General features: G+C 49.6%; 2 protein-coding genes across 4 annotated transcripts in view; both read right to left on the minus strand.

The window, feature by feature from the left end:
* The window catches only part of PRPS1 (phosphoribosyl pyrophosphate synthetase 1), a 23,559-nt gene extending 19,261 nt beyond the window's left edge, over positions 1-4,298 (minus strand). For all 3 annotated transcript variants that reach the window (XM_065410292.1, XM_065410294.1, XM_065410293.1), the window contains exon 1: positions 4,177-4,298. In XM_065410292.1, coding sequence (XP_065266364.1) covers positions 4,177-4,298 — 122 coding nt within the window. The remainder of the gene's footprint in view (positions 1-4,176) is intronic.
* Positions 4,299-16,648: 12,350 nt separating this feature from the next.
* On the minus strand, positions 16,649-113,357 carry FRMPD3 (FERM and PDZ domain containing 3). Its single transcript, XM_065411031.1, has 17 exons — positions 113,348-113,357; positions 104,495-104,562; positions 93,014-93,105; positions 65,234-65,388; positions 63,782-63,884; positions 62,238-62,283; positions 57,215-57,319; positions 54,728-54,835; positions 53,649-53,780; positions 51,850-51,969; positions 50,972-51,108; positions 48,845-48,971; positions 47,905-47,994; positions 45,674-45,853; positions 26,286-26,430; positions 21,611-22,432; positions 16,649-19,497 (listed from the first exon to the last, which is right to left on the minus strand). Exons 1-17 carry the CDS (start codon positions 113,355-113,357, stop codon positions 16,649-16,651), a joined length of 5,289 nt encoding a protein of 1,762 aa, XP_065267103.1.
* Positions 113,358-144,179: the final 30,822 nt, after the last annotated feature.

Below are 144,179 nucleotides of genomic sequence, written 5' to 3' on the forward strand. Positions count from 1 at the left end.
CATACGGCCTCTATTTTAGATCTCGATGTAATGTACTCACACCCTCTGAAGAGGGCTTAAGTTCCTCCAAGTCACACAGGGGAACCATTGAACACAATTTCACTCATACAAAGCTTCTTTTAAAAAAGGAAAAAGTAATGGCACATCAGCAAAGCAAGCCCTGAGCCAGATTTTTAGAAGAGCCCACTGGACAGGAAAACAACATTATAAGTCTAACATTAAAGAGTGATTTACTGACATGAACAGAGAACCCTTCAACATCCTGTTCTGAGAAAGTATTCAGGGTTAATTTCTTCATGGATATAATTCACGGTAATCCCTGGTGAAGGGATTCTGAATATACGCCAGAAGTCCTGGTGCCAGCAGCAAATGGCCAGACAGCTTTAGAAACATGTACAGAGAGGCCTACCCCTGGAGCAGGGGGGGGGAGATGAGGCAGTGGCTTCTATATCAAACCTGAAGTCTGAGGAAGTGCTGTGTAAGGCCTTATGTAGCAACAGATTGCTCCAAAATGTTTCAATTGAGAAGACAAGCCAGCAACACTGGAAATAGCTAGAAAGCCCAGAATCCATGGAGGAAGAAATGGGGCAACTTTTCCCTCATCTGTACTACATTCTGGAGGCAGCTTCACTTTGGACTACAGCCAGAGACATTGGTTATTACTAATGGGCAAGTCGCTGCAAGAGATTATGTGACTCAAGCTGAGGTTAGTTTAATTTTACATGCAGTCTTCTTGTATACCCAGATTTTCATAAAAGGAATTAACCTGCCCATTCTTTTCCCTCACACATTTCCCAACTTCTTGTCTCCTCTTATATTTGTTGCTGTGGGCTATAAAATCAGGATCAGCTGCTCTTTTGTTAAAGCCCAAGCAGCACTGATTAGGCAGCCAATGTCATCTCTCCAGGTAAACACCCTAGTGACTGATGGGGAGGAAACAGCATCTGTGCTATTCTTGTGCAGTCAGCATTATTTGCTAATATTAAGAACTTGACCAGTCAGCTGGAAGGATAAGAGTGTTTGATACATGGTTGTGAAGTCGGTGTAATGATACAAGCTGTAGTTCAGTAAACAAACCCCCTCCTTTGCCAAGTTTTATCTAAGTCTCCTACCTGTTGGGTTCTCACTTACAGCCCGTATTCATGCAATGAAAACATATGTACTGTTTTTCCTGATGTGTGCGCGCTCCATTCTCATATACAGCCTGGAAAACATTTACAAGACTCCTACTTCTGAAGCCCTTACAACAGGATCCTTGCAGGTAACCCTTTACTCCGGTTCGAGTATGTAGTAGGTGAGCACATACAGTAATTTTGTGTTCTGTGAATACACATGATCCATGTTCTGTGAAGACATGCCCATTTTATACTGTTCAGAAGTAATACACTTTTATAACTGCATGTTAGATCCATGGCTCCCTGAACTTACATTTGCTGTTTTCGAAAAAGATTAAGAATGATAAAAAAAATACAGCATGAAGAATAGTAGAAGATTGTAGAGATTTGGAAAAAGTTAGATTCATAGCGCTTGGGAATTCCCAGAATATTTTAGTTATCTACATAGACACTAAACTCAAAAGTTACCTACAGAGACAAGGTGGGTGTCGCAATATCTTATCGTACCAACTTCTTTTGGTGAAAGACAAGCGTTTGAGCTTACAGTGACCTGAAGAAGAGCTCTGTGTAAGCTTGACAGCTTGTCTCTTTCACCAACAGAAGTTGGTCCAAAAACAACTTATTACCTCACCCTCCTTGTCTTTCTAATATCCTGGAACAACAACACAGCAATCAAAAGTTCACTATCTTGTCTGCAATCAGGGAAAGCAGTTCACAGTTTGCTTCCTGAACTCTCAGTCTGCAGAGGGACTAAAAGCTATAGCACAAGAGAGATGAAAGCCTCAAGTTGCCTTCATGGGCTGCTCAAAGTGATCATAATAAAGCTTTAAATATCAACATTGACCCTTTCAGTGGTAATTGTATCAAGCTTTCAGAAAATGCTCTGCAGTGTGATTAGATGTATCAGCCACACCCTAATTGTCCTTTCATTTGGAAAATCATTCTCTAGCCTAAGTTTCAAGTTTTGAATGTCAATAGTCTAGTCTTTGATAACAAGGATCTTTACTGTACTTAGAAGTAAAAGCAATATTTATTTAATGCTACTTAGCTAGTGTCTTGGGGCTCCTACAGTGCTGCTTACAGTTTTTCTAGAAGCTTGGCAGAGCAATAGTTATGAGGCAGGACACCATTAAAAAATAAAAACTACTGAACAAATACCTAGTATTCAGATTAGTGCATGGCAAAACAACCCCCAGATAGAGTATCAAGATGCCCTATGGGAGAGAGAAGGTGAGTGAGGTAATATCTTTTACTGAACCAACTTCTGCTGGTAAGTGTGACCAGCTTTCAAGCTACACAGAGCTCTTCCACAGTTTAGCCATGCCAAGCGGGTACCAGGTTTCAGGTGGGTTTGTACATGGCACAGCTAAGACAAACCACTGCTGCCACGACCCATGCTCCCACAACTACACACACTGCTATTCATAGTCACATAAGCTCAAGTACATGTACACAAGCAGGGGAATCACATAAGAATGGCCATACAGGGTCAGACCAAAGGTCCATCAAGGCCAGTATCCTATCTTCCGACATTGGCCAATGCCAGGTGCTCCAGAGGGAATGAACAGAACAGGTAATCATCAAGTGATCCATCCCGTCACTTGTACCCAGCTTCTGGCAAACAGAGGCTAGGAATACCATCCCTGCCAATCCTGGCTAATAGCCATTGATGGACCTATCCTCCATGAACTTCTCGAGTTCTTTTTTGAACCTTGTTATAGTCTTGGCCGTCACATCTTGTGGCAAGGAGTTCCACAGGTTGACTGTGTGTTGTGTGAAAAAATACTTCCTTTTGTTTTAAACCTGCTGCCTATTACTTTCATTTGGTGACCCCTAGTTCTTGTGTTATGAGAAGGAGTAAATAACACTTCCTTATTTACTTTCTCCACATAGTCATGATTTTATAGAGCTCTATCATATCTCTCCTTAGTCGTCTCTTTTCCAAGCTGAAAAGTCCCAGTCTTATTAATCTCTCCTCATACCTTAATCACCATTATTTACCTCTCTCCAGTCTGAAAACTGACCATTTATTGTTACCTTTTGTTCCTATCTTTTAATCAGTTACCAATCCATGAAAGGACCTTCCCTCTTATCCTATGACAGATTACTTTGCTTAAGAGCCTTTGGTGAGGGACCTTGTCAAAGGCTTTCTGAAAATCTAAGTATACTCTCTCTATTTCTAACACACCCCTCTCGCTTTAAAGGTAAATGTAAGTGTATGTAGTCTATGATAAAATATGCTCCTATAGTACAATATGGCATCAGCCACTCTGGTTTTTCAGTGGAAGCCACAGGAGGGGCAAGAACAGCAGTGAATAGTGCGGGTCCATTGTTTAACACCTGCACCTCCACCCAAGAGCTCTCCAATTACACAAGATGCTCCACAATTGTCAAACTTCCACAAATTAAGCCTATTCTTCTGTGGCTTCCTTAGTTAAGGCTCAAGAGCGTCCACACACCAAAGTCCTTCAAAAGAGCAACTTGTCAGCGTTTCCACTCTGTCTGTGTTCACTTCCCCCTGGGAACTGCTTAGTGCTCAGGGCTTTCCCAAGCAACAGAATGTTGACCTGAGCCTTGGCCCGCACCAGCCAAGGTACTGGAGCACTGTATGCAGACTCAGGCAGAGTGAGCTACAACACTCACACTCCGGGAACCGAAGCCCGAAGAAGGCCAGACACGTTGTTTTGAAGCAGACCATGCAGCCGGCCACGGCGGAGCCTCTTGCTCTCAGCCAGCAGAGCAAACGTCCCAAGGCTACAGACTCCCCACGTTACCAGGGCATCTTCACCTCCCACAAGGCACTGGGACTCCCACCCCAGCAGCCCAGAAACTTGCAAATAGGGCTGGGCCCTCGCCCAGCCCCCTATCCCCAGCAGTAGGAGAGGGACTGAGGAATGGAGCACCCCTCCCTCGCGGCAGGCCAGACTCCATTTGCCGAGACCGGGAGTCCCCGCAACGCAATACAATTCCCAGCAGACCCCGCGCAGCGACCTCGCAGCCCTCAGAAGCGGTGTGCGGCGTGGCATGCCGGGAGTTGTAGTCTTCCCCAGCCCCCTCTCACCATGTCTCCTGGTTACTGAACTTCTTGGTCACCACCTTGCCGAGCTCCAGGCCCAGGCGGTCGGCGATTTTCTGGGACAGGTCTTGGTGCGAGCTCCCGCTGAAGATCTTGATATTGGGCATCGCGGCGGCCTCACCCTCCTCCTCCCTCCGCCTCACAGCGGGGCCGGGTTGGGATCCGGGCTCCAGTCGCCGCTCCCCACGGGGGTGCTGACGGGACAGCACACGAGAGCAACGCGTGTCTACTCCGCCATCTTCCTCTTCCCGCCAGCCGCTCCTCCCTTTATAACTTCCCCGGCGACCACCAGCCCCCACCCCTACCCGGCTCTTATTGGTCGGCTGGCGCGAAGAGGCGTAGTTAAAACGACCTTCCAGCGGGCAAATTGGCCAAAGGTAAAAGTGGGTGGGGCTAGAGCACGCGCCGGGATCTGGCGGGTGCTACTCTGCGCGCGGCCTCCCACCCCCTACCTTTCTCGCGCTAAACAACAGCAGAGGCGACACTGCTGGTTGCTAATGGAGTGGCTGCAGGGCGGGGGCGCGTGGCAGCTGAAGGGGCGGGGTTAGAGGCAAGTCAGCGCCGCCGCCGGCTGCGTAGCGTTGCGGTTTGAGGCGAGTCGGCTCCCTGCGGGGTGGGGTGGGGGCGTGGATGGGGATTGGTTGAGGGTAGAGCTTGCCTCGCCTGCTATTGGGCAGTGAGGTGGCGGTGGGAGGAGTTTCTCCCCATAGTCCTAAACGGCCGGGATACGCGCTGGCTAGGCAGTGCCCCTATGTGACGGGGGCGGCCGGCCGGCCGCTAGGTCACCCCGCCCTCGTGGGGCAGTTCAGGGCGTGTGGTGCCCTGCTCGCATCGACCCGCATTCGGGGGCTGGGGAAGGACTAGAGGCCTGCGTGATAGAGGGCGAGAGGCTGATAAATGCAAAGTAATACACGTTGGAGCGCCTAACCTTGGCTGCACAGACACTGGTGGGGTCTGGGTTAGCTGTAGCCTGTCACCACTCAAGAAAGGGATCTTGGGGCCATCATTGCTAGGTCTCTGAAAACAGCGTCTCAATGTGCAACGCCAGTCAAAAAAGGTAACAGCGCGTTAGGAACCATTAGGAAAGGGATAGATAATAAGACAGAAAATATCATAATGCCACTGTATAAATCGATGATGGTACACCCACACTTTTAACACTGCCTGCAGAGCTGGTCACCCTGTCTCAAAAAAGATATATTAGAATTGAAAAAAGCCCAAAGACAGGACACAAAAATGGTTAGGGGTATGGAATAGCTGCCGTATGAGGAGAGGTTAAAGAGACTGGGACTGTTCAGCTTGGAAAAGAGACAGTTAAGGGGGCATATGAGAGAGGTGTATAAAATCATGACTGGTGCGGCGAACAAGGAAGTGGTTATTTACCCCTTCATGTAACACATGAATCTGGGTCACCTAATAAAATTAACAGGCAGTAGGTTTAAACCAAACATAAGAAAGTATTTCTTCACCCAATGTACAGTCAACCTGTGGCACTCGTTGCCAGAGGATGCTGTGAAAGCCAAAAGCATAATTGGGTTAAAAAATGAATTAGATAAATCCATGGAGGATAGGTCCATCAATGGCTATTAGCCAAGATGGTCAGGGACACAACCCCATGCTCTGGGTGTCCCTAGGCCTCTGACTGCCAGAAGCTGCAACTGGATGAAAGTGGATGGATCATTTGATAATTGCCCTGTTCTGTTTATTCCCTCTGGGGCACCTGGCATTGGCCACTGTCAGAAGACAGGATACTACATTAGATGGACCATTGGTCTGACTCAGTATGGCCATCCTTATATTCTTATGGGATGATGAGCCAGTGGGAGGGCAGTAGGGGTAGGAGGCCCAGGCAACAGAGGGCGAAAGGCCTGGGACACTAGTCATGGCAGGCAGGAGGGCAGTGGGGTAGGAGGCGTGGATGATAGAGGGTGAGAGGACTGGGATGATGGGCCATGGCCGGCGGGAGGGAGGAGGCCTGGGTGATGGTGACTGAGAGGGCAAGAGCTCTATGTAGTGATAGAGGTGGGCCCTCCAGCAGTCTCTCCATCAAGAGGTGGTTCATACTGTGAGAACGTTTGATATAACAGGGCATTAGTTTCTGGCTTGGCTGGTTCACGAGATGATCAGGCTTTACAGCAGTTGCTCTGACCACTTTTTGACACAGCACAGCCCTCAAACCGTATCTGGAAGCACATAGTGTCATTCCCATTAGTGCAGGGTGAAGCCCCCTGCCATCACCCAAGCTAGGCTCCAGGCCAGAAATCAGGTAGGCTGGGGTTAGTGAAAGCTTTACCACAACTGGCTGATAGGACTTATCTAGGGCATGATGTTTCAGGAAAATTACATCTCCCTACCTTATCACCATGGTGGAATTTGTCAGGGACTGTGATTCAATGCCAGGCCCAGTGGAAGGTAGCAGATCCCACAAATTTAGGGTTTCTTGGTGATTTGTTGTGCTTTCCACAGCAACTCGGTTTTTATTAAAAAAAAAAAAAAGTTGCTAGCCTTTGTAATGCAAATGCATGCCTGGCAATGGCTACAGCAATGGCTGTCGGAAAGATGGGAGCTCTACTGTCTTGTCACTCTTTCTCAGTATTGATGTATTATTGTCAATATTTGAGACCAACTACCCAGTCCCACGTGCACTTCAATGTGTTAACTTGAAAGGTTCATTGGGACTAAATGCTGGACAATTTTTGCAACATTCTTAAGGCTATAAGAAAGTTGTGATTTTTTTTTTGGTTCAACAGTTGCAGCCACAGTTTGTTGAAGTTGCAGTTTTGGTGTGGTCAGTTCTAGTACCATAAAAAAATAAACACACACACAAAAATAATAGAAACAGGTGTCAGACATCATGGCATTAGGCAGACACGCTTCTGGGGGGGGGGGGGGGGGGAGGGGGAGGTTCTTGTCTCAGGCTTCCTCCAACCTTTTTCCCAAAGAACGAGGAGCTTCTTTGGGTACCCCCACAAAGGGCACCAGCCTTGAGTGCACACCCACACATAAGTGCCAGCACTTTCTTCTAAGCCATGCAGGCTACCTGCTAAAGCAGGGCAGCAGCACGGAAGAGATGGTGCGTCCTCTCACAAAGGCAAACATGATGGAGGGGCAGCTGGGCCAAATTTGAATGAGTGGTGTTGCAACCTGGTGCATGGGATCGCAGTGTAACCCATGTGCCTAATAGGGAGATATCTCTTTAAGAGACCCATTGCGGGGAGGTAAGAGAGAGTTGTGTCTGGGTCATTGTTGCTAGGCAGATTAAGCACTCCACATCCAGAAGCTTCTGGAATTGGGTGTGGGTAGTTTTGAGTAAGCTCCAATAGGTTCCCTGTTGCTGGGGTCAGACTCCATGAGGGCAAGCAGTCAGGGCAGTTGTTTTGCAGCGGCCATGTGCCCTGTGTGAGTTGGGAGAAGCTGAGCCCAGGAGCAGAAAGCAGGCTGTTGTTCCTAACTCTGAAGCGTTTTGCTGCAGGGTTTTATTTAAATCTATACACTTAACTGAATGTTTGGTTAATGAGTTAGCTGACTGGCTAGCAGTGATTTCAGAAGAGGAAGAGTCTGCATGGATTCCAACTGAAGATTCCTACAAGCAAGTGGAGGAAAGATGTTGTTTAAGGCCTGGTCTACACTGGGGGTGGGGGGGGGGAATCGATCTAAGTTACACAGCTTCAGCTACGTGAATAACGTAGCTGAAGTCGACGTACTTAGATCTACTTACTGTGGTGTCTTCACTGTGGTAAGGTGACAGCTGACGCTCTCCCATCAACTCCGCCTGCGCCTCTCGCCCTGGTGGAGTACTGGAGTCGACGGGAGAGCGCTTGGCGGTCGACTTATCGCATCTCGACTAGACGCGATAAATCAACCCCTGTTGGATCGATTGCTGCTCGTTGATCCAGCAGGTAATGTAGACAAGCCCTTAGACTCAGCAGACTGTATAGATTTGGTGATCGAAGACTCTGAGACTTAGGTGAACAAAACCTAAGCTTTGGGGAATTTTCAGTTTCTTCTCGTATTTCTGTGGGGACTGAACTGTTCAGATTTTAATTTGTTTTCTTTATTTATGTTTATGTATAACTGTTGTGGAAATGTGAAGGTAATGTCTGTGGATTATAAAATAGCCATGTCATGCTGTAAAAATTAGATTATAAAATCTTATGATAAATAATAGTTATTTAATTAAATTCATTTCTTTAGTTCCTTTTGGGACTTGAATGTGGGGAGGCTGACCCTGTGAAATCCTTGCTGAAAATCCTTAGAGACTGAATTCTGGGTCTCCAGATACTTTCTATGGGAGTTGGGTTTTTTTTTAAGGTACTGGAGACAGGAAATGACGTGAACTCAAGCCCACCCAAAGGTTACAGCAGCACCACTCAGGTTTCCGGCAATTATAAAAAGTTGCTGTGTGTTGTTAAAAGTTGCAGTTTCACGACAAAATCCCGGCCTGCAATTTTCCCCCCCAGCCTTAACCATTATTCTGTTCACATGTTTCACTGCAGGAAATGCCCTTTGCTCTCTGTTCTTCCACATCTTTCCTGCCTAGGTTGTTAGTGCTTGGATGTCTTTGCCCTTTATTCCATGATGTTTTCTGTTGTTTCTCTCAGGATTAGTCAGGTCTGGTCTACACTACAAAGTTACGTGGACAAGTCAACTTGGTTTTGCATGCATTCCCCCCGCAGTGTAGCTGCAACTAGAGTGATTCCGTCAGCACAGCTGATGTCCTTTGTGGAGGTGTAGCTATGCCGGCAGAAAATCCTTCTGATTGCTTATGCTCTGTCTACATTAGAGGGCTCTGCTGCCGTAGCTATACTGGCGAAGTATGAATAGTGCAGACAAGTCCTTAGTCTTTTCTTTGTATGAATCATAAATCTGTCAACTTTTGAAAAGAATAGAAGCATTCACAGAATTCCAAGGCATAGTCAATGTGATGGACCCTAACATGTATATTATGTAGTTAAGAAAAATTATCCCCATAAATGGAATTCCTTCCACTTTTCCTGAAAATTTCATTAACACTTTTGGCTATTTATTTTCCAGTAGGTTGCCCTTGGCCGTATCCTGAGACTTATTTTAAAAAAATCAGATTTGTTGCTGGTCTCCCCTCCAAACCTGCGGTATTGTCTCCAACTTCTTGATCCATGTTAAAACCCATGTGGGTCTAATGCTAACAGGCTGTTTAATTTGATTTCTGTTTTTGTTATTTGGGTAATCATTTTTCTTCCTACATATTAGCATAATTAATTTCTTGTGAGTTTTTCAATCGCTGTGTTATTAAACCATGCAGATTAAGGTAGGTTTGTGGTAAAAGTATCACCAAGTATTTAACAGTATATATACATACAAGAAATAAAGACCAATCCAAAGGGAACCATTTTCAAACTGTGGGCCCAATCCTGTAATCCTTACTCATGCAAGTTATCTATTTGTAAATAACAAAGTGCTGCAATTAACTAAGGGTTGATTATGCTTTTCTCTGGAGGTTGAGAATTTAGCTAGAAAAATTCCCTGTATTTCTTTATAGGTCAGCCACATTCCTTCCAACTATTCTGGCCAAATGTCTATTGCTGTCCCATTAGGAACGCAGTGTTGCCAGCTCTCATGATTTTGTTATGGGTCATTGTTTTCCTTAAAGCCACAGCTCCTGGAGTCAAGTGGATATGTGATGATTTCAGCCTTCGTTCTTACAGAAAAAGTGGAATGTCTAGCTCTCGTGGCGCTGGAGAAAGCTTCAAAATGTGACCCCAGTGCACTCTAAAGGCTCAAAAAGAAGACGACAAAGAAAAAGAACACCAAATCTATTATGTTTACATAATCTCATGATTTTAAAGCCAGTCTCATGATTTTTGAACATTCAGGATTGGCAATATTGGGAACAGGAAATCCCCTTTTGTGAAGGCCTCTAGCTCTGTTTCATTAAACCTATGTTCCAGCTAGGATCAAAAAGATATTAATTCCCACACTTCCAGGATAGGCTGGAAATGAAAAATGGGGCATCATACTGATCATGATTTCTAGTACTCAGATGTTACAGCAGCAATTTACAGCATGCCTATGATATACACAAAAGCGAGGGGATTAGATGGATCAGGGAGTTGGTAAAGAGGAATAAAGCTCTTTAGTTTACTTGTTCTAGTTTTGCCCAGGTTAGTAATAAAGAAAAGTCATGACCATGGCTGTTTGGTGGCCCAAGTGAAATGAGTTGGGGTCTTCCAACTCTCTGGCAGACTTGTGTCCACGTCACAAAAAACACCACAATAATTGTCTTGAATTGGTCTCCTTGTTGGTCTCAGCAGAGAGGGAAAGTTTGAATGGGTCATTGAGTCTCTGAACTCCTCTTACTCCCATAAAGATAACCCGTCCAGATCAGCGTTGAGGCACATTGGTAATACACTGCAGGGAAGCTTACACTACTGACCTCAATACTCTACTTGCTCTGTGGACAAACAGGACTCCAATAGCCAGAGCTGTTAATCTTGCAACTTTCAGAAGTGCTAACTCCACCTAGAAAGATGTATCTGACATTGCTAAACCAGTTACGTTATTGCCTTTTCTGTCAGCCTTTGTTAGAAAGATATTTAAAAAAAAACAACCTCTCTGCTCTCAGTCTTCTGATTTGGGCCTTTTACAGAGTATTGTACAGTTTTTAAACTGCCAGTTTGATTGTAATAGTTGGAAGCTTAGGTTTGTTTCTATCTCTGAACCATTTTCTTTAGCTGTGGGTTAAATTCTAGCTGTTATCTCTCCTCCTGCATGCAGAAGCAGCATTCTTTTATGTCTGTACTGTGGCCTGCAGCCAGCCCCTTACCAGTTACTCCCACCACATACACTAGTAATCTGAAGAAGAAGGGTACATCAGGTATACACTAGAGCAGGCAGACCATGACTCTGATTTATAGACCCCACCTTAGAATTCCCCTTACACAGAGTTTGTGGCATATCATTTCCATTAGTTTCCCTTTTGGATGGATCTGCATCTGAAGAAGTGGGTTTTTTACCCACAAAAGCTTATGCCCAAATAAATCTGTTAGTCTTTAAGGTGTCACTGGACTCCTTGTTGTCCTTTTGGATGGGATTTTCAGTAGTATGCATAGCCCAAAGATAGAAGCTGACCCATAATTCTTTAGGTCCATCTACACTAGCCTTTAGGGGGAAATCGCCCACCATTTCACCGGCATGGTGAAGCTCCATCAGCAATAGTAAGTGTGCGAGTGCTAGCTAGAAAAGGCTCCATCACCCACGAGTGTCTTAACTGTCATGATGCCTAGAACTGTGCTGAACTGGCTGAGATAAATTGGTTGAGATGCTAGTAGCCAGTCTACCCCGTGCTTTAACTATTGCTACCACTGGTGGAGCTCTATAGGATAACAATGGAGTGAATTTTAAGGAGAAAAAGCCTAGACACTCCCCTCAATATGTGTCAGGCTGCAACAAAATCTCAGTTACTTCCGAAGTAGTTGCTCATGAGCTTCCCCTCAGGTAGCCTGTGCATTGGCAACATGGGCAGGAGCAGGAGCCTAGATTCAGAGGAGTGAGATCCATCTGAAGCTTACATGGTTTTAAGGCAGAGACAGGCCCAGACCCTAAATACTGCTGAGGACTTGGGCCACAGTGCCTTTGAAACCCACTGGGCTACTTATTCAGTTGTGTTTGGTACCCGAAAGAGAGAAATAGTGCCTGGATTAGGCTGTGGTTATTAACCTTTGGAGGTTAAGGATTAAATTACTGCCAACCCATGGATGATCTGAAAATACATTTATTGTAAACCTCCTAGTTTATTAAACCTGATAACATGGAGGTCCACATAATCTGAAATGTCTCTGTCTCTTGGCCTGAAATTGAATTATTTAGGGAAGCCGTAGGTAGCACCATTAGTGTTATCACTCACCTAGTGATGTCAAGCAAGACACTTAGCCCTTTGCTCTCATGGCACATGCCTATATTGATGGAAGGGGGTTGCCTGTCAATGTAGTTAATCCATCTCTCCGAGAGGTGATAGGTGGATAGATGGAAGAATTCTTCCATCGATCTAGCAGCATCTACACTAGGGGTGAGGTCAATCTAACTATGTTGCTCAGGGTGCAAAGTTTTTCACAGCCCTGAGCAATGTAGCTATGTGAAACTAATTTTTAAGTGTAAGTCAGCCCTCAGTTACCACCAGTCACCTAATCAAGGATGTATTTTCATGCCGAATGTGTGTTGCTGAATGCTGTTTTTTCTGTCATCTCTGTGAGCAGGTGCAATAGCCTGTAATAGACCATCTCTTATTGTAACTGAATTGCACTCAATATTAACAACTCAATTATATGTATTTTAAATACATGAATTCATGCTGCTGACTGTTGACTACGTGGCCTATTGCCCATTTCCATAATGTTGTGAACTTCTGATTTTTAACTAGGTTTCCAGTACCCTGTGAGACTTTCCTAAAACTGGGTTTCTACAGGGTAGCCAGTTTTGGGAGTGAGCTGCCCATAAGTTTTAAAGAGAATTTTAGTGGCATGCCCAGTCGTTCTCTCCCAGCATTCTTGACTCAGACTTATTCATAGGGATTTTTTTTAGGGTAGCTCCTCTCTCCCCCACTATCACAGCCACTAGGGTTAAGTCAGAAGTTTCATGCTTTCAGCCCTGTGCTGAGTGCATTCAACTACACTGCCCCTTCCTTTGTAAAGAAAACCGGTGAGTCAAATCTAGCCTGATCACCTTTGACCCACATTCTGCTCGCAGTTACAGCGGTGTAAATCTGAACTCCATGAAGTTATGCTGGATTTGCACTGGTGTATGTTAGAATATAGATATTCAGGCCTGCCTGTAAAGGCCTATACTTTAAGAACTTAGATGTATTTTTTATCACTTAGCTAGTTACAGAGGTATAAAAACAAAGAATCAAAATTACAGTACGCCTGTGTATGGGCCTTTTTTTTACTAGGATAGTCTGAGGCCTTGTTCTTAGGCTAAGGCCTTTGGCTAAGCAGCAGGGGCAGCCATAAGCTGAGAAGCGTATGGTCACATCCTTACATTTCAAACCAGTTATATTCAAATAAGGTGCTATTGGGCTATTAGGAAGACTATCCTGTCCCGATAGTGCCCATCAACACCAGATAAAGAAACAGTTCTTAAGATGGTTAAAGAAAACTTAGTTTGATAGCAACCTGTCTGGCAAGAAATCATTTATCAATGGTTGTGGTATTGTTTCTGTATGGTTTTATTTTTATGGCCCCCACTTTTTTATTGTTAATTTGTCTGATTCTTTAATTGTTTCTGTCTGCTGTATAATTAATTTTGCTAGGTGTAAGTTAATTAGGGTAGTGGGATATAATTGGTTAAAAAATATTACAATATGTTAGGATTGGTTAGTTACATTTTAGTAAAATGATTGGTTAAGGTACAGCTGAGAGTATTACTATATAAACTGGGGTCAAACAGGAAGTGGGAGGAAGGGAAATTGGAATCATGGTTGCTAAGGTGGGGAAACGGGAACAAGAATGGGGAACAGGGACACAGGCAAGGCTCTGTGGCATCAGAGCTGGGAAGGGGGACACAGGGTAAATGCTCTGCGGCATCAGAGATGGAAATGGAACACTGGGGACCTATCGGCATATAGAGATAAGACTGACTGGTGTGAAGGGCTTTGAAATATGCTTGCTTGGAAACTAACCCCAATAAACATCGCATTGTCTGCACTTCGGACTTCTGAGTTTATCCACTGTTAGTCACGGAAAAGGCTTACTAGTGGGAAATAAATGGTATTTTCAAGCTTCCATTAAAAACCAACAATTAAAAAGTGCTTTGAGGAAGCACTTGATGGAGTCCCTTTGAATGTGTCCCTAATTATGTTTTCTAGTATAACTGTTATGCTTAGCTACAATTAAAAAAAAAAAAAAAAAACAGCTGGAGAAGAACTGACCTTTCTATGCAGTGGTCACTTATCTGCTGCAGTTAGCACTAATGTCTTTTCCAATAGTCTGTTAAAACGATCCAATAGAGGGTGCTCTTCCCTCGGAATCAGAACTGATGCAGTGACCTATCAGAGTATTAGAGGGACCTGTGTTGTTGGACAGGTGGCGTCTTTCAGATGAGACATAAAACCAAGGACCTGACCATCGGTGGCTATTAAAGAGCCCTTTCATACCTTTCATAACGGTGTTAATTCCAGTGTCCTGATTAAATTCCAATTTGGGTATGTCATTACTATCACCCTCCCCTTTCACTTGCTTGGTTTCCTTCATTTCCTGACCCTAAAACCAGTGTGTAGTGTGGTGCTCTGTGTTGTAAATGGCTACTGCTTTCCCTCCAGAGGTGACTGCCTTTTGGTGGTGGGGATGTAGGCTTCGATGTTTGCAAACAGCACTGTGTGTAAATAATAATAATACATATTCACAGTCCTAAAAACAGACACAAAGTGCGAGTTTGGATATTAAGATTAATATATTTAATCTTTCTTGTTTGTAAAACAAGACATAAATTTGTATATATATAATTTTTTTAATATATATATATATATATATATATATATTTATTTATTTATATATACTATATACAGACAATAAAAAAGTCTCCTCTCTATTAGGCTGAGAGATTTATGGAGGAATGATATAGGCATGATGGGGAGCTCAAGGAAACTCTCCGTTTCTTAGTAGATAATGGATGGGGACAGCTCCCTGTTGGCCTTCAGGACTGTAATAGGCATCGCCTGCCATGGACTGAACTCTGGCTATTCCACTGTATATTTTGCTACATGGTTCTTGAAAGCCGGAGGCAAGAAGTGCTCTGTCCATATAGTGAGATCCTCCGTTGCTGATGACAATGGCCAAAGGCTGGTTGAAGCTGTGGGCCAGGGAAGGTTATTGCACTAGGTAAAAGACACGTGTTAAAAGCACATTGTGCATTTCCATAACTCATATGGAAAACAAGAGATTTCAAATATATGTGTCTCATATAAAAAAATAGAGATAGGAGGTGATGCATTGGATTGAGATCCCATATCATCTCTTTACACTCTACAAGTGAGTGTGCATCTCCCTTCCGACACCTGCCTTCACTAGCCAATCTAATTTCTCTTTCTTTTAGACTTGGATGCATATGCTCTAAAACACAGCAACACAGGGATTCCACCATGGCCTGTTCTCCTCACGTGCGCATGAGGTGGAGTTGGTGGGGTGATTAGGGTGGATGCAGAAACTTGGGGTTTCCCCTCGACTCTGTTTTGGAGGAGAGGGAGGTGCACTGACACACCAGTTAAGGCGCTCTGATTTGTTAGCAACAGATGCTAGGTTTCGGGGGGTGTTGGGGATGACGGAAAGCAAGTAGGCACCATTTCACCACACGTCTGGAAGAAACCCCCCCCCAAATGCTAAAAATGACTTCTCTTGGCAATCAATCCAGTGGCATAGTAAGAGAGAGTTCCCAGGATCTCCCCACCTCGATCAGCAGGCAGGTGGGAATGACTGGCTCAAGAGGTGGAGCCCGTGTATCTCCCTTCCAGAACAGCTGTTGAATTCTAACCTTATGCTATAGGTGAAAGCCAGTTGGGTTTATTCTCTGCTGCTCACTCCCTAATGGACATTACCACACCGTCCCACAGGGCTGTGGAGAGAGGGCTAGGACTGAGCCTTCACAGCACTGGAGAGGTGGGTGAAGGAGGTCTACCCATAGCTGCTAGCCCAGCCTGTGGCTTGTTATAACTATGGAACAGGCTGGGTTCCCCAGGTGTTCTGTAACTCAGCTATATCCATCCAGCCGAGGAAAAGACACCCTGCTTGGATGTATTAAGTTGTAACCCTGGGATGCTACCTTGCACTAGTTAGTGCCTGTGACCAGAGCAAGTGCGTGCACATCTGCGCTGGCATTCTGATATCTGCTAGGGCAACCCAACTCCCTGCATCAGGTCTATAGGATTCCCCCCACCTTGAGACTACTTCGCTCCCTCTAATGTGGCCTTGGGGACTTTTATATCCTGCTGCTAACTGAGGGCAGCGCTTGTAGTCTGAGGGTCTCTGGAGGCATAAGAGCTGTTTACGTGGCAAGATGCTGGCTTGGATCCAAGCGGACTCAGACCCAAGTGAAGCTGGAGGGTCTCAGCTCAGTTCCTACTTACAGACTGGCCCAGTGCACCATGCTAAAGTAAAAAGTGTCAGCTGTCTGTCCAGGGGAGACCCAGAACCAAATTAGCAGGGGGAGTGAATTGCTACACCTCCCAGGTAAGGTCATTGATAAGACGGCATGGGAGAGCATGCAGAGTGGCTGCCTGGAGCCCACCTACAGGCTGGCAGACAGCTAACTATAGACTTAAATTTCCCCTTCAAACGCCACCAATGCAGCTATTCACTCCACAGAGAAGTAAAGAATGTCTTTGCCCCTGCAGCCCTGTTACAAACAGGCCTTCCCTGCGGACACACACTCACTACAAGAACCACTGACACACAGCTTGGAATACACTGGCTTGTTCGGTTCCGTAGCCAGCTTACTTATTGATCAGCGTCTTCAAGGAGCGGGTGAATGTGCTCATAACAGTCGCAACCGTGGCTGACTGGCGGGACTGCTGCTCCGCCGTCTGGTGGTGACTCAGCGTTCTGGCTGTCGACTCCTCTGCCGCCCTCAGCAAGAAGGTGTAATTCCGCACCACCTCCTCCACCTTGGTCAGCAGCTCCTGGCGCTGGGACTCAGAACGCACGATGTACACTAGCTTCACGAATGTCTCGATGAGGCTGCTCAGCACCTGGAAGCTGCTTGTGATTGCTGAGAGCATGTGCGTCGGGCTCTTGTCCACAGCTGCCACCCTGCGGCAGGAGGCCCTGAATTCTTTGAACTTCAGGGCAAGCTCTTGCTTGTATTCGGCCAGCTGGGAGATGTAGGGTTTGCAGTCCCGAATTTCGGGGCTCACCACGCACTGCCTTAGGATGGTCAGGAGCTCGTTAGTGTCCAGTTGCACTGCCAGAAACCCGTCTGGCAACGCATAGGCATGGCCTCGAAGGGCATGGACCTTAGCCAGGCTCCCCTCAAAGGTGGAGGTCCTTAAGTCTATCTCCTGGGTCTGGCTGTCCTCAGGGCTGCTGCAGGCAGTGGCATCCAGGACCTGAAGGGTCCTGCTCATTACCGGGACCATCTGATTGTCCAGCTTCATGCCTGGCAGGATCTGCATGGGGATGGAATAAGAGAGCTCATCCTTCTCACTCCCATCATCTGCCACGTCGCACTTCCTATAGTAGAAGCAATACCGGATGGAGCAGCACTTCTTGTCCTCCATGTCTTCTTCCGGCAGCTCAGCGTGACTAGGGTACATCTCCTCCTGGATGGAGAAAGCCGTTGAGCCCTTCTGGCTCTTCTTCTCCTGTGCTGTTTGAACATAAGATGGGTCACCTGTTCTTGGGGATTCCTGGATCTTGCTCTTAGGCGCAGAGCTATGGGCCCCGGCGTCACCCTCACTCTGCAGGCCTGTCTGCTTGGCTGGATAGGTGTCCTGGTAGATGTCAGAGGAAAGAGATGTTCGGTCAGTCTGGTCTATTTCGCTGACACTGTAGCGGCGCATCAGCTTCTTGTAGTGTGGTGCCCCCATGCACTCTCCACGGGAGGTGCATGTTGTCAAACAAGACATGCCATTCTCTGGATCTGACCGGTAGTCTCTGGACTCTAAGCTTGTGGATCGTATCCGCCTGCTCTTAGAAGGGCTGCTCATGCTTGTAAGTCTACCTGCTTCAGCCTGCTTCTGGTTGTCAGGGGCCTTCTCCCTCCCTCGCCTCTCCAGCTCCGGTGCTGCTATCTGGTTGGGGTGCGGTCTCACCCCTCTGCAGATCCGCTTGCAGTCGCAGCTGCGCCTCTGCTCCCTGGACATCCCTGGGACTTTCTGCACAGGGCTGCTTTTCAGCTGACAGCTGCAGCGCCCAGGCACAGAAGGGTGCAGGTATTCCGGTGGCGGGAGGTCACCTTTGGTCTTTGGCTTGAGCAGCTCTTCCAGGAATTCCAGCTCGTACTGTTTCACCTTCTGCAGCTGGGCCTGCCGCTCGTCCGTCTCCTTCTTCAGCCGCGTTGGGAAGGTGGCGGAAAACAGCTTCCTCAACCTGAAGTGGGCTTTCGGGGCTTTGGGTTTAGCTGGAACGTCAGAGTCCTGCTGGGTCACCTCCAGGACCTTTTCTGCTTTCTTGGAAGGCACGGTGCTAATCTGCAAGCCCTCAGATCTGGACACCAGCTGGATCTGCCCTTTGGGATCCTCGCTGATGCTCTTGGAAGTACCACTGGTGGACGGAGAGTGCAGACTGCTACCCTCTGTTTTTAAGCTTTTGGCACAACTTTCATGCTGCATTTCCTCCCCTTGGCTCGCAGGACCAATGTGTTTCTGGTAGACGGGGTTAGCAGCGTCACCTTTTGCTTTTTGACCTGGCTCCCCACTTGCCGGCTTCCCTCCAGAGTCTCCGCTCACTTTCTGCGGGTAGCTCTTCGAAAGAAAAGTCTTGGGCTGCAGTCTTTCGCCACCCACAGGGGAGGAATGGAAAGCATCGCCCCTACTGCCATGAGGCTCTTTCGGGCTCAGAGAGGCTTTGCCTTGCGGCTGCAGTTGGCAGTCGCACAAGGTCTCCACAGCTGGCTGACTCCCTTTAAATTTTAAATGCTTGCTACTGGAAGGCACACAGCTGCCACTCCCACTGGCCTGCTTGTCTGCTTGAGGACTAGCCACCACGGCTGCCACTTGGGCAGGGGAGCCTTTGCTGCTTACCACTTGCTGCAGAGCAGCTGAAATGGTCACTCCGCCCTTAGGATCCAGGGTTAGTTTAGGGCTCAGCCGGACCTCTTTGGGCATCTTCTCCCGTAGATCCTGCACCTGGTCCCTGCTCAAGGCAGCCGCAGTGTGCAGTGACACTTCAAAGGCTGCTTTTGAGTGGCTGGGGCCTTTGCATTCGGAGCCCGGCATTGTCATGCCCCTGTTCTTTTGCTCATTCAGCTGCGGTGAGCGCACTGGCTGGACAGCCAAGGTGTAACTCTGCTCTCTGTGCTGCTGCTCCTGCTTAATCCTGCCGCAAGCGAGGCTGGGGGGCTGGTTAGAGAAAGCTGGCTTCAGGGAAGGGCCTGGCTCCTGGCGCCCCAGAAGGTATGGCGAGGTGAGGACGGCTTGGGCAGCACAGCTCTGGATTCGGAAGGGAAGGTCCTTCCTGGCGAGCAGCTTTTCTTTGTTGATATGCTGGGCCAGGAAGTAGGCGGCGTTCTGGTGCTGCTTCATGGCCGAGACCATCTCTGAGACATCGGTTAGCTCTGAGGAGTTGGTTTCGTGGCCGGAGTCCAAGGAGGACTCGGGCGTGATGGCAGCCAGAACAATCAGACCTGAGAAAACACAAGAGGAACATGGGGACGTTATCCTCAGGTCTCATCACTGCTTGGAGGAGACAGCAACGCAGAGGGGTAGGAGAGTGGGTACTGCTGCCCATGCCCAGCAGGCCTTAGTGCGTTCACCATTTACTCAGCCTGAAGGAATCCAACTGATAACACATTTGCACTTAAAAGGGCAACCTGGCCAAGGTGGCTTACAGCTGCAGAATCTACCAGGGCAGGATAACCCTGTGAACGCCCAGGGCCAAATGTCTGATGTCAGCGGGGTTACGCCAGGGATGAGTTTGTCCCACAGCGTTGATCTGATGGCTCATCACTATCATTACTAATCTGCGCACATCAATCACATAGAGAGGCATGCTTTGGCTCTGCTTTGCCCAAAGGCAAAAGAGCTGCCTCGGGAGAGGTTGACTGAATGGTTTGTGCTTGGGAAAGGAGGGGGCCGTTGATTTCCAAAGCAGTTGCACTCTCACGTCCCATGCACAAGGGGAAGCTTCCCAGAAACAGGTGCAGGCACAGGTGCCAACTTTCCCAAGTGCCGGGGGGTGCTCGACCCCGGCTCTGTCCCAAGCCCTGCCCCCACTCCACCCCTTCCCCCAAGGCCCCGCCCCGGCTCTTCCCACCCAGTTCTGCCCCCCTTCCCTCCCTCCCAGGCTCCTGCCTGCCACGATCAGCTGTTTTGTGGTATGCTTGAGATTGGGAGGGGGAGGCACTGATTCGTGGGGCCCACCGCCGGGTGGGAGGCACTGGGGGTTGGGGGGGAGCTGACAGGTGCTGCTGAGCATCCACCATTTTTCTCCGTGGGTGCTCCAGCCCCGGAGCACCCCCGGAGTCGGTGCCTATGGGTGCAGGGTAATCAGGATATTACTGCATACTGCCAGCCGGGATTTCCTTCCCTTCTTCATTATGAACAGTGAAGATGCTGCAGTGTACTGGAGACTGATGGTGTCATCTCTACAGGACACCCTGTCTCTGACATCAGCCTTGGGTGCGAGGGAAATGGGTGAGGGCGTCTCAGGGAACTGATACAGGGTTATGGAGTCTTTCATTTCTAGGTGGCTGGTTCAAATTCACTGGAGACTGAAAGTCATTACCATCTGACAACTATTTGCTGGCTTGTGTGAAATCAATGTGGTCCCAGTCCAGTTCACAGTGGACAGGTGTCCCCATCACAACTGACACTGATTGCTGCTCTGAGGGAGCAGATGTGCTGCAAAGACTGAATTCTCCTTCCAGCCTGAGAGCGCATCTGGGGAGGGAAGCTCTGGACCCATGCTGGGCCTGCTTTGTGCACAGGCAGAGCTCTCAACCCAGCCCCTTTCTCAATTCCCTGGGGGAAGGGAGGGCAGCAGTGCTGCGTTAGCTGCCACACTGTGCGGCCAGCAGCAGATCCAGCAGCTTCTTCCAGTGGAACATCATGCTGAGTTTCTTTGAGGGGCTCTCAATGCATGTTGGAGTATTGGCCATTTGGGCAGCATCCACTGGCTGTGCTGTTGTTGGTGACAGAGGTCACAGATCAGAGAGTCACTGAGACCACCACCAACCCTGCACTGTCTGGAGAGAATTCCCTAAGTTTGCTTGTAATCTTTCCAGCAGCATGAAGAACCTACAGCTCTTACCCCACTTCCCCCTCCTCCATGGCTGTCTCAGCAGCACCACGGAGGGTACATCACAGAGAGAGGGGTGCCAGGATTGGGGGACCCCTCACAGCCCAGGGCACAGCCTGCGTGTCGGAGCTCTGCTCTGCAGGGCTTTCTTGTGCCCCAGCTTGCATGGCTTTTGGGGTGCAGGCAGCTGGGTGGATCCCAGCTGCAGGGAGGAAGCACTCCAGCCATGGGGACTGCTGTTGCTCTCCAGTTCAGACAGGAGGATTCCATCCTCCAGCCCCCCAAAAGCTTTCCAGCACCTGCCCGTCTGTTCCCCCTCTGCACTAGTCCCAGGATGGGGCTCTCGCTAAGGCCTGTGCTTCCAGAATCCCCTCCAAATACGAATCAAAGCTTAGACAGAGGAAGGAGAGAGAGGCAAGGATGAGAGGAGAGAGAAAGGGAGGGGGAGACTCACCCCCAGATGGTACATGGAAGCACAAAAGCTCTGCCTACTCCACTACCTGCTGTCTGTTGTGGCTGGGGGTGCGGACAATCCTCCGAAGCAGCCAGGGCTTCCAGAGCCTGCAGGGTGGACACCAGGGCATCATCCAGCTCCTGGGCGTGGTCTCGGACTGTCCGCGTTTGCACGCTGTCTATCAGCGTCACGGGGATCTCATCGTACAGGATGCCGCAGAGGTGCCGGCCCTGCTCCTGGCTCTGCGTGGCAGCCCTGCGCTTGGGGTCGTCCTCATCAGAGCTATTATCTCGAAAACCCGGAGGCGGGGCAGCGATAGCGGGGAGCAGGGCAGTGGTCTCGTCCTCTTCCTCATCGCTCCCCGGAGGCGGGAGGGACATCAAGTCCACTATGTTGTCATGGGAGCTGCCAGGCTTGCCACCTTTCCGAGAGGCCAGCCGGCTCTTGAGTTTGGCTTTGCAGGAGTTACAGTAGAAGTGCATGGCATCGTTCCTCATGTGGTTGTCCATGGTGTTGGCCCTTGCCCTACTTGCCTGGTGGTCCCGGTCAAGGCCATCCGGGTTGTACTCATTGGCAACACCGTCATAGCCTTGGCCGGAGCTTTTGGAAGTGGGGTCGGATTTGGTCCTGGGCCTGGTTTCCTCAAAGAAGATCAGGTTTTCATTGATGTCTGTCCTGTTTTCTCGCTGCTTCCTCTGCTCCCGCATGTGCAGGTAACAAAAGCTGACGAGCTCCGAGTCCAACCCCTTGGGAACTCGAGGGCTGGATTCCCTGGGGCTGGAGGCAGCGCCACCCAAGAACCCGCTCTCTTTCTTTCCCGAGTGCCCCACTGCAGCCGGCCGGTGGATGTTGTGCGCGTTGATGTAATCTAAACCAAAATAACAATTATCATGTTAGAGCAGCGCCCATGAGAAGGAAGGGACAGTCTGGAAATCTATCCTGCACTGTAGGGAGCCACCAATACTCACCTGCCCCCTGCTAGTCTACCTATTGCATTAAAATCATTGGGACATCACAGTTGGCATGAACATGCAACAGCACAAAGGGCACAATCTATGGGGACACAGCTACTTGTTCTCCTCCAACACACCCACTTCCCAGCCCAGCTAAGCCAAGAGCTTTTACCAGCTCGGCTGATATGCTCTCCAGCAACGCACCTGGTGCATTCCCCAACTCAGCTACCGCAGTCTCCTGCCAGCTCTGTGGCACATTCACCAGTATTCAGTCGGGTAAGAGAATTTATATACAGGTCCAGGACGTGCATAAAATTATCATTTCTGTGCTGGGCAATAGCAACAGAAACAGGTGGGCAGTGACCCAGCAGAAAGGACCCTTTGACAAACTGCACAGTGATGTGTGCCGTGCTCATATGCTCTGTGGCTCACCTCAGGCAATGGCACAGCCAGAACACCAGGTGCATTAAGCAGAGTGGCAGATGTCTTCTACGTGAATGAACCAGCTGGGACATTCAGCAGAACTGGAGTTTCCCACCTAGATGCAACAGCTAGAATTGCCAGCTTCATTCTAATGGTTCGTAGGTTTTAGGGCCAGAAAAGACCATTGTGATCATCTAGTCCAGGCCAGAGAACCCCACCCAGCAGTTCCTGCATCCAGCCCAACAGTGTGTGCTGGAACTAGTTATCTGTTGGGAAGACGTCTACTTTTAATGTAAAGACTCCAAGTGATGGGGAATCTGCCACTTGGGATTCTACTCAATTGGTTAATTACCCTCATGGCTAAAGATTTGTGCCTTATGTTCACCTTGAATTTGTCTAGCTCTGGCTTCCAGCCATTGGATCTTGCTGATCACAGAAATGTAGGGCTGGAAAGATCTTGAGCGGCCATCTGATTCAGCCCCCTGCACTGAGGCATGACCAAGTATACCAAGACCATCTAAACCAACTACAGTCCTCTAGCATCAGTAGTAAACATTATGTATGGAGTTTCCTCCACTCTCCGGAGATTTCTTTGTGCAGGTGAGACATAAAGTCCAGGCCTTGTGGGGGATTTCTGACTGCATCCCAGAAGACCTGCACAGCTCTGCCGAGAACTAGTGCTGGGGACACAGGCTCCTTGTTACAAAATACACATCTACCCCGATATAACACGAATTTGGATATAACGCGGTAAAGCAGTGCTCCGGGGGGCTGCGCACTCCAGCAGATCAAAGCAAGTTCGATATAACGCAGTTTCACCTATAACGCAGTACGATTTTTTGGCTCCCGAGGACAGCGTTATATCGGGGTAGAGGTGTATAAACAAAATCAAATAAATTCTAACTGAATTCATTAGCTCAGCAACTTGGGCAATTTGTCTCCCAATCTGCACATTTGTATTAAACTGTTCATCACCTGCAGTATAAAAACCCCAACAAGAATAAATGTATATTTTAAATGGAGACATCAGTGGCTAGAGGCTAAATTTGTGTAGCTAAACAGCAACTCCTCCATCATGAACCCCTCTTCTCTTAGGAACTGCATGTCTCTGGGGACTCGGATGGGCGATGGAACCTTTCACTTCCAGGTCACCAGTTCAAAGCCAGCTCCCTCGTTGGAAGGCTCAAGAGAGAGGCTGAGGACCGAACGGGACATGGAGACTGAACTATTCCCTCCCTTCTAGAAGCGGGCAACCTCCAGGTCTAGGTTGAAGTGAACAGATGGGGTGAAACGCTGAAGTGACAAACTTGTCTGTGTGGGAGTGGGACCCATTGTACACATCCCTATATCACAGCCACCTAACTTCTGCCTACATGGTCACCGTTCCTGAAGTGACCACACTGCAGCATAGCGCAAGGCACTCCCTCTTCCCCCATCTCCCAGTCTCAGGCTGAGCACACTGTTGCACCTGCAGACCCCTCAGCAAGGGACAAGCAGGAGGCTGGCTTCAGGAAACTGAGCTCAGGGTGCTTGCCTGGTACTACAGGGCACTAGCCACCTGCCCATGGCACAGAACCAGAGCTGGGGGCAAGGAGGGGACCTTTGCTGCATATTTGAATTCCTTCTGTGGGCTAGCTGTGTAAGTTCCTGGGCTGTGGGGTAAGGAGGAGCTGGCAAACAGCTGAGCTATCAGCTGTCACCGCTGGTGTTAACACCAGCTTTGAGAGGATTTTCATGGGGGAAGCACATGACCTGACTGCACAATTCTGCAGCAAAGTGTACTGGCTCCTGTTAAAGGCAGCTGATCTGCTGGACCTCATCAAAGGGAGATGGATTTAACTGGTAATACCAGCACAATACTCACCCTTAAAACAGCTACAGTTCCACAGGAGACTTCAGTGGGCCCCAGGGAAGACAGATGTGCTCCTCTCCCAGGCAAAGAGTGGGAACCAGGGCTTGATTTTACAGTTAAGATTTTGGCACAGGCTGACTGCAGCCTGGAAATTCAGAGCCCAGGTAATATGACTCACTCCGTTGGGGCTCTCTGACCCCTCCTGTAGAAACACGTTCTCCTGAGGGAATCTCACCTGTCTTTGTAGGCTAAATCCAACCCTTCTGAACCAAACCTGGGCATCTGGGCTGGTGCACTGGGTTCCAGTGGGGCTGAAGGGGGAAAGAATTTCACCCTGCAGGCCACAGGGGCTCCTGTGTCACCATGCTACAGGGATAAATTGGTTGTTGGATCCAAACAGCCACCAATGCGTTGCCTCCCTCCACTTCTTTTCCTGTCCTACCCCACAAATCCAGCTGCATGAGGACACAGAGAGAGCTCCCCAATCCCACCCCCATGCAGTGTGGCACTGGGTCCTTTGTGGCTGCAGAGGAAGGGGCCGGATCTACCCTGACACATTTGTTTCAGTTATAGAATGGGACCCTGTGACGGGTACTGGCCCTTTGAGGTAGTGTCAACTGGCCCCATCTCAAATGGAGACGTGAAACCCCATGTGCATCTTAGTTAGAAAGAATCTCCTTGCCTGGCTAATGCTTCTGCTTCTACACTCTATATTGCCCCCTGCACAGGCCAAGATTTCCAAAAGTGACTGGTGATTTTGGGTGCCCAATACGAGTCCCCTTTAAAGGTGGCATGATTTCCAGATGTTCTACGCACACACCCCTGAAATCCAGGCCCCTCTAAGGTTCTCAGATTGGACACCTCAAAATTAAGGCACCCAAAATCATGAGTCACTTTTGGGAATCTGGGCCATACACCTTCAGTTCTAACGCACAACAGCGGCAGTGCCAGAAGCCCCCAGCGTAGTTCCTCCAACACCCACTGGAGGATGTCAGTGTGTCTGAATCTACATCTCTGCAGATCAGTAAAGGCAGCAGAAAAACATTCCCAAGTACGGTCTCTTTGTTCTGCACAGATGCTCAGGACAGTCTCCTCAGCAAAGAACCCTGCAAACTCATGCCAACTGCAGGATCGTGAGTCACAGCGTCTGCACATGATCTCTGCAGGAACATTGCAAGCTGGCCTGTGGGCATCCAGTGCTGATTTTTGCTGGTGGCACTAAGTCTTTCTAAATGACAGGAATGTGCTGAGCCAGCTTAGATCTTCCATGTGGAAGGGCACTCAGTGAGTCAGTGGTATACCCAGAGCTAGAACCTCTGTCTTCTGAAACCCGGCTTTTTCCTGCTAGCCAATGCTGCCTGCTGTGTCGAAAGGGCCACTGTTGGTTTTGCTTCCATCCCAATGCAGAGGAGATTTCAGAAGGAATTAATCTCCTTTCCTAACTGTGCTAAACAGCAGGGTAGGGGGCACAAAAAACAGAGGCTGAAACGTACCTGCCTTGGAAATCTGAGGAGGTGGTGGCTGGCTGGACGGCCTAGAAAAGATCATCTTCTTGGTGTCCACCAGGAGGCGGCAGTAGCCTGCTAGCAGGCAGGCAAAATTGGTGGCTTCGGGCCACTCCATCAGCAGCACCAGTGGCTGGAAAGGAAAAAGGGAAAAGCAAATAAAGGCAATGGGTTTCAGCTGATACACAAATTAAGCCAAGTGCGCCAAAGGGGACTGTGTATGTGGGTCCTGCACTGGATTGTGTTCTTTCTAGGTGGGAGGGGAATGCTCCCCACTTCCCCCCTCAGCCATGGCTCTGCCACACAACCAGATCCACAGAGAAGAAACCAGTGACCCAAGAAACACAACTCGGCTGTATAATGGGATGAATGAACACCGCTTCCTCTTCCTTATCCCCAAACAGAAAAACGAGGTACGAGATTTCACATAGCTCTAACTCTACCTACGCCACCCGGTGTTGAAACGAAGCCACCAGGACCTAGAGAGGTCTGAAGAAATGTGAGCTCCCAGCAATGAAACTTCAGGAAGGGTGAATTATTAACTCCTCCCAACTCCTAATCTATGTCAAAGATTTACTGCTAGCCATCTGGAAAGTTAAATCTGTGCCTTAGGAGCAAGCGGTGTCATTTTGTTTAGGAGAAACATTTATTCTCATGCTATGAAAGGATTTTAATCCCTGCTTTAAGGGAAAACTCAGACACAATCTCAGCTATTTTATGTATAGAATATCGCTCCTGCACCCCTGATATAGTAAAATTGTCACGATCACCATCCCCCCCCCCCATATCATCCTGTTTTAGCCACGCTAGGAAGAGGCTGTTGTTAGGAATAGACTTTATTTCCACCTGCAAAGATAAGGCTTTGGATACACTGGGAATTTGCCCCAGTTCCTGCCATCAGTGGCCAGGCACGGCAAAGCTGAACCAGTGTAAACCCTTTGGGTAGACAGGCAGAATGGCTATTTGCACTGACGCAGTTAACCTCGGTTTCAAGCAGCTCTGCTGATGCAATAGCATCTGCCTGTATGTATTAGGGCAGTGGTTTTCAAAGTTTGGGTCGCGACCCAGTAGTGGGTTGTGGAATGCAAAGCACTGGGTCGCCTTGCTCAGCACCCAGGGACCCTGGCGGCCAGCCAGTAAAAACTAGCAGTCCCTACCTGTTCTGACACTGCGCTGCACCCTGGAAGCACTCAGCAGCAAGTCCGGCTCATAGGCAGGGGGGCCACGGGGCTCCACACACTGCCCCCACCCCAAGCACCAGCTCTGCTGGAGGGGGCAGTGCCTGCAGGCGAGAGCTGCGTGGAGCTGCTTGCGCGCCTTCGCCTAGGACCCAGACCTGCCGCTGGCCACTTTTGGGGTGTAGCGCGGTCCGCAGTGCCAGGACAGGCAGGAAGCCTGCCTCTGCACCCTGGCTGCACTGCTGACCGAGAGCCGCTAGAGGTAAGCCTGCACCCCAACCTCGTGCCCCAATCCCCTGTACCAGCCCTGAGCCCCCCCCAAACCCAGATCCCCTTCCTGCACCCCAACCCTTTCATCCCCAGCCCCAGCCCAGAGCCCGCACCCCCAGCCCTGAGCCCCCTCCCAAACCCCTCATCCCCAGCTCCATTGGGTTGCGGGCATCAACAATTTTCTTCAACTGGGTCACCAGAAAAAAAGTTTGAAAACCACTATATTAGGGGTTTGCACAGGTGCCGCTGCAGTGTGGCTGGTCTTTGATGGCTGGACTCAGGGCAGACCCCCAGTACAGACAAAGCCTATGACTGGCCAGTCCATAGAAGTCAATTTCTCTAGAAGAGAGTGGTTCAAGGCATTTAAATGTAAACAAACTGAGACCATTGCAAATGAGAGCCACACATCACTATCTTTCACAACACGAGAAATGCCTTCTGTTATCGCCTCATCAGTAACGGTACTAAGAGGCCACCGACTGGGAAAAATGTAACATGTAAACATAGAGCAGGACCATCTCAGGTATTCGCAATGAGACAAACAGTTTATGTCTGAGATGACTTGGTATTTCAGGGATAGTTGTGAACCTAGCTCATTAACATTCATATTACAGTGCGGCTCTCTAGGGCCCAATTGAATTGTGGGGCTCTGTTGTCCTAAGTGCTATTCACACAAAAGGTAAGAGAAATTCCCTTCCCCCAAGAGTTTACAATCTAAGTAGACAAGACTGACAAAGAGCGGGGAGAGACGTGATTTGTCAATGTCTCACAGAGGGTGAGTGCTTGAGCTGAGCTGAGAACCAAGGTCTCCTGGGTCCCAGTCCAGTGCACTATCCACTGGACTATGCTGCCTCTCAAAGATAAAACCAAAACTGTCCTAGGTTGCACGGCTTGGCCATTTTTGGAAGCATGTGGCTTCATATGCAGAGCAGTCCGTGGAGCTCCCAGAGGAAATATAGGGAGTGTTGATTGGTATTTGCTACTCTTTTGGTTCACAAGCTGTGAATGTAACAGGAGATGCAGGGTTTGGAAGCACCAGTCTGATGGTTATGTCTTTATCATCTTCTCAGAGTCTATACTGGTAGGGCTGAGTAATAATAATAAAGGAACTGAGTAGGGATAGCTGCAGTGACAGCTTCAAAGAATGGCTAATATTCTTCTCTCCAAAGCAAGCGGATGATGACTATGAAGATAATCAAGTCCATCCAGTGGGAGGTGTATTTGCCTGTGTCATAATGACAGAAGGGCTCCAATGCCCACAGTTTTGTTTCAGACTAGTGTTCAGCGTGCTTTACCAGATTTGTCATAACAACGCTCACTTTCTAACATCTTGGGTTGGCTACAGACCTCCATCTCTTCCTGGCTGATGATGACCTGGCCTCAGTTATACATACCTTGGTCCCCTCCCTTCCGGCCTCAGCAATGCAGTATTCCTGGGCAGGAAGCCATCAGCCCTTCCAGATAGAATAGATGTTCCTGTTTACCTCTCAGCTATGCTTGCATCTGGCTGGGTTTCACTGACTCAGGTGTAAAGGGCAATACTGAGTAAAGAAGTTGGCTCACCAGCAGCTGAGCAGTTGATTTACAGCTGCTAGTAGGCATGTGCCTAATAAGCAAATACGCTCAAACAAGAATCTTTGCCACCAGCACGGTTTATGGGTTTTTTCCTCTAAAAGGGATTTTTATTGTGGTCACAAATAAACACTAAAATCAAGATTACAGGAATCAAAGAGAGTAACGAGAGACAAGGAAATGAAGTGGCTGCATCGTGCAACACAATGGAGAGCTCACAGGATCTAGACTCCTGCCCCTTTTAACCCAGCTCCTAGCTTCAGCGGAAGTGAGGTAAGGTAGCCCATGTATTCAGATTTCTGCTTGAGGCTAGTCCCTTTTCTCCATGCTGAAGCCTTTCCAGGTATTTGAAGCTGTCTGTTGAAGGAGGGAGCCCCTGGTTTTTCCAGTCGGCAGCAAGAGTAATCTGAGAGCTAACAAGAAGAAATGAAGTGGTAAGACCTGACCGAGGCCGCAGAAGCAACTGTCAGCACCTGATGGTGCTAATGGAGGGGATAAAATTCAACTCAAAGGCCAGATTCTGGGTTGTGCGCCGGTGGTGCAGAGGGCAGCTTCTGGTTGGAGTGTCACAGAGTTTAAGGGCAGAAGGGACCCCGCACATCATCGAGTCTGACCTCCTGTATCTCTCAGGCCACCACCACCACCCAACACCTGCACACTAAACCCAACAGCCAAAATTAGATCAAAGTATTACAGCCCGCAGGAGACATAACTTTTATGTGCCACAGGTAGAGAATTGGAAGGACCAAGGTACACCAGTGCCCAAGGCCCCTGCAATGGCAGGGAAACAATGAAGTGAGATATACCTAGATAATCCTGGCATGTGACTGGCACCCCACACACTGCAGAGGAAGGTGACAAACCCCCAAGGGCACTGCCAATCTGACCTGGGGGGAAATTCCTTCCTGACCCCCACATATGGCGATCAGTTAGACGCTGACCATGTGAGCAAGAACCAGCCAGCCACGCAATGGTCATAAATGGCCACTAGAGTAGTCCCCTTGTGGAAGGGAACTCCCTACTGACACAAATCTGATGGAGCCGGCTTCTGCACCAGCTGCCTGCCCACCCTTGCACAGCAGGAGTGGCAGAGCTCTAAGAGATGCCAGAGCTGGGTAACCAGCTCCCTGATGCCTCCTCACTCCTTTGCGGCAAGTGGAGCGGATGCAGTGAGAACCTAGCCTCAAGGGTTTTTTCTACTAAAACCAGAATATTTTGATTTTTGGACAATTCCACCATATGAATCAGAGAGCCAGATTGTCCACAATCTCTCCAACGTGAATCATTGTCAGAGAAGCCCAATCTGTATATTCTATCAGGGACGAAACAGGATTGGGTTCTGAGTGACTCTGCGATTAACGCAACTTGGCACTTTCTGCAGATAACTGAAAGCCAAAGGGCAGAACGTATGAGGATTACTAATGCTGAATGACCCTTGCCATGTCTCCACGTGAGCACAGCTACTCAGTTTTTGTTTGGTAATTAGTAAGATGCACATCCTAGCTGACTATAACATTACTATTCTGCAAGCAAGAAGTCTTAATACCAATTAGCATTACTAGCTTAGCATTACTGCTTTGTTATTCGGCAGAACACATTGCTTGATTAAACGATAATGACATTTAGGCAAATGATGGGTGCTAGTTTTGTTATACAATTGGTCAAGTGTGAAGATTTTATTATTGCAAATTAAATGACATTGTTAGCTGCACAACATCACACTTGATCCAGTTGCTTACCCCCTTACCGGGCTGGTAAAAGAAAAGAGAAGGTATTATGAATGAGAGACAAAGGAGAGGGTAAACCAAGATACTTTAAAATCCTAGTAATCTAGGTCCATATGTTCCAAGCATGCAAGGAGAATGAGTTGTTAAAAAGATACTTGGTTATATTATATATTCCAAGCATGCAAGGAAAATGGGTTGTTAAAAAGATACTTTGTTAAATCAGACTTGGGAATAAAGGGGAAAAATTTCCATTCTGAATAGTCAGTTGTTCAATTTACAATCAATGTTGCTGGGGAATTTACGCAGCACTAGCTTTGAACTGCTTTCAATTGAGCTGCTGAGTAATAATAATAAAGGAACTGAACTGTGTTTTATGGCTTTGATTGTTTTCTCTTTGTGGATAACATGGATTTACCACGATAGGTTTAGAATCCCACTGTTTGGCAAAGTCCTGTAAGGAACAGCGAGGACTACTGTCGAAGATCGTTATTTCCCCCTAGGTATTCCATGTCTGGAAAATCAACTCCTCTGGATTATTGCGGGGCTTCTGGTATCCTAACTACTACTGTAATAATCAACAACACTTATACAGCCTGTGTTGTTCCACATAAACAAATCAGTGCCAGTGGTCTGCTGTAGTCCTCATGGCAGATCATGTGGTATTACTGATCCTTTTATATAGGCATGTTCTTTTAGGTCCCAGTTCAGCAAAGCATTCAAGCACTTGCTTAAATCTTTCCCCGATTAGCAAAACACTTAAGTACATGCTCAACTTTAAGCATGTGTTTAATCCCACTGAAGTCAATGGAATGGAAGTACGTGCTTAAGTGCTTTGATTGATAGATGCTAAATTGGAGCATACGGGATGTCTTGAGACAAGTTGGTGAGTTTCTAATATGCACCATGTCGATGGAGTATGTCAAGGACATTTGTTTTCTGTTCTCCATGGCACATGCTCCATGTGTCTTCATACTGGTGTATCTTGTCTCCATGCACATGAAATCTTTTCTCACACTTAAACACTACTACAAGATTGAGTGCTCATCTCCCTAGATCCAATGAGAGGCTATTTCCTTCTAATGCCTGACCATTTAATTTTCACATTTCACGTGTTGACCTTTCATGGTGGCTTGTTTCATATCTGCCATCGTCTGATCACTAACTGGCATGTTCTGGGTGCCCATTCTTTCACTGGGATCATTACTGTATCACTGCTGGAGTCTCTTGACCACATATCACCAACAGGCCTACCCGTCCCTGGATGATTCTCTCTATGGATGTTGTTACTGAATTATTTATCTGGTTTTTGCTGTGCAGTGGCAACTTTAGGAGGAATGTTGGCTCAGGAGAAACTAGGACACATTTAACGGACCAATCCTATTCCTTTGAAAATTTCAAACTTCATCGTCTCAGCTGGATTTACACATTGCACCAGTTTAGTCCATTCAAGATTTCAACGTCCATCCAGACCCAAAACTACAAGTACATTCATGAGGCAAGGATGTCTGATGCTTGGAGCTCTTTACACTCACAGATAAAAGCACAATAAAATCCAGAGGGGCTGGAAACAGAGTTGGCAGAATTTTTCCACATTTTGATTTTTCAATGATTTTTTATGTTAAAATTTCAAATTTTAATGAAAAAAGAGAGAACGAAATTTTTGAAGAAAATGTCCATTAACATTTTCCTATTTTTCAACCAGCTACATCAGGATGTTAATATTAGACAAATTCACACAGGAAATATGGGGCAGCTTTTTGGAACAGCTTCCCTAGGGATGTGGTGCATTCTTCATCACTCCATGTCTTTAAATCAAGAATGGATATCTTGCTAAAGGTTATGCTGTAGCTCAATCAGAAGTGATAGGGCTTGATGGGGGAATCACTGGGAGAAATTCTCTGCCTGCCTTATGTATGTAGGAGGTCTAGTTAGATCAGGGATCGACAACCTTTGGCATGCGGCCCGTCAGGGAAATCTGCTGGCGGGCCGGTTTGTTTACCTGCAGCGTCCACAGGTTTGGCCGATCGCAGCTGTGACTGGCCGCGGTTTGCCGTTCCAGGCCAATGGGGGCTGCAGGAAGCAGCGGCCAGCACATCCCTCGGCCCACGCCACTTCCTGCAGACCCCATTGGCCTGGAACGGCAAATTGCAGCCAGTGGGAGCTGTGATCGGCCGAACCTGCGGACGCTGCAGGTAAACAAACTGGCCTGGCCTGTCAGCGGATTTCCCTGACGGGCCACATACCAAAGGTTGCCGATCCCTGGGTTAGATGATCAAGATGGTCCCTTATGGCTTTAAATCCAGGAATCTGTGAACAGGCATAACCACAATATGAACTTCAAGCTTAAGTATTATTATTTTTGTATCTGTTTCAGTGTACTTTACATGGTCCATCCATAGCCAGAGCGATGCACATTCATGTGCTGCAATAGAACTTGAGGTCTGAATATACATAATTTACATTTTCTGGTTTACTTGACTTCTAGTGTCAAGTTTATAGCTAATAATCTGACCATCTGGGCCTAACAAGACAGTCAGTTCTTCACTGGTGCCTGACCTTTTTTCCCCTTAAGCATTATTAGCTCTGACTCTATCAATTCAAAGCTCATTGCAATCAGGAACATTATTTCTCTGTCATTTGTTGATCAATAAAATTCCTACTTTTGTTTGCATACAATCTGCAGGCCTTGTAAAGTCATTCTGTTTATTCCAGTTTGATCAGCAACACCTTTTGCAGGGCAAATTTGGTCATCTGCTTATTTCTGACAGCTTCTGTCCAATTCCAGAGCCTTTGGGTATGTACCCCCATGGGTATATAACTTTGAGTATCGTCTCCACCTTGATTCCAGTGGCTGCTGTTTTTAGCTGGGCTTCTGTTAGCTCATTAGCTCTAGCTATCTCCATAGCTTTTTCTAGGGAAAGCACGGCTCCTACACAGGGAAGTTTCTCTCTTCTTTACACCAACAACTATACAGTCTCTCACAGTCCCATCAACATCTATATGATATCACGGTAATCTTACATTTTCTTACAGACTAGTCAAATGTCTCTCTGACTCCTTGTGCTTTGCTGTGGAGTTTTGAACTATCAAAAACTGGGTTTGTTTTTGGCATAGCATATGCTTTATATTTATCAAAGCAAGTTCTCAGTGCTTTCCAATCTTCTGCACCAATGGACCGCATGCTGAAAGTGCCTCCGCTTTTGCCCCTGTCCGCAGTCTTGGATAGCTGCATTTGTTTCTTATTCAGATTTGGCTTTGTATGGTCCAGAAAATGTCAGTTCCACAAGCTGTTTGAATCTTTGTCGTGTTTCTGGATGGCTGCCCGATTCCTAGTCCATTTTGAATGCAGGGAAGCCAGCAATATCCACGGTGTTCTAGATGGCAGGGGAGTGTGTCTACTTCTGAGACCACATATTGTTGGGTGCCTTGTTTTAATTAAACTAGCAAGACTCTGGTTAGCAGCATTTCCAACTGCTCCTCCACACTAGAAGCCTAAGACAAAAAAAGTCTCAATCTTCCTCTCACTCTCTCCAGAAGGAAGGGTTTCAGCATGGTTCAGTGCAAATAAAACTAATGCGATTAATGCAGTTTAGAGTAGCAGATCCTGTTACTTATACACATGTACCCTCCCCCCCCCATCACCTCTAGAAAGGCCTGTGCATTGCATAACAGGAAGGCCTGCTTGATATCTGATTGCCTCCTTCCCAGTCTTTATAATTGTACCAGTAGCTCCTATAAAACAGATGTTGGTGGCAATGTTTGTAAATAAACTCAGTCCACCTCTGCCCCAGAATGTTTTTAAGATCTATGAAGTCATCATAGTACTGTCATGCATGGGCATGGGTGTATGTGCACCAATGCCAACTACTGGCTAGAATCAGAACTGCTTCACTGTGTGTCATAGGTGCGATACTGCTAGTGGAGTGTCTTTTAGGTCAGCTGTTTTGAACCTGTGCTTTGGGAGAAGCAGGGTCTTATTTCTGTCCCTGCTGCCACCATGAAGCTCTGAGTGACCATGGTGAGCAGCACCATGACAACTGGGAAGGCCTAGATCTTACGCTACACTGCAGGAAGTCCTGGCTCCTCCATGTAGCAATGAGGATGGGCCAATCTTCAGCTGGTGCCAACCAGCATCGTTCTGTTGATTTTTCTCCAGGATCTGGCCGAGCATTATTCTACCCACCAGGGAAGGTTCCTCAATGTGCACTGCAGTTGTTCACCTGCTTTGTTGCTTACATGAGGGAGGGGGCCCTGGGGAAGCAGGAGGGGATGTGTTAGCCCAGTCAATGCAAGAATTAGAAAGCTACAGAATGTACTTGTAGAAAGGCCTTTTATTTCCATTACACACTGGAAGCAGCCCCAAGGCCCCTGCAAGACACTGAAATCAATAGCCAGATTCTAGGCACAGTAGCAGCCAGGGATCTTTCTGAATTAATTTTTTCGTTGTTTTCCTTTGTAAAGTCTTGATCTCTGCTAAGTGCTGGCTGGCTGCAGGCCCTGCTGGGAGACATGAAATCAATTACCCTGATGCTTTTGATTGAACTGTGCTTGGCTAGTCACCAGTCCCCATGCCGCTTCTGCACCTCATCTTAGCTCCTTGCTCAGATGTGCAACTAAGCTGGGTACGACATGCAGCCCAGGTGGGAATTTCCACTGGGAAAAGATGGACCCTTTGAACCCACAGATGCCATTGTGAGGTTAGCCAGTTCCCAGGTGGCATCCTGGCTGGGTGCACAGATCTGACACCAGTGGTGCTGGAACAATTTTCATAGTGGGGGTGCTGAAGCCGGAAGCCACGTATTTGGGTTTATTACTGCTTCAAGCTACTGCACCCCCAACACCCCTAGTTCCCGCACCAATGTATTTTTTAGAGGGGCACAGCAGGGTGTCTCCGCTAATATCAATAATAATAATAAAAAGCAACCAACTACAAAGTGGCTGTGTCATAAAAATAAAAGTTTATTGTAAACACAGCTGTAACGAGTCAAAACCCAATGTAATGATTGCTTCAATAGAAAGGGATGGATTAATCAAATCATGAGTGCAGTGAGAAAGGAAAGGAATGTCAGATCTGAACTCAAAGAACAAGCCTTGGAGCTAATCAGCTGTCTGTCTGATTGATGCTCTTATTTATAGGGCAACTACCACCCTTCTATGGAAAACCCAGGCTTGAGTTCCTTGGGATTAAACTAACCAGCCTCTCTATCGCCTTTGCACTGGAAATTGGGCCTGGAATAAATCCTGCTGGGATTGTCATATGGATTTTTAAATGGTGCAACAAGATGGTGATAGTCTCATCTCTGTCTGGACCTTGATGCCAGTGTCCCCTCACGACACGTGTATGTAGAAGAGATCTTGTTTGTTTTTTTCTTTATTTTTGCTGAGGAATACACCAGGGAACAGTGCTAAACAGTCTCGGGGCTGCCTTTAACGGGACACTGTCACTTTAAAAATCATGGCCCAGCCCTGGAGTGGCGGATGGGGAAGCAGCACTCAGTGCTGCTGAGAAAGGTGGCGTGTGAAAGTGGATTTAGGCCACTTCTTTATCCCACTGATCCGGGGCCACCTGCGCACTGGTGTGCCCAGGACTCCAACAGGCCATTCCGGCATCTGGGGATTGCTGGGACCCAGGGATGCTCCAGTCACCCCCCTTTTCCACAGCCATGCGCCCTGTGCTGTTGGCTGGCCGGTGAGGTTGTTTGGGAGCCACTATGGCAGTACCTCGCCAGCCGAGCATGGTCCAGTGCAGGTGTCATTCACCAGTGGCCATGCAAGTTGTGTGTTGCATCCGTAGGGTCTGATCCAATGCTCACTGAAGTCAATGGATAGACTTGTAGGGGAAACCCTGGCCCCACTGAAGTCAGTACGAGTTTTGCCTCTGGCTACAGTGGGGCCAGGATGCCACCTCTATTGACCTCAACGGGCACTGGCTTAGGCACTGTGTACACTTGGGAATCTGGCCCCTTATTTGCTTGGGCACCTGCAAAATCCTGACCTTTATCACACCACCATGCTATTTACTTTGCCCTGTGGTGTTTGCAGTACTATACTTGCAATGGAGAAACATCACCAACACTGCCAGAACATCAGCAACCACCTACGGTAACAGGCATGAGTGCAATGGTGCCTGCTGCCTCACGTTGGTTTACTTTTTACATTTCTCTCCACTAGTCGGTTTGAATTTCAGGTTCCCGTGAGGGCACAATGCTGCAATGTGTGGATTGCAGAACCTGCATGCGAAGTTTGACATCTAAACCAACCATGTCCCCCCCCATTCCCAGCTTTCACTAACGTTTACAAAAATAAACCATGGACACACCTTGATTTGTAAAACCTTACAGATCTAACTAGCCTGTGCTGTCTTTAACTCGGAAAGAGAGCCTGGGATATCAGAGAAGCTTGAGAGCAAAGCAATTATTTCATAGTGAATAATTCATTAGACAACATAGCTGCAACTTCTGCTCATGAACTATCCGTGAGTGGTTTATGATATTCTCAAGCTTAATTTATAATCTGAAATTATTCACTGACTCATTTCTGCAAATAACCCTTGGTTTGTAGTTGTGCATGAGCAGTTGTTAGAAGTCTGAGAAGCATTGGTTAGTTTTGCTTGGTCACATAAATCGCATGGTAGGTGCCTGTTTCCTGACTGGATGAACTTTAACCCTTAGGATTGGGTTTGTAGGGCACCTGATATTGATGTTTCAGAATTCAACATGGCCTTTCTACACAGATCCTTTAACAGTCACTTTAAAATTTGCTGTTTCCACAGTAACCTCAGATGCTCAAATATCTGCAGAAAATAATCGCAAAAGGGTCATGGACACAAGCAAAGCAGATTCAGTTGTTTATTCAAGTGACTGTCCCGAGAAGATTTTTTAAGGTATTCACCCAGTGCTAGTAGATGCCTGTAGCTAATTAGGGGAATTCCTAGAGGAGAGAGCATCACAACCCGCCTATGCCTAAAATGAATATCTTTCATATGCCCTCCTAGGGTGACCAGACAGCAAATGTGAAAAATCGGGACGGGGGTGGGGGGTAATAGGAGCCTATATAAGAAAAAGACCCAAAAATCGGGACTGTCCCTATAAAATCGGAACATCTGGTCACCCTATGCCCTCCCTGCTGCTGTTATTCTGCAAAGCGCCTGCAGGTTTAGAAGTGTGATGTGGATTCGACTCCAGGTCTCTAGAGGGGAAAGGGCATTCTTAGAACACAGCCCTCTAATGGTTTAAAATCACAGAGGAAATGGATTTATTTGCATCTCACTATTTAGTCAGAGCAGGGGGAGCTACAGTACAATAGAATAATTACAGAAAGCAGATTAGCACTTCCAGGTAATGATCTTTCTCCCTCTCCTTTTAGCTGTCTCAGCCATTGCAGTTCTGTCTAAGATTAGCATATGCCTCATTCTGGGCCAGACACTCTGGCTTTGAATCCCTGTCTCTGCATGTGGATATAATTAAGATAGGTGGCAACAGCCTCTCCTAGCACATTCCAGCCTTAAGATACAGGTGGACCCTGCTTGTCTGTACCAGTGGGATATCTTTCCCCTTTCCTCCTTTGAGGAAGGGATGGGGGCATTTTCAGTGACTTTGGGCAGCCATCTTGAATTTCACAAGAAGTCACAATTTGTGGATGAATTCACTGGGTGGGTGGGTGGAAGTTCTACAAGAGAACTGTTTTCACAGCAGATGTTTGTGCTACATGGCAGGAACCAGGAGTGGATCTGCTTTTACAGTGGAGAAGGATTTGGGACCTTATTCATAAAGTTATTTAAAGCTGAAGAGACTGTCTGGCTCAGGGGACTGGTAATGCCATACAGAGCATTTCCTGTCCAAGTCGCCAGTTCAAATTTGGGGGGTCAGCAAGGTACCAGGGGAGAGCTATCTGAGTGGGGGGGGGGGAGTGTCTCATTCTGGTTCATAGCAGATGGGTATCAACATCACAAACTGCCATCGTATTTGTCATTCTTGTGGCCAGTCTCAGATGAGTGGCCGATGACTGAAAGCGCCATAGACAAAGAACTACTCTCTCACCCCAACGGTAGCCGTTCCCTCCCTGGGGGTTGGAGCACACTGTCAGCGGCGAACTGCGCGCTCTATCGCTGAATGTTCAGTGTTTGTCTGTGGAGACACAGAAGGCTTCGGTTTTCAGGGCTGTTAATCTGGCATCTTTAAGGAGCACTGAATGCACACACACGAAACGAGGCTGCCTTGAACTCCAGTGTATTACCGTCTTTCAAATATTAATAGCTAGTCAAAGACAAAAGGTCAATCAAAGGATATTTATCATTCTATTATTGATATATTAATGCCATAATCTGCCCACAAATGAAAGGGGCATGGATGCAAGGAAGAACCAGAAGGGTTATTCATGATGGAGATTAGGTATTTTTTTACATAGCAGGCATAAGAGAAACCTAGTGGGATGATGCTCATAAGTAGAATGGCCTCGGGTGCAATCCACATAGACGAAGTAGGAGGATATGAATATACCACTATCTCTTCACAAGTATTTGCAACCTTGGCAAGACATAACTAGACAATGGAGAGTGTGGTGATGGAATTATTTTGGTAAGAATGCAGAGGATGGAAGATCAAGGAGGAATGACAGGTGGCATCTGCTACAGACTACCAGGACTGGACATGAGCAAGAACCAACCTGTGGGGGACTCCGAACCACAGGATGCTGTACTCTCCGGGGATTTTAACTGCTCAGATACCTGCTGAACAACAACTACAGCCAAACAGGCTTCATCAAAGAGGCTCCTGAGTTATATAGGTGGATGCTAAAGTAGAAACGTCAAGCAAAGGGGAAGTCATCATGGATCAGCTACTTCCCAAGAGACAGGAGCAGAGAGAATCAAAAGGAAGCTTGGAACCAATCACCATGTGCTACTTGAATTCAGCAGAGTAAGCAATGGGATCACTCAGGGCAGCAGCACAAGGGTGTCTAACTTCAGGAGGGCAGATTGTCAGGAATTACCAAGGCTGTCAGAGGAGATATTAAAATCCACCAGCAGAGAAGGCAGTTGGGGAATCCCAAACAAACCCATCATAATTCCAGTTCCACAGACTAGACTGGCTCTACAAATACAGGATGCAAGGAAAGGGCTGCTGGGAGATCTGGTTAGAAGAACCTACCCCAGAGGTGGGGAGGAAACCACGGACACACAGAGTTCAGTTACTGTTCACAGAGGAAGGATCAAAAACATCAATAAAGCTGGTGACTCAATGCTAAAGGGGCAAAGGGCTCAGAAGGGCTTTTATAAATATCAAGGGGAAAATAAACTCTGTTATTATTTATTATTTGCATTACTGTAATGCCCAGCCTCCCTAACTGAGATTAGAGCTCCGGGGTGCTAGGTGGTGTTCAGAGGCATTGCAAGAGACAGTCCCGGCTCAAAGAGCTTAGAGGCTAACTAGACAAGGCAGAGAAAGGGTGGGAATGGGAACAGAGACACAGATAAATGAAGTAGCTTGGGATATTCGTTGGATCACTGCCTCTCAAACAGACCCATTTATAACTGAGGGGGGAATGAAATTAACCAGGCCTCAAAAATAGCTGAGAACCTGAACTGCTTTGTTTGGATGTTTCCAGAAAAATAAAGAAAAGAAGCTGGAAAAACATGGAAACCAGGAGTCCTTGTTAAAACAACAATTACCGATAAAGACCAGATGAGGGAACACTTGGAAAATCTGTACTGATATCAATCGGCTAATCTGGATGACATGAATGCTAGGGTATCCACTGTCCATGGAAGTCAATGGGAGCATTTCCACAAAGGTAAATGAGTATTGGATCAGGCCTTAAAGGAATCAGCACACAAACCATCTCACTGACAATGAATTTTGAAAAGTTGTGGGAAAACCTAGGAAGTATCAGAAGACTGTCAAAAAGCAAACCTAATATTGAATTTCCGCAAAGGAAAAGAGAGCGATCTGAGAGATTACGAGCCCATAAAGCTATTCATATGTAAATGAATAGAACAAATAGACGGAAAAATAAGCAACCTGGTACTACAGTGGAACCACGCGCAATAAACTGCACAGGTCTGTAAAGAACAAGAGCACATTGGGCCAGATACACTTGATTGCTTTTGTGATACAGTTACAGAATTCGTAGAGGATGGGAACTACTTGTAGTTTAGGCAAACATTTGATACAGTGTCCTATAAAATCTCACTCCTCAGTTAATTCAGACTGTTTGGATTATGGACACTGGCATGTGGGCTGCAAACTGCTTCAAGGACCAGAAAGACGAGGTTATGGTAAAGAGCAAAGCATTGAGTATCCAGGGGGGAAGTTTCGAGCTGGGTGACCCAGGGATTAGTGTTAGGTTTGGTCTATATTTAATATGTTCATTAATGATTTAGAAGAGGGAATAAGCAGCACATGGATGTATTCGGGAGATGATTCCAAATGGTGCATTTGTGAATACCTCTGTGGAGAGACCATTCATACAAAGACACCTGGAGGTTTAGAAACAAGGACAAAAAAATAACAGCATGAGATTCAGTTTGAAAAACCTCAAGCTAATGCATCTAGTGGGGATGAAATGATGTGAACCAGAGATACTCCTTTCAGAGTAGCAGCCGTGTTAGTCTGTATCAGCAAAAAGAACAGGAGTACTTGTGGCACCTTAGAGACTAACAAATTTATTTGGGCATAAGCTTTCGTGGGCTAAAACCCACTTCATCAGAGGCATGCAGTGGAAAATGCAGTAGGAAGATATATATACACTGAGAACATGAAAAAATGGGTGTTGCCATACCAACTCTAAGAAGACTAATCAATTAAGGTGGGCTATTATCAGCAGGAGAAAAAAAACGTTTGTAGTGATAATCAGGATGGCCCATTTCAAACAGTTGACAAGAAGGTGTGAGTAATAGTAGGGGGAAAATTAGCATGGGGAAATAGTTTTTACTTTGTGTAATGACCCATCCACACCCAGTCTTTATTCAAGCCAAATTTAATGGTGTCCAGTTTGCAAATTAATTCCAGTTCTGTAGTTTCTCGTTGGAGTCGGTTTTTGAAGTTTTTTTGTTGAAGAATTGCGACTTTTGGGTCTGTAATTGAGTGACCAGGGAGGTTGAAGTGTTCTCCGACTGGTTTTTAATGTTATAATTCTTGATGTCTGATTTGTGTCCATTTATTCTTTTGCGTAGAGATTGTCCGGTTTGGCCAATGTACATGGCAGAGGGGCATTGCTGGCACACGATGGCTTATATCACATTGGTAGATGTACAGGTGAACAAGCCTCTGATGGTGTGGCTGATGTGATTAGGTCCTATGATGGTGTCCCTTGAATAGATATGTGGACAGAGTTGGCAACGGGCTTTGTTGCAGGGATAGGTTCCTGGGTTAGTGATTTTGTTGTGTGGTTGCTCGTGAGTATTTGCTTCAGGTTGGGGGGCTGTCTGTAAGCAAGGACTGGCCTGTCTCCCAAGATCTGTGAGAGTGAGGGATCGTCATTCAGGATAGGTTGTAGATCCTTGTTGATGCGTTAGAGAGGTTTTAGTTGGGAGCTGAAGGTGATGACTAGTGGCGTTCTGTTACTTTCTTTGTTGGGCCTGTCCTGGAGTAGGTGACTTCTGGGTATTCTTCTGGCTCTGTCAATCTGTTTCTTCACTTCAGCAGGTGGGTATTGTAGTTTTAAGAATTCTTGATAGAGATCTTGTAGGTGTTTGTCTCTGTCTGAGGGATTGGAGCAAATTCAGTTGTATCTTACAGCTTGGCTGTAGACAATGGATCGTGTGATGTGGTCTGGATGAAAGCTGGAGGCATGTAGGTAAGTATAACGGTCAGTAGGTTTCCGGTATAGGGTGGTGTTTATGTGACCATCGCTTATTAGCACTGTAGTGTTCAGGAAGTGGATCTCTTGTGTGGACTGGTCCAGGCTGAGGTTGATGGTGGGATGGAAATTGTTGAAATCATGGTGGAATTCCTCAAGGGCTTCTTTTCCATGGGTTCAGATGATGAAGATGTCATCAGTGTAGTGCAAGTAGAGTAGGGGCGTTAGGGGACGAGAGCTGAGGAAGTGTTGTTCTAAGTCAGCCATAAAAATGTTGGCATACTGTGCTTATGCTCAAATAAATTTGTTAGTCTCTAAGGTGCCACAAGTACTCCTCGTTCTTTTTGCCTCTGTAGAATCACTCATGGTGCCTACATCAGTCAATATAGCGCAAGTAGAGTAGGGGCGTTAGGGAATGAGAGCTGAGGAAGTGTTATTCTAAGTCAGCCATAAAAATGTTGGCATACTGTGGGGCCATGTGGGTACCCATAGCAGTGCTGCTGACTTGAAGGTATACATTGTCCCCAAATGTGAAATAGTTGTGGGTGAGGACAAAGTCACAAAGTTCAGCCACCAGGTTTGCTGTGACATTATTGGGGATACTGTTCCTGACGGCTTGTAGTCCATCTTTGTGTGGAATGTTGGTGTAGAGGGCTTCTACATCCACAGTGGCCAGGATGGTGTTTTCTGGAAGATCACCAATCGATTGTAGTTTCCTCAGGAAGTCAGAGGTGTCTTGAAGATAGCTGGGAGTGCTGGTAGCGTTTGGCCTGAGGAGAGAGTCTACATAGCCAGACAATCCTGCTGTCAGGGTGCCAATGCCTGAGATGCTGGGGCGTCCAGGATTTCCAGGTTTATGGATCTTGGGTAACAGACAGAATACCCCTGGTCGGGGCTCTAGGGGTGTGTCTGTGCAGATTTGTTCCTGTGCTTTTTCAGGGAGTTTCTTGAGCAAACAGTGTAGTTTCTTTTGGTAACCCTCAGTGGGATCAGAGGGTAATGGCCTGTAGAATGTGGTGTTAGAGAGCTGCCTAGCAGTCTCTTGTTCATATTCAGACCTATTCATGATGACGACAGCACTTCCTTTGTCAGCCTTTTTGATGTCAGAGTTGTTCCTGAGACTGTGGATGGCGTTGTGTTCTGCACGGCTGAGGTTATGGGGCAAGTGATGCTGCTTTTCCACAATTTCAGCCCGTGCATGGAGGTATTGGCAGGGATTTAGAGGTGTCTGTGGACAGCAAGTTAGACCTGAACTTGCAATGTAATTTCGCAGCAAGCAATGCCAATGCAAATTTGGGCTGCATATACAGAGGTCTCTCATCCCACAGCAGGGAGGTAACAATCCTACTCTCTATGGCTCTATGCCTGGAATATTGCTTCAGTTCTGGGTGCCCTGTTACCAGAAGGATTGTGACAATTTAGAGGCAGATAAGAGGGCTGCTAGAGGAATAATCAGGGGCCAGTGGCAGAGACTGATGGGGAGAGATTAAAAGTACTAAAGCCTGGCTAAGTGGCAACTGAAGAGGGATGACATGCTAACAGTCCACAGATCTCAGCAGGATGTTCACACCAAGGAGACAGACCATCTGCTTTGAACAGTACATGGGGGTGGGGGGGAGAGACTCAGTCATGGGCTGATATTAAGAAAGGGAACCTTTAGGCTGAGTATCAAGAACACTTCCTGACAGTGAGTTCCTGGGGAAGCATCTTCCAGGGGACGATGAAAATCCCAGCGCTTGTGACTCTGCAACCATGATGGGACACACCCCTAGTAAATGGAAACAGTCATCATGCACTGGCAGAGAGATGGGTCTCTTCTGCATCCAGCCCCTAGGATTCTGTGGAGATCACCTGTGTTTGCGGTTGCCAGGCATAGCTGGAGAAGCTGGCAAAGCCAACGGAGGCCGGTAGGCCTGCGAGGTGATGTTCTTAAAACGGTTCCTTCCTACAGCCTTTCTCAGAGAGCGTGGCTGCTTGCGGAGGTGAGGGGCTAACTGCAGGGGTTCAGTGAGGGCTAAAGCAGTGCCAGCTCCTGCCAGTGCGCCTCAGTCTCGATTGCAGCACCCCTGCTGCTCCCACTGGGCCCTCAAACAGCATTGTCAATGCTCTCCAGTCCTGACTAACACTTTTTCAGTTCAATTCGATGAGGCTTCATTGGCATGCCAAGTTATTCCAGTGTTACTGATGTGTAAGAAAGAGACAGACCCCTCGGGTACCTGCCAGAGGGGTATGACCCATCCAGGACGTGTCCATTTGTCATCACTGTCTGTCCCTGATCTGGTGGCAGGACAGAATTCCCTGCTACTCATGTCCTGAATCTCCACCCAGCTCACTAAAGTCATCTCAGTCCCAACCTGCAACCCCGCATCTGGTCAAAGCACACAGTATCACAGTAGCACTTAGGAACCCCGACCAAGACCAGAGCTCCAGACGCTTTACAAACGCATAGCGAGCCAGGCCCTACCCAAGGCAGCTTACACTCTAAGTGGACAAGACAGACGCAGGGGAAACAGAGGGGAAGTGACTGGCCCAAGGTCACGCAGCAGGCCAGCAGCAGAGCTAGGACTAGAACCCAGGTCTCCTGACTCCCAGTCCAGTGCACTCTCTACTTGACCACCCCACTTCTCCAATGGACAAGTGTCCAGGAGACATTAATGATGAGACCAACCAACACATCTGCACTCATGCCCTAAATGCCATCTGAAGACAAGTCCTCAGAGGAGCCCTGACCCACAGCCTCTGAGCCATCTCGTGTGAACCTCCCTGCTAGCCCTTCTCCCAGCTGAAGACCATGACTCCTTCTGCACCTGCCCTGGGAGGAACTTGTGCCTACCTTGGCATCCAGGATGCTGGTCTCCACTCGTGCCACACCCTGGTTTTCCCTGAACAGCTGGATTTTGCTGACTTTGCTGAACTCTGACAACACCGTGGTGAGGTTGGTCTTCAGGTCGATGACATGACTGATACCGTGGCGGGGGCCCACCAGGAGCATGGTGGCCGGCTGCTTCTCGTCCTGAGAGGGCGGCCACCCCAGCCGAATCAAAAGAGAGAGACAGACGTGTGAAAAAATGCCATGCAGCTGTATGTGAAAAGGCTGCCTGCCCAACCCCAGCTGAGCTCTGTTCCTTACACCGAGCCAAGTCTGTAGCCAAGACGTTATTTACTCGGCTGGCTGAAGTCCACCCTGGGTCTGGGCCGGGGGGAGGGGTCACAGCACCAGAGATACTTAATGCAGGGCAGGGGGGCAGCCAATGCTGAGAACACACCTGGAGCTTTCCAACAGTTTAACTCCCTTTTCCGCAGTGCTGGGAATGGCACCTCGGAACAGCATGCAGGGTGCCAAGACTATTTAAAAATAAATAGCAGAACTGATTGTCTGCATGAAATATTCAGGCCTGTTGTCGCGCTACAGAAAAGTAAAAGCATGTTACAAAGATGGCGGGTTTTAAATCACCTCTGAGGAGGAGGAGGCCGGTGAAAGGGGAGGAGGACGAGAGGGGTTGGGGAGGAATTTTACGGAACAATAAAGGAAAATAAGAAGCTGATCTCTGATTAACAATGGCAATCAGTATTGACCTGGCCCTTCCAGCCATGACACATGGTGCTAAACTGGAACGTGAAGGGAAAGCTACAGGTTGGACAAACACACAGAGGAAAATAATGATGAAGATCACACTATTATTGCCCTGATGCATATATTGCACCTCCGTTGAGCCTTTCATCTGAGCATGTCAAAGTGCTTTATGAGCATTAACTCTCTGGGCCCCTCCTGGACATGCTAGATCAATATCCCTACCTTCATTTTACATTTGAGGAAACTGAGGCATGGAGAGACGTCACTTGCCCAAGGATATGCAGCAAGTCAGTGTCAGAACCCAGGAATGGGAGGCAGGAGACCTGACGCCCACTCCCCTGCTCTAATCCCTCAACCACACTGTGCTTAATATAGTCTGGATCTTTTTTTATGGAGTGCTTGGAGCTGTTGGGATAGGCGCTTTTGGAGTTTTTACATAATTATGAAGAAGCAAGTAAAAAACATGCTGCAGACCAAACCAATGGGGAAGGAAGCAAGGTAAGAGGACATCGTGAAAGTGGGTACAGTCTGTGTGGCAGGAAGGAACGATAGCAGATGGATGAAACTCACAACAGAATGGAGAGCCATGGATGGAAGGTGGCACAAGGGCCACTAGAGATGGAGATGAGCCAGGCAACTGGGAACCTTGGCAGGTCCTATGTGCTCATGGTTTGGCTGCGTGGCCTTCATCCTGCAGTGGACAAAATGAGGCTGTGTTGATGAGGATGATTTTAATGGGGATGACAAGTAGGCGGAAGGAGTGGACTATGCCCAGGCAGATTATATCAGTGTAACAGCTTCCGAGACACTGCAGACCAATGGACAGGCTGGGATTGCTAATCACAGAAATTTCAAGGCTGTCTGATGTATTCATCGCAAAGACAGAACAGGGAACGTTTCCTGGGACTCGGTCCTCCATCGAGGATCCCTTCACATGCTTCCAGGCCTCACAGACACTCATGGAGGGGGAGGGAAAGATGAGATGTCCAAGGGCCAACGACAGGACAGCCACTAAACGTTTACAGCTGCAAACCCTGGCAAACAGGATTTCTATAGTGGAGCTGGGATTTAAGAGCACGGCTGAGGCCCTTTAAATTAATTGGGTAGAAGATCATCTAATTAAACAACTACAGACACAAAGGGCCCAATCCTCATCTGGTAGAAATTGGCACTGATTCATTGACTTCCACAGAGTTACAATTCATACCAGCTGAGGATCTGGCCTGTAGTCAGTGGAGACTCTGAAGGTTTCATGGGCAAACTAGTATTGTGACCTCACACCGGGGGAGTTCATCAGAATCTGGGAAATGTTCTGTCCTTTATTTGGAGATCATGGACACCTGTGCACATTCGTGCATGTGCGTGCGTGTGCATACGCTGTTGTGCATGCCAAAGGCCAACTGCCAATTATGCGGCACCCTCAGAACCCATAAAGACCCACCCAAAATCATGAGGATGGTCTACTCTGTATCGTGCTGGAATTACCATACCAGTCCCACTGTGTTGAAGAGGACTCCTGCAAAGGTCGGAAGCTCATTCAAGATCCGCAGATACTGGAGCTTTGCCTGGGTTGTTGAAACCTGAGGAAATACATCAGTGTAACAAGGCAAAGACTCAAGAGACTGAAAAAGCTAAGAGGATCCCAAAGAAGGAGTCAAGGAAGGTCCTCTCCAGAAGCTTGGGGAGTGCTTGGTGCACAGTTTTGGGGGGGTTAGAATTTGCCATTGTGCCTCAAATAATTCGTGACATGGAGACATCCCCAGGTGATGTGGAGATGGCAGCTGTGCTCCCTTAACAACTGAAGGCAAGTAGCTGCTGTTGTTGGAAACAGTTTATTTTGCAGTGGGGCAGGGCAAACGTCTAAAAGTTTATTGGCCCAGAGAAGGAGAACGTCCATTCAGACATGCAGGTACTTCTGTAAACCCTTAGAGGATGATGTGTCCTTCTGGGATCTACAGCTCCCGTGAGAAGTGGCCTCCCTCACAGGAACTCCAGCAATGGCAGGGGCTGGATGGGCAGACAGGCCCCTCTCCTGGGGCATTGCCACGCATCTGACTCTTGTTGCTCAGAAGCACAAAATGGGAAAATAATCCTAAAGCCAAGTTAACTAAACTGGTGACTTTTTGGCCAAGTTTCTGGTGGTTCTTAGTTTATCTGAACTGACTGTGCTCCACCACGGTTTACTGCTGTGAAATCCAGATCACCCTGGCAAATGGATTCATGACAAAGAGCAGGCTAGCGGGCTGTCACCCCCGGGGATTTACAGCACACTGTAATGGACTTAAACATCAATTGCATACAATAACACGAATCCCTGGCTAGCCATGCACACTAATAGCAAGTGAAAACATGAAAGCTCCTGCTGGCACATACCAGCTGCAGCACTCCCCACCCAGAACCCATGGTGGGGCTGCGCTGGCTTCTGCTTACCTTGGTGCCACTGGGCGGCTGGTCCTGATGGGCCTTCAGCTGCTGAGAGAGAGATTTCCGAAGGCTCTTCTCTTTGATGAGCTGCAGAAGTGAAGGAGGCAGAAACGGCTCCAGCCCCCACTCCTTCCTGCAAGCAGAAATGACTTCAGAGAGAGGAGAGAGAGCAGCAGGTGCTCAGAAGGGAGAGAAGATGACAGAGAATGGAGGGGAAGGAGGAGAACAATACACATGGCCAGAACCTGAGGGCAGGTGTGTGTGGGTGGGGAGCAGCTCTGAGACACCAGTGGGCCTCCTCTAAGCCCTCCTGCTACCTTAGCAGAGTGAATCAGGAAGTGGTCAGATGCAGATCCTACCGCTGGGGAGTTCTGGTGTAGGGGATGGGGATGAGAAGCAAGGCAGGGTTTCACTGCAAGATACAAATCTGGGGCCAAATTCAGCCCTGGTGTCAGTGGGTGTAACTACTCTGAAGTCAATAGAGTCTCACCCATTGACATCAGGTTTGAATTTGGACCCCGGTTTCTAACGCTACTGCTGGTTTATAAAGACCCAGCCACATTTATAACCAAGTAAGTGTTGATCCCTCACTTCACTACATTGTTTCTGCTTCCAAACCAGTAAGTACCTCAAGTCCACTCCAGAGAGGCAAACAAATCCAGAGCTTGTCCTTATTCCAAGTGACTGGAGAGACAGGAGGAGTTCTCTCCCATTCCACCATTATTACAATCGTGTATTATTTCTAATCTGTTAGGTGCTTTACAGACAAGGTCTCTGCCCCACATGGCTCCCAATCAGGGCCTCTCTCCCAGTGTGATGCTAGCACAGACTTTGGTAGCTCATACACTTCACTTCAGGCTGCATCAAGGGGGCTGGAGTTTTGGGCTCAGGAGGAATGGATTCTTACTGCTGAGATGAGAAACCTCAGTCTGCCAAGGACTGGCTGCCTAGTGCATGTCCAGGATGATGGCTGGATTATTCCTCCCCTGCTCACATGGGATGGCACACATTCTGCCCTGCAATCTACTGCACAGGAGGAGGGGGAACGTTCTGCAGGTTGACTATTGACACCAGACTGCGGCGAAGATGATTCTGAGTACCCAGCTTGCGCTCTCCTCCCCTCCCGCGCAATCTGCAGGCATTGCCTGATGTGCCACAGCTCCATTCTTCTGGCCATATTTGGCTGGATCTCAGGGAGCCAGCTGGCAGGGTGCAAAGGATGGGAGTGGAGAGGCAGACAGGAGCTGGAAACAGTTATTGGGACACTGAAGCACCCTCTTGCCAACAGAGGGAGCCAAAGCCATTGCTAAGCGTCTACAGGGCACCACAAGCAGTGAAGAAGGCTGAACCTTGGCCGTTTTGGTCTGCCAGGGCTAAGAGAATGGTCTCTTTGGCCTCCCTTCAAGGAGTGCTGCATCCGCTGCATTTGGGGGTTGAACCAACCCTGATTTCAAAGCAACATTCAGAACCACTCAGTTTCAGCTAGCAAGGAAGGATTCTCTAATGGTTAGAGCTGGGAACCAGGACTCAGGAGATCTTGGGTCTACTTCTGGCTATGACACTTGGCCAGGTCCCTTAACCCCTGTATGCCTCAGTTTCTCCATATGTGAAAAGGGGATAATACCTATCTACCTACCTACCTCATAGGATGGGCGGGGCAGGACTGTGAAGGTTAATTCATTATTGATTGAAACATAATCTGGAAGCCTCAAATGACCCAGGACAGGGAAATGCAAAGCATTGCTACAATTGTATGCTGGAATTATACAGCCCCATCAGGTTTGCCTGCTTTGGACGTCAAGGTGTAAATCAGGAAACGGCCCCAGGTTCACAGCAAACTTCTCCACCAGCCTGTGCTGGGTCTGGTGTTTGTAATGAAAGCCTGCTGGTTTCAGGCATCTCTTTGCAAATGTTCTGTGTGTCCTATCAACAGCATTGTGCTGGGCCTGCTGCCAAACCCACTTCCCATCAGCTGATTCTGACCTGCATTCCAGCTGCACCCTACATCGCCTCATCCTGAAACATTCACCTGCAGAGCCCCAGTGACAAGGGAGGAGCCCTGGCCAGGTAACGATACGTGGCTGGGGAATGGGGGCAGGGCTGGGAAGGGGGAATTGGGAGAGCAAGACTCACTCCACAGTTTTGAGGGACACCTTCTGGGCTGGCCGGGTGGCGGAGACGGTGATGTAGATATGGAGGGCAGCCAAACTCAGCAGCGTCTCTGGCTTGGGGTCCATCCCAAAGCGCTCCCTGATCACATCGTTGCGGCTCTGGGGTAAGAGAGGAGACCGTTCAGAATCAAACTGGAGCTGGCCCCTCGGCCGCTTCACAAACACAACACCTGAGCATCCCAGTGTTGCTGCCAGACAGTTCTGCCTTGGGAAGGCAGTGCACCGAGCTGCCAGGCACAGGCTGGCTGCTCTGCAGACAGCAAAGGACTGGTTGGCTTCTTCTTCTACCATCTGCCACCTCAGCTGATCTGCCAGCCTTCACAGTATCTGACATCTCCATCAAACGCAGGGGAGGAACACAACGTTACAGCCATCCCGGAACAGATTTACTTCTGGCAGGGCACTGCTGGCACTGGCAGGGCACCGCTGGCAGGAAGCTCACAGTGCCAGTGTTCTGAGTGGCACTGGCAGGGCACTGCCAACAGGAAGCTCACAGAGCCAGTGTTCTGAGTGGCACTGGCAGGGCACCCCTGGCAGGAAGCTCACAGTGCCAGTGTTCTGAGTGGCACTGGCAGGGCACTGCCGACAGGAAGCTCACAGAGCCAGTGTTCTTAGTGGCACTGGCAGGGCACCCCTGGCAGGAAGCTCACAGTGCCACTGTTCTGAGTGGCACTGGCAGGGCGCTGCCAGCAGGAAGCTCACTGCCGGAGTTCTGAGTGGCACTAGCAGGGCAATGCAAAGCACATTGGGTAATGCTGGGACTGAAGTGACCCGAGAACAGCAATGAGGCTGTATTTCTATCGGCCATGGGCCTGAATTTCTGTCTGTCCTTCCCCCTACCTGGATGTACAGGTACTCAAACGCTGCTGGGTCTCGATGCAGCAGCTCCACCGGGTCTTTGGGGAAGAAGCTCACACGGAAGAGGCATCGCATCCCCTGATAATGTGTCCTCTGCACCACCTGTCCCAGGGGATGAACAAGAGCAGGTGAGGCAAGAAGCAGGAGTTGCTGTCGTAAGGCAGCAGAGTGGGGAGCAGTCCTTTATCCAGCTCTGCACCCCATGCATTTCACAGCCCCCTTCCCCTGCCGCTCCCTGTCCTTCCCTGCCCACTTTACTCACCCTGGAAACTGAGATCAGCCCAAACTGGTACACTGGGGCACAATGCACCAAACTCTAGGGGAATTCAGAGCTGGATTGGAACTTCACAGCTCAGCCCATCTCTGCCAGGGAGGTCAGGCAGCCTCACTGAGAGGAGCTGACAGGATTCAGGGCCATTCCTGCAAGAGGCCGTGGGGCTCCGGCAGAGTTATAGAGGCATTACAAGCCGAGTTTTGCAGGCACTTATAGACCAAGGTCATATCAACCCCATAGATCAGATCAGATTCGACTAGACAGGTGCAGATGCACGTACGAACACTCAGACCTCTCGCTACCTGACTGCACCCACAGACCAGGCAGTTAGAGGTCTACAATTGAGGATTTGTGCCTGCACAATTGGAGCCCAAATGGGAAGCCTTTTGGGAATGTGGCTTGCCGTCTTTTCATCTTCTCCCGTGTGGGGGTGTCCCAGAAGGATGCTGAGGATTCCCGGTTACACGAAGCCAGTGTTTGTACAGCAGCCCAAAGACGTACATTATTATTACTCTTACTAAAGCCGTCCTGGAAGCCCCTGCCCTTTGCCAAGGAGAAATGGGTCGGGCTCTCCTTGCAAACCATCAGAACTGCCCCTCAGTTGGCCAGAGGGGGCGCTGCAGAACAACGTGAGGCACATCCTCCCTATCACGGGGCTAAGGACACTGCTTCCTTCCACGCCTTTCCCAACCTCATCCAGTCCAGGTATCAAGCCTGAGTCTCCCATGCAGCTGGGCAGACCCACAGGCCACTCAGTCAGCCCCTTTCCCCGTCTTACTGGTTCCAGAGCCTGCTGAAGTGCCAGTGGGAGCCTGATAGCTAAGGAGCTGCCAGTGGAAACCCTTCCTTGCCCCATGTGGCACTAAAAGAGTCTCCATTGCATCAGCTAATCAGAAAGTACGACTGCGAGTCTGAATGCCCTTCACCCCAGGGCCAGTGAGCCCCCGGGACCCCAGGCTGGATGGACCTGCAGACTGGATTCCCCTCTTGCCCCAGCAGAAGCTCATCCCTCCGGGGCAGGATTAAAGCACATCATTCGTTTAGGTCTAACACTGTAAGGAACCATGCCTGGCAGCTATAACCAGCAGTCCTGGATTCATTTCCTGGCCACACGTGAAGGCAGCTGCCTAGCTCTCCTATGCTCTGCCGGGGATGTTAGTTAACACTGGCCTCCCAACCCTCCCAGTCTTGGGGGCAAAAGAATCTCCACGTTGCCATGGGAGAGTGTATGACAGATAGATCACGGATTGTTTCTCTCCCTGGGCAGCCCCATCAGGACCTCCCCGGAGCACTGACTCCCCCATGCAGAACTGAGCCTGTGGGACCCTTTCCAGCAGTGACTGATGTCACCAAACTGATTCCATCTTACACCTTCAGCCTAGCCCTGAGCTCCTTCCTCCTAGGTGGAAACCTCCCCACCCCCCACCCTCATGGAGCCAGACCTCCTGCTACAAGTACAATGCTTGGCCTGGTGGCAGGTGTCCAGCCATGCAGCTTAGAAGCTTACGTGGGCCAGGGGCTGCTTGTCCTGGAGGAGGAGGAACTTGTGGCTCTGCTCTGGGCTGGAATACTCCAGGACCAGGGCAAAATGCTCGATGTATCTCAGGGAGAGGCGGTCCTGTAGCGTCACCATCACGTCCTGGCAATGTAACCCAGAGAGAGACACAGGCAGGGTTACATGGGCCCAGCAGGTAACGTCTGTATGCATGTTTGCAGGAGGTGCAAGAGCTGCTGTTCCGGGTATAACAGGGCACTGTTGTTATGCAGCCCAGCTCCGTGTTCCTTTCCATAGGCCCTGGGAGAGTGTTATCTGAGAACTACTAGCTAAACAGACCATGGCCAGTGCAATAGCAATGTATTACTCTGCACCTAGCTCAAAGGGAGTCTAAGGGAACCTCCCTTACGGCAACAGTAAAGGAGCGATCCCTCATTGCATTAGGGGACATGTCTTTATAAAAGAGACCTTGGGCCATTCCACTACCCGTGGGAGGACAGAAGGCAGAGTATTAGATGGGCAGATGTAAATCTCTGACTGGTCAGTACTGTTATAACAGAGGGGATGTTTCCAATCAGGCTGCGCTGGGAATTAGGAGAACAGCCTGTTATTTTTAATGGGCTTAACAGGCTTAATAATAATCCACATACCATGCTGCAAATGTACCCCCTCCCCAGGCCAGCTGTGTACAAGGAATGTCAGACCCGGCTCTGAAGAGCTATAGCTAGTGCCAGAGTGGGGATCATGAGGGTAGCACAACAGGGTGTGTAGCACAGTGCATGCCGACAGCCTGATTCAGCAGCAAATCTTCTGTTGACTGGCACAGGTTCAGCACTGGACCCCAAAACAAAGGTGGAGGCTGGTGAAATGGGGGAGGGAGAGAAGACGGGGTCACAGAAGAGCAGAATATTGTACCATGGAAAATACAGCACCCAGGGAGGGAAACATGCTATTTATTATCTGGGGCCAGTGCACAGACAGCAACGTGCTTTGTGCAAGGCCACAGGAGACTGGGAAACAGAACAAGCAAATGTGATAAGGGAAACACAGAAGCCAAGGAAGGGCCCATGGGGTCAGAGGAGGGCTCGCACCTTGACAGTTGTTCGGCCATCAAATGTGAATGACTTGATCTGCCCGTTCTCCAGGAAAACCTTCAATACATTGGGGATGAGGAGGAGAGCTTCCTTCTTCAACATCTCCTGGCAAACAGGGCCAGGGGAAAGGCAGACCCCCAATGGGTGTGAAACAGGGAGGGAATGCAGCAAAGAAAGGGGGGGTTGAAAGGAAGAGTATAGGAACAGGAGATGGGGGAAAGAGAGGGAATGAGGGGGGAGGCCCATGAAATATATGAGAGAGAGAGAGAATGTCAGTGATATACTGGTTACTGAAGCCTCTGCTCCTTCAGAATTATGCACTAAGAAGAGGCAAATTTCCTGTGAAAATAAAGCATCTGCGTCGAGCTCTTTGAAAGCACAAGGGCTGAGAATTTCAGAGCTGTCTGGTGGATTCACATACTTGAATCTCCCTTGATCCATCTCAAGCCGTACAGGAACCCATCTGTTGAACTGCACACCCCATGCGGGCAGCACAGCGAAGAATGATTTTATTTAGCAAGCAATTTTTGAATCAGATAATTACTTAATTGATTTGGCTTAAAAATAGAATTTGCTAGAAGCGCTTTAAGATTTATTTTTACTAGCGCTGCTTAACAAAATCTTTCTGCAATTAAGAGATGTCACTGGGATAAACATTATCGCAGGATTACAGTCTCTCATGGCTATGCAGAAATACCCAGGCAAAATGGCCCCATTCACAGGCACAGTCTCAAAGCCCTTTGCACTGGGGTTTAAACCATATAACTCTTCATTAAAGTCAACTGGCAACCCCCACATAGTGTTCTGAAAAACACCCTCCTGATCGAAGCAAGAGACACTGATCTCACGGAAACCTTCTCAGCCAAGGATTCAGTTTCTCTGACACCAAATGCCTGATCTGGGTTACATCGTTTTGATGAGCATTCCGTCACGAAAATATCATAACAGATCTTCTGCCGTCTGACTGGCTCAGAGGACAGACTTTCTGGGTGCTTCAGCCTATCAGAGCTAGACTTCTCTGTGCAAGCACAGCACACTTTTAAAGTGTACGGTCTTGATAGGACTAAACGGGCCTGGGACCAACTTAAGTTTTTAGGATGAGCTGTAAAGGGAAAGAAAATTGGGCTTGTGCCCTTTTTTGATTCCTTATGAAGGAGGTTTGCAAGGTTAAAAAAAGTTGCACGCTCTTTACATTAGAAATCAGATCTTTTCTATCTGTTTTTTTTCCCCCTGGGAGATTCTATGGATGACTGGAGAACTGGCAGATACTCAAGAAATGAAACCTGGATATGGATTGTTTAAATCTCCTTGTTTTTTGTTAACACCTGTTTAACTCAAATGCCTGAACACCTAGAAAGAAAGATCTGGTACATCTCAAACACCTGCTGTTCCGCCACATAAGGGTAGAGACCTCCAAGGAGCTCTCCAGACAAGGTCAGGCTTAACACTAATGATATTTCTAATATATAAACAAGCAGGAAAAAACCAAAACACCCTCTTACCTACCACTAAACAAATATTGACCCATTACAAACATTAGGCCATGTCTGTATAATGCTGTCACCAATCAGTACTACAACTAAAAGAAGAGAAGCTCAGCTAGCCCTGCACCTGGTGGGCCTCCTCATGAATGTTGGTGTCTGTGCTCTCTCTCTTTGGGCTGTCTGGTCCTTCGGGTGCTGAACAGGCTGCTGGTATAGCTAAATAATAATCTGTGTACTCAGTGCTTCTCTCAGAGTGATAGTCAGGTGCTCTGCGATCCTGTCAGAGGGCAGCATGCCGTAATCTGCACTGCATACACATGAATACAACCTGACATTCACCAAATGGGAGAGTCACTACCTGCTTCCTGGCGTGGCGCATCTGCAAGTGAAACCAGTCAATCTATGCATGTGTCCAGGGGATGGGAATCCGTGGAGTGAGCTACAGCCTTGCACTCATAGCCCTGAGCCACCTCCCAGCCTGCTTTGCTCTGCCACAGGGCAGTTCCAAGGCCACACTCTGGCATGGACCAAAGCTACCCTGAGAGATAGAGACCCTGCCCCTTCACTTGTGGCCTGATCAACCACGGGTACACATGAGATGTACATATCGGTCTATCCTTCCAGTTTACAGAGATCTACAAAGCAGCTGCATCTCCTTCACAGAAGCTATCTAGGATAGAGGTGGACCTTACAACTAAATCAGATTCCTGCAGAGTGCTGTGGATCACATGCCAGCCCTATTATCTGTACTCACGAATCCCTCTGTCACAACACACATCACAATCCTTTGTCCACTATAAGTGAAGTTAGACGGACCACAGTCCATCACTTACAAGCTGATTAGCAGAGGTCTCTCAGGCATCACCCAAGAACCCTCTGGCAGGAATGGCCCACAGGAATTTCTGCACCAGCCCAGGAAGAGCCATCTTTCAGAGGAGCAGACTGACAGCAGAAATACCCACATCAGTGCAATGGTGGACAAAGGAGGAGCAGCACTTACTGGATCTGTCTCACCAACCGTGACCTGTTCTGAAAATCGGACCTTCACTGGATTGGATCTCAGTTTCGCCTTCTTGGCTGCACTGATGAAAGCGGATTTTGGGGACTGCAAAAAGAACACAGGGTGTTAAACATCTGTCCTTGAAGCTGGAGCTTGGGGAGGGGGAGAGAGAGACTTTCCTTGGAGGCAGTGCAAGAGAGAGGCAGAAGAGAAGCATTGATAACATTAGGTAACAGAACACATGCCGAAATTCTCCTTCACATGCCCTGCTGGAGAGACAGGCCCCCTAGGGAGTGCCACCACTCCAGTCCTATGGGAGAGTAGGCATGGTGCTGAGGCAGGGATGGGCACAATCCACATGGAGGGAAACAGCCATAAACTTCATCCTGTTTCCTGAGCATGTGGGGGAGTGAGGACAAGGACCTGCAAATGGCTGCCTAAATCAAAGCCCAGCTAGCGTTGGGCTGCTCCATCCGACACAAACCTCACCTCTGTGTGACATGTCTATGGCACTGGTGGTAGCAAGGTGAGGCACACAGCACAGTGAATGGGAGCACCTGGTACATGTTAGCAGTCATGGATCCATGCCTGCAGTGCACTCCCACTACCAGCTGGAGGCTATAACAATATGATGGGTGTCTATGTCCCATCCACCTCCCCAAGCTGGGGTCACCATCACAACCCACTGAGTTTCCACCTGCCTGATGATGATCAAGAACCCTCAGGAACCTGTGTGGAGAGGGGAGGGGAGGTACAAAGGCGCACTGGCAGAAGCAATGTATGAGTCTGCAAGCACTGGGTGGCAGCAGAGGAGACTGACTGAGGAAGAGAGTTGGAGCTTTTGGATCATAGTATCAGGGAAGTTCTGTTGAAGTCAGTGTGACTGCACTGACTGACACCAGCTGCGGATGTGGCTCTCCACCTCTAATTCACTGGTTCCAAAATACAGTCCAGGCTGCTAGTGAGTGAATCGCATTGCCCGGTGATGGCCACGAGAAATGGTCTGGTGGTCTCATTCCAGTGCCTGGTGGTCAGGTGGCCTCCTCACAAGCATCACTGTGGCACTAAAACCTCACAGGCTCAGCACACAGGCCACGGACCAGAGCTCGGCAACACTGTTTGCCAAAACCTTTTTTCGTAAAAAATGCAGATTTTGGTTGACTGAAACATTTCGCAAAATGGTGGTGATTTTGCCAAATTGTTTTGTTCAGGAAAAAAAAAAGCCCTAAAAAATTCAGAAAAAATTGCAATGTTTCGAATTTTTGATTCTAACCACTTTTCATTTAAAAACTTACTTCAATGTTGTAAAAAACCCCAAAATGTTTAAAAATAGCTCAAAAATGAAATCAAATGCTTAGTTTAGACACAAACAAATTTTTTTTTTCAACTTTTCAGTTTGCTGAAAATTTCAAAAAAAAATTTCATTTTGGGCTGACCCAAAATAATATTTCCTGATTTTTTGGAACAGCCAGTTAATCCAAAAAAATCAGTTATTGGCACAGCTCCCAGGCTGAATCCTGGAGTGCTACCGATCTTTGTTGCCTTTACTGGTGGTCTCTTCTGGTCTGGAGTCATACTGTCAGGGGTAGGGGACAGAAGTTTGCATTGCAACGGCCTGCGCAGGTTGGATCGATTTAAATCAAGGTGAAAGCCTCAATTTAAATAATCAATTTAAATCAATTTTTCCATTTGCACTTCAGTTATTTCTAAAGAAATGTGCATTCTCATTGGTTGATATAATCATTAAAACATGTTGATTTAAAACTAAACAGAGCCTTTACACTAGATATGGTACATCTTTTTGCTACCTACGAGGATACACTCTAACTATACACATTTATTTAAGCAATTATCTAGCTTAATATTTTCAGATTCTTATTATACATTTTTAGCCTGATAGAATATGGTATATTGCAGGCGTTGGCAACGTTGGGCACGCGGCTCGCCAGGGTAAGCACCCTGGAGGGCCGGGCCAGTTTATTTACCTGCTGACACGGCAGGTTCGGCCGATCGCGGCCCCCACTCGCCGCGGTTCGCCGTCCCGGGCCAATGGGGGCGGCGAGAAGCAGCGCGGGCGAGGGATGTGCTGGCCGCGGCTTCTCGCTGCCCCCATTGGCCCGGGACGGCGAACCGTGGCCAGTGGGGGCCGCGATCGGCCGAACCTGCCGTGTCAGCCAGGGCTGGCTCTGGCTTTTTTGCCGCCACAGGCAAAAAAGCCTCCGGCCCCGGGGGGAGGGCGGCGAGCCCCAGCCGGGGCTCCGCTCTCCCCCCGGCGGCCGGGGGGGAGGGCGGCCGGAGCCCTGGGAGGAGGGCGGCGAGCCCCGGCGGGGGCTCCGCTCTCCCCCCGGCAGCCAGAGTGCCGGGGGGAGGGCGGCGAGCCCGGCCGTGGCCCCGCTCTCCCCGGCGGCCGGAGCGCCGCGCCGCCCCCCTCCAGGTGCCGCCCCAAGCACAAGCTTGGTGGGCTGGTGCCTGGAGCCGGCCCTGGTCTCAGCAGGTAAATAAACTGGCCCAGCCCGCCAGGGTGCTTACCCTGGCGAGCCGCATGCCAAACGTTGCCGACCCCTGGTATATTGCTTATTTACTCTATTTTTTCTCATGATTCAAGCTGTATTAGAATGGTAACTAGAATTTAATTAAACACAAAAAACAGTATATAAAATTTATTTTTATTAAACAAACCAAGCCCTTAATACGCTACTGTTGTGCCATATTTATAAAGCTTGATCTCAAAAGTTAGATGTTTCCCGATTCTTTCTTTATATAGAAAAACAGCCTTCAACTCAAAGTTTTTGATAGAGGCTCATGGATTCAGCATATTTATTTTTTATTTAAATGTTTTAAGAGATTATAATAAATGTAGGCTTTTAATATAGTTTGTGTTAAATTCAGATTTCATTTTAAACAGGTTTATTTTTAAAAAGAAAAAGTGAGTATAATGTAAATGACAAAATAAAAAAATCTGATTTAAATTAAAAAAATCCATTTTTAAATTTAAAAAAAAAAAACTCATTGATTTTTATTCACCCTGGGCCTGTGCTGCCCTGGGTCTTTAGAGAGAGGACTTGGGTCTCTGGAGCTCTCAGCCTGGCACATGTCACCAGCACACAGCACTTCTCTCAAGGTGTGCTGCAGGGTGCGAGCCGTTCTTGTGAGTGTCTGAGGTTTCGGTCTGAAGGCGGCTGGCCCGGGGCTAACATGCTGCCTTGCCCAGCTGCTTTCCAGAGGAAGGAGAAAAGCTGTGTCAGAGGCCGGCGTTCACTCCATTCTTTAGGGAGCAGCATTGGGCAGTGGCACCCTCCTTCCAAGAGAGCAAGAAAGCAGGAGAGAATGGAAGGGGCTCTCGCACGTCTCTCTCTCACCAAGATGAAAAGGTTCGGGAAAGCAGAAATGACATCCTGCCTTCATTGCTGGTGGCATGACAGTTCAATCTGTTCCACAGCCACGGGCTCTTCGCGCTCCACTGCAACTTCACCACTCGGTGCCAGCACCTGTCACTGCTGGGCAGAGTCTCCAGCAGCATGGCATGCAAATGAGGTGAGAGGAATCGGGGAGCTCAGTGGCTCTATTTCTCCAGGGGATTCCCACCAGGTGTCACCATGCCAAGTCCACCAGGGGTCCTGGGCCTGACCACAAACATGCCAGATGTGCATTTATGGCTGAACCCCAGGAAGGCGTCCAGCACCGCAGCACCACTTTCCCCACAGGCTTCCACTGAAGGAGGCTCTCCTCCTTCCACCCCAGTCAGGCTTCCTATGCTATCCCCTTACAATGACTCCTGCTGGTGGAGGCTGGTCCTGCAGTAGCTATGCGCTCCCCAATGCTCAGCGTTCCTAAATGCCATTCAAGGCAGCTGTAGCCTGGCGGTAGGATGGGTCCATCCTTTCCAACTGCAGTGAGTTTTGGCTTCAGATACAGTGCTGGAATATGTAAGTGCCTCCTGTGCTCTTGCAAGCTACTCAGGGCAGACAGTCAGAGCAGCCACTTGGAGAATGCTTTAAAAAGAACGGCCCTTTCCCCTGCTCTACCCAGGGATCACTAAGGCACAGGAGTGGTCCAGACAAGACACAGGAAAATACAGTACGGTCATCCTGGCAAAGGAACCACCAGGCTGGGATTTGCTGTTAGATCTCACCAGAGGCTAAAGAGTAAAATATCTTCCCTCTGGCATCACTGGTGGCTCTGTAATACACACCAGGAACCCTGGGGAGTGCAGTCGTCCCAGGGACTTTTTTATTTTTATTATTCCTTCTCATGGAGAGAGCGTTTCACGGCCTTACTAGCCACAGGAGATGGGAGAGGGAGAGAGATCCTCTCCCTCAGATGGGCTGTTGGAGCCTGGAGAATATTCCTGGATTATTTTATCCAACTGTAATAAATTCCAGTGAGTACGGAAGAAGTAATATCAGAGCTGAAAGCCAGGAATGGTGAGGGTGAGCAGGGTTGGATAAGCTTCCCCAGAGGGTTATGAAATGCCCCTCAATCCTGACCTGCAGCACCTGCCCCCGCTGTGCCAGTCCTGGGCCCCTACAGCCCAGCCAATGCCCCTCAATCCTGACCTGCAGCACCTGCCCCCGCTGTGCTAGTCCTGGGCTCCCCACGCTCAGCCAATTCATTCTGGCTGGCAGTGCCCCGTAGTATCCTCTTCTGGGTCTCTATCGTGGACATCCTGCTGCTCTGATCAGACTGGACGATGAACTTCTGGGATTTGGACAAACGTTCGTTGAGAACGAGGCTGAGCATGTTCATCTGGGGCCGTCACAGAACACAGAATCAAGTCTCCAAAGGGGAAACTCTAGTGCTCTTACCCTGTGCGCTCACTGGCTCCCCCCCAAACCGCGCTTCTCTCTCGGAAGCATCAGTGTGACCTAGACGGAGCAGCCGTATGTTCTCTAGGTCACGTCCTAGTTCAATGGCCATCTGCATAGGCCTGGATTTCAGACCTCCCCTGCCCTGCAGCATACTGTGTCTGCCCTGTCAGAGCTGGAGCCCTGTGTTACAAAAGCATGGGGCTCCTGGAGCTCACCTGGTGAGTCTGCAGCACAGTGAGGATGATGAAGTCCTTGGAACTCCTACAAGAGAAAGGACAGGAGGGAAGGTTAATGGACAGGTTTGCTCTCAGCCCCATGACACAGGACACATATGGAAACGATGGGATGAAAACACCACTTGGAAGAGCCTGGTTGAGAGATCAGACAGCAAACTCTCTCCCCAGCCAGCGGCTCAGATCGTCTCGGTCTCCTAGAGCAGCTTCATGCGCCAGGTAATAAGTGTGCTGGCAGCGCCTCATACAGCTGCTGCAAACGTCTCTGCCAGCTGGGGATGTTTGGATCTCTGTAGTTTCTTACTCTGCTATAGAGATATTATTGAATAGACTGTGTTAACTAGAGAATCACAGCTATTCCAGAGCCCAGCATGACTTGCTCTGAATCACACACAGCCAGGAGCGGCGCCAGGGTTTTTGGCGCCCTAGGCGGGGGTCCTTCCGTGCTCCCAGTCGGCGGCGGCAATTCTGCGGCGGGGGGGTCCTTCCGCGCTCCCGGTCTTCGGGGCACTTCAGCGGCGGGTCCCGGAGCGAGTGAAGGACCCGCCGCAGAATTGCTGCTGAAGACCCGGAGCGTGGAAGGACCCCCCCGCCGCCAAATTGCCGCTGAGGGCAGCAAAATGCCGCCCCCCCAAATCCTGGTGCCCTAGGCAACCGCCTAGGTCACCTAAATGGAAGCGCCGGCCCTGCACACAGCCCAGGTGGATAATTATCTGAGGTGTGGCTCCTGGGCTTGGGCAGGGCTCAAAGGAGTGAGGATTGCTGGGGATTCCCCGAACCAGAGAGGGAGTGCTGAAATAAAGATCCTTCTCGTAGCACCTGGGTCCTTTCCCAGCTGTGACACCAGAGCTGAGAGGATAGGCAAGCTGGTGGGGAAATGGGATAGGGTGAAGGGGCCAAGTTCCCCTCCCTCACACCAGTGTGAATCACATCTCTCCTAAAGCCTTTCAGATTCCAGTCATGGTCTTCTCCAGAGAGCAAACAGGGACCCATTCCAGGTTTCAGGCCACCGCTGAGAGGGGTCCCTGGATGAGCTTCGTGCACAGCGGGGACTGAGTCTCACTTGTGTTCTGACCTATATAAAACTCCCACGGCTCCATAGCCCTCAGAGCCGGATAGGTGTCAGAAAGGGTAATGACTTAGGTGGACGAGCATGTGGTGTGGGTGAAGGTTAATCAAATAAACTTCCTGTCAGTGCCAGCCTTCAGTGGGGTGAGCTTCCTCACAGTACTGCCCTGCCCGTGCTAACTCAGTCTCTGGCAGGGTGCACTTCCTCACAGCAGTGCTGAGCCAGTGCTGACTCCAGCAGAGCCAATTTGACCACTGCAGGACCTGAAAGTGGCTGCTGAGGCTGCAGCCATGCAAATTCCATTGCAGCGGTGTCCAGATTCTGCCAGTTATCAGGTCTCTTGGCTAGTGGTTCAAGGATCACCCCCTCCAGCCCTTTGAGAGATGTAAGTGCTAACACCCCTTTCTGCCCACTCTTTCCCCTGCACCCAGGATGAGGTGGGGGAGAAGTCTGTTACCTGACCAGGTCAATGAATCTCTCTCTGGGGGCTTCACTCACATCCTCATCATTTATGGCCACAATCTGGTCTCCTGCCAAGAGTTTATCCTCAGAGGGGCCTCCTGCCATTGAGAGTAGAGTAGATGTTAGAGCCCCTGCCTGCAGCAGGGAGCGTGCCGTTTCAGTTGGTGGGGGGGAGCGAGCAGGGGAATGGGGCTCTGTGCTGCCCGGAACGAAGGGAGCAGGCCTCAGTGACGGGGCTCTGTTCTCAGCTCGGCTGGCCTGCACACAGCTCCCACTGGGATGAATGGCAGTGGCTCGTCTAATAATCCTCCTATGTGGCCTGTTCCTGTTGTTCAATGAGATACCGGTGCCACGTAGAGGGGCTAGTTCCAGCTTCTCAAATAACTGGTCTGGGAAGGCCAGGGGCCCGGTCACAGGCTGGGCTGAAACCCAGCCGGAGGAACTGGCTACATGTCTACTGGTACCCCGGAAAGAAGGGATTTGGCTCCCCCAGTTCCTCCATGCTCTCTTCCTCCACCAACCCGCTCGGTGGAACCCATCCAGTGTTCCTGCTTGTGGCTCTACTGTAGCCACTTTCCTTCGCTAGCATGCCCCAGAACCCTTCGCAATGGCAGCAGCCGTGCTTCACGCCATGGCAGCCTGCCCAGAGGCTTCTGCAGGGCATGGCAGGGGACTTGCCGTGCCTGCAGCTCCTGACTCAGCAGCAGAGATTCTTTTGGAAGGCGCCCTGGAGGTGAAAACTCCCCTGGGTCTGGCTAAGGGGCAGGTAACCATGGCGCTGCTGGTGCCCACTTACAAGCGGTATGTTGTGTGCCCCCCGTGTCCCCAGCTGCTCTGCCACCTGTCTGTGCTCTGCCTTCCTCTTGTGCTGCCCTCCTGGGTTTTGCTCTTTCCCCTCAGTTGATGCTCTGCATCACTCCTCCTCACTCAGCTCAAAGCGTCTCGATCGCCCTGTTCGCCAGCATGGGCTGGGGCTGGCTTGCACAGGTCCTGGCTGCTGCGGACCCTGTGGCTGCTGACGGGCAGCACGAGGTCCCCTTCTTCCCACTGCCCCCTCTCCACCATGGGCAAGGCACTCTGGGGTGCAGGGCATGGAGTGGGCATGGTTGCTGTACTTCCAAGATCTCTCAGACACCATCCTGTCAGTTGCAGACTGTGTGTCTGAAGGCCCCTGCCTTTAACAGTCAATTCCCCCCAGCCTCTACCCCATTGTCAGCTACAGGCAAGAGAACTACAACACTCACGCCCATCCCACCCTGCACTCCAGCATCTGCCTTCCTCCAGCCCCCAGATCCCAGCCTGCAGCGCCCATACCCCAGGCAGGATGGCAATATCATCCCAGCCAAGCAGCTCCCACTCCTTTGCCTGTTCCTTGCTTCCCACTTGTCTGATCTGCTCCACTCAGGACAGCCCCTCTCCCCAAGGCGGCTGTGAGCCAAGCATGTACCTGCTGTTACCGAGCGCACCACCACTGGCCTCTCGCTGCCGGCCACGAAACCAAAGCCGTAGAGGGGGTCACGCTGGATTTTCACCTGTCGGAGAGCGTCTGAAGGCAGCTGACCACATTCCATATCATCACAGCTCTCCTCCTGCATCACATGACTGGAGAGGGAGACAGGGCGTATAACAAAGCTGTACCCCGAACACAACCTGGCGACAACGCAGGGCAGGGGGCTGGGCGCCGAAAGGCCACAGGGCACCAAGTCGTTATACTGACCTCCCTCAACCAGGCTCATTCTCCACCAGCCTCGTTCCGCTCGGGAGAGGAGCCATGCTGCTTGCAGGAGTGCAGCTCAGATGTAGTTCAACCGCACGGGGCCCGTGCCTTCCCTCTTGAGGGAGTGTGCGTCACGTCTTAGGTGCCCCGAGCCAGGAAGCAAGGGGGATCAAGGATGGGATCTGAATCCGGGAAGGCCTGCTGGAAGTGCAGTGTCTCCTTTCTCCTTGGCTTCCCGCTCAGCTTTGCTGAGTTTATGCGTCCAAACATTTTGTCCCCCCACCCCGCCCCAAATTGCAATTGCTGCCAACCCTCCCCGGGATCTGAACAGCCAGCCCCGTTCTGCCTGCCTCCTACATCACCATCAGAAATTAGGATTCTGCTGCTGGAATTAAGCTGACAATTTGGTTGATGATACCTGAGGCATCCAGCCCCAATTCTCAGAGCTGTACGGGCTCTGCAGGGCTCCTGGGAGCCAATGCTTGTCTTTGTCAGCACAGTCAGCAGCATGGACTCAGAGACGCCCAAGGAATGGATCTGTGATACCCTACCCCCTGTAGCGAATGCCACGATACAAAACAAATATGTGATGACACCTATATTCTTCCCAGACCACTAATGCAAAGGATAATAATCTCATTGGTGTCTTGATTGCTAGAGTATCTTGCTATGAAAAGGTGGCTTTGGTGCACAATTGTACCAGAGACAGATGAAACTGCACATGGTTGCAACCAGAAGAATAAAATGATGAATGAGTTTCACCGATTCCTTGATTCCAAGGCCAGAAGGGACCATTGTGACCATCTAGTCTGACCTCCTGTATAACACAGGCCAGAGAACAGCCCCAAAATAATTCCCAGAGCAGCTCTAGAAAAACATCCAGTCTTGATTTAATAATTGTCGGTGATGGAGAATCCACCACGACCCTTGGTAAATCGTTTCCAAGTGATTGAAAGTGAATGTTGTTTCCGTGCTGTTGGTTGAGTGTTACTGTCCAGACTATTTAGTCTGCTACATTCTTCCTGGCCATTTGGCTACAAGTCAATTGTTCTCTCTCTCGGCAGTTTAGCATGTGATACATCCTCTATCGACTCCAATCCATCTGCATTTCAATGGCCCCCAGCACTGTGATATTTTGACACCAGATACAAAATTAAGGGTGACAGCACAGCATGGCTGAAACCAGAACTGAGCTATTCATTTGAAGCTGCCTCCTCAGACGGGATTCATCTCGGTAGTTCTCTTCCACGAGCAATGCTGCTGAGCTACGCTGCAGCTCCGTGATTAAGTTAAGATCCCCTGAATGAGACAATGACTCAACTCCGGCTCATTCTGATCTTCAGTAGCAGCATGTTGACCAGCTGGCTGCCCCTTGCTGAGAAAGCTCTGACCCCCAGCCCTTTGGTCAAAAGCCTCTGTCCTGATGGGAGCTAGTAGGTCTTTTAGATCCCCAACACCTACAGCCCATATCTGTGGATACCTAGGTATATAGCAAATCCAAGTGTACGTGAATTAGCTGCTATGTTATGTCTATGATACTATGTTCATAGTAATAATGCTGCATAGGTGCCGCCATTGCAATCTGTTGCTATTGTCTACATCAGTGATTTTTAACCTTTTCCATTGATTGATTTCAAACCATTCCAGGGCTCACTGCACCTTCAGTCCCACCTCTCATCCAGCTGGGATGCCCCTCCTATTTTGCAATTTGGGAAGGGCGGGTGGTTGCAACCCCCTGATATCTGTTTACCCCAGTCGTAACCCCCAGGCTAAGAACCCATGGTTTAACTTCACCATTGCATAATAATGTGTCAAATGTGTTTGGTAGGACGCAGTGACATAAATGATAAAAATAAGAACATATAAAGAAAACTGTTGAGCAGAGGATGGGTCATGGCCTTCCCTGCAAATGGAGCCATTGTGCGTACGTGCATGTGAGCTCAGCTCTGGGTGAGCTCTCTGTGACATGCTCAGCACTCTCCTAGGCAGAGCATCAGGCCGAGGGAGAGAGAATGGAGGGTGTTCTGCAACTTTGCTATCAGTTCTCTCACCTTCCCAGCGGAGTTCTGATGCCTTAGAAAGAGGGAAAGAAAGAAAAAATGAAAAAAAAGGCCGGGGGAGGGGGGGGAAGGGGAGGGAGGAGAGCGCCATTACTCACCCCTAGAGCACTGATTGGACTTAATAGGCCAAATTCACTGGAGCTGTAATTACCCTGAGGTCATGAGGGTTGAATATGGCTCCCATATAAAACAGTGTCCATATCTAACTGCTGCTCGAAGAAGCATACCCCGATTTTATTAGGAAAAAACCCCAGGAATCAGCACACCCATTGTTCACGTGCAGCTATTCCAAAGAGGGCGGGCTATGTAGGGGCTGAATATATGGCTGGAACTGCTGGGTCGTTGGCATGAGCCAGCTGTCACTCCACAAACCGGGTCTGCCATACTTTCATGCGCCTAGCAGCTGAGCTGGTTTGCAGCAGTATGGAACATGCCAGGCAGGGGGAAAGGGGTGGGCATGGCTGGGCTGCGGGGTGGTATTATTGCTTCAAATCATTAGCTTTTCATCCCTCAGGTGAACGGTAGGGATACAGCAGGTCAGACCTGAGGGGCATTGGCAGAGCTGTGGAGTTCAAGGACTGGAATAGCAGGGGGCTGCAGGTCAGACCTGAGGGGCACTGGCAGAGCTGTGGGAGGGCTCAGGTGTGGGACAGAGTAGCAGAAGGGGCTGTAGGTCAGATTTGCAATACAGGGACAGAGCTGTGGAGGGGACGCTGGCACAGCCGCTGCCTCTATGGTAGCTCTGTGCCTGGTTCTACAGTAGCTTGTTATCAGCTTTGCTACTCTCATGAGCATTTAAAACAGAATCAAGCAATTTTAAAAACAAAACAATATCGAAAGCAAACGTGGGAAGGTGAAATGCTGACTGAAAGCATCACAGCAGCTCCTGCTCATCCTGACTCAACAGAAACTCCTGCTGTCAAGGGGGTGGGGGTGGGGGGGACGACTGTATCTACCAGCCTAGCCGGCACATCTGAAAGCTTCTCTAGCCTGAGCCCTCCTCACCTTACCCCCCCCTCCCTCCCGGACAACTCTACACTCCACCATATGAATCCCACTCTAGCTATCTGCCATCTGAGACTGACAGATACACTGCTCAGCTGGGCAGCAATATACCACCCCAGATACCAAAGCCCTTCAGGAGCACGGCTGAGTTTAGCCTGTGAGGTCCCCATTTTGCAGATAAGGAAATCGAGGCACAGAGAGATTGAGTGACTAGCTCACATAGCAAATCAATGGAAGAGCCAGCAACAGGACCCAGGAGTCCTTGCTGCCAGTACTGTGCTTTGAGCATAGGACCATCCCCTTGTGCATTATCCCCGTGCACTGCTCCTCCGAGGCTGCTGTTTGACATAACGGCAGGGAAAGGCACAGGGGCACCTTTACTTTCTCTAGCCTGGTGGAATATAATGAGAAAACTCCTCTGTCTATTTTGCTTTGGCAGTCGAGCTGGGATTTGCACAGCTGTGGTGCTGATAAAATACACCTCAGTCCCTGCCACAAACATAAGAAATGAACGTTGGAATCCCCCCTCCCTGCTAGAACCACATTGCTCCTTTATCAGCAGATGCGAGCTGCAGTAAAGTCCATTAAGATGCTAATCCCCGACGCTGTAAATCCAAGGCTGCTAATCGCCTGGCTGGGGCGCCCAGTCCAGCGCCAGCCTCAGCTCTGGGGATGGGCTTTCAGGAGGTTCACAGGGGACAGGGACTGGCTGGCATTACCTGTGTGGAAGGACTGGCTCAGCAGCTTCTCAGCATTTTACCATCGCTGGGGGTGACAGCTGGTTTCAAAGCCAGTCCAATAGCTGGCTCTCCATGACAGCCTGACTCCCTCTCCTAGGTGTTCCCCTAGCTTCCTCCCTGCTCCAATACCCGCTGGCCTCTGGGCCTGCTGGAACTTAGCACCCCTGCACCAGGCCACTAGGCAGGGAAAACTTGTCCTGTAGCACAACTATCCCTAAGCAGGGAACGACTCCAGGCTGCAGCATGGCTTAGACGAGGATTGTTCCTGTACCTCCTTGCCATTCCAGAGGGAGCGTGTTCTCATGGCTCTCCAACCGGGAGGGAGGACATCTGGGGACTCTGCCTGGCTCTGCACAGACATCCTGTGGGACCTCAGGTTGCTCACTGAGCCTCAGGTTCCCCACCTGTACAATGGGAATAAATCTGACCTCCCCCACCAGCACGCTGCGAGGGTTAATCTCTGCACAGGAGAGCCCTGAACGAAGGGCCTTAAGAGACAGGCAGACCCCTATTAATCATCATTCTTATTATGAGCCATCTTCAGAGCCTCCTTTCTGCTGGGAACGGAGCCACAGGTCCCTGAGAGCTCTGGGCTCACCCCTTTCATTCAGAGCTCCCATCACAGACCAAGTACCACTATCCCTGGTCCAGAGGTGAGCTCTGGACTGGGGCCTCGGACTGTATGGTGCCCAGATGGGCTGGTCTTAGACTAGGGCTGGTCTTAGACTGCCTTCACTTCTCAGGCAGCAAACCATCAGCTCAACAAGTTAGCAGCACTCAGATTAAAGGACCCAATTTTGTTTAAAAAAGGCCTAATTTCAGCTGTAACGCAGTCAGTCAGCCACCATGAAATGGAAGAAGGGAATAAAACGCACGCAATGCTGGATATTAACAATCAAACGCCTTTCCCAGCGCCTTAAGCTGCCTCTCCTCTGATAAGACTTTGATGCAGCAGACACACTACAAGTGTAATTAATAATACAGGACCAGCATGACTTACTCCAGTAGTTCTGGAAAAGCAGTAACATCTCATCAGCAGGGGAGCAGGGTCTGCCAGAACCTCCATGTCAAATTGGCCCCCTGCTAGCAATCCTTCAACACTAATGTAGGAGAAGACAGTAGGGACAGGCACTGCCAGACTGGATGGGACCAATAGGCCACCTAGACCAGTATCCTATCTCCAAGGGTACGTCTTCACTACCCGCCGTATCGGCGGGTAGCAATCGATTTATCCGGGATCGATATATCGCGTCTCGTTAAGACACGATATATCGATCCCCGAACGTGCTCACCGTCGACTCTGGAACTACACCAGAGCGAGCGGCGGTAGCGCAGTCAACGGGGGAGCCGCGGCCATCGATCCCGCGCCGTCTGGACCCCAGGTAATTCGATCCAAGATACTTCGACTTCAGCTACGCTATTCGCGTAGCGTATCTTGGATCGATCCCCCCCCCTAGTGTAGACCAGCCCCAAGAGAGGACAGCCCAGACATACCCAAGGAAGAGTGTTCTACTGACCCCCCAACAGAGACTAGCTTATGCCCTGAAACAGGAGGGTTTATATCCCTTCTAAAACTCATGTTTATTTGTTTAAATACTTCCTATACTAACTCTAGATAGTTTTGTTCTCCCTATAAATGCCCAGGTTTTTTTTGAAAGCTGCTAGGCTCCTGGGCTCAATGATATCTTGTAGCAGTGAGTTCCACAGGCTAATTGTGTGGAAAAAGTAGTTCTTTTTTCAGTTATGAAGTGGCCACCTTTCAATTGCATTGCCTGTCCCCCTTGTTCTAGGAGACGGGGGAAGAGAAGTCCTCAATCTCCCTTCTCTCTACCAAACATTAGTTGATATACTTTTATCATGTCCTCTCTTATCTGAGTCCTCTGTAAGGTAAACAGGCACAGTATGACAGTATTCCATTGCTTTGGGATGAGAGGCAGCAGTAGTGCAAAACCATCCTGGCTAATCGGCTTTAGCCTCAGCACAGCATCACAAAAGGCAGCAGGGAGAGAGCAGGAACATCCTACTCCAGGACACAGGCCTGAATGAAACAAGGAGAAACCAGAGGTTTCCCCACCTGTATCCCATAGGAACACAGAGGATTTGCTCTACTAAATCAGATCATTGTTCCATCAAACCCAGGCAGAGGGCAGAGCGAGTGGTTAATGACTCTCTGGCTGCATCTGCACTTCTCTGGGGACCCTTTCAGCATCTGCCAAATTTAAGCTTACATTTAAAACCAAAAATATCTTCTGTCCCTTATGGTTGTAAAGGAAAGCTGAGCGTAACTCACTACATTGCTGTTGGAGTCTGCGGGCAAGCAAACTGTAACAGCAGCTTGAAATGTCCCTATTCAGTACAATGGGGTGTTTATTCTGAAGCCTACTGATAACATTGTAGACAACACCATTATTAACTATTTTAGTGATTATCAATTAGCAGAAATATCCAACTGCTCTGGTATTGCAGGGAGAGCTCGTGTACAGAACCAGCACTTCCCCAGTGCCCAGCATGACCCTCAGTATCCTGCCCCCAGTTGTGACTAATACCTGATATTTGGAGGAATAATCTCTTCTAATCTGGTTCTTATTCTGTACCAATAACTGTGGTGTCTGAGCACCTGAGGGAACTCTATGAAATGCTACTATAATGTACCTAGGTAATGGTACTATGGTGTTTGAAGAAAATTCCTTCCTGACCCCTGCAAGTGATCAGCTGATGTTCTGAAGCATGAGATTGGGTAATCCTCTTTATTGGTGGTTAAAGCAGATCCAAGTAGGAAGGGGAGCTCAGCAGTACTGGTGGCCGCCATACTGGGTCTCATCATCACACGGTGCTGTATGAATGAGGACAAACAAAGAACTGTGTCTGGAACGCACACATCCCTGAGCCACCGGATAGCCAGCCAAGCAAAAATATATTCCTGCCCAGCTGCACACACTGATATCACTGGTGTTCCCCAGCCCCATTCTTACTGACTCGACAAGATTGGGAGTCTGGTTCTCCTTTGCCCTGCACCTTGTGCAGTCTTTTGCAGCAGTGCAAACTGCATGTGAATGATCACCATTTGGAGCATTTTACCAGAGCTGGGTAGAAAACATTTTTCACATCTTGTGAAAATTGTCAGGATTTCAGAAATTTTTCCTGACCCAAATTGGGATGAAAAGTTGAAAACTTCAAAAATGCTCATGAACCAAAAATCCCCCCCTCCACAAAATGTGGTTCAGGTCAGTCACAATGTTTTTTGAAACTTTTTGGTTAGATTTTGAATTTTTTTCCCTTCACATTTTTAAGGCTATCATTAGCTTAAATTTTGAAACAGAAAGGCATTTCCAATCAGAAAACTGAAAAATTTCATTTAAAAAAACGTTGCAATGAGATGTTTCAACAATTTAGAAACTTCAGAAATGTTTCAAGTTGAGAAATTCGTCAAAGCCAACCCTTTCCCACAAAAGTTTCGGTTTTGATGAATTGGCATTTTTCAACAAAAAAATAAAAGTTTGGTCAAAATATTCCCAACCAGCTCTGCACTTTCCACCTACTTTGCACTAATGGAAATGTCTGTCCAAGGAGCTGGGCAGCAGTGAATCTGGCACTGATGTAAAAACAGCTGTTAAGGAATGAAAGCCCCAGCATGGGTTACCTCTGTAAAATCCAGAAATACCCAGTGCGACTCCTCCCATCTCTGACGATGTTAAAACATTTCAGAGGAGAGGTTTTATGCCAAATAAAAAAGCGAAGCCACCTCACAGCTCATTGTGATTTGCCATTGACAGGTTATGTTTCATTAAAAAAAATAAACAAGCATGCTGCAAACCCAACAAAACCACTGGACCCCAAATTTACACACACACTTCCCATCAGAACACAGAAAAGCATGCCAAATACCAGAACTGGTGATATAAATCCAAAGCAGGCAAATGCATCCCTGATATAATAATAACAACTAGCTCTTATATAGCCTGTTTCATCAATGGAGCTCAAAGTGCTTTACAAAGGAGATCAGTATCTTTAGCCCTCCTCCCCTTTTTTACAGATAGGGAAATTGAGGCACAGAAAGGCGACATGATCTTGTGCAAGGTCACCCAGCAGGCCAGAACTAGGAACAGAACCCAGGTATTTTAGGTCCCGGTCCCAGTCCTGCACTCCATCCATCAGGCCATGCTCCCTCCCCAATCCATGCTTCCACATGGAACCCAGAAATATATGTGAGAGTCCTTGTCCCCCATCCAAACCCAGGTCTCTCAAAACCTCTCCTACTCAGTCATGGCCATGGCTTCTAAATGAAACCCACCAGGTTTTCTACACAGCAGTAAAGTACCATCACCACCTTTCTATGTCTCTCAAGTCTGCTGTGTTTCCTCTGTTTCATTTCAGGCTGGATCAGACCCATCTAGTCCAGCCAAGGTCTATCTAGTTCAGTATCGTGTCTTCAATAGTGGCCAGCACCAGCTGTTTTAGAGGAAGATGCAAGGAACTCCCTGGTGGACAACTGAGGAACAACCTTCCCACAGAAGTTTCTTCCTGACCCCGGAAGCCAGTGATTGTGTCATTCCCTGACCATGAACATTTATCGCCCTTATACCTTTTGATCCTCTATGTAACTCTGGGTGCTCCCTACAAGCCAGGAAGAGGAGGGGAAGCTATACTCCCCTCACTTTGACTCCTGCTTGTTCCCATAGCTTGCACAGTTCCCATGTTAGCATTCATGGAACAAGCCAGCCCTTTTAAAAATCCAGACACAGGACGGCTGGCAGGATTTCTCCATCATGTCATCTGCCAAGTGGGTAGCTGACCGCTCAGGGAAAGGCAGCTTCTGCCTCCTCTGACTGAGCTGAATTCTCCTCTGTGCTGCCCACTTAGGTAAGATGAGAAATTTGTCCTTCTCCTTGTGGAGGAGGCCTCAGTCTGTACTAGCTTCTCTCATGCGGCACCTGCACTCCCTACCCCAGCCAGTAACTAGCTATGTTCATCTTCTGCATGTATAGACCTCAGAGGGAACCTAGGACATCTCCTCAGATAGAGGGAAACCTCCTGACAGGACAAGATTTAATGCCCAGACAATAAATTGCTTAGCAAATGCAACTGGGTCTCCTGCCTGTGTCACTGGGGAGAAGATGCATATCATGGGTCTGCCCCTGCTATACCTTACACAAGCATTCGCATCATGTTCAGTAGGGCTACTCACCCGAGTAAGATTCTCTCATGTGAATGAACCTTGCAAGGCCAGACTTCCTGTGCAAGCACACCAGCTTGTGGAGCTGCTGCACTTTCCTCCCGAGTCAACATGGCCTGTGTCACGGTTTGGTGCGAGCAGTGGGCTGAAATGTCACACATGTGGGGTCCCACACCTCTCCCTCCACTTGTTGGATCATGATGGGACGCTCAGCCCACTGCATTCACCTGTCCTGGTACTTCCTCCTTGCTGACCTCATTTCAAATTGGGAACATGCTGTAGGAGCTGCCACACGGTATCACACGATTGTCCATCTGGCTCAGCGTCCTGCCTTTGGGAGCTGTGCTATGTGCTTACGAACAAGCATGTGCTGTTTTTAGCTGTTCCTCTCACGGGGGCAACAGCCATCTGGATAGGGGCCTACGTCCTGCACCACCCATGTGTCCCCAGATTCTGTCTGCCCTAGTAATTCCTGTGCCAAGCCATCTTGCCGGAGGTTTGTATTCTGCAAGTCATGGAAGCAACCGAACAGCCTGTCTAGGAGCTAATAAAGCACAGAACTCTGCGGCAAGGAAAGGTCTGCCTCAGACTATATAGAAGGGTCCTATATCCAGAATTTCCCTGGGGAAGGTTCAGCTTTGCCTGCTGTCCTGCTTCCCATTGCATTGCCCTGAAGATGTTATGTTGGGATGCTGCATTGGTGCCTGCTGCCCTGCCATGGTGACTGTTGCACAGATGTGTTACAGGACACAATTACATGCCCTGACATCTTGACTCCCAATGAAACCTGCCTCTGGCACAGCGCTCTGAGCAGGTGACTGCTTCATGCTCCGGACATGCTAAGGATTCTTTATTTTCCCGCTGGTGCAATGCGCTTACCACCAGCCTCTTAGAGGCCGAAACCAAACAAACCCCCAAACACCTCTCCAACCCTGTCAGAAAAGCGCCAGGGTAAGCAGACAGGCCCTGCAACGTGTCCTGAAGATCAACAGGCTCAGGGCTTCGCTTGTTCACAGGCGGGATGAGTTCCAGAGTCAAGGGCCCTTCCCTCAACGCTCTGACAGGAAATCCAGGGGCTGTCAGCAAAGTGTCCCAGTTGATCTCAGCTGCAGGGCAAGGGCAGAGAGAGGCAAAGGCCAGGTTCCCGCTCCCCTTCTGGCCCCTTGACACTGCCACAAACCCAGCAGAATCTGTCTTGGCAGATACCCTGGTGTAAGGGGCCCCCTGGGCTGCGAAGAACCGGGCCCAGGGCTCCACACTGCCTGCCTTATAGCACATGGCATAGAGACATGCTGAGGGAGGGGGTGTGACTGGGCACTGCTGTGCTCTGGTGATTCAGGGATGTGGGATGGGCCTTAGTAGACTGCTTTGGCCCAATGTAAACGGGAGCAGGTCCGAGGCTTCTTTAATATACACCATGGGCCAGGAAGGCCACCCAGCAAAGCCAAGAATGTGGGAGGCACAAAGGTGGCTTCAAGCCATCTTCTCCCATCCAGTTCTTGTGCTCAGCACAGCTCCGGATGATGGGAGAATGTGACCCATGGGACACAGAGCCCAAAACACACTGACCCCTACAAGGTGGGTGGCTGCTGACCCTTACCAAGAACAACCCAACCCTAACCACCTAGTATCAGGGTTATAATTACTGTCCTGCAGGGCACGGCTTGGAAGATGCCAACCATACTTACACCTGACCATTCAGAGGAAGGAGAGACCCATAGGTACCAGGACAGTCATATCACTGCACACAGCATAAAAAAAAAAATCCTTCCTGTCCCTTGCTGGTGACCAGCTTGTGCCCTGTAGCATGACAGCTGATCACCCTTCCATCCCCTCTGCTTACCTCACTGAGCTGTGAGGAGCACTGATGGTCACTACACTCTCCAGCCCTCTTCACATCCAGGTACAGCACTCACCGGTGGCCGAGCTATCACCACGGGTGATGAAGGATCCCCTTGTGGTTATTAAAGGAGCCACAGAGACTTGTGACCTTTTCCTTCCAGCTCTTCTTTCACCGACCTCTCCTTATTTAGCACCACAGATGGGGGAGCCATCTCCGATGCAGTAAGCAGCAGGGAAGATGGGGCCTGAATAACTGCTTGCCACAATCATATTTTGAAGACGTCTGCATTCCCCAGCTAGCTCTTCTTCCCAGGCATTATTCACCTGCCTCCAGCACTAGATCCTCTCAAGAGGAGACAGTGTCACACAGAAAAAGCGAGCTCCAGAGAGATTTATTGCCTTGGATTTTTAAAATATCCTTCGAGTCTCAGAGCATAACTCAGGCCTGTGCATCCCAAGTGTTAGAAGCCAGATGCTGCCCCTTCTGCTCGCTGGAGTGCACGATGGCTGGTGAGGGAACTTTGGGAGACAGGCCTGTGTTATGGGAAAGGGATAGTTACTAAAGCAGCGTTTCTCAAACTGGGGGTCCCGACTCAAAAGGGGCTTGCAAGGCTTTTGTAGGGGGGATTGGGAGATGGGCAGAGAGTGGCAGTTGCTGTCTGACCGCCCAGCTCTGAAGGCAGTGCCGCCACCAGCAGCAGCAAAGAAGTAAGAGTGGCATAGTACGGTATTGCTGTAACCCCCTGCCCAACTCTCCCATCCCCTCGGCAGCGTCCTCTATTTGGGAACTTGAAATATGGTAAGTCTACTTTACGCTTTTTGAAAGGCTTCAGCGCCTTTGACTGCAGGGATAATGACTATGTGCTTAATTTAGTGCTATGAGTATGTACAGTAATTTGCTATCGTTTTTTTTTTGGGGGGGGGGGTTATCACAGCCTGAAATATTTTCAAAGGGGGGCCCAGCAAAAAGAGTTTGAGAATCCCTGTACTAAAGGGATGCAAATGCAGTTCCCCCTACTGCTCCATCATGGGACATTAACCCTGACATGGAAGCACTCCTCCCATGGGAGGGGAGAATGAACTGCCATGACCATTCAGTACTGGGCTCTTCTAAACCTTTCTACCAATGGATCCCAACTCTGGCATGAAGACCCCACCCTCTCAGGTAATGTAGCTTCCATGTTAGTATCTGAGCGCCTAGGATGATGAGTGGGGTGTAAATTCCAGATAAGATCAGACAGACATTACTTTAGTCTGGTCTTCCCCACACATTGCTTTACTTCACCCATGGGTAGGGCCCTACCAAATTCACGGTCCATTTTGGTTAATTTCACAGTCATAGAATTTTAAAAATAATAAATTTAATGATTTCAGTTATTTAAATCTAAAATTTCATGGTGTTGTAACTGTAGGGGTCCTGACCCAAAAAGGAGCTGTCCAGTGGTCGCAAGGTTACTGTAGGGAGGTTGTGGTACTGCTACCCTTACTTCTGCACTGCTGCTGGCGGCAGCGCTGCCTTCAGAGCTGGGCAGCTGGAGAGCGGTGGCTGCTGGCTGGGAGCCCAGCTCTGAAGCCACAGCCGCCTCCAGCAGCAGCGCAGAAGTAAGGATGGCCTGGTATGGTATTGGCACCCTTACTTCTGCGCTGCTGCCTGCAGAGCTGGGCCCTTAGTCAGCAGCCGCCACTCTCTGGTCACCCAGCTCTGAAGGCAGCAGTGCAGATGTAAGGATGGGATGGCATGGTATTGCCACCCTTCTGTGATGCTGCTGGCGCGGCACTGCCTTCAGAGCTGGGCGCCCGGCCAACAGCCGCTGCCCTCCTGCCACCCAGCTCTGAAGGCAGTGCAGAAGTAAGGTTGGCAATACTGAGACCCCCCCCCCCCCCCAGCCTTGCAACTCCCCCGCAACCTCCTTTTGTGTCGGGACCCCCAATTTGAGAAACACTGGTCTTCCCCGTGAAATCTGTATAGTATAGAGTAAAAGCACACAGGAGGAGACCAGATTTCACAGTCCATGATGTGTTTTTCATGGCTGTGAATTTGGTAGGGCCAACCCATGGGAATACCTCTCCACCTCCTAAGCACAAGATGCACAGCAGGGACCTTCTAAATCTATAGTAAAGGATTGAAATTCAGAGGACTCTTTCTCCCCTTCCCCCCCTCATAGCGCACACAGTGGTACAGTTACACCACTTCCAGTGATGAGGTACATTCTGCAGTTTCCTTACTGCGATAAGCCTACAGTCCCTGGTTTGGTTTTATCTAGTTATTTTTAGTGCTGAGCCAATGTCTTTACTGGCAAGAATAGCTGCAGGAACAGCAAACTATTAGATAATATTTGAGAAAATAATTTTTTTCACTTTCAGGCCAACTTGGGCAAGTTGCACCAGTTTAACTTCAAATGGTTTTTAAGCCTGTCCAGTTAAACTGGTACAAACCCATGTGGACACTCTTATTTCAGTCAAAGAAGGGCAATGTTGATAAATGCAAAGCAATGCACATTGGAAAATATAATCCCAACTATACATATAAAATGATGGGGTCTAAATTAGCTGTTACCACTCAAGAGAGAGATCTTGGAGTCATTGTGGATAGTTCTCTGAAAACATCCACTCAATGTGCAGCAGCAGTCAAAAAAGCAAACAGAATGTTGGGAATCATTAAGAAAGGGATAGATAATAAGACAGAAAATATCATGTTGCCTCTATACAAATCCATGGTACTCCCACATCTTGAGTACTGCATGCAGATGTGGTTGCCCCATCTCAAAAAAGATATATTGGACTTGGAAAAGGTTCAGAAACGGGCAACACAAATGATTAGGGGTATGAAACAGCTTCCATATGAGGAGAGATTAATAAGATTGGGACTTTTCAGCTTGGAAAAGAGATGACTAAGGAGGGATAGGATAGAGGTCTATAAAATCATGACTGGTGTGGAGAAAGTAAATAAGGAAGTGTTATTTTCTCCTTCTCATAACACAAGAACTAGGGGTCATCAAATGAAATTAATAGGCAGCGGGTTTAAAACAAACACAAGGAAGTATTTCTTCACACAACGCTCAGTCAACCTGTGGAACTCTTTGCCAGAGGATGTTGTGAAGGCCAAAACTATAACAGGGTTCAAAAAAGAACTAGATAAATTCATGGAAGATAGGTTCATCAATGGCTATTAGCCAGGATGGGCAGGGTTGGTATTCCTAGCCTCTCTTTGCCAGAAGCTGAGAATGGGTGATGGGATGGATCATTTGATGATTACCTGGTATGTTCATTCCCTCTGGGGCACCTGGCATTGTCCACTGTTGGAAGACAGGATACTGGGCTAGATGGACCATTGGTCTGATCCTGTATGGCCGTTCTTATTTTGGTTTTGCGTAAACTGTTCCGAGTGAACTGAAGCTAAACTAGAAAAGCCCCTCTTCAATCAGCGTCCACACAGGGGTTTGAACAGGTTTAAGTAAATGGGTTTACACCGTAGGTGCAACTTTCCCACGCAGCCAAGCTTCGACTGTGAGTATTTGAACCAGTAACCTGGCCCTAAGAGTTATAGTCAGCCAATTGGGGAGCAGAAGCATCCCCTGTGACCTATGTAGCCAATCCAAACTAACCAGCACTTCTCACAGTTTGAATACATGCACTGAACAGCTTGGGAAGAATAATTCCCTGAAAATATTCCACAAATTTCCATTAACATTAGTCAGTTACAGGCTGTTCAGGGATACTTTGCAAACAGAAAGGAGGCAAAGTTCACTCTAGAGCAGCATCTCTTCCAAGTTACTCACCCAGTTCTGGTTCTTTTTTTTGTTGCAATAAGGAACAAGTACAGAGTGGGCACTGGGCACTCATTGATTATTAATTTATTTCACCCCATCATCACGTTGTCAATTGTCACCAGATTCAAACTCTGCCTCTGCTTCTTCCTACGGCTCCAGACTCTCCCCTGCCAGGCTACTTCCCTCCAGGCTTTCCCTGCTCAGTTGCGTTGTCATGCGGGAGAGGAAAAGCACGTGCCTGTTCTGCATTGACCCTCCTTGGGTTGTCTGCTGTCTGGGCAGCAAGGCCCTGATCTAGCCAAGCACTCATGCATGTGAATGCTCCCATTGGCTTCAGTGGGACCGGGCCTGGGTTTAAAGCTAAGCACACGCTTAAGTGTGTTGCTGGATTAAGGCCACTCCACTTGACCAGGAGAACTGGTGAGGTCTGCCAGTGGAATCTGCCCTGCTCTCCGGGGATTACCTGCTACTGGAGGGGTAGGAGAAGTGGCTCCATGAACATTATTCCAGAGAAGCCATCATTAAGGATTATATTATCGTTATGAACTGGCGGGTTTGTATCCGTGCAACACTGCATTCTGTGGGATGGAACCGGAACTGCTCAGCTGTGCATGTCACAGGCCCTCTACTGCCAGCAGCTAAATGAGATTCCTCCTCTAGCCCACATGGAATGGGCTGCTGCTCTTGGAGATGGAGGCCAGATCCTCAGAGGTACTTAGGTGCCTAACTCCCACTGAAATCAAGAGAACCTGGGCCTGATTTCTAGTCCCACTGCAGCTGGTGCCAGGGGTTTGCTACAATTAACCATGAAAAAGGGAGCAAGAAGGGAGGTTCCAGTGTCAAGGTAGAGGGCAGGCGTGCTAAGCAGTTCAGTGGCAGCTCATGTCCTTCTAGCTGTGCTTAGGGCGGGTGCCTATGTTTGCTACACATTTACCTGTCCTTGTTCAGTCTCATCCTGGGAGATCCAGTCTCATCGGGGATGCTTTAAAATCCCCCTCAGCTCCTTGCTTAATCTCTCTGATAAGAGACAAACAACGTTAGGGGTTTTATTTACTGGCCATCTCCATTATCATTGCAGCAGAATGGCACAAGGCAAACGCCCTGACATTGGGCAGAGTTTGGCACATTCAGGATGGGAAAAAAACACACACCTCCACCCGCAGCTTCCATTCACGGACAATGGTCCAAATGCAGCCCCGGCAAAAGCAGGCCCGGCTCCCGCTGACATCAAAAGGAGATGCATCCCCTGGTGTCCTGCATGAATCTGATCCACTCAGGATTGGTGCCTGAGAAGCCAGTGACACTTTCCACACACGAGCTGGCTAGTATAGTCTCAGGTTGCACCAATGCCTCCCCTTTCACACTGTCCTAGCTCCTGCTGGCTGGTAAAAACACATCTGTCTGTGCCACATTCTCCAGTACCTAGGACACATCTGTGGCCTCACACTCTCTCCTGACTTAAAATCCTCTAGTCATCTAGCCTGCGTGGGCACTCAGGAGAGAGCATCCCAGAGCAGGCTCAATGAGGAGGGCAGTACCTGTCCTACAGCGGCTCTGCCGATCATCACGTCTGCAGTGCCTCAGCAGCCAGGCCGCACTGGCTGTGTTCCCAAATCCTGCCCCAGGACTCCAAGCCCTGCTCAGGAATACAGTGGGGATGCTCCCAGGGTGTTACACAGCTCACAATAGTGCTGTCCTTACCAGAGGGAGGCTGGAGGCCATCCATATCTCTGGGCCACAGAGGGAGCCTGAAAATGGCTTTCAGCATGAAAGGCACTGATTACAGAACTGAGGCCCACAGTAACTCCTTGCCCTCTGCTAGCACCTTCCACCCCAGCAGCTCAGTGCGCACTACAAACCTTAATAATCTGGCATCACGGTGAGGCAAGTCAGCACTAGTCCCAGGTTACACATGGGGAAACTGAGGCACAGAATGGTTTGGTGACTTGCCCAAGGACAGTGACACACCTGGGTCTAGAACCCAGGAGACCAGACTCCGTGTCCTGTTCTAACTGCTAGACCACACTCCTGCCCCATAACTGTTGGGAACATTTACCTCATGATGACCACGCAGCATAAAACACAATGCCACCAACACCCAGGCATCACAAGATGCAGCAATGGGGTGGAATCAAACTCCTTTCAGATTTATGCGGCGTGGCGATGACACACCAGGAGCATGTCTCCTTCTATCCAGGAATCTGCTCAATCCAACAGGCACCGGGGGACCAACTGAGACCCACAGTAGTGTAAGCAGGTACCACTCCACTGACTCCGTTGGAGTTGTGCCCGCTTACACCATGTCTGAATTTGGCCCAGGCACATTGCAGCTGTGTGTCATGCTGCAGAGGAAAACACGTAAGGAGTGAGAGGGCTGATGGGCTTGGATCTCGTAGGCCCCTGGGTGGTCGGTGCTGTGTCAGGGCTGAGGGCACAGTGCAAGGAGGGTCCCGGAGGCTCTGCTCACTGCCAGCGAGCTGTGAGATACCCATGGGCCTGCTAGGAAACTGTGCCACACAGAGAATGGTGCAGCAATAACCTTCCTCCCAGATATTCGGCAGGGAGCGGAGACGTGGACAGACAGCAGTGAAGGAGAGAAGAGGAGATGGAGAGGCACAGACAGAGTGATGGGGGAGAACAAGACACACAGGGCACAGAGCAGGGCTGGATTCAGGTGATCCTGTGCCCTGGATACACTATGGCTCGCAGCTGCTCATGGCTGCACCCTCCAAGCCCGTGCTATGACCCCATCCAGCACTTGCAGTGGCAGGGAGTCCGTCACCTCCCATACAGCCAGAGACGGGGTGGTAGCAAAGAACCTCCCAGTTCTGACCCCTGATGCTGGGCTGTATCTGCTGGGGTAGGTGAGTCGGGCCTGCTGCATACTACTCTTCCAGCCACACTCAGACTCCTCTAGCGGGGTGGCCCCTCAACTCTTCCAGGTGTAGCTACCATCCCATTGGAGATGCATGGGGCAGCTGCCCCCTCTCAGAGCGATCATATCAGGCTCTCTGCAGACTCAGGCAGACAAAACTTAATTTATTTTTCAATGCAAGTTAAGATTCTGATCACATCACGAGTCCTGGAGCTGGGGTCCCTGGCACGGCCTATAGTGCCTTTGCCTTAATCTGGACTTGGCAGAAAGTGAGAAAGGGAGCATGAGGCGCACAGAGAGGGGAAGAGAGACCAGTGTAGAGTGTGGGTTCATCTGGACACTGAGCAGAGGCTGCAGATGCCTGAGAAACCCTCAGCATCACAAGCCTTGGGAGCAGAGAGCCCAATTTTACTGACTGCTAGTCGCAGACACACGAGACGGCGCCAGGCCCTGATTTCTGCCCCTGAAGCTGAACACTGGAAAACAAATCTTCCAGGCTGTGGGACATTATGACATTTCAAAATTTGTTTTTGTTCCAAATCGGACCAAAACATTGACATTTTTCAGGGAATGGAAATGCCAAAAATGTTTGATTTGGAATCATTTTGTTTTGCTATGGTAAAAACAGTTTGTTTAGATAACGTCAAAACAAATACATTTCTTAATATGTCAGATACTATTAATTAATCATATAAACGTTGAAACAAAAGGAAATGAACTGATAAAACGGAAATGAAACAAGAACGTCAAAACCATTTGTTCTTGTTTCAATCCATTCCTGTCAAAAATGTCCCTGAAATCGACTTGTTCTCACACAATGTTTCGAGTTCAACAAAACTGCATTTGCCAACGGAAAACTGTTCCGTTGGAAATTGTACGCCCAGCTCTACTGAAAACCCACTAGCTGCCTTCCCTCCCCAGCTTGGAGCTGAGACAGACTGAGCAGATGCATGTCGCTCTGCGTGGGAGCTCTGGGTCTGCCATACTGAACCAAGCGTCTCGCTCACCCTGCTCGGAGCTACCCAAGTACGTGGGCTTGAGCTTGTGGAAAGGGTCCCGGCCCTGAGCCGCCGAAGAAGAGGAGGGTGGAAAAGGGACTCCACTGGCAGGTCAGCTGGTGAAATCCTCTCCCCTCTGCTCTTCACAGCCCTCAGCCAGCCAGCCTGGGGAGAATTCTTACTATTGAAAATTACCTGGGGAAGTGCTAGAGCCAGCTCCTGCAGTCGGTCCTCGATAGCCAGCCCGTCTCTGAACCTATCCATCAAGCAGAGGCTGCAGCCTGCATGGTCTGGCCCCGGGCGCCAGCCTGATGGATGGGGGCTGTAACCTCAGGCTATTTTAGAAAGCAGAAAAAATCCCCAGCATGTTCATCGAGGCTGGGTCTTTTTTCATCACATTGGCACCCCTGGAAATGTTCTCAGAGCCAAGGGAGGAGGAAGGGCCAGGCCAGAAAGACCTGCTGACATCCCAGCTGCCCCTTCTGGGGAGCCCAAGTGCTACTAACAATATGGCTGCCTCTTCTTCATTACAGGCCTCTCTTGCTGCCGGGGGGTAGTGGTGCTGGTCCATGGCATGAGGAGGAATGGACTGTGGAGCCCTGGGGCTAAGGGGCAGGGCAGAAGGAAGAGTCTCCATAACAAGGTATGCTCTCTGCATGGCAGCCTGGAGATCCTCGAGGGAAGCCCCTGCCTCCTAATGGGGGTGGCAGCCAGGCAGGGACCCAGCAGCAGTCCAGGGATTCTCAAGAGAGAGCCCTGCTCTCCAGCCCTCCTGTCAGCAGCATACAGGAATAATAATAACAATAATAATAATTAATGGAGATATCCCATCTCCTAGAACTGGAAGGGACCTTGAAAGGTCATCGAGTCCAGCCCCCTGCCTTCACTAGCAGGACCAAGTACTGATTTTTGCCCCAGATCCCTAAGTGGCCCCCTCAAGGATTGAACTCACAACCCTGGGTTTAGCAGGCCAATGCTCAAACCACTGAGCTATCCCTCCCCCCCCTTGGGCCCACCCAAGGACCACCCAAGCCCTTTCCGGAAGCCGCAGGAGAGGGCCCTTTCTGAACCACAGCTGAGGGAGACATGCAGCAGGCTCCCCAGCAGTCAATAGGGCGTTGCCAGATCACACCAGCTGAGGGTCGGGCCTGTGGAGTCCCTCAGGGGAGACTCCAGCTCCAAAAGACATGTGCTGGCAGCATGGGGCTGAGGAGAGAACTTCTCTCCTGGAGCCAGGTATGGTAGCACAGAGCTGCCTGACTGAGACTCTTTCTGAAGCCTGGATGCCAGGGGTCCTGGCAGCTTTGGGCCAGACCCTGAATACTGAACAAGTGTGAAGATGTCACGCGGGCCCAGGGGAGAGACTCCAGATCCTGATCACAGAAGCTGGTGGTGCAGGGACCCACCGGGCAGCTCCTCAGGAAGGAGCCCCATTCCCAAATTCAGGTGTCAGCTGCCCAGGGGTGCTCAGGGAGACACCCAAACATAGGGGTCAATGGTCAGGCCTCATCCCTGCCAGGCGACGCAGAATTTCCATTTTCTAGGGGATCCACCAGGCAGGCTCTCCATCAGGCCTGCTATTAACCTGAGGCAGGAGCACTCAGGCTCCTCCTGCTGTGTCAGGGTATGAATATGCTACAAGCGGGAGGTGGAACAAAGCTGGCTTGAGTACCAGCAGCAGTGAAGCCACGGCAGCACAGGGGCGTCAGCCCGAGTATGAATGCAGGGCTCTAGGCAGGGCTGTATAGCTCTTGAGCTGCTGCAACTTCCCTGCTGTTGTTACTTGAGCTAACTTCAGTCAGCATGCAGTGCACAGGGCCTAAGGGTACGTCTGCCTCCATTGGGGAAGGCTTGGGGGCTGCTGCTGAATATGCTACACAACTCTGGCACACATCCCCGGCTCCAGAGGGGTATGACAGGGTTGCCGATGGTTCCACACAACCTTGCCGAGGCTCCACTCTCTAAACCTCATTCTGAGCTGGAAAGGGTCCCTCCTCCGGCATGCCCAGCTCCTGGGTGGACTCCCCTTCCGGCCCCTCCATGGGAGGGGAAGAGCAGGACCGAGCACAGCAGGGCTTCGTTTTGGTCTGTCTCGTTGCCGCCAGTGAACTCCCCAATAACCGGATCAGCTATTTTCAGTGAAAAGTGTCTATTTCTTGGCAATCTCCCTGGAAGATGAAAGAACCTAAGAAGCTCAGGGGAGGATGTTAAGCATGGGAAAAGGGAATCATCAGAAGGAGCAGGAGCCTGTGGATGGATATTTAAAGGTCTCATCTCTATTCTAATGGGCCCAATCCATGCACAGAACTCTCACTGAACTCCACAGGCATTTTGCATGTACACATCTTGCAGGATCGGGCCCAAAGTTACTGATCCTGCCCCCCTCAACCCTTCTTTTCTGCCCCAAACACCCGAACAGAGCAGCTGAAATCCTGGCTCTCCCGCAGAACACGGTCTGGCTCTCCCATCTGCCGGTCTGCACTCGGCGTTCTGCTTGCAATACATGTGGGATCCAGAGCACGTGCGGCAGGAGAGCTGGGAAATAGCCAAGAACCATTTTTATAGGGAACACATGGCAGCACCAGCCTCACGTCCTGATCTCCATCTTGGATGGGAGCCCACAGGGACCCTGTTACTTAGGCTCTAGAGGACTGATAGCTGGGGACAGGCTAATTCCACAGAACAGTGCCGCCCTGATCCTGGCTGTGGTGAGGCAGGATGGGTGCCCTCATCAGAATATGGAATCCATCCTCTTCCTCCCCACCTGCTGCCAAGAGAAACGGCAGCAGATCACCCCACTCAATGGAGCCAGATCACTCTGGGAGTTGCTCCCACACACTCAACGAGGCACAAGGAGCTCACCCGCTCTGCCTGTAGGGCTGCACGATGTATAAGATGCCCACAGTCTGTCTTGGGTGCAAAGAATGATCTACTCCTAGGCCAGCGGGGAGCTGGACTGGCGCAGAAGTCAGCGTTCCAAGGAACAGCAATGGCTGCCCTTGCTGCTGGTGGGGGATCCAGGTACATCAGTTAACAGCTGGAGCAAGAGGAGAAGTCTAGAGCTGGGTTCTCAGCTGATGTGTCAGGGGGTGGGACCACCCAAGCCCTTTCCAGATTGCTCAACGGGAGGAGGAGGTTCCAGGAGGGCCCCAGGATGGAGAACACAGAGACCCACTGCTCTAACATGACGTGAATACACAGTACATCTTTGCAGCGCCTTCCACACATTACGTAATCACCCCTCGCATGACCCCAGCTACGAACTAGTGTCCCCATTTCACAGGTAAGCGATGGGCGCCCCAGAGAGGCACCTTGTCCCAGTGCCACGGTTAGAACCCGGGAGGAGGCCTGTCTCCCCAACCTGAGCTCACGTCACTAGCCCACGCTGTCTTCCCGCAACGAAGCGGGAGGAGGAGGGTAAAAAACAGGAGGCCCCTTGAGTCTTTAAACAGAAAGCCAGATTGACCTGCATGTAATGCTGCGTTCCAGGTTCCTGCCTCAAGTTGAGCTGCATATGGAAGCATCAGCAGGGGCAGTCCCCATGCAAAGGGCTGGGAAGGGGTCAGACGGTGGGGCTGGAATGGGTAGGTCCCAGAGAGCTGAAACCTGTGTGCAGCTAAAATAGCCATGACGCCGGGGGAAGAGGGCTGGCTGGTGAGGCTTTCATTAGCACCAGCATCCGCTGCACTAGTCAGGATTTATTAGGGGCGTTAGGAAGAAAGAAAGATACAATCGATAAAACACTTCATGCCCTGCTTCTTGGGTGGTCGGAGACACTTCGCTCTCAGCTTCACGCTCCACATACAACCTGCATTCAGGTCTGGCCTTCGGATTTCCCCTCCATGAACTGGCACTCCCAGCTGCTCGTCCCTCCGCACCCCCACCACAGCTACTCAGCTCACCGAGAGCTGCATGCCCCCCAGCCCCAGGGAGCACTCAGTGAGCCAGGAGCCTCCAGCTGGGAATGAAGCCACCGATTTTGTCCACCCTTTTAGCCGGCTCTGCCTAGGCTTGTGTGAAAGGGCAGCACTGAATCCAGGGAGCCCCTGAGCTCTGTGACTCTCACTGTCCTCCCCAGTTAGTCTTGGCCCCCAGCCGTTTGGTCAGTTTCTTATTCCCACCGTGGGTGCCAGCCATATCCAAATACTCCATCGTGTGGCGACAGCAGCTCCAGGAGGGTACGCTGGGAAGCTGCCACTCAACCCCCAGACTGTAATTTTACCCCCTTGTACCTGCACTGCCATCAGAGCCCCCACCCTGCCTCACCAGAACAGCGCCCCTTCAGCCTGAGGGCGTATCTAACTGCTGCTGGTGGCACACGCTTCGACCAGGTCAGGCGCCAGATGGCAGCCATGAAAAGGCAGAAGTGTTCCAGGCTTTTAGTGCCGGAGCTAGCAGAAGGCAAGCAGTGTTCCCCAGCACAGCCAGAAGTCAGAGGTAGCGGAGAAGTTAGCAAGGCAGCCAAACGCAGCTGTAAATAATGAAGCGGAAGAGGCAGCCTGGCTCCCAGCAATGAATTCGGCACCTGCTGCTCAGCCTGCAGTTTTTAAAATGAAATTGATATCTCAGCTAATGATGTGAGCAAGAAAATGGTTGGAGGGTGCAGTTTGCTCAGGACAGGTATGATGGCATCACTGCAGCTCTCAGAAGGAGCCATGCATGAGTCCAGGCAGCGACAGCCCATGGTGGGCCAGGCCATCAGTCCCCAGAGGTCAGGTTTCTTCTGCCACATTCTGCCATCCCTTAACAATCTGCTAGGCCCTTAATAGCTGCCACATCACTGATCCAGTTGGGCTGGCTCCTCCACCTCACAGGTGCACAGAGCTGTATGTATGAGTAAAAACCACAAGTGCTGAGCCGGACTGGGAGCCTGATCCTGCACTGATGAGAGCACTGCTAGGACCCTCCAGTTACTCCTGCCTCAGAGCAGAAGCAGGGGGCAATGCGGCCCGGTGGCTCTGACACTGGCATGGGAGGCACGAGACCTGGGTTCTATGCCTGTCTGCGTTACTGAACGGCCATGGAATCCTGGGCACGGCACCTTCTCTCTCCGTACCTCCGCTGCCCCCGCCCTCCATTTAGATCAGAAGCACTTTGTAGCAGGGACTGTGTCTCACTAAGTGCACAATGGGACCTCGAGGGGCTACTACAGCACAAAGGGTGGACACAGAGCGGAGCCCGGGGCCTCAGCATGGTGGAGAGCGGGTTTAAGTCCATCTTCCCTCAGATGTGCCCTTGTTCCTCCCTTTCATTACCCTGCAATAAGGGCACGGGAGTCGCTGTGGCTCAGGGTGGGGTTACAGCTACTACTGAACCCTGCACAGGTAGCCTCTGTCACGCTCGCACTGAGCACAACCCCCTTGTTCACCACGCAAGGACGAAGTGGGTCAAGCTCACTTGCTCTAAGAGCATGTGTAGGGGTGGAGCCTGTATTGCTTAGAGCACCAAGAGACTGGGATCAGATCTCAGCTCCTCAGCTAGCTCAGAAGACGTTACCTAACCTGGCTGAGCCTTAGCTTTCATCTGCAGTGAGGGTCTTGTGGCTAAGGCACCGGGCTAGTCCCCAGCTCAGCTGCTGACTCAGTGTGTGACTATGGAGAGGTCACTGCTCCTCTCTGCTTCCTGCAAACTGGGAATAAGGCCACATGGGATGCTGGAGGCAAGGCTGACCTTTCCAGGTCACTGAGGTCCTTGGCTGAGAGATGCACCAGGAGTGCATAGGGCTATCGCCAGGAGAGCCCATGCTGTGAGCATGGGTTAGACAGAGGTCCAGCGAGGGAGGGGATACCATAAATCAGCTGATCTGGAAAGACCTGCTCCTGTCTCTGGAAGACTGGTTCCTATTCCTCCAACAATCTGGGCAGCCCAGGGGACCTCCACTGCCATCTAGGCACTTGAATAAGTGGCAAGAGTCTCAAGCGCTGTGCATGCTGGGGACTGAGCTCTTTGGGAATCCGCACAGCAAGAAGCCAGCCCCCCTTCTAAAGTGCTGCGTGGTTCCCAGAGGAACAGAGCTTTAACCAAGAGCAAGTACAGCAGGAACATAACGAATGAAGTAACAGGCACAAAAATAACCTCTCATTTTGATGGGCAACCCAGCCCCCAGATCCATTCACCAGGAGCAGGAACCACGGCCTCTCAGGTAGGCACCCACAGTAGTAAATACTTGACAAACTAAGCAGCAGTGTGAAATGCCCTCTAGTGGCAGTTTAATTATAACATCACTTAGGACTGGAAATTGCCTTATGGCTCCGGGGTAGTGGTGTCCATTAAGGGGAAGTGGGAGGGGCTGTGGTTTTGGAGAGTAGGCTGGTGGATTGAATGCTACCCAGCCACAGGTTCTGTGATTCTTTGCTCTGGCACGTGTAGCCATCACCACAGGAATGCTCATCTCATGTAATGGCAGGTTCCCTTCTTTAGCGACTCTAGCGCTGGTAAAGGCAATACCTGCCAGCAGCCCTGGTTTGGCCACACACTGGAATCCATCCCAGCAATGTGCTGTCCATCCCTGCTGATGGGCCAGGACTGTGCAGCAGGCAATGGCTACAGGCAGCTGGCTCCCAGCTCTCTAACCACCCCTGCCCCGCTGTAGCGAGCACAGCTCCCGTTGCAGCGGGAGCCAGCTGCCTGCAGGAGAGAGGCAGCCGCTAGGGTGACCAGATGTCCCAATTTGATAGGGACAGTCCCGATCTTTAGGTCTTTTTCTTAGATAGGCTCCCATTACCTCCCACCCCGTCCCGATTTTTCACATTTGCTGTCTGGTCACCCTAGCCGCAGGACAAGCATTCCCCTCACAGTCATGCCAATGTGCACCCTTGAGGGCTGAGAAGGGAGCTCAGTCTCCAGGGTCTACTCAGTCACTGGTCATTCTGTGAGACTTTCAAGGAAGCCAGTCAGTGCCCACTGTGCTGAAGATGTTTGTGACGGGGCCAGGTGTCTCTCTGGGGACTTGACTGAGATCCGCCAAACTCATTGTACATAAAGCACCAGATGGACAGCAAATGGGAATGACCTTCAGTCACTGCTTCCTGGCCTGCATTCATCTCAGTAAGTCCATCCCCATGCTGGTTTGCCAAGCTAGCCACAGCCTAGTTCTCTCCCTTTCCTAATTCTTGGTCATAATTTACTACTTCGCTTTGCCAGCCAGCATCTCACTCTTCTCTATGACATTATAACGCTAATGAACCTGCTTCAACCAGAGTAGCAGGTCCACGGAGAGGAAGCAGCATCTTAATAACCCTGTGAGCAGCATCACATCTCAGTGAAACATTATCTCCTGCTTGGGGCCAACATCATGAGCAAGTCTGCAATGCTCACAGCTCTGGGTGGCCGTGCTGGTGATCATGTGCCCATGCATGGGTATGTCTGCCCTAGGGGACTGCACGCCCGACCGCATTACTACTACTGGGATTATAGGAGCACCTAGAGACCCTCACCTGAGATCAGCGTCCCACTGGGCCAGACACTATGCATATGCGCATAGGAAGAGACAGCTCTTGCCCTGAAGAGTTTGCACTCCAAACAAACACAGAGAAAAGGTGGGAGGGGAAACTGAGGCACAGAGAGGGGCGGGAACTTGCCTAAGGTCACCCAGCAGCTCAGTGGCAGAGCTGGGAATAGACCCCAGGTCTCCAGAGTCCCAATCCAGCGCTCTGTCCCCTGAACAGATGTTTGTATCTGGGTGTGTTAGACCAGCCTGCCCACTGGTGCATGTGTGTTATAACAGCACATAGGGTTGTATGTTCATATGCTAGAGAACTGTCTGTGTGGGGCAGGCACACTCTCATGCATAGATGTATCCAAGGACCCTGGGCATGACTGTATTCTAGGGACCAGTGTCTCTATGCAGAAGCATATCAAAGGCTCCATGAAGCGTGCTCATGTGCATGAGTACAGGATGCTTGGATATATTTGTAAGAGCCCTGGGCAATGTGTGCAAGGGGTGGGCATATGGGCTTAACCCCATGTGTGTGCGTGAGTACAGGAGATCTGTCTGTATCCAATGAAACCTGTCTGAATGCCTCTCGGAGGGGGCTTGCCTGATTTGCAAATCCTTCCAGTCAATGTTTTCCTATCAATGCTGGAGGCTCCCTGCATTTCTTCTCAGATTTGGAGAGGTTTCAGGTTTTTTGTTCTCCACAGTTAGATGTACAGAAGCACTGGATCAGAGTAAAATCCTTAGAGCTGCCGTTATGCCTAAAAGGCTTACCTTTCCGTTCCATACACAAACAGAAAGCAGGGGGATGGATTACCATGGAGCTGGCTGGGGAATCCTAGGACTGAACGGTCCCTGAGCCCAAATTCCTCTCACCCTTGGAGAGTGCGAAAGGCCTGGAGGGGACGCTTTGACAGCCTGAATTCCCCCTGCCTCTGGAACAGAGTGGGGGGTCTCCTGATGGAGCCATGAAGGGAAGCCCGGGACTGACTGGGCATGGGGAATGAAATCCCACCCTTGATTCAAACAGGGAGGTCTCGAGTGGGGCAAAGCTGGGTGCCTTGGGGGAGGGGGTACAGACAATACCAATCCTCAGAAAGAAAAACAGCCCACGCCCTCCTCCCAGCACTCTTCTTGCAACGAGCAGGAGGGGAAATCGGCATTTGATTCCCTCTGCTCCTTTTCCCCCTTCAGCATTTTGGAGTCTCCGTTTTGCTGACAGGTTAAGTGGCCGACAGCCTGCCTGGCAGACCATTTCATTAAGGACTTGATTTAGTTTTTCCCTCTCTCTCTCCCCCTCTCTGTGACTCTAATAAATCTGATTCTAATGAACAGGGACTAGTGGTGCTTTAAAGGAGATCGAGAGCAGCCACTGATCTGCCTGTGCGACAGACACACACACAGTGGAGAAGGGACACACGGCATCTCGCTGCAACATTCTAGCCATCACTGAGCACAATGGGGACTGAACCCTGCTGCCAGGTCTCCCCCAGGCCCAGCCCCTCCCCTCGGCTCAGCAGAGATGGAAATATTCCCAAAACAAAGCCAAATACAATAAAAGCCAAGAGAGTCTTGTCTACTTACGAGCTGCTTCGTGGTGCATGATACTCACTGTCTGCTCCCTCTGGCCGAGGCGGCTGGCGGGATATTTGACCTCTTCCCCTGTCCCCTCTCTCTTTGCCCAGCACGGACGGACCACGGCGTCTGTGTAGAAAGAGAAAGATCACCTCAGCCTTAGAAATTCAGCACTTGCTGTGACCAGAATCTTAAAGAAGCCGGCTGGCTCAGCCCCAGAACCACGGCAGGGAGCGAGCTGGTAAACACAGCCGCCTCTCGCTCTTTCTCAAATCAGGAAGCCGACACTGAGAGCTAGTACATTATACCCACCAAGGAGCAGTGACCTGCAGCTCACCAGCTTCTAGGTGGGGCCGGCAGCTAGATCCCAGGACTCCCACTGTAGGTTTGAGGAGCAGGTGTCCCCTTCAACTTGTTTCTATTGCTCTGTTTCCCCAATGGGGGGTGGGTTGGGGCTTATTCTAACAAGGGGGGCATTAAAAGCCAGGGCTGATGGGGGGCTGGAATGGCTCAGTCAGAGGCTTTCACCTCTGGGCTGAAGGTTTGAATTCAGCCTGGGGGGGCATGCACCGAAAGCCATGTCTGTTTGATGGCAACGTGAACTGAGTTAGTAGGTCTCAGCGCAGCTCCTCGTGGGCAGGGGGGCAGCAGCACAAAGGCCAACGAGCAAAAGGGTCGTGGAGACTGACCTGCCCTGGCACCCCCTATGGCAGGGGTCCCCAATGCGGTGCCCGCAGGCACCATGGTGCCCGCCGGGGCGTCTAAGTGCGCCCGTGTACTGGCCAGCAGCCGAGCATCCGCCAAAATGCCGCCGACAAGCAGCGTCATCCAGAGGCGTCGCCGCCTAAATGCCGCCGATCGGCAGCATTTTGGCGGCGACGCCTCTGGATGACGCTGCTTGTTGGCGGCGATGCCTATTGACGTTGCCGCTTATCGGCGGCATTTTGGCGGATGCTCGTCCGCCGCCACGGTCCTCCGTGGCTCGTCGTCTGGCACCCACCAGACGAAAAAGGTTGGGGACCACTGCCCTATGGGGTCCCTCCAGGCCAAGGCAGGGAAAGACTTGCAGTGCTGCTGCCAGCACTGTACCTGTCTTGAGGCACAATGCCCTGGAGCAGGCGCTGGCAGCAGCATTCCACTCAGGAGATCTTTATGCAGTGAGAGGTGAGGAAGGCCCTTCCTCTGTGGGGCTATGGGACCAGACTGACCATGAAGACATGAGCAGAGGCTTATGCGGGGGGAGACACTGGCCTGCTTAAAGCAACATCTCCCATTGCAAGAGTGGAAAAGGAGCAGCTGGAAGGAGGAGAGGCCACTGCTGCGGGGAAGGTCACACTGCATGACAGGCACTGCTGTAACTGTGAGGCGGCTCACACTGCTCGGACAGGGCACTGCCTTCCTGGTTTCAGTGGGGCACTGCCACGGGGAAGCTCACATCGCTGGAGGCTCCTAGCCGGCTCTCTCAGGGCTCTGCCACGAGGAAGCTCACACCGCAGGGGCCCCCTAGCCGGCTCTGTCAGGGCACTGCCACGGGGAAGCTCACACCGCGGGGGCCCCCTAGCCGGCTCTGTCAGGGCACTGCCATGGGGAAGCTCACACCACAGGGGGCCCCCTAGCTGGCTCTGTCAGGGCACTGCCATGGGGAAGCTCACACCGCAGGGGGCTCCTAGCTGGCTTCAGTAGGGCACTGCCACGGGGTAAATATTTGTAACCAGCTTGATGTTGTGCTCTACAACCAGCACTTTTCTCTCTGGCGGGGAGCGTTTGAGAGATTTAGGGCAGGCTGTCGCCTCCTCACACATTATCTCAGTCTCCAGAGCCCAGATCTGATGGGGGAAGCGCCAGGAAGACATACTGCAGGATCGGTGTGGCTGGGTACCTCAGACGGATCGAGGTTTGTCCAGCGTGTACGGATCACTGCTCCAAACCCCCAGGCTGCAGTCCTTGGCCACGTGAAATATTACTGAAAAAACCCATCATCCCTGCTCATGAATACAAGTCAGCAGTGACCATGCACTGCTGCTCTGCTACCACCAGACGAACTTCACAGAGGTCAGCATGACAAAGGGTAGGTCTACACTTACCCGGTAGTTCGGCGGCGAGCGATCGAACTTCTGGGTTCGACTTATCGCGTCTTGTCTGGACGCGATAAGTCGAACCCGGAAGTGCTCGCCGTCGACTGCGGTACTCCTGCTTGGCGAGAGGAGTACCGCGGAGTCGACGGGGGAGCCTGCCTGCCGTGTGTGGACCGAGGTACGTTCGAACTAAGGTACTTCGAACTTCAGCTACGTTATTCACGTAGCTGAAGTTGCGTACCTTAGTTCGAATTGGGGGGTTAGTGTAGACCTGCCCAAAGAGCTGCTGCTCTGGGTCTGGGACAGCTGAAGGCAGTAGGGACCAGCAGCAGACCCACATCCTGCTTGTGACCCTGGGGCCCATAGCATTGGGAAGGGAGCTGCTGCGATGGCTGTAGTTTTGCACTTGCACTAACCAGGGCAGCCCAGGATCTGAAGCTCTGTGCAGAGAACAGCTGGAGCAGCTGCAGCTCTGATCTCTGCAGCAGCCAGAAGATGCCAGAAGCTGCAGTGCTCAGGGTCCGACAGCAGAAAATGCAAAGTTTTGAGCCTGAAGGCACTGTGGAATGCAGCCCTGGGCATGGCTGGGAAAGCTGGAAACATCGGCAGTTCCTGCCCAGTAACCACCAGATGTGCCCCAAACCTCTTCTATCAGGAGGACAAAAACCCCATGAGTTAAAAATTAAATTAAACATAGGGGTTTATTTTTATAATAAACCTCTTTAAAATTAAATTTCAAAATATGGCAACCTCTGTTAAAGCCTAAACTTATTATAATATATTAAAATCATTTAAATTAATTACAAAAAATACTATTAACTAGTACATGCTTGCTGCTAAGTTTTAAAGTAAGCCAGACCACTGAACTGGGGGAAGTCACTGGGTATGTCCCTGGAATTAGAGTTTTTTGAAGTGCTAAACCAGCTTTTGAGAACAGTATCCTCTTCTGCGGGTGCAGAGAGAATATTTTCTTAATTTCAGTTTATTCAACTAGTTCAGATGAATGACTAGTTCTTTCAAACCAACTCTGAATTGAAAAAGCAGGAAAGCTTGTTGTCCTCTTCCAATCTACAAACAACTAGTTGTGAGAGGAAGAGATCTACTAGTTCTAAAATCCTGAAGGACAGGGTCACCAGAAACAATCTGTTCAATTAATTCACTACAGATAATACTTCCTTTGTTTAATAAATCAGTTAGTTTTAAATGGAAAACAAAAACATGTTTTGATAAACTTTTTTCCCCTCTTATGTATCCAGCACTTAATATTTTTAATTGAATAAAACTACCTTAAGATGCTATTTTTGGTGTATTTTTAATTGACTTTGAATTTCCATCCAAACAGAGCTTGACACAAATCCCAAGTAAAAACTGAATCATCTAGTAAATGAGAAATGCATCATTCACCATTTTCTAACATAAAAGAATTCAAAAATTCAGAATCTAAATGAAGGTAAGCTATATAATTGCTTAAATAAGCATGTATAAATACAGTGTTTCCTCCTGGCTAGCAAAAAGCAGCACCATATTTAGGGTAAAGACTATTTTTAGTTGTAAACAACATGTTTTAATGGTCACCAGCTAGTCAGAATCAACCATTCTTTAGGAAAATAATTGAGTAAACAATGCAAAACATGATTAAAATAAATTATTTAAATCAAGGCTTCCTGCTTGCTGATTTAAATCATGGTTTAAACTTGTGATTTAAATTGCTTTGATTTAAAAATCAACCCATCCATACTTGGCAGAGCATTAAAGGATCTTACGATGAACACATCTGGTGTGTATAAGCAAGCTCTGTAGCCAGTCCATAGCTGGTATAGGACCATGAGAGAGAGCAAGGTCAGATCCTCCTGCTATATACTGAATGCCAAGCAAGAAACAACCGCCTTGCCTCATGCCATTCCTGATTCTGAACATTACCAGATCCATCACATGGGCTCGAATGGAGAAGGGCTTGGCATTTCTGTGCCTGCTGCCATGGACAGTGCCTAGAATGAGCCTTGGCTGTATTTTACACATCCTAAAAATTAACAAAGCTGATAGCGCAAGGCGGAATCCACATGTCCCTTCCCCAGCAGGGTGTCACGAAAGGAAAAGTGCTCTGTAATTGCAAGACTCTTCCTCATCGCCAGATCTGCGATAAAACTTCACAGTCTTCTAGCGCCTTCCATCCCGGAGGATCCAAAAGTGCTTTGCAGCTAGCACAATACCCTGAGCCTCGGACCACAAAATCCCCAAGCTCTTTACAGATGCTAATGAATTACACCGCCCTCCCTCGCAGGCCAGGTGGGGAAGGTGATAATCCTCCTTCACTGAAACACAGGCCTGGTCTACACTATGACTTTAATTCGGATTTAGCAGCGTTAAATCGAATTAACCCTGCACCCGTCCACACAGCGGAGCCATTTATTTCGAAATAAAGGGCTCTTAAAATCGATTTCTGTACTCCACCCCGACGAGCGGAGTAGCGCCAAAATCGATTTTGTCAATTCGAATTAGGGTTAGTGTGGCCGTAATTCGATGGTATTGGCCTCCGGGAGCTGTCCCAGAGTGCACCATTGTGACCGCTCTGGACAGCAATCTGAACTCGCATGCACTGGCCAGGTAGACAGGAAAAGCCCCAGGAAAATTTGAATTTCATTTCCTGTTTGCCCAGCGTGGAGAGCACAGGTGACCACAGATACCACAGATACCTCAGCTCATCAGCACAGGTAACCATGCAGGCTGATAATCGAAAAAGAGCACCAGCATGGACCGCACGGGAGGTACTGGATCTGATCGCTATATGGGGAGAGGATTCAGTGCTAGCAGAACTTCGTTCGAAAAGACGAAATGCCAAAACTTTTGAAAAAATCTCCAAGGGCATGATGGAGAGAGGCCACAATAGGGACTCAGATCAGTGCCGCGTGAAAGTCAAGGAGCTCAGACAAGCCTATCAAAAAACAAAGGAGGCAAACGGTCGCTCCGGGTCAGAGCCGCGGACATGCCGCTTCTACGCCGAGCTGCATGCAATTCTAGGGGGGGCCGCCACCACTACCCCACCTGTGACCGTGGATTCCAGGTCGGGGATAGTCTCATCAGCTACACCTGAGGATTCTGCGGATGGGGAAGAGGAGGAGGAGGAGGAGGAAGATGAGCTTGCAGAGAGCACCCAGAACTCCGTTCTCCCCAACAGCCAGGATCTTTTTCTCAGCCTGACTGAAGTACCCTCCCAAGCCTCCCAAGCTAGTAGCCAAGACCATGACCCCATGGAAGGGACCTCAGGTGAGTTTACCTTTTAAAATATAAAACATGGTTTAAAAGCAAGCGTTTTTTAATGATTAATTTGCCCTGAGGACTTGGGATGCATTCGCGGCCAGTACAGCTACTGGAAAAGTCTGTTAACGTGTCTGGGGATGGAGCAGAAATCCTCCAGGGACATCTCCATGAAGCTCTCCTGGAGGTACTCCAAAAGCCTTGCCACAAGGTTTCTGGGCAGTGCAGCCTTATTCCGTCCTCCATGGTAGGACACTTGACCACGCCATGCTTGCAGCAAGTAATCTGGTATCACTGCCTGACAAAGCCTGGCAGCGTATGGTCCCGGTGTTTGCTGGCATTCAAGCAACATCCATTCTTTATCTTGCTGTGTAATCCTCAGGAGAGTGATATCGCTCATGGTAACCTGGTTGAAATACGGGAACTTAATTAAGGGGACAGAGGTGGCCGTTCCTACTGGGCTGTTTGCCTGTGGCTGAAAAGAAATCCTTCCCTGCAGTTAGCCAAGCACGGGGGGGGGGGGGGGGGGGAATTGGCCCTGAGCTTTTCGCGTTTGGCTAGCAGGGATCTTCCCTGTTACCAGCCACGCGGTCGGGGGAGGGGTACATTGATCATCCCAGGGAATTCATGGCGGGAGGGGGGCGGGGGGGTTAGTTTGGTTTCTGCAGGGATCTTCCCTGATACCTGCCACGCGGTGGGGGGAGGGGTACATTGATCATCCCAGGGAATTCATGGCGGGAGGGGGGGCGGGGGGGCTAGTTTGGTTTCTGCAGGGATCTTCCCTGATACCTGCCACGCGGTGGGGGGAGGGATAAAGCGATCATCCCAGAGAATTGGATGGTGGGGGGGTTAGTTTGTTTTCTGCTGCTGAAGGTTAACAGGAAAACCGCAGCAGTCAACAGGCTTTGCTTGGTATGTGGGAAAGGAGGGCGCAGAAGCCGAAAGACAATGGCTTACCATGGCTGCCTGCAAGCTGAATTCTGTTGCCCGGACCTGCGTCTGTGATCTCTAACACCAAAGCCACAGGCACTCAATATTAAGATGGAAAATGCGACCTTGTACTGAAATCACATGTGCTATGTAATGTGAATAGTGTTTTTCACCATGAAAGAGTATAAGCATTGTTCTGTAAAATGTATCAGTTTAAAAACTTCTCTCCTTTTTTTCAACCCTCCCTCCAGCAGCTGCAAATTTTTCAAGCCTCCCTCTTCCGTCCCAAAGGCTATCTCAGATAAGGCGGCGTAGAAAGAGGACGCGAGACGACATGTTCACAGAAATAATGGAATCCACCCGCAATGAAAGAGCTCATTTGAATGAGTGGAAGGACACTGTATCTAAATTTAGGAAAGATGCCAGTGAACGTGAGGTCTTGAGGGACGCTCGAGATGAGAGGTGGCAGGCTGCAACGCTGGGGTTGCTGCGTGAGCAAACGGACATGCTCCGGCGTCTGGTGGAGCTTCAGGAACGGCAGCAGGAGGATGACAGAGTGCCGCTGCAGCCGCTGTATAACCTCCCTCCCCCCTCACCATGTTCCATATCCCCCTCACCCAGACGTGTAAGAACGCGGGGGGGGAGGCTCCGTGCACCCTCCCACTCCACCCCAGTGGACAGCCCAACCAAAAGGCTGTCATTATATTGAATTTATTCAGTGGCCTTTTACTTCCCTCCTATCCTCCTCCCAAACCTCACCCAGATTACCTTCTTGGTTCTCTCCCTATGTTTATAATCACTTAATAAAGAATACATGATTTTTAAACGATAGTGACTTTATTTCCTTTGAAAGAAAGCTGGGGGAAGGGGGAGGCTGGGTTGCTTACAGAGAATGAATGAGTCAATAAAGGGGGCTGGTTTTCATGAAGGGAGAAACAAACAGAAATTTCACACTGTAGCCTGGCCAGTCATGAAACTGGTTTTCAAAGCTTCTCTGATGCACAGCGCTTCCTGGTGTGTTCTTCTAATCGCCCTGGTGTCTGGCTGCGCGTAATCAGCAGCCAGGCGATTTGCCTCAGCCTCCCACCCTGCCATAAAGGTCTCCCCCTTACTTTCACAGAGATTGTGGAGCACACAGCAAGCAGAAATAACAATGGGGAGATTTCTTTGGCTGAGGTCAGAGCGAGTTAGTAGCGATTGCCAGCGACCTTTTAAACGGCCAAATGCACATTCTACCACCATTCTGCACTTGCTCAGCCTGTAGTTAAACAGCTCCTGACTCCTGTCCAGGCTGCCTGTGTATGGCTTCATGAGCCATGGCATTAAGGGGTAGGCTGGGTCTCCAAGAATAACTATTGGCATTTCAACATCCCCAACGGTCATTTTCTGGTCCGGGAAGTAAGTCCCTTGCTGCAGCCCTTTAAACAGAGTAGTGTTCCTGAAGACGCGAGCATCATGAACCCTTCCCGGCCAGCCCGCGTTGATGTTGGTGAAACGTCCCTTGTGATCCACAAGTGCTTGCAGCACCATTGAAAAGTACCCCTTGCGGTTTATGTACTGGGTACCCTGGTGCTCCGGTGCCAAGATAGGGATGTGGGTTCCATCTATCGCCCCACCACAGTTAGGGAATCCCATTGCAGCAAAGCCATCCACTATGACCTGCACATCTCCCAGAGTCACTAGCTTGTGTAGCAGCACCTCAGTGATTGCTTTGGCTACTTGCATCACAGCAGCCCCCACAGTAGATTTGCCCACTCCAAATTGATTCCCGACTGACCGGTAGCTGTCTGGCGTTGCAAGCTTCCACAGGGCTATTGCCACTCGCTTCTCAACTGTGAGGGCTGCTCTCATCCTGGTATTCTGGCGCTTCAGGGCAGGGGAAAGCAAGTCACAAAGTTCCATGAGAGTGCCCTTACGCATGCGAAAGTTCCGCAGCCACTGGGAATCGTCCCACACCTGCAACACTATGCGGTCCCACCAGTCTGTGCTTGTTTCCCGGGCCCAGAATCGGCATTCCATGCCTATAACCTGCCCCATTAACAGCATGATCTCCAAAGCACCGGGTCCCGCGGTTTGATAGAATTCCATGTCCATATCCTCATCACTCTCGTCGCCGCGCTGCTGTAGCCTGCTCCTCGCCGCCTGGTTTTCCAGGTTCTTGTTCAGCATAAACTGCACGATAAGGCGCGAGGTATTTACAATGTTCATGACTGCTGTCTTGAGCTGAGCGGGCTCCATGCTTGCCGTGGTATGGCGTCTGCACTGTTCACCCAGGAAAAAGGCGCGAAACGGTTGTCTGCCGTTGCTTCCTGGAGAGGGGGGAGGATATACCCAGAACCACCCGCGAAAATGTTTTTGGCCCCATCATGCATTGGGATCTCAACCCAGAATTCCAATGGGCGGAGGAGACTGCGGGAACTATGGGATAGCTACCCACAGTGCAACGCTCCAGAAATCGACGCTAGCCCCGGTACATGGACGCACTCCGCCGAATTAATGTGCTTAGTGTGGCCGCATACAATCGAATTTATACAATCTGTTTCCCAAATTCGAATTATATAAATTCGGATTAATCTCGTAGTGTAGACATACCCACAGATGAGTGACTTGTGGAAGCTCACACAGTGGTTCAGCGTTAAAGCCAGGACCTAGAGTCTCATCTCAGGTGCACTGGTGTAAATCCACAACAGCTCCATTCCAGGCAACAGAATTACCCTGCTGTAAGCGAAATCAGCCTCCAGCCCCAGCAATCCTTGCAACAGGCATCTCAAGGACAGGAAGGCTACAGCCAGGCAGACAACATACTAACAGCACCTGACACAGCAGAGGGGTGAGGAGGCGGCCAGGGACAAGGGACCAAATCACTCCTCTCGCAAGAAGCGTCTGGAATTGTAACCACTGCTGCAGAGTGGATCAGGACGGAGGTCTCAGCCCAGAGACATGCACACAGTAAAGTGCACCACACTCAGTGTCCCTGCCTCGGCTGGCACAGAGCCAAGTCGACCCCAGGTGTGTGGAGATTTCAAAGCGGATGCATTGGGCACGGCCATCACTTAGCGCACTCTAGCTAGCCTCTACTGCCTTCAGCTCTCCACCTGCTCGCCACCCCCAAAGAGTCACCACTCTAGCAGGAGGTCACAACCATTGACAGTCAGCGAAGACCCGAGAAACACAGCTCCTTATCTGAGTGCATGAGACATACAGGGGCCTTTCATATCCCCCTCCAACATGTTCCCGAGCCCCGCATTCAAACGCCGAGCTGTATTTCCTGCTCAGTCAGAGGGCAGCACGGCTGAGGACAGACACTTCCCAGTTATGGAGATCAGTGAACCCCCAGAGCCAACCCTGGCAACTTCCCTACCTCGCCTGGGGTGGTGAACCACCCACAACAGTCAGTGTATGCTGGAGCGGAGTAGGAGTCTAGTCCTTTCATTCAGGGTGCTAGGAGAAGGGGGAGGAACTGCTGCTCCTGCTGGAATCGTTTGCAGGAGGGAGATGTTAAGTAGCTTACTGAAATACACACCTGGCAAAACTATCCCAAAACCCCCCTGCTGTAACAGCAGGGACACGGGAAAAATCACAGAAGCTGAATCACAAGCAAGGCAACTTTAGGGGCTGGGCAAGTCTTTCTGCATTCTGCAAAACTGCAAATTCCAAGCTTTAATTACACATCTGTTCTGCGGCCATCCGTGCAAACAGATGTGCTGCTACCCTGTTAATGCAGCCTTGCAGTAAACTATCCCTAGGCCAATAGCAGCAGTAAAGGGGAACCCAACCCTCCACACCCCATCCACTGAATTAGGTGTGAATTTCAGAGATGATTTGAAATGTACCAGTTATTAAGCATGGGCAATTCTCCCCTCCTACCCTTTAAAACATATGAAGTTAAATGCAAACAACTCCATGAATCTAATATTAAAAAAAAAAAAAAATCACACAAAGGCAGTAAAGGAGGTAAATTAACACAGCCAAGCTGCTCATGTGGAGCACTCTCTACACCCATTTTCTTGGTTAAATGGGTAGCTCATTACAGGCTCAATCGTGTCCAGACTTAGGAGCAACCCAAGTGGGAGATTGACTCTTTTGCTGTTCCTGTTGCAGGACAAATACCATAAATATGTTCTACTAGAGCTGGGAATTTTCAGCAGGGACTGACAAGGCCTCACTCAAACACTTCCGTGTGGGATTTTGAGGCATTGTTTTAAAGGCACTTTCTCCACCACCACCACCACCACCCCCCAACTGCCACAAACTTCCTCTGTGACCTCGGGCAAGTGACTTAGGTGCTTACATCCCTTTGTGAATCTCTCTCTAACTGCCGCTTTAGGCGCCTACGTCCAAAATTCTGATCCTCAGAACCCCCTGTTCAGCTGCCACCTAACCTTCTAGGCACCCAAGTTTCTGCCAATAGTGTCTCCTAGACATTAAAAAACAACAACAAAAAATCTGCCAGCAAGCACGTGCACAGCCTCAGCGCCTGTCTTGCCTGCTGGGCCCAGCCTAGTGGAAACTCCCCCACCTCCCCACACACCAGGCCCTGCACAGACACAGCCAGAGGAGGAGTTGCCCCGTCCCAACCTTTTGCTCAGTGGGTAGAGCACTCACCCAGGCAGGAGATGGGGGTTCAACCCCACCCTCCTTCTGCCTGATTCAGACCAGGGATTTGAACCCTTGGCCCCACCCCCTCAGGAGGTGCCCTAGCCCCTGGGCTAAGGGATATTGTAGGGAGGGGGTCTCAATCTGCACTAGTGAAGCTGTCCCACTTTGCATAAGTAGCTGAATATTCATTGGACCAGAGGGTGAGATGGACCAGTGGTTAGGGTGTGGGAGGCCCCGTCCCAGTGATTTAGTCATTTGTACAGAATGGAACGACTTCAGCAGGAGATGTTCAGAGACAGTGGTTAGGGCCCTCTCCTGACTTAACACCCCCCCACCCCCCAGCATTTCCTATTGGCTAGTGTAGGCAGCTCCCCATTCCACATTTAGCTTCTGTGGATCCCAGTTAGAGACCTCTCCCCTGCCCCACGTACTGTGGGGCCCAGCTCGAGGCTGTGGATTCCATGAGGTTGTAGGGTACCTAAAGCTGGCCTCAAGGTTGCAGTGCCTAGGTCCCCTTTGTTAATCTCGCACTTTGCCTTTCACTGCCTCAGTGATCTGCCTGTAAAAGTGGAAATACAGCACTACCCTACCTCACACAGGCCCACACCCTCTCAGGTACACAAGTGCCTAACACCCCTGGGAGTTAGGGCCCTACATACCTTTGAGATCCGGGCTTCAGATACTACCGTCATGGGGGGCTGAATCAGTACCTTCGAAAGACAACACGCTGGATAAAAGAGAAGCAATACATAAGAGGATTATCAGAGATAAGAAGCAATACAATTTTGCACCACTTTGCATCTACTTTCCTTGCTTATTCGCTTGACATTTTAGCTGCATAGTGTGTGCTCTGCGTGTAATGTATTCCATAAAGCGTACCGGCCTTGCGCTGTCGTTCAGTTAAGGCTGCTGCTGAACCTCTCAGCTTTGGCATTTCCTGACTTCTGTGATTTTTAACCTGTGCAACCTTCGTGTTGCATCAACGTGGCTTTTTGGCTTTATGTGAAATAAACACCGCGTGCCACATCCTCAGCTAACCAGGGTTAGCACCATTGACTTCAGAGCTGTGCTGATCCGACATTAGGTTCACTTTCCCCTTGTCACTGCAGTTAAGGGAAACTTTAGCCTAAATATCTCTACCCTTGATTCATGCTAGCGTTCAGCAAATACATACAAGGAATCAGTTACTTTGCTGTCTGCTCCAAACGAAGGGCTAATGAGATCATTTGCTTTTAGCCCTGTCACCCCTGCATAAGGGCTGGTGCGTATCTGGGTGGAATTGTATCTCAGAATCACTGTTCTCCGCACCTCCTTTGCTCCTGGATGGTTGTAAGCTGCTAACTGCACTGACCAGTAACAGTTCATTACTCCGCTATTCTTCGTTGGCTCAGCTACACAGGCTGGTGCATTGGGGTAGAATCAAGGCCCTTCCAGAGCCCTCCCCAGCCCCCACTTGCATGGAGGATGGGTGGAAATTCTGGCCAAGCAGCTCCTGCTTTTTTCACCATGCTGCACTGGTGATCCAGAAAGGTCAGGTGGGGATGGTGGTGAATCTAACTCCCTCTTGAACTCCTAGGGCAGTTGCATAGGGTCAGACCATGATCATCCCCCAAAACCATCCCATTGATTTCATGGGGTCATTAAGCTAATGTGGATGGTCTCAGGAAGGAAGCCCTTGTCACAGACAGGTTTGTCCCTAGGGAGGGATTGGACAGTCCCAAAGGCATTATTATTAATTATTATTATTATTATATTATTGCCCTTGGAGAGGGTGCTGGGCAAGGTAACGGATAACCATATCTGGAAACGTGAGTCACATGGATCTGAGACACCATGTGACAGCTCCAGACTCTTGGTCAGAAAGGGAGTTAGACTCCCATTTTGTATTTATCGTGGTTTGGGAAGGAGTAGCCTACGAGCTGCTAGCAAGAGATCCCATTCCAGAGTTCCTGTGCCACTGGTGATATCCAAGGGGAGGCAGATTACTGACTATGGTTGTTGGGTGCTGGATGAAAGGAGTCACATGGAGCTGGTGTGGGATGACAACAGACTGGGCACCTGAGTGAGCGCCCGCTACTGGATATACAAAGGCTGAGGCTGCTGGGAGAACAGGATTTTCCTATAAAGCCCAGAGACATCCCATCCTGGAGCTGGGCGTGGCTTGACCTGGCAGCATGAAGGACAGCTGGGGTAGGGAGTGTTAGGCAGACACTGTTTCTGAGCAGAAGGACCCTCCTATCTTTCTTGCCACACTAAAGCCAGGACCTCCATAGTAGCCTCACTCACACATACTGTCGCTCTGGCCGTACTTTGAGCCATGCTGGTCTGAGGCACATGTGGGCTCAGCCAGGGCTCTCCCTCGCTATGCTTGAGCCAGCCTGGCTTGGGATGGGGGGCGAGCCTGCCAGAAGCACTGGGCAAGATAAACCTGACCTACGGCAACGAGGGCTCAGGAAACAGGCAAAACACAAAACACTTGGTCACCGTGAGGGGACTCACGGGATCCCAGCTAACAGTGCCTCAAGGCCAGCAGCTGCAATTGGGAGGCACACAGAGTCTGAGGACATGAGGGAGCTAGGCCTGGTCTCACCAGGCTTCAGGAACCGATGCTGCACAGAGTAGGGGAGAGAGCAGGGTTTAATCTCCCTAGGACTGCCACCATATCGCCTAGCTCCAGGCCAGCTGCTGCCAGGGCCGGCTCTAGGCACCAGCTAAACAAGCTGGTGCTTGGGGCGGCACATTTTTAGGGGCGGCATGGCCGGCGCCAGAATGCCGCCCCTAAAAATGTGCCCCGGCTGCCCTCGCTCACCTCCGCTGCCGCTCGCGCGCCGCTACTCACCCTCCCTCCCGCCGCTACTCACCCTCAAACCTGGGAGGGAGGGGGAGATTCCGAGCGGCCGCGGCGCGTGAAACAGCTGTTTCGCGCGCCGCTGCTCCCCCTCCCTCCCAGGCTCTCAAGCCTGGGAGGGAGGGGGAGAAGCGGCGCCCGCGCCGCGGCCACTCGGAGTCTCCCCCTCCCTCCCAGGCTCTCAAACCTGGCAGGGAGGGGGAGATCCCGAGCGGCCGCGGCACGCGAAACAGCCGTTTCGCGCGCCGCTGCTCCCCCTCCCTCCTAGGCTTGAGAGCCTGCGGGGAGGAGGCAGGGATGGGGATTTGGGGAAGGGGCGGAGTTGAGGTGGGGCCGGGGGTGGGGCAATTAAAAAACGAAGGGGGGGGGCGGCCAAAATTGTTTTTGCTTTGGGCGGCAAAAATCCTAGAGCCGGCCCTGGCTGCTGCCTCACTCACGTTGAATCTCCCAGGCTGGTTCAGTTACTGCAGTAACTCAGACCTCCAGCTAACTTGCTAAAAGAAGAGCCCGCTCTTTCCAGGGTATCCAAGTCTAAGATGCAGGAGTCTCCTGGCTCAGGCTGGGCACAGCCACTCCATCTCGAGGTCACCGTGCCCTACAGATTTCAGACAACCTTCAGCTCACCCTCTAAGCTCTCCTCAGTCACTGCCTGCTCTCAATCATATAGCAACTCCCAGGGCTTCCTTCCTGCACTCTGCCTTTAACTCTACAGGCCTCTGTTTTAGCTCCACCCCAGCACCTGACTTAGCCACATGACCTGCCTATCATGTGACTTTGCTCATTTCCTCCACCTGGGTAGGTGAGCTAAGTATCACAGGTGGGGCCAGGGGTGGCTCCAGGCACCAGCGCACCAAGCACGTGCCTGGGGCAGCAAGCCGCGGGGGGCGGCCTGCCGGTCGCTGTGAGGGCAGCAGTCAGGCAGCCTTCGGTGGCATGCCTGCGGGAGGTCCGCCGGTCCCGCAGCTTTGGCGGTGGGTACATTGAAGGCGCAGGACCGGCGGACCTCCTGCAGGCATGCCGCCGAATCCACGTTACCAGCGGACCTCCAGCAGGTGCACCGCCGAAGGCTGCCTCACTGCTATGCTTGGGGCGGCAAAATACATAGAGCCGCCCCTGGGTGGGGCAAGAGTCATCTCCTCTTAAAGGGCCAGCCACCCTGCCACAGGGACTCTGGTCGGTGGCCTCGTATCAAATGTCACCGTGATGGAGATTCACTGTCCACACTAGTGAAGGGGCTTCCAAAAATGGAGGACATGATTTTGACAAGGATGATCCAGCTCAGGCAGCATTACTGTATGCAAAGGGTAATGAGCATTGCCGGGGACAGCAACTGAGGTGGCGAGCGCAGACACACCCAGCCTGTGGGGAGAAGGAGGGGGGCTGAGAGGTTTTTGTAGCTAGTGCTAGCTGAACAGAGCAGGCATGAGTAAGTACAATACATGCCTGAGGTCACAAGGGGGAGCTTGAGGCCAGACTCAGCACCTAGAGAGGACCATTCACTGCTTAAAGAAAGAATCATCATTAAACCCCCTGGTGGTTTTCTTGCTTCAGCCAAAATACAAGAGAGGAGCACAACGTGGCTTCACGCTGGGCCGGATGAGGGCATTGCAGCCTAGCTGGGGTGTGCGGTGACCCAGCGGGGCATGCTGGATTAGCTGTCAAAATGTCATTTTCTTATCACTAAGAACCACACCCCCAATGCCTTTGCAAAACACCAGACCCATGTGCTCCCTTCACTTCTACTGAAAACTTGAACCTCCCTGCACAATCCTGACCTCACCCCAGCAGCCCTCCTTACACTGCCCTTGGGGAGTGTCTGGGTACAGACCGGACTAATATACTATGTTTATCCAGCACCTTTCACCCCAAAGCACAGGTCGGTTTTATGAAGCCAGAACTGGAATTGGCTAGCACCCCTCCTATTACAGAGAGCACCAGTGGATTTAGAAGTATGTCTACACTGCAATGTGTAGGGCTCAGACTCAGGCTCAAGGCTAGCGAGCACAAGTGGGCAGAATCTTGGTTTGACAGCTTAACCAAAAAGCAGCGCCGTGTCCTCTGATACTAGCTTTACTATCAGCTGTGCTATTGCTCCTATTGAGGCTTAACAACTACAGGATATTGTATTTAACATTACAATAAGGACGGCCTGATGTAAACATCAGAGAGGAATAAATTTGCCTCCTCATGGAGGAGAAGGACGGCTGGGTCTCAAGAGACTTGGGTTCAATTCTCTGCTCCGGCTGTGCAAGCACATCACTTGGGAAACTGAGGCACAGAGAGGCTATCTGTAAAATGGGATATTAGCACCTCCCTCACAGGGCTGCTGTGAGGATAAATACAGTGCAAAGATTGTGAGGTGCTCAGATACCATGGCGTTGTGGGCTCTATACGCTACAGTCTGTTCTGTCCCCTGCAGTCCAGAGCCCTGCTTCCAAAATGGTACATGAACTTTGATCTCTGCAGCCCGATCCCTCACCCAGCAATGACAGCGCCATGCACCAATTTACTACTCACTGATCTTCCCCCGGCCCCCAGCAGGCAGATGTCCCAGGCTTTCTTTAAGGCAAGCCAGGCTCTGTGACCTGGCAACCCAGGAATAATTAGTGACCCCAGCTGACAGTTTTAGGGAGGTTTAATTATAATAACTGATCCGAGCTGTGGGAAGCAGCAGTAGTTGGGGAACGCTGCTGGAGAGCTAGGGCTGTGCTCCTTTGAGAAGTGGTCCAATAAGCCTTTGAGAAATGACCTGACAGCTTAGAAAGTGCAGTTCGAGTTACAAGGGCCTGGGAAGGCCATGACATGAAGGGCAAAGAGCTAGAGAAGTAGCCAGGGAGGCTGAAGCTTCATGTTTAGCTGTGGATAACTGAAGACAGCCCACAGGGAGAAAGAACTGTGGTTGGCTGCTGGGAGACCGGGAAGAGAAAAGCAGGGATCGAAATGGCAAAGCACTCAAGACTATGGCTAGCTACAGGAGGTTCAGTGGCACAGCTGTCGTGCTGCAGGAGTGCCAATGTAGAGTAGATGCTTCCTCCATCAATGGAAGAGGTTTTTCTATCAATGGAGGTAATTCACCTCTCTGAGAGGCAGTGTCAGGCTCCTGACACTGGCTGTCAGGACCAAGGATCAGAGCAGGGTCAAACCTGAGGCTGAGAGGAGCAGAGGAGTTCATAGTCAGGTTCCAGGCCAGGGTCAATGCCAAGGGTCAGAGTCTGAGTCAGGTTTCTGGGTCCAGGTCAGGAGGCAAAGTCCAAATCAAGCCAAGGTCACAGCCAGGAGCTCAAGAGCAGTAATAGCCATGGCAACTACAGATCCACACGGTTGCCTAGAATGCCCCTTGGGTTTACATAGGGCTGGGAGCTGACCAGGAGCCATGAGGCTGCTGCCTGTCAGACCTCTTCAGGCAGGACTTCCCATGGGCTGTGTCAGTGGGTCATGGGCAGTGGAGTGCAAGCTTCCTACAGCCGCTGCGGGGTGGTAGTATGGGGATGTCTGCTGCCGAGCAGTGCTGCTAGCCTGGTTTCTAGACCTCCTGGGCCTTGCAGGGTTGCAGCATTCCCTGTGGATGAAGAATCTACTTTACTTGCCATGATGGGGAAGATGGGACTCATGGGTCTAACTCTCTCCTGGCTATGTGCACGTAGGCAACGCCCCTTAATGCGGAATGGAGTTCACATGTGTGTGAGTTGAAAGAGGAGTGCAGAGAGGGTAAAGATGGAGGTGCTACCCACACAGCTGGGGGAGCGGGCCCCAGGCATTAAAAGCCAAGCGGTGGCATTAGGAATTGTCTTTCCTGCCTGACACATTCATTTTTTGTCAGCTTTTGTGCAACTGACTCAGTAACTTCAGTCGTAGAAGCCTCTGAGCCAGGTCCCTGCGCAGACTGCCTCAGAAGGGCGGAGAGGAGCGGGCAGTGTGACCTGTGAAGTGGGAAGCCTTTGATGAGATTGGGGGGGAGAGGGGTTGTCAGCTTCTGTGTAGCTCCAAGGGCAAGAGCACATGGGACGAGTCTATGGCTCAGGTTTTCCCTGCACAGAAGCTGCTTGATATTATGCCATCTATGGGACATGGCCCTAAATTGGGTGCCTGGGGAGAATTCTCTGGTGCACAATGCCAGTGTCGTCACTCCCTTCCCAGGATTTCCATGCACCCTGGCTGTCACAACAGTCCATTGGGGCCACTGACAGCAGCTTCCTTCAGGCTAGTTTATGTGATGCCAGGGGTCAACTGGCACGCTGCTGGATAAAGAGCATATCTGCCAAGTTTTGTGCTGCTCCACGTATGACATTCTATGCAAATTACTGCATGATCTTATTTGCACATAATTTTCACCAGGCCATAAACACAATCTATCCTGAGCAGTGGCGGAAGTAGTACATGGAGCCGTACAAAATTAGGCAGTTGTGGCTTGGATAGTTGAGCGCTTGAAGGTGGAGCTGGGGATGGGGGGAGTCTGAGTTGGAAACTGGGGAGAGGTGGGTGGGTCGGTGCTGGGGGCTCATGAGGTTACTGAGGCTGCTGAGAGGCAGGGAGCTCCTATGGTAGATGGCGCTGGGGCTCCTGGTGGGCAGCGGGTTCCTGGTTCTCTCAGGTGTAACTAAAAATAGACATATATACCTGTGAAATGCATGCCATTGATTGTGTAATGCTAGCTGCCTCACCTGCTTTCTGCCCACTAATCCATCCCCCCACCTTTTGCCCGAACGTTCCAAACCCATGCGCAGCTTCCAAACTTCCTGTGGGAGAAAGTTTTCCTCCTTTCAGGACTGGCGATATTCAGTCCTGCACTAGGTATTCAGACCTTAATCACCTGAAGGACCCAGGAGGGATCAATGAAGTTTAGTTAAGGTCCTGAAAGATTCCCACCTCAACTGCCTGGACCTTAGTGAACCTAGCTCAGAAAGAAGAGGGGTTGGGCTGAACTTGTGACTCACAGCTGGGATTCCAACTCTTCCCAGCCTGATACATAGGCACTAACCTGTCCCCTCTCCCTGTCTGGTGTCTACAGCTGTATGGGGATGATCTAGGAGGGCAGAGACACATGATCCTCACTTTTCAGCACGGTCAGAAACAACAGTAATGGTTCTGCAGCAGGGGAAAGTTTATTAAAGACTAACTCTGGCAATGGAACAAGCTGCCAATGGAGGCTGAGGGATGCCCTTTATTGGCTATACCCCAGGCTAGAATAAACTTCCATGAAATGAGGCAGCGTGGCACAGGAATGGTGCAAAACACCACCATTGACAATAGCGACACATTGGTCTGGGACTAGCAGGAAGGGTGATCGAGGACACTTATCAGGATCACACGTTCCTACGGCTAATGAGAGAGCCCACTGTTATGTTAGGACTGAAGAAAAAGCCCAATCCCAGAGGGCTAGAAACCCTCCTACTTCAGAACACAAACCAACCTCTAACTATTGGGAGGTAGGATGCAACCTCCCCCATGAGCAGCTTATTTCGTAAGGCCTGGATTCAGCAAAGCATGTAAGCATGTGCTTATCCCATTGAAGTCAAATGGTACTTGAGCATGGGCTTGAGTGCTTTGCTAAATCAGGGCCCTAGTCACTCACATGGCATTTCTTGTACCCTCCTTTGAAGTAGCTGGTATGGCCACTGTCAGAGATGGGATGTTATCGGTCAGATGGCATAGCAATGCCTATCGCTGAATCGGTCCTGCCACGATGCCGGGGGATGGACACAGAGCCACACTAGGTGGCTGGAGGATCTCTTTCAGACTCAACAGTTCTGATTTTGATTGGCTTTCCTTTTAAGAGACAAATTATTAATCCATTATTGTTGCCTGACTTGTGTTCAGCTCATCGCGGGGAGTAGACCGAGTGGGAAGATTCCTGGTCCTCAAGGATGTTACTGTACAGACTTTTTCAGACAGGAAAAATACTGAGCTTCTTTTGCGCCGTCCTCCAGCCTTCTCCTCCCTCCCCTCCCCTGCTCAGAAAAATTATGGGGAGGGAGTCAACTGGGAAATGAACACCAAGGGGGATGCTTAACTACCTGATCAGCTCAGACTGATTTGCAGAGCAGGAATTTATTACTGCATATAAACTTCAGAGAGTAGTTAAATAAGGGGAGTGAGAGTTATAGATCGTTTATATGCTATTATTGTGAGGGTGCAATCTGTCTGAATTCCTTCACAAATGGCAGGCTGGTCCCTCTCGCCTGGTGCGCCAACGCCTTTTATAACAGCCTTAAAATTCAATCAAACTTTCTCTTTGGGTTTTTCCAAATCTTGGCTTTTATTCCAGATTTATGAGTACACATTTGCTAGGCTGACGGTCTTTTATAGGTTTTAAACCCATAAAGGATCAAAGTGGTCATCTAATCTGACACCTTGCACAACACTGGCCACGGAAATTCCTCCAGTGATTGCTGCCTCTAGACAACATGTGGTGGCTGAGCTACACAGATACTTTAGACATATCCAGTCTGAATTAACTATTCCAAATAATGGAGAACTTCCCACCTCCCTTGGGAATATGGACCAGTGGCTAGTTAATTACCCCTCACTGTTAAAACCTGGGATCTTATTTCCAGTTTGAACTTCGGTGACTCCACCTTCCAGCCATTGGATCTTGTTCTGTCTTTGGCTGCTATATTAAAGAGCCCTCTAGTATCAAATGCCTTCTCCCAGTGTAGGTACTTACAGATCACCATTCAATCTCCTCTGGGGAGGGCAGTAGGCTCAGGAAGTAGCCTAGCCCCTACAGCCGATTCCTCCTTGGGACGATGGGAGGGACTGCCAGAATCAGCCTCGGGCATGGACCCTTCCTCTTGGTCCCTGCCTGGCCTCCAGCTCACTTGCAGGTCCAGCCTGGATGCAGAAAGGGCCATTGACATCAATGGGCTTTGAATTGGGCCCAAAACAAACAGAGCATACATACAGCGGTACCACATGGCAGTGAGCTTGTCCCCATTCTTCCCCAAGGGGACTGTGTCACCACCTACTGGCAGCGAACATTTGCCAGAGAAAGGGATTTTGTCAGCATCATGCAGGAAGTTGTGTGGAGCAGGGGTACAATGGTAGGGGAGAGGAGTACACATGGATGTATGGAATATTCCCTAGGACCTACCTAGCTACTGCAGTGATGAGCACTAGCTACACAGATCAACACACCTATGGCCTGATTTGCAGAGATGCCAAACCCCCACAAGGCCTCTAAGTCCATGGGAGCTGCAGGTGCTCTGCACCTCACAAAAATCAGGCCACAAGGTTTTATTCTTGGTGCCTCATGCCCACTCACTTGCTGGTTTAACTCTGGCCTGAGACACAGCGCAAAAGGTGTTTAATTTTATCATGCACCTGGAGTAGGAGGTCTATTTTGCAAAAGACAAGCTGTCCTTCTGAAACCTTTCAGGCTTAGCCACTATCCAGAGATGGTCATCATCAGCTGGGACATAGCTACAATGAACCCTGCTGTTCTGGATGGGACCCTCGCCTTGACAGGACTGATGGGAGGTGATAAAAATAACATTAGATCCCGTGTTTCAATCCTGCAGTTTATGGCACCTAATTTGAGTCTTCGAGATTCAGTAAAGTTCTTGAGCTGACTTCAGATAAAGCTGTTTTTTAAAGAATATGGTGTCTTCTGCCTGGCAATGCCAGTGTTTTAAGCAAGTTTCTTAAAATCTCCTTTTAATCTGAACGCTTCTTGTACTGTCAGAAGTTCCTTAGGCTAATGGGGCTGTGACAGGTTGAACCCCCCTCCTGGAGTGCCACCTGATGTGCTGGGGTCTCACTGAGCCCGCCCTTTCCACCACCCTGGGTTTCCTCAACCTGTTCTTGCTGTGCTAGGCTCTCAAGCCTTCTCCAGCACACACACAGGTAAGGCCACACACAGGTAAGGCCACACCCAGCTGCAGACACTGACTGAAATCAGCTGTGTGGGAGGACTTAGCAAGGGGAATGGCCAGCACTCACATAGACACCTCCTTTGGGGTATAAAGCCAAAATAATATTGTCCTGCACTATATAGAGAACTCTACAACACAAGCTCATAAAAATCACCCCCTCCCTCAATGTGGAGGGAGATATGCACAGCTTTTTGCCTCCACCCCCACATATGAACGGCACAAACTGGGTTTTGGAATAAACCAGAAATAAGTTTATTAACTACAAAAGGTAAATTTTAAGTGATTATATGGGATAGCAAACAGAACAAAGCAGATTACCGAGCAAAGAAAACAAAACACGCAACCTAAGCTTCATTCACTAAAGAAATAGGTTACAAAATGTAATTTCTCACCCTAAATGTTGTTTTAGGCAGGTTGCAGAGTTTCTGCAGCTTAGAGTTCCAATTATTTTTCTTTACAGACTAGACCCCTGTCTCAGCCCACTCCAGTCCTGGCCTTTCCCCAGCTTAGTTACTTTCTCTCTTCAGGTGCTTTCAGCAGTCTTCCTTCTTGGGCAGGGAGGCAATGGAGAAGAGTCCTGACTGACTTACTTCCCAGCCTTAAACAGAATTTACATAAGGTGGGGATCTTTTGTTTCCCAGTCTGACCCCCACCCCCTCTGAATGGAAAAACACTGAAAGCCCAAGATGGATGTCTAGTACCAGGTGACCAGATCACCTGACCCTGTAGTGTCAAGGTAGCAACACTGGGAGCTTCTCAGGAAGGCAGGAGGTTAGTATCTTCCAAGTCTTATTGTTCTTCCTAATGGCCCATTGAGGCTGATCTGGCATTCCCCCAAGTACACACACAGTTGTAATTGTTACATAGTCAATATTCCTAATCTCAGATACAGAACTGATACACGCATACAAATTGGATAAACACATTCAGTAGATCATAACCTTTCCAATGATACCTCACATGACCCATCTTGCATAAAACATATCTTAGTTATGCCATATTCATATCATGACAATATTTCTATGAAGAATGTGGGGTACAGTGTCACATGGGCAAAATAGGATAATTGTTTATTAAATGTACTATGATAGTGCCTGGGGATCCCAGTCAAGATCAGAGTGTAACGTGCTAGGTGCTGTACAATCAAAGAACAAGAGACAATCCCTGCTCCAAAGAGCTTACAAGTGAACTAGGCAAGACAAAGAAATAGACAGGAAATACATAATAGGCAAGCAGTGATAGGTAAGGATACGTTTTAGTCACGGGTATTTTTAGTAAAAATCATGGACAGGTCATGTGCAGTAAACAAAAATTCACGGTCCGTGACCTGTCTATGACTTTTACTATATACCCCTAACTAAAATTTGAGCTGGGGAGTCGTGGGTGCTTGCGGGTGGTGGTCCGGGACACTGCTGGTGCTGGGGAGGGCAGGCCAGGACCCCCGCTGGTTCTGGGGAGGAGCAGGCAGTGGTGTGTGGCCCCTGCTGGTGCTGGGGGGGGGGAGGGTTGGCGGGCTTCCTACCCAGCTCCGAGTGTCCCTGCACCTCTTAGGCGACGGAGGGGTCAGGGGCTCTGCGCGCTGCTCCCGCCACAAGCCCCAGCTGCGCAGCTCCCATTGGCCAGAAACTGCAGCCAATGGGAGCTGCAGGGGCGAGGCCTGCAGGCACAGGCAGCGTAAGGAGCCCCCTGGCCCCTCTTCTGCCTATGAGCTGCAGGGTAATGCCAGTGGGAGCCGGGAAGCCCCTCACCCTGAGGTAAGCCCCCCCCCCCGCACCCTCCAACCCCCTGCCCCATCTCCCTCCCACACACCCAAACTGATGCTACTGGCCCAGGGGCTGCCCGGCTCGGGCAGCCCGAGCCAGCACCGGATGCTACAGAAGTCACGGAGGTCACGGAAAGTCACGAAATCTGTGACTTCCATGACCTTCATGACAGACTCGCAGCCTTAGAGATAGGCAACACCTCACAAGTTAATTATATGCCCCCTACAGGAGTACCCAGTAATGAAGCTTTCATTGCTCATGTGGTATATCTATTTAATGCACAATGGGGGATCCAGTAGAAAAGTTTGACCAGCCTGAGTGCAGCATGGTTGTATGACAAGAGGCAAGGCCATAGGATCAGCTCAAAGGAGCGCCAATAATAAAACCTTTACGATACCCAGTAGTTTATTCTGGATGTGGAACGTATTTAACAGGAATGCTATATGAGAGAGTTTTCACATCAGTTTATTGGTGGTATTATTCATACCCCTGCACCTGTGAAGCCAAGCTCCCTTGACGCCAGGAGTGTGGCTGCATACGCCGTAGAGAGAGAAAAGTTATAACAAATATGTTTTAGAACCTCTTTAAAATGACATAAAATAGATCTCCGCACATCAGGACAGATCATCAGCTGGTGTAAATGGGCACAGCTCTGTCTCTTTTAATCGTTACGAGCCGGGGAACCGTCCCAGCGTCTCACAACGCCAAGGTCTGCTATCGCGGGACTTATCAAGGGTAGAAGCAAGGAAATCTCTGAGACACGTACCTAGTGCAGGACTGAATATCACCAGTCCGGAAAGGAGGAAAATTTCCTCCCGCAAGAAGTTTGGAAGCTGCTCATGGGTTTGGAACGTTCGGGCAAATGGTGGGGGGATGGATTAGTGGGCAGAAAGCAGGTGAGGCAGCTAGCATTACACAATCAGTGGCATGCATTTCACAGGTATATATGTCTATCTTTAGTTACACCCATCCACCTACGTTTTATACACACACATTTATAAATTTAGTGCTGTATTGACAACCCTGAAGACAGCAGCTCTCTATTTAATCACAGAACAAGGTGTGCGTGTGTGTGTCTAGCTGTATGCACCCATATGTATTATACACACACAAATGTAGTACTGGTGAAAGGTGTGGGATTGACAATCCTAGAGGCAGAATCCAGCCCGGGAATCAGCAATGGAAGCTTCCCCTCCTCTGGGAAGCTGCCAACTGAAATGGTGTTGGGACACATATCACACTGGGAACTGAACAGAGCCCATGGAGAGAGCTGAGCAAATAAATGAGTTTTTAGCTTAGTGGCCGAACTGGGGGGAAAAAAGTCAGTTCACTTTGAACCAAAACTGAATTTTTTAGCTTTTCTCGCCAGAACAAAAAACTGGGGGGGGGGGGGGGGTGCGGGGGGGGGGAGGAGGAGAGAGTGTTCGGGTCAAAACAAAATGTTTCAAATGTTAATTCCAATCAACATTTTTGAAACAAAGTGTTGAATCAAAATGACATTTGACATTTTTTGTCTCAAAAATATCATATTTTCCAAACAGTACATTTTGATTTTTTCAAAACAAAACGTTTGACATTTCTGAATTTATTATTTGGGCCAAAATTATTCACAGAATTTGTTTGTGAATAGTTTTGGGTCTCTGACAAATGCATTTTTTGACAAATTTACTATTTGCTGAAAATTCTTCTCCCAGATCTACCCAAGAATTCATTTCACACCGGACACCAGACAGCTATCAGCTGCAATGATTTCTGGTCTCTGGTGACTCTGGCTGGAGTCAAACGTGCCATAGAATACCCCATTACCAGTCCCCTGGGTGAGTGATCCAGTCCCCAGTTGCTCTTTATTCACTACCTGGACTAACTCTACCTCCTCACAAAGCATGCGTTTCATTGGATTGCTCATATCCTATGGCCAGCTAACCCCGTATGCATTAACCATTTTGACAGCATTAATAATGCACCGAGACACAAAGATACTTTTAAAAACAGACTAAATACTTAATAAATTATCAATGGAGAAGGTTTGGCCTCTCATCAGATGATGAAGAGCAAAACGCCGGAATGCTGTTAGCGTGTTAGAAATGCTCGTCTCAACAGCTCCGCCGTGCTGGGACCATCCTATGTGCAGCTCTAGATCTGCTGACAGCACCGCCATGCCCCCTGGCCTGCATCTCTTTCCCACAGAATGCTGCCCCATTTGATATAGAACCCATATAGGATTTTTCAATCAAGGAACTGCAAATTGGCATCCTATTGGATGTATTCATAATGCTTGCAGTAATTTACGCATCGAGTCTCATAGCAACAGATCTTAGCATTCCTGTTGCAAAAAAATGTGATGATTTTCTGAGTTCCTGCAGACACTGTAGTAATTAGCTTGATCAGCCTATGCAAATCAGTATCTATTTGAATCCATCATTATTTAATCCGATATGCACTGTATTTGCCTCATGAAGTTTTCAAACAGATCAGTCTTCTGGGTTTCAGGTGTTAAAGACAACTGGAAAGTGGAATGGCTTCATTTAATATGCAAATTATGCACCTTTGCATAAATCAGCATAAGACTCTGACAGCTAATGGGCAATTTATAGAGTTCATTTCTCATATGCCAGTTGGTTTGGTTTCAGGGGGAAAAAGGAGTCCAGATCTAGAAAATGTCTCCTTTGGCAAACTGGCCTGGATTATGTAATCAGATCATTCCTACCATTTAGTGGTATTTCTATATCTGAATTCATATCACTTGCTTTTAGTGTCATTGAGTTCAAAGGGACAGCCCCTGTCAGCCTATTTTGCATATGCAAATCAGTCTCATATGAGGCTATTCGTTTTGTGAAGTCCAAGCTGTAAAGGCAATGCCAATTTTCATACATTCCTGGCCAACACTGTATTTAATAGTTTATTAATTTGCCCCCAATGCCACTAGTTATGCTACTAATTGTCCTTTAGACCCCCTATAAAACAGCACAACCACCTTTCACGGTGATCAAACATGGGGTTCTCAGGAAACAAGTTGGGATTAACATCAAATCCTCTTACTCCCCTTGGGAGCCTGCTCTGTCTGTGTTGTAGATAAGGAGTGCTTGGGGGAAGGGATTTTGTCCTGACATCTGTGTCTTGTAGAAGGCTCAGCACATTACTGTACTTTATTAAACTCTGATAACCAGCATTGACAATAGGATGTTTCTGCAGGCACTGAACAGGGATCACCTGCATTTCAGTTCCTGTTACCACCAGGGGGCACCACCACTATTTGAACAGCTAGAAACATCTGCATTTCTGTCCCTGGGAGGATGTGACGTGGAGGCCCACTGGTGGTTCACTACTCGACAGGCCTGACACACTCACTACACCTAACGCACTGTTTTCATGATATAGACCCAAAAGGTGGCAGGTGAGATATCACTGCAAAACTCATGATTCACTGATCACTAATATTCTTGCATGGTGTATGCACGGGGTGTATACAAAGAGGTATGGATGTGTGCAAGAATGGAATTCTTAAAATGTGTTTGGCAAGCAATGCATAAGCCCAGTCTGCCCTAATCAAAGGAATGAATATTTGCTTGTCTGACCAGCCCGATCATCTGGCAGAGACAATGAAGGTATATTTACATAAAAGGTAAACAAAGCCATCAACCTAGCGAGTGGGGGAGATAGCCTCTTAGCTATAACCTCAAACAATAAGCAACTGAATCACTGATCGTATATAGCGTCACTGTATTATAATAGGGTATTGAGTAAGATCTTTTACGAAAGGTGATTAATATAATTGTGAAATGGCTGCGTTAACACTGTGGGGAATTATGGATACTCCCATATATTATGATTTGAAGTCTGTGACCAAAGACAGGGAGAAACAGGTTCTCCTCCAGCCAGGAGGGAAGGTAGCTATCCACCTGTCTCCTGTGTAAATTAAGCTTTATGGAATCAAAACCATGGAAGCTCCATTTACATACGAAGCAGCAGCGGGATGGGAAGTCAACAGGAAGGGAAGAACAGCAGGAAGCCTTCTTGCTTCTTCTAACATGGTCAATGAGCTTTGGGAAGACAGCCTGGTGTCTACACGCCAGCAGGGGAGAGCAGCTTAGTCTGGGTGTGCTTTTCAAATACATGTCAGAGGTTTACTGGGCTATGAAAAGAAAGGGGAGAGAACCCCATAGTTATCCATCACTTGGGGGCATAGGAGATGAGTGGGGAGGCATGCATGGTCATATGTCCCCCCTCTCTCCCCTCCCAGATTTGCTGCTTGACTTGTACTGAGCGTGCTGAAGCTGGCTGCTCTCATTCTGCCCCACTCACACACACTATCGGGGCACACGGTCATCTCTGCTTGGGGGGCTTCAGCGGCCAGAGCTCTTGAAATTAGAGACTGTTGGGTCCTTCGGCCAAAGGGGTTGAAGTCTCTGGGAACTGGGTATAGGTGAGAAACCCGATGAGGCAAGGATTGGAACACGCTGAAAGTAAGTGTTAGTCTGAGAAGCATATTTTCACTTGTGTGTGTGGCCCCCGTTCTATCTTTACTCCTTGTACTTGGTATCATTTAACCCTCAGACTTTTGTTTAATAAACTTGTTTTGCTATAAACCAGGTCAGTGCTGTGATCGAAATAAGTGTTTGTCAAACCACAGTTAAATAAATAAGCTGCTGTTACTGTATCTTTACAGGAGCAGCAAACCTAACTTGTGAGAGTGTTCCAGGAGGGGACTGGATGCTGCAGTATCACAGAGGACCTGGAATAATAACAATGCTCAGCAGTTAGGGCCTGATCCAAAGTCCATTGAAAATAGTGGCAGGACAGCCACTGAAATCAGGGTTTTTGGATCAAGCCCAAAAGGTGGCAGTATTCTGAAGCTGCAAAGTGCTATGGCTTCACATCTGTACACATGGGCCAACTGGAAACATCTGTATTTCCCCTCTCCTGCCTCCCCCCAGGGGCTCCAACCACCACAGCTCTGGGCGGAGTGCAAAAGAAGTCTACATTCACCAAACACAGCCCTCACTGTCTGCTTTGCCTTTGTGCGTTCGGCTCTCTCCCGTTTTATTATGTTGTGCAGCCCTATTAAAATGAGCCTAGCCTACCCGGCTAACTTGTAAGCACTTGTTCCATCACTCTCAGGGCTGGAGTCAGCATTTCAGCTGGAGCAGGGAAGGTGAAGCCACGGAACAGCCCATTTCCTTGCAGCTGCCAATTTCCCAGCGTTTAGAGGGCCAGTCTGGGGATAGATAGTCTGTCTAGTCTGCTGAAGCTACATGTGAAAAATGAGCTTTCTTAATGGAAAAAGCTGTCAGGAGGACGGCAGCACGCTCTCGCCAGCTTCCCACAGCCATGGCGAGGAGGTGGTGGGAGAAAGGGAAGCAAGAGGAAAGGAGACGAATCCCAAAGTCCTTAGAGGCTGACAGAGCATGACCACTCCAGACGAACGCCAGCTCCTGCCCCGTTTTTCGAAGGCACTCCAGCTCATCTGAGACTACATACGAGAGGGTTTTTTGACACATTCAATGAGGTGCCTACATACTGAAAACAGGAGCCGAGTTTCAAACAAAACCATTTCGAAACCAGATTGAAGCAAAGAGAACATAGGAAATGACTGATGGAAAATAAAATCTACCATTAAAAGGAAGCTGGGGCAGAGATTCACAAAGCCCTCTCCCCTCCCTCCTTATCCCTTCACTCCTCCATCCCCAAGCCTTTGACTTCTCCATCCAACCCTTCACTCCTCATCCGGCCATGCCCATCTATGATCCACCTCCCTCCCTACTCACTTAGTGCCCTAAATGAGTAACCTCCTACCCGCCAGCCTGTCTCCCCGGCCTCCACACTGCCCTGTCCCAGAATGGAACTGACACCTCAGCCCTCGCTGCATCGTCCCCACCCCTAATTCACTCGCCCCTCAGGTACCTGCATCTACTAACTGCACACTTGGCCCCACTGCTGTCTTCCTCCCAACTCAGTCCATGGTCAGGTCTCCCACTTAACATGCACATCTTGGCTAGTGGAGCTGTCCAGGGTGACTGTTACCAGCTGATATCCCAAATGAGTAACGGTGTCCCAGCCCTCACACACCATTGAAGGACAGTGAGAATCACAGGAGTTAGAGAGGGAAAAGCCCTGTCAGGTCATCGGCGCTACTCCTCACACACTGGGCTCTACTCCTCATACACTCACTGTTGTGGTCCCCTGGATAAGCCACTCAAGCTTTTCTGTGCCTCAGCTTCCCTGTCGGTATCACGAGGATAACGATTCCTTCCCTTAAGGGATTAAGGGCAATTTGCTGATAATGGTACAGGGCTTGGAGAGAAGTCACTAGAGAAAAGCAGGGCTACTGACCGGCCCCACCCCTCAAACTAGGAGAGACAACATAGGATTATTTCCTACCGTATATTCCCCACTAGTTTGCTCACTCCTGTCTTAGAACAAGGTGGCTTCCTAGGGAGACTGTCCCACAGATCTCATCACTAGGACATTTCACCCCAAGATTCAGCCTCTATTTCCTTTGGCTTAATTTCACCCCAGTCATTGACTCCATCCCTCCGCCCTAAGCAGACCATACTCTCTCCTTATGGCCTGCTTGTCCCACTCAGCTCAATGGACCCGAGTCTCCATTGCCCTTCAGATCCCTTCACTGGCTCCCACTGCTCTGGGTTTCAAATCCCAGCTCTTTGTCCTTGTCACGTCACCGAGCCCCAGCTCGTATCTCCAGCCTTGCCTCCTTCCACATTCTCCTCCCCAGCTCCAGTACACCAACAGCAGCCGCCACGCCCACCCCCATGGCATTGCGCCACTCCCCCGCCTGGGCCTGCCTCCCTCGCGACACCCTCGGTGCATGGACCCCCCCACCTCAGACCTATCAGCGAGCCAACTCACTCCACCCCCTTCTCGGCTCACTTCTGCCGGGTCCTCTGGGAGTAGGGAGTTCTGAGTCACTGCCTGCTTTCATCATGGTCACCCCCGCCCCCACCCCCAGCTCCTCCTCTCCTGCCTGTATACAACCCTCCTGGTTGAGTTAGGTCTGAATTTAGATCACATACGCTCTTCAAGGCAGGGCCTTATTTCTGCGCAGTACTATCACGCAGGGCCCAGCATTAAACCACACTTGGATAGATAATTTGGGCATAGTGCATAGCTTACTTCTGAGCACTTAAACAATAGATACAAAATACTTCACTGAAATACGTGTAGAGTGCTCCCTTGCTGACTTCAATGCCATTTGGCCAAGCTAGTCTATTTCGCTTCCTCTTTGCCCCTCCAGTGAAGGATTGGACCCTTCCAGGACCAACAGCTGTTTATCTGCATCCTCCTCCCGCCCCCTCATGCTGGTGAGACCCTGGTCCCTATTTGACCACATGCACTCAAGGGGCTGGCACATGTGTCCCTGGGCATCTCCACTGCAGTGCCGCGCTCCTGAGAGACACCGCCTGCCAAGGGGAACAGAGACAAAAGGAGGGGAATTAAAAGCTTGTAGAGATGGGATGTTAGCAGCTGACACGTGGCCGCTGCCGCCGTTTCTGCCCAACCTCATCAAAGCAGCTGTCAGCGCCTGTCTCGTTCCAGCTCCATGCCCCTCCAGACAGGATGGTAATTCATGGGCCTCGCTGTTTGTGTTCCTGGTTTGTTTCTTTCCAATATTCAAAAGGTTTGTTAGCTGGGAGCCTCGCAGCTCTCGGAGCGGAAAGCAGCACCAGAACAAGCCCAGGCCCTACCTAACTGGAGAGAGAGGCGCATCGTGACTGAACACATCCAAGTCCCCTGGTCGATCTGCCTGGGGCACACGCAAGTCAAAGCTGCCACCGGCTTGGGCATCAGGGGGTGGTGGCGGCGGGCTGCCCGGGTTTGCACAAGTATGTAGATCCACTCACCAGCCCACGTGAAAATGGACCCATCCCTATTCCTTTTTCCCCTCCGCTGCTGGGACCGGAACCGGGGCCAGCCCCTTCGTGGTGAATGCAAAAGCACGTTATGTCGAGAAGTCACTTGGTGGGTGCCTGCTCATTGCAAACTGTGGGTGAGGGGGACCCAGCTGGTGCGACTGAGACCTGGGAAGCAGCCAAGACAAAGGCCCCTGGAGCTGAGATTTCAGTCCCCATGAGGACCATTACCGGGCATGAAGCTGGTGGAACAGTCCCAGGTTTCTCCTGCTCTAGCAGGTTTGAAGGATGTGAATATATCTTGGGCCAAATTCCTCCCTGGGGTAACTCCACTGAAGTCACAGCTGGGATCAGAACTCAGGATTGAGCTAGTTGCAAACTTTTTGACAAAAGAGTTTCATCAGAAAATGCCAATTTGTGGCACCCAAAATGATGTGCGAAAATGCTTTTGGTTCAATGCATTTTAATCAAATCACAGTGAAACTGATACAAATCATGTCACTTTCACACAGCAGCTACCTGAAGAGCAGATTTGGTTTTGGAAATGCTGTTTCAGAATCCATGGGTTGCAGGAATTTTTTTTAAAACTCTGGCTTCAGTCCAAATTGGACCTAATCCAAATTTTAAAATGTTGAAATTTCCCATGAACTATAAATTCTGAATTTCTGCTAGCTCCACTCGAGAGCATGTGGCTCCTGTCACTTGCTAAGAAAACCAACAATCTAACCCCAAACTACGCCTATTTTGCCTTTTTCATCATCAGACCTCTGTTGTGTGGGATATAATATATGAATTGGGAGTGCTGGCTTTAAATTAGAGATTCCACTGTGGGCCTGGGGGGAGTGAGTGTGGGGTGAGTCTATCCAAACCAGAGATGGACCCGAGAAACAAAATTTAGATCCAAATCCAGACTTGTTTAAAGTTTGGGTCTGTTCAGACTCAGGTGTTTGGTTCAGGCCCATCTCTAATCTAGCCTAATAATGTGGTTCTAATATGGCTAAGATCTGTTCTGTCCAAACTGGTTATCGCTGAGGTCTGCCCCACAGCATCATCCCATGAACAGCATGCCTGCCAGCTGTTGATCAGCCATTAACAGACTCACATGCACATGCTGGAGGCCATAAATGCTGCATGCGCATTGCATGTGCTCCAGCAGCCAAGACTCAATCTGGTGGTCTGTGGGCAGCATCTCCACCATGTAAGCCAGCCCTGCCTGAGCCAGCACAAGCTGTGCTGAATATGTCCCATCGAGAAGCCAGTCTCTGAAACTCTCAGAGGATGGCAAAGCCTCAGCCCCACACAGACCTGGAGCTGGCAGCAACATGCCAGTGAAGCCAACCCAGGACTCTCTTAGGGTTTGTTTTTAATGTCACCCCTAACTCCGAACTGATACGTAATTTTCCCACCTTCCCTTCCCAGCCTCTCACAGAGAATGTGTTCTAAGCAGTGATTAATGGGGACAGAATATCCCCAAGAGAAAATGCAAATGACGCCATGGTCCGGCTTGCTTCTTAAACACTAGGGAAGGAATTACCCACTCTGTCTGTTTACGATAAATGCTATAGTGCAGAAGCAAAAACCTGACAGCTCTGAAGATGGAATGTCAGTGAGGGTTGTCCCAGGAGAACCTGTCAAACTGTCACCAGGCATTATCTTCAGCATATTACAGTATGGCACACTGAAACCTCCTGCACTGAGACATGACGGCATCACCTCTGCTCTATCAAAGCACAATGTCTAGCAGCCCCCAGCACAGAGACAGAACTGCAGCCCCTCTGCTAGATCACAGCACAGCAGCACCCAGGAATCTCTTACACCAAGACCTAGTGCACCATATACTCCTTTCAGCATCCAGCCCCAATGGGTGTGTCACTCTCTCTGCCCATTTGCTTGGATTTCTCACAGGGCTGGGCTGTCCAGGGCATGTCAACTTCATCAAACTGAAACACAGGTCGCTTAGGGCTTATCTCACTACTGCTTGCTCCCATGGTTGTTGTGTTCCACGCCTGCGTGATCCCCATGTTTTCCCAGCACAGGGTGGCATTTGCCATGTGGGGGGGAGGGAAGGGGGGAGAATGTCAGTTCTGTTCCATTTCCAGGTGGTCCTGGTGCCCAATAAAAAGTGATGCTTTAACTTTATGAACCTGCCTTCTCACCCCTAGCATTGCAAGAGCAACAGGAAAGTTTAGGTTTTGGCGAGTTCTGGGAAGAGCCCCATACCTGCAGCCCGTCTCTGGACAGGCCCCACTAAACTGGATGAGAAGTGGAGAGGCTCTCCGGGAGGCGCTACGACAGCAGGCAGTGCAGTGCCTGCTCCTAGAGGCTGCCTGGTGCGCTTGCAGCACGCAGTAGCAAAATGCCCTGGCATTCGCTCATCAATCTTGCAAATTCATTTAACTTTGGCTGGTATCTGTCAAGGAGTTGATTAAAAGCTGCACAAGCAGGGTTTGGCTCAGAGCTGCTATTGAGGGGTTTGGGGCATAAGCTGCTCAATGCTCGTCTCACACATACAATTCACGTGATCACTCACCAGCTCCTGCTTCTCTGGGCTTATCCAGATGGGTATATTCCTATGGTATATGACTGTCCCACACCAGGAGGGGCTGGCTCTGCCCATCCCGTCCCCAGCAACCCTCTGCCCCACACTGGGAGTCTGTCTCCTCACCCAGCCCCTTCTGCCCCATACTGGTACAGATCTGTCATTTATGAAGAAAGAAACACATGTCCCGTCTCCTTCACTGGATTAGAATAATAGACTCATAGCAATGTAGGGCTGGAAAGGACCTCGAGAAGTCATCAAGTCCAGCCCCTGCACTGAGACAGGACCAAGGAAACAGGTTCTTTTAACATTCCTGCCTGGCATGTTCCACAGCCACTGGGTGAAATTCTTTAAGTGGCACACCGGCCTTGGGCAGGCCCTCTGCACAGGGGAGTTTATCCATGGTGCAGTTCCTGTGTTTACATGGCACCAAGGGGCTGGCTTACTCATGGGGTTGGTAACAGCCTTCCACTTCTACATCATGGGCTCAAACCCGTGCAGGCTGAGAGGGGCTGGAAGTCATTATTGCTTCTTGGCAACTTATTGGAGACCTTGTAGGTCTCAGTCCAACTCCTAGTGGGCATCACAAAAACCATCACCAACTGGCACTCTTTGGATACACCCAGGTCAGAGTGGACCATGGAGGCTGAACTACTTGAGGCAGTCCCCCTAGACGGAAGCACATTAGATGGAGTTTACAGTGTTGTTGCCCATACTGTTCTTGATCTATGAGCAAACAGAGGGCTTCCAGCTCCACAGCTGTTAATCTGGCAGTTTTTGTGCCCACTAATTTCATTCAGTCACTCTCTCTCTCATGCACACGTACACTTTGTACATCCCAGTTCACACAGAGGTGGATGAGAGGAAGGCTGGTTTTGGGGTTAAGAGACTGGACTGGCACTCAGAAAATCTAGGTCCAATTCCTGCTCTGCCACAGACTGCCTGCATGATCCTGGGCCAGTCACTTTATCTCTGTGCCCCTGTCTGATCTGTAATGTGGAAATAACTTTCCCTTTGTCTGTTTAGACCATAAGCTCTTTGGGGTAGGGACTGTCTTTTAGGGGATAGCTACACTAGAGTCAGAGGTGAGACTGTAGCACGTGTAGACATACCAAGTCTAGTTATAATGTCCAGTTCTAAGTACAACAGGCCCCCTAGGCACCTACAGTGCTACAAATAGCCAGATGGACACAGACTGCATTTCAGCCAGACCCAGGAATTAGCTAAGGGATTATCTCATCCTGGCACCCGTTCTAGTTTGGCCAGGAATTTCAGGATCAGTCTCAGGGGCCCTATCCAGGGCTGACTGCACAGAGACACTCCCGTCCACTTCAGATGGTCAATCCCATTCCCAGCTCAATGCTCAAATGCATGGCTGAGAGCTCTGCTCACCAGAACTGCTCCTCCTACTTTTCAGATCACAATCCCCAACTCCAACCCACAATACACTGAAAATCCTGAACTGAGCCAGATGCACTCTTAGCACCCTTCTGCTGCCCAGCTGCCCATTCCACCAGGAGACAGGAGTTATAAATCCCCCCAGCAGAGCAGCTACTGTCTAGGCCGTAGTCACGAATGAGTCCTGAAGAGCCACTGGGCGTCTGAACACGGAAGGAAGCAGGAGGTGAACTCACCAGCCTCTTGCTCTATGAAAATTCAGCCCCCTTTCCTGGGCTACAAACACAAAGAGATGGCAACTGCTTGCCATAAAAGGCAGGTTGGGTTTCAAGCCACACCACCATGTCTGGGGAGTGCAGAGTGATGAATGTCACTGGAGGCGGGTGAGCACGGCACCAGGGGCTCAGCTAGGCAAGATGGGCCCAGGCTGCTGGCAGGTAACACGGGCCACTCTGAATGCTCAGTACAGGTCTCGCCCCTACAGCTCTGCCTCCCTACTCCATCACTTTCAGCTAATGAAATTGGGAGGGCAGAGGTCATCCCTCTAGGGGCCTGCTGGGTCAGGGGATTGATCATGCCATACAAAGAGTGATGGCATGATTAATAAATAGGTCATAAATAGGTCACAGGTTCCAATCTAGCACCGGCTGGTAACGAACGAGGTCATGACCACTCACTGTGAGGTGAGCTGATGGTTCCCATTCCAGCTCCAACGGGTGGCGACCAACACCCTGAGTGGCACCAGTCAGGCATCCCAGCAGAAGACCCCAGGATGGTGTGGCCACAGCGACTGAACAATCTTCTCACCCACAGGAGCAGTCACTCTGGGTCAGGGCTGAAGCATGTTGGCAGGGCAGCGATGGAGGAAGTTGTACCACCAATGGACATGCTGAATCTGTTCTTCCAAGGGCAGCTTTTGGTCTCCAGGGTTGCCAATGCAGCACTACATTAACTAAAAAACCCAGCCCCTCCCTTCCCCCTGCTGGTGGCAGGCACGTAGGTGCCCTTCCCTTTCATCTCATTATTTTCAAATGCTCTGCAGGGGATAGTCACTGTTAATTAGTAATGATAGTGGGCTCCCTCAAGCATGAGCAGGGGTGACTCAGCCCAGGAAGAGGAGGAGTTTTATTACAACTGGGGGGAGGGATAGCTCAGTGGTTTGAGCATTAGCCTGCTAAACCCAGGGCTGTGAGTTCAATCCTTGAGGGGGCCACTTAGGGGTCTGGAAGTTAGTCCTGCTTTGAGCAGGGGGTTGGACTAGATGACCTCTTGAGGTCCCTTCCAAACCCTGATATTCTATGATAACAACGTACTCTCACAATGCAGTAGCAGGGCCAGTAGGCAGCCTCTCCAAACCAAGATGAAGATGAGTTCCCTGTTTACGGACCTGTGTCCATTCCTAACACGATGGAATGTTTCCCGTCAGCCTCATGGCTGCTTGACTTGCTGGCTCATCGCAGAGTGGAGTTTATGGAGTGGCAGAAAATAAGCTACAGACATGCTAATTCTTTCGCCATGAGGGAAGATTGTAACTTAGGTCAAGTAAAGCTCATGGAGGGGAATCGCGTTGGGGTGGGGGTGCTTTTGATCACCGGTGTTCTGTGTTCACTCCTACCAGGAAACTAATTATCCCCAATGGGATTACAAAGGAGGAAGAAGAAACCTCTGACCCAGTGTCTCTGCTCGTTCTGGAACAGACTCCCACAGCCGCAGATGGAGCAGATTTACCCTTCGGAGTAAACAGAGGCCTATTCATTATGGATTATGCTTGAATGGTTTCTGCCGCTAGTCTGACAAGCGTAATGATGCAAAGGGTAGCGTATTTAATGGATTGAGCACAAGATGCTCCTTAGTGCTAATCCCACTAGCACTGAATTGTGTGGCCCTGCAAACACTGATGCTTAACTGTCTACAGGGTTAGTTAACTTTTATACAGCACAGTGACTATAGAAAGCATTGTATAAGAACCAAGTACTATTAGAAGCTTCAAGCGATAACCTGGGTTCAGAAGCCATGGAGGAGATCTTCAAAAGGGATGGTGGCCACCCGTTGGAGCAGGAATGGGAACCATCAGCTCACCTCACAGTGACACTGATCAGGACTTGTGCTCCTAAATCTCTTTGGTGCTTTTGAAAACCTCCCCCTTTGCTATTATGAGCAGAGGGTAACGGAGTCTCTTACACCTATGGTTCTCAACCAGGGGTCCGAGGCCCCCTGGGGGGCTGCGAGGAGGCTTCAGGGGGTCCGCCAAGCAGGGCCCGCATTAGACTTGATGGGGCCAGGGGCAAAAAGCTGAAGCCTCACTGCTTGCGGCTGAAGCCCGGGGCTCCGAGCCCCACGAAGGGCTGAAGATGCAACCTGAGCAACTTAGCTTCGCAGGGCCCCTGTGGTGTGGAGCCCTATGCAACTGCCCTGCTTGCTACTCCCTAACGCTGGCCCTGGCTTTTATATGCAGAAAAACAGTTGTTGTGGCACAGGTGGGCCGTGGAGTTTTTATAGCACAGTGATTCTCAACCTGCGGCCCGCAGGCCGCTTGTGGCCCAATCAGCACAGAGCTGTGGCCCATGTGACATCCTCAGGCCAGACAGTTAGTATTGGATGTGGCTCACAATGGTAAATAGGTTGAGAACCATTGTTATAGCATATTGGGGGGGCCTCAGAAAGAAAAAGGTTGAGAACCTCTGTCTTATGCCATAGGACCAAGAGTCTACAGGGTTACCCCAGACTCAGGTCAGACCAGACCAGAGAAAGGACTGAACAGGAAAGTGCAGTGATGACTTGCATCATGCAGCGGCTGCATGTCAGAGGCCAAAAGATGTGGCCTGGCAGAAGAGACACCAAACACATGGATGCATTATTATGAAGTGTGTATGGTGATAACTAGATCCGGGTGAGCAGTTTGAGATGAATAATTTAGCTGATGAATTCTGCCTCCTTGCAAACTACCCACCAGCAGGTTGTGATTTTAGCAAACATGCTATTTAGAATCACTCACCAAGTAAGTTCCACAAATATTCCTCCACCTAGAGTTTGTTTACAAGAAGTTAAATTGTGAGGATTTAAGTCACATGACACTTCTGTTTCCTGATCAGATTCTTAGAATCAGATTTCCTACAATACTCACAAATTCAAAAGTTGCTTCCTTTGTATATTTTTCAAAATTCATTTAAAATTCTTTGTTCCCCCCATCTCCCCTGTAACATTCCTGCCAGTGATCTCATTTGCTAGCAGGGGTGTGAACACAGCTAAATTATTTCTATTATGGTAACATTTAGGGTACGTCTACACTGCACACTAGCATGGGCTGTGATTCAGATTTTGGCCCACGCCCCCATTCCGTCCACACACAGATCAGTCTGACTCAGGTCAGCAAGCACTCAAGATCTGGGTTCTAGGGTCCTGGAAGGTGGGTGGGTCAGAGCCTGAGTCCCGCTGAGACTTAGGTCCAAGCCCTGTTATTTTGCAGTGTGGATGCAGGTGAAGACACACCCGAGTCAGGAGATCTGCGTAGTGCAGTATGGATGTGTTAGCATGGCTGTGAGACCCGGGTCTAACAACTGTAAACCCAGGTGTACAACTCTGTGTGGAAACACCAAGTCCACTAGCCTGGGTCCCACACACCTGGGCTTAGTGTGCGATGCAGACATACCCAAGACCCCAGCTTGGGGGTGGCAGGGGACAGGGGGGTTGTGGGGAGGTGAAGGGGAGGATGCGGAAGGAGGGGGACAGGGGGTTTGACTTGAGGGGAGGTGGAGGGGAAGATGTAGGGAGGGTGGCAGAGGAAGGGGGTACGAGGGGAGGTGAAGGGGAGGGAAAGGCAGGGGCACGGGGTACATGGGAGGGGTACACGGGGTATGGAGCTTGGGGAGGGGTTACCGGGGATGGGAGTGCCATGGGCTGGGGTCCCCGGGGCTCTCTGTGCAGAGGGGGCTGGAGCTGCCCCCGGGACCAGGAGAGCCTGGGAGTTCGCTGCCTGCCCTTCCGCTGCTTCTTTTCGGGGCCCGGCCGCTAGGCCCGGCCCAGCCAGCAGCAGAGAGCAGCAAACCCCGCTGTCACTGCCTCAGAGGGGCTCGCCGCGAGCAGCGCCAGCCCAGGCTCAGCGCTGGCGCTACCCCTTGGGGGGTGGGGGCAGAAGGCAGCGAGCCCTGCCAGGCGCGGTCCAAGCGAGCTGCAGCCCGGCTCGCCCACTCAGCCCGGGGGTGCTGCCCTGCCCTGGGCTGCAGGCGGAGCCTGGCTGTGGGCGGGTCGCGCTGAGAGGCCGCGGCGGGAGGGGGGAAGCGCTCTCCCCTCCTCGGGGGAGCTTTATTCCGGTGAGCCGAGGGCGGCGCCGAGGCTCCTGCTGGGAGTGACCGGCCGTGGGTCCGCCCGGTGTGGCTGCCGCGAGGAGGCGGGGGAGACCCTCCCTGCCCCGGGGGCGCCCCGGGACCCGGTCTGTGCATCAAAGTTGTCTGCGGGGGGGGGGGGGGGGGGAGTTGCGGGCCGCCATGCTGCGCCCCCCTCGCTCCTCCGACTGTGCTGCCCCCTCCCCATGGCTCCTCCAGGCGTGCTGCCCTCCCTTGCCTGCAGGAGCCCAGCGCCGCCGGACAGACCAAGCTTCAGAGCGGAGCGTGGGCTCCGCTTTTGGAAAATGTGCTAAGCGGAAGTGGCTGCTTCCCCTGCACCCCACTAGCTATGCTACTGACTTCCACTATAATCAGTAGGGGTCTTAGTCTGACAATTCCTACATTGCTGCATTCATACGCAGCTCCAAGTGGCCAGCATGCTGACAACATGCAGCTGTGTTACAGTGTTATTAGTATGTAAGGTATATACACAGAATCTATACAGACAGAATTACATGTAAACCTTAAAGGAGCTGAAAAGATTCTGTAGAAAGGAAGATACCAGACTGTGTAAGGACGACGACTGACAAGATGCAGGCAATGAGTAATTGTTAACAGTGCAGCCTCCAAACGTGAAGAAGCATTACGTGGTTCCCAGAGGCATCAGCTTTGGGATCTTAGCTCCTCAACATAATTCATTAGGGATCTGAATGTAAACTTCACGCGGATTAAATCTGAAGAGCATATCAAACGAACGGAGAGAGGGAGAGGAGGAAAGCCGCGCCACAGGAGGGATCACAGAATGAGTTGCCAAAATTTTGGGAGATAAACGAGATGAGATTTAATACAGATAGAACGTGAGGTAATATAGCTGGGGAGACGTAATCAACGCAGAGACAGGAGTAGAGTCTGCAATCTGGTATGTAGTAATGCAGAAACAAGACCTGGGGGTCAGAGCAGATAATAAATTGGATATGAATTTACATGGCAAAGTCATCTCGCAAAAGACTCAAATGCCATCGTAGGGCGTGTATATGGAGGGAGCCCTTACAAACAAAAGGAGGTGTAACAAAGGCACTTCACGCTGAGTGGGAAGGCCACTCAGAGTGCTGCAGGCAAATTCACAGTCCCTTGTTTGTCACAAGAGCCAGCTAGCACAACCAAAGCTGACTACAGCTGTAGATGGCGCTGCTAAAAGGGAATTTCGGTTTTCTATACCAATTATACTGTGTGCGGATTGCTATCCCATGCACCTAAATCACACATCCCAAGGCTGGGTTGCACTTTGTTTCTTTCATGACAGGTTATGAGCCCCTGAGGAGCTCTTGTTACATTGAACCTGACAGTTTGTCTCGTCCAGGCAATAGTGAGAAACTGGAATGATTTATAACCAAAACAGACTCAGCATCCCCCAAGTTAATTAGCATCAAACCCACGAGACGCTCACAGAGCAGCAGAGACGGAGCTGCTCATCCTTATCCCTTTGTCTCTGCTCACGGGCAGCATGCTGACGATTCGAGCTGAGTGACAAATTGATTTTTCATTTCATTGGCTGAGCCAATAAATCCAGAAAAACAAAAATTTGACTTTCGGAGCGAAATGGATTTTGTTGTTGTTGTTGTTCTCACCAAAACAAAAAACTGAAAAAAATTCGGGTCAAACCATTCTGACATTTCTGAAATATTTCCATCCCCCCCTTTGTTTTTGCTGAAACTATTCACGGAATTCAACCCAAATTTGCAATTAGTTTTAGAGCACAGAAAAATCTTTTTTTTTTTTTTTTTTTGGACAAATTTACAATTTGGCAAAATAAATTTTTTTTTTAATCGCCCAGTTCTATTGATGGTCCACAACAAATAGCCTCTCCTCAGCCCTTCGTCAGTGAAAACATTCCCGTGGCTCAGCTACCCATGTGTGCATATTTCGCTAGCTCTCTGCGGTGCATCCGAATAGCCAGAAACCAGCCGTTGCACACATGAAGATGTCAGTCTCTGCTGGAGCAGCACGAAGCCTGCACGCCAAGCGAGTCCAGATGCTGGATGGAAGGCAGCTGGCAAAATGCAGTCACATACTGAGACAGCTCTGTCCTGAAGAGCTTGCATTCTAAATAGACAAAGGGCAGGGAAGGGAAACTGAGGCACAGAGAAGGGAAGTAATTTGCCCAAGGTCATCCAGCTGCTCAGTGGCAGACCTGGGATTAGAACCCAGATATCTTGATTCCCAGTCCCGTGCCCTATCCATTGGGCCAATCTGGAAAAACCTCAGAACTGCTTGCTTTGGTGCTCTTTCAGACTGCATGAATAGCATTAAACGCATATTCTGATTGAAAGCGTCAAGTGCTGACATAGGGCAAATAGCTCCCCAGAGCTCATTTCTACTGAACGCCATTAGGAAGGGTGAGGAATCCTACCAGCAGCAGAGCTGTGGTTCAGAGAGGGATTAGATTACACTGGTCTACAATTTTTGAGAAGTCGTCTGCTTCAGAGATAAAATGTGCTATTTATTATGTATTTTGATGTGCTGAATTCAAATATGACAATTAAAACAACTGATTGGCTACTGTTTCTAAGATATTTACGTTTTTACATTTTATGTCTATGTATATTGTGTAGATAGTAGAGTTTTAATCATAAATTGTAAACCTAGGTCTTTTCATGTGTTTATGGTTGCTTTACATGATAATATTTCACCTGTCCTGTTTATGTAACACTTTAAAAATCAGCAAAAGGGTTATATAAATAAAATTTATTATGAAACAAAAGGCAAAAAACTATTCTGTACATAGTTTAGTCCTATTCAGTGTCTACTCGGCGCTTCTTGGCTTGTCTCTTGTATTCATTAAATGGAGCATCTCTTGTCACTGTCCAGCAATAGTCTGCAAGCATTGATGGGCTCCATTTGCCCTGATAGCATTTCTCCATTGTTGCAATGTCCTGGTGAAATCGCTCGCCTTGCTCATCGCTCACTGCTCCACAGTTCGGTGGAAAAAAATCTAGATGAGAGTGCAAAAAATGTATCTTTAGTGACATGTTGCAACCAAGGCTTTTGTATGCCTTGAGGAGGTTTTCCACCAACAACCTGTAGTTGTCTGCCTTGTTGTTTCCCAGAAAATTTATTGCCACTAACTGGAAGGCTTTCCATGACGTCTTTTCCTTGCCACGTAGTGCATGGTCAAATGTATCATCTCGAAGAAGTTCACGAATCTGAGGACCAACAAAGACACCTTCCTTTATCTTAGCTTCACTTAACCTTGGAAATTTTCCACGGAGGTACTTGAAAGCTGCTTGTGTTTTGTCAATGGCCTTGACAAAGTTCTTCATCAGACCCAGCTTGATGTTTAAGGGTGGTAACAAAATCTTCCTTCATTCAACAAGTGGTGGATGCTGAACACTTTTCCTCCCAGGCTCCAATGACTGTCGGAGTGGCCAATCTTTCTTGATGTAGTGGGAATCTCTTGCACGACTATCCCATTCACAGAGAAAACAGCAGTACTTTGTGTATCCAGTCTGCAGACCAAGCAAGAGAGCAACAACCTTCAAATCGCCACAAAGCTGCCACTGATGTTGGGCATAGTTTATGCACCTCAAAAGTTGTTTCATGTTGTCATAGGTTTCCTTCCTATGGACTGCATGACCAACTGGAATTGATGGCAAAACATTGCCATTATGCAGTAAAACATCTTTAAGACTCGTCTTCGATGAATCAATGAACAGTCTCCACTCATCTGGATCGTGAACGATGTTGAGGGCTGCCATCACACCATCGATGTTGTTGCAGGCTACAAGATCACCTTCCATGAAGAAGAATGGGACAAGATCCTTTTGACGGTCACGGAACATGGAAACCCTAACATCACCTGCCAGGAGATTCCACTGCTGTAGTCTGGAGCCCAACAGCTCTGCCTTACTCTTGGGTAGTTCCAAATCCCTGACAAGGTCATTCAGTTCACCTTGTGTTATGAGGTGTGGTTCAGAGGAGGAGGATGGGAGAAAATGTGGGTCCTGTGACATTGATGGTTCAGGACCAGAAGTTTCATCCTCTTCCTCTTCCTCATCTGACTCAAGTGAGAATGATTCTGGTGCATCAGGAACCGGCAGTCCTTCTCCGTGGAGTACTGGGAGTATAGCTGATGGAATGTTTGGATAATGCACAGTCCACTTTTTCTTCTTTGACACACCTTTCCCAACTGGAGGCACCATGCAGAAGTAACAATTGCTGGTATGATCTGTTGGCTCTCTCCAAATTATTGGCACTGCAAAAGGCATAGATTTCCTTTTCCTGTTCAACCACTGGCGAAGATTCGTTGCACAAGTGTTGCAGCATATGTGTGGGGCCCACCTCTTGTCCTGATCTCCAATTTTGCAGCCAAAATAAAGGTGATAGGCTTTCTTAACCATAGTGGTTAGACTGCGCTTTTGTGATGCAAAAGTCACTTCACCACAAACATAGCAGAAGTTATCTGCACTGTTCACACAAGTACGAGGCATCTCTGCTCACTTTGGCTAAACAGAAATGTATCCCTTTGCAAAATCAAACACTGACAAATAAGAGAGCACGACACTGTATGATTTCTAGAGCTGATATAGGGCAATTTGTTCAGCAGAGTGATGTAAGCTTCGTTATGATTGCATCATCCATGACTTCTAGGAATAACATGATGCAATTCATATCATGTATGACGCAATACCAGCTTCAGATTGCATCATTCATTGTTTTGCCTAAAAAGCAAGTACTGTCCAAACCCAGTCATAGATTTATTCATAGATCCAGTCAAAGATGTATTTTAGTCATTTCTGGTTTAAATTGAGATCCCTTCCCTTTATAACTCACTTATCCTCCGCCATTCCCAAGTCAAGGGTCATATATACTGACCCAATAGCATATCTTGAAAACTAGAGCCAATCAACAATTTTAAGCATCATTTTCGTTCTCAGTGACCCAGAAATAGTAAAGTTTGACTACATTTATTTCAGAAGCATTTTGGATGTAGAGCAGTGTTATGCCTCCTTTGGACACCCCCTCCTATTCTTGCCCCTGCATCAAAGACAGCATGAGCCATCAGAATATTGTGTGCTAATGTGTACTTTTTCAGGACTGGAACAATTACCACAAAATACATATTATGCAAACACCTTGGTTACCAAAACGATGCTGGCTGCATGAAGAATAGCAAAGATAAGAGCAGTTTGAAAAAAAAATCAATTTAGCTACATTACATTTCTTCCACGCACTAAGAGACAGATAGTCCTATCTTGGCCAGCTGGCCTTAAAGTGGATAAAAAACAAGCATCTGAAATAACAGAGGAGATAGAGGACAATGCTTTGCATTTATTCAGCACTTTTCATCAGAAGATCTCAGAGCACTGTGAGGATAAGGGACATTCCTATTTTCAGGATGGGGAACGGAGGCACAGAAAGACGAGTGACTGGCCCAAGGTCACCCAGCAATACCCAGCCCCTTCCCTTCTGCCCAAGGCCCTGCCCCTCCCCCTCCCCCCTTCTGCCCCTCCCTTCCCTGCTGGAGCCCAGAGCACCCCCACTGTGGGTGCTGGCCCCCCTGCCCCAGCCTCGAGCTGCCTGAGCATCCCCAGCCCCAGAGCGCTGGGCGGGCCCAGCCCAACCAGTGCACCAGAGTGCTGGGCAGACAGCCCGGCCACAGCGCCCCCAGCCCTGGGCCTTGCGAGCACTGGTCCCAGCCGCCCCAAATCAGCCCCAGACCAGGCCTGGAAGCAGGAACTGGAAGCAGGCAGGAGAGGGCCTGGAGGCGGAGCATGGGTGGGGCCACAAGGGGTTGTTTGGGAAGGTTCAGCCTCCCCTGGCCTATGATACCTGCCGCCCATGCTCCCTGGACTCCTAGGTCTGCACTGTAACCATAAGGTCATGCCGCCTCCCCATTCACAAATAGAACCTATGAGTGTGGGACTGGGGGCGATCTGAAACCACTCATGTCAGGTTTATAGGGAAGAGAAGGGCCTTTTGTTATCTTGGGAGAGGCAAAACAAAGAGTAATGGATCAGAACAAAAAATACAGATTAAACACATTTCCTAACAGTGATACATTTAGGACAGCAATGGACTATGCTGCCTAGTGGAGACAGTTGAGTTAGCAGCATTCAAAAATAGGTTAGATAAAAATCACAGGGGGATTAGCGTACTGGAGAATGATGCTCTGTTGCAGTCAATGGGAGTGGATGGCTCTGTCGGTCTTTTCCAGCATTGCTGCCTCCCATTCCACATACACACAATGCATTGTGTGCATCTCCCTGTGCTATTTTTCACATATCTATTGTAGTTTCATTGACAGGGTAGCAGCTAGCAGATTACTAGAAGTTCAATCATACCCCAAACCAAACCTCCTAGCCTCTCACTCCTAGCACCTCCCCAGCTTTCTCCAAGTGCCGTTGAAAGCCATTTCAGTCCAATTCAAAGATCATTTTTCAAGACAAGCTATACAAGTGTTGTCAGAATATAAGGAAAAGTCAGGAGGTGGGTAGGACACCCCCTCCCAGAATAGGGTTACACAGTCTTTCGGATTTGACCCTCTTTGTGCATTTGCCATTCCTGTTCATTTGGGGTCCAGTGGCAAGCTGCGACCTGGTGCAATGCCGTCTCTGCCAGGGACAGGCACAATCTTGAAGACTTGTGGAACCAAATACGGCATTGTGTGTAATAGCAATGTAGTAAACAGACCATCTCAGATACTACAGTGATGAGTGTGGTATAAGAACCTGAATAGAGTAGTGTAGGCCGGACCTGACATTAGTAACTTACCTCATTTCTTAGTGGGCATGATTGGGAAAGTGAATGGAAAGTTAAATTGCCATTACAAGCAGTATTCTGGAGTCAGGATGGCTAGCTAAGACCAGCAGGAACATCCTGGTATTAATAGACAAGCCTAAATATAAGAGATGGTAAAGGTCAGATTATCTATGGCCAAAGCATGCTGTACAGAGATTGGTTCCTAACAAATAACCAAGCCAATCATGAAGTGTGTGATGTAACATACAGTCACACAATCTGATGAGTAAATGTATACAAAGGAAGAAGTTTTCTGTATAATTTGGCATCTATGATGTATCCTGCATCCATCTCCTGCGTTTGAGTCTGATCAACTCAGCCTAGCTTTGCTGTGTGCCAGATACATGGACCTGAGCGATGAGACTGGAGTCGAACTGAGTTTTTGGGGAACTGCGTGGGAGAGGTTTTGGGGAAATAGACTAGAGAAGGTGAATGCTCTCCAGAGGGAGAGCATGCCAGAGCTGCCTGGAAATGCTACCATGATGGGAATGAGCCTGGGCTCAGATAGAGTGTGTATCCTAAAACGGGCTGTTAGAGGAGGGGACTCTGATGAGTTGTTCTGGCCTGGCCTGATCACCAGAGCCTCCTAGTGCACACAGGAAGCCTGGACTGAGAGAGGCCCTTCAGCGATATCAGTTAAGTGCTGGCTGCACAGAGCCTTGAGCACTGTAATTTAAGGTAGAGACCTTGGATGTGAGCAGCAATCCCCTCATTACGTTAGTGCAGCCAGGCTGTGGAAAGCCAGACTCCTTAGTGATTTTAAACTCCAAGCCACAGGAGGCTTGGTCCCTAGCTCCGTGATATCTTACCTGCCTTGTCACCATTACTCACCAGACACAAACGTCCCTCTCGTGACATTTATCCTCCCTAGCGAGGGGAGATGGGATCATTCATGCCGCAGTAAATGTCAGCAGACCTCGGCCACTGTCTGCTATTTCCTCTCCCAGAGGAATGAAAGTGCAGTAAATAAATCAGCGTGCTCTTCATATTATCCAGACGTCACCCACCATACTAACATCTATCCACATAAGCTAGAACAGCACCACAGGCCTTGTCATACCAGCTGGACTAAATGGCTCTGTTGGGCCAGTAGCCGGCTGCTGGCAGCAGCCATCAGCAGACGTGTCGGGGGAAGGTGCAAAGCCTCCATAATGAACTATTTTACACTCCAGTGAGACAGATGGGCATCAGCCCCATTTTATAGATGGAGAAACTGAATCACACAAAGATCAAGTGCCTTGCCCAAGATTTCACAGGAAATCAGTGGCAGATCCAGGCACAGAACCCAGCTGCTCCGACTTCCAGTCACACCCATTAAACCACAAGATGGGCTGTCCCACTCCACATCTCGCGGGGATCAGTCTCCTCCCCCATCTCATCAGACGTGCCCCTCAAGCCTCTTTCCAGCACAGTCTGTTTACAAACAAACACACTCATGTAGCCAATAAGCAGGATTCTGGCATCACACGCGTATGCAGACATGCACCACTCCAGTTCGTGCTCACAGGCTCACAGTCGCTTTAGAAAAATGTAAAAGCAAATCAAATCAAATGGAGATCATCATTCAAGAAGAAATTGAAAATTTAGTGGAGCCTTTTCCAAATGATACCCTTGCTGCAGAAAATGAAAGTGGAAAGTGCCTAGCAGAAGAGCAAATAACTACAAATTTGCCTGCTCAACCCGTGGCAGCAGCTGCCTTCACAAAACCCCAGCTTGTAAGCATCCTAATGTTATTTCCAAAATAAAATTATCACCTAAATTACAAGACAGCGCTTCTGCTACAGAATCATCTCAGTGCTCAATCCCCAATGGGTTAGACAAGGGAGTTGCTTTCACTTGTTACTGCTTGCAGCTTTCCCCAGCCCTGGTCATTTAAACAAAGAGATTGTCAGGTGATGCTGTCTAAGAAGAAAACAAAAGAGAACTAACAAAACATAATAGGAATGTGTTTGTGTTTGTGCGTGTCTGTATATATAGAGAGATAGATCTATAGACACAGATATAAACATACACACTCCACCAATGCTGCCCGCTTTGAATGCTCACTTCTTTTCTCTCGCAAGCATATTTGGGCTTTACCCCAGATCATCGCATACACATGGGGAAAAGCAACGAGTCAAAAATCCATAAAGCCACCTCTTTACCCCCCTTCAAAAAAACTCACCTCTGCCATAACGCATACAGAGAGCTGCCATCGCATACCAACTGGGCAGTTGGTAACTTGTGATTATTGCCTAAGAACTGTGTCCATCTGATTATTTTTATTACTTCCCCTCCTCCACCCCTCACCCTGTCTGTGTGTTTGTTTCCTCCACCTATTATGCTTTGTCTTTTAGACTGCAAGCTCCCAAGGGCAGGGACGGCCGTGTGCTGTATGTTTGTACAGCATCTAGCACAACGGGGCCCGGAGCTGTTTGGCCTCTTGGCACCACTGTAATATAACTGTTCAACACCCTCACCCACCCCCACCTGTAATAGCTGCATTTGTTCAGTTGAAACCTGGAGGTGCAGCCCAGAGCTTGGGCTAATGCAAGAGAAGTAGACAGTGAAATTCAAAGATAAAGAAGAAGTGGAAATGACTGGACCTCTTCCACCTTCCAAGCTGAATGAGTTGCATTAAGTCACCAGAGAGCCTCAACAGGGACTGTTTCTTTGGCTTTGTAGAGTCCTTTCACTGCTAACGGCTGTTATTAACACCGGTTCAGATCTCGTTCAACTGCCCTGTGTGCTTGCTGCTGAGAGCGCCTTTGTAAAAGTCTCATTGAGAGATGCTGCAGTATGGAGTAATATCCTTCCTCGCCACTGAGAGTTTTCAAACGGCCTTAAAATTAATTCAAAATGAGACAGTCTTAGAGTCCAAAGGAGCACTGGGGCTTTGCTCACACAGCCCCTCCGAGCTTTGTGAGTTCTGCAATCAGCGGGGCTCTGAACAGGAAGGAACACGTACCCATAGCCCTGCAAGGCACACGGCATACTCTGGGCCAGATAATCCTCTGGTGTAAGTGGGTGCAAGTCCACTGACTTCCACAGACGCCTGCTTACACAGAGTTGCGTTTAGCCCTAAGCTGGTGTTTTGAGTCTCCTGGCTGTGTTAATGGATCTCTGGATGCGCTCAGGTCAGAGCTGCAGAGGTGCTGAGCACCCACAGCTTCTAGAACTTTCAACTGGAATTTGGGTCTTCGTCGCGGCTGAAAATCAGCTCCTTGAGCTCCAAGATCATCCCTCCTCCCTGGTGCCAGCTCACAGCAAGGGCCCCAAGCACACGTTTGGATGCAGAAGTCTCACTTGTTACCAGGTTGCCCTGGTCAGTGAGTCACATGGCTCTCTCTCTCTCTCAGGAATTCCTCCGGATCACTCGCATGGTGCTGACATGGTACGTTGTCCCGACAGCATGGCCAGGTGTAGCACTAAGCCTCCTGTTTGGGGATGGAAGGAGACAGATTTTCCATGCGCTTCCCAGGAATTCTGTTTCAGCTAATTCCTTTGGTTTATGGAGGATGGGTGGGGCAAGGTGCCTATTATTGGCTATTTGGATCCCAGAGCCTCTCTTCCCCTAGGTGGCACCTCCCATGTCCTAGTAAAATCACATCTGTCCCATGGAAAGCTGGATGAGGCTCCCTCCACCTCGCTGATTGTCAGAACATTTAAAGCAGACTGACAGACACTCACAGCCTCAGGGGTGCAAGAGACCAGACCCAGGGAATTACACCCAGACCTACACTCACCACAGGGACGAGTTCATTGAATACCACGACAGATCCCACCCTCCCCCGTGTTCCTGGCCAAGACTCCGACACAGCTGAAGCAAAATCAGCCCCAGCAGGATCCATTCCAGGCTGGTGTGACAGGAGACCTGCTGCCTGTTGGAACAGGGCACAGGGAATTGTTAGTTAAAGTGCTAGGGAGCTGCCCAAGCAGCTGAGAAGTGTTCAGAAAGCCAATAGCTCTTTACATTAATGCTGATCCCTAGTCCTCAGTTAGGCTCTTGGCTCTCCAAGGCAGTTATGCTGATTGATCTGGGGAGGAGGGGGGGAGTGTTTACGTGAGGAGCAGGGACACTGCACACCACGTACAGCACATCGCAGCCTTGTGAGCTCGCATCCCGCTAGTGGATCACAACTGTTGTGGGAAGTGACGATGATCTACCCCCCTGGGGCCTAACATGCCTTCTGCAAGGTGCCAACACATGGGTGTCGAGGTCACTCAGCTCCCAGCAGGATCTGCTCCCTAGATATGAAGCACTGTCCAGTGGTTAAAGCACCCACCTAGGAGTTGGCAAAGGTGGGGTCTATTCCTGGCTCTGTGGCCTTGGGTAAGTCTGCCTCACCCAACCTTCTGCCAATGGGGAAAACTCTGCTCACCTCCTTTTGGCAGCAGCTTGGAGATCAAAAGAACTCATAGTGCTCTACAGTATTGCACTTCCCCTCCATTATTCACACTCAGCAAGATGCTCCTGTCTGTGAATGAGAACAGGGTATTGCCTCTCTGTACTGTGCTATCTTCACAACCTGCATCTTCTCCGGGGTGGGTACGGGTTTGTCACCCTAAAGAAGCTCCTCATCCCTCAAACCTCCCCTGCAATAACCACCAGGTAAACATGCTGCAGCCCATACTTTCTGCTGCCCTGAGCAGCAGCCAGCTCTCACAGTATGGTGCAGTCAGCCCTGCCTCTGTGGTGCCTAATTTGGACAGGGAGATGGCCCTAGGATTTTTGCTGCCTTTATGCAAATGGTAAACTCCTCTCCATGCACAGTTCCCAGTCACTCCTACACCAAATAGACACTAAACATTCTACTGCCCCAGCTCAGGACAGCACAGGGCCAGCCCTGCTGAGAAATGGATTTTCCACTTGGATTCGGTAGCATGAGTGTGACTGGAGAATGGCCAAGCTGAAAGGGGGACAAATCAGATTGTGTGTCTCACGTCTGCCATCTTCC

This window comes from Emys orbicularis, chromosome 9 (genome assembly GCF_028017835.1).
Source record: "Emys orbicularis isolate rEmyOrb1 chromosome 9, rEmyOrb1.hap1, whole genome shotgun sequence".
NCBI lineage: Eukaryota > Metazoa > Chordata > Testudines > Emydidae > Emys > Emys orbicularis.

What these genes read in the sequence shown, in the direction of transcription:
- FRMPD3 (XM_065411031.1), bottom strand. An exon ending in TCGGCCAGAGGGAGCAGACA is followed by an intron (nt 65,389 to 93,013) that starts GTGAGTATCATG and finishes CTCCCTCTCCAG; the next exon opens with TCATGTGATGCAGGAGGAGA. An exon ending in AGCCGCCCAGTGGCACCAAG is followed by an intron (nt 47,995 to 48,844) that starts GTAAGCAGAAGC and finishes GTATTTCCTCAG; the next exon opens with GTTTCAACAACCCAGGCAAA.